The sequence below is a fragment of the Tiliqua scincoides genome, chromosome 2 (genome assembly GCF_035046505.1).
Source record: "Tiliqua scincoides isolate rTilSci1 chromosome 2, rTilSci1.hap2, whole genome shotgun sequence".
Classification (NCBI taxonomy): domain Eukaryota; kingdom Metazoa; phylum Chordata; class Lepidosauria; order Squamata; family Scincidae; genus Tiliqua; species Tiliqua scincoides.
In genome coordinates this window covers 250,803,356-250,935,768 of record NC_089822.1, presented here as the reverse complement: position 1 = coordinate 250,935,768, position 132,413 = coordinate 250,803,356, and the positions used below count along the sequence as shown (strand labels likewise).

General features: G+C 47.0%; 7 protein-coding genes and 1 pseudogene across 7 annotated transcripts; 7 read left to right on the top strand and 1 right to left on the bottom strand.

Annotated features, from left to right (window-relative positions):
- Positions 1-10,911: 10,911 nt before the first annotated feature.
- Positions 10,912-18,244, bottom strand: RPP21 (ribonuclease P/MRP subunit p21). The gene is made up of 6 exons (XM_066617338.1): positions 18,201-18,244; positions 16,294-16,406; positions 14,991-15,091; positions 13,604-13,686; positions 12,176-12,322; positions 10,912-11,677 (listed from the first exon to the last, which is right to left on the bottom strand). Exons 2-6 carry the CDS (start codon positions 16,339-16,341, stop codon positions 11,529-11,531), a joined length of 528 nt encoding a protein of 175 aa, XP_066473435.1. The 5' UTR covers positions 16,342-16,406; positions 18,201-18,244; the 3' UTR covers positions 10,912-11,528.
- A 15,636-nt stretch (positions 18,245-33,880) lies between these two features.
- On the top strand, positions 33,881-37,163 carry LOC136639042 (acetylcholinesterase-like). Its single transcript, XM_066613069.1, has 3 exons — positions 33,881-35,361; positions 36,874-37,022; positions 37,117-37,163. The coding sequence occupies exons 1-3, from the start codon at positions 33,881-33,883 to the stop codon at positions 37,161-37,163; spliced, it is 1,677 nt and encodes a 558-aa protein (XP_066469166.1).
- A 10,756-nt stretch (positions 37,164-47,919) lies between these two features.
- Positions 47,920-53,493, top strand: LOC136639041 (cholinesterase-like). The gene is made up of 3 exons (XM_066613068.1): positions 47,920-49,394; positions 50,761-50,921; positions 53,435-53,493. The coding sequence occupies exons 1-3, from the start codon at positions 47,920-47,922 to the stop codon at positions 53,491-53,493; spliced, it is 1,695 nt and encodes a 564-aa protein (XP_066469165.1).
- Positions 53,494-61,822: 8,329 nt separating this feature from the next.
- On the top strand, positions 61,823-66,342 carry LOC136639039 (cholinesterase-like). Its single transcript, XM_066613067.1, has 3 exons — positions 61,823-63,285; positions 64,977-65,140; positions 66,257-66,342. Exons 1-3 carry the CDS (start codon positions 61,823-61,825, stop codon positions 66,340-66,342), a joined length of 1,713 nt encoding a protein of 570 aa, XP_066469164.1.
- Positions 66,343-69,851: 3,509 nt separating this feature from the next.
- Positions 69,852-69,971, top strand: LOC136643222 (5S ribosomal RNA; annotated as a pseudogene).
- Positions 69,972-77,393: 7,422 nt separating this feature from the next.
- Positions 77,394-86,713, top strand: LOC136639038 (cholinesterase-like). Its single transcript, XM_066613066.1, has 3 exons — positions 77,394-78,856; positions 85,740-85,903; positions 86,628-86,713. The coding sequence occupies exons 1-3, from the start codon at positions 77,394-77,396 to the stop codon at positions 86,711-86,713; spliced, it is 1,713 nt and encodes a 570-aa protein (XP_066469163.1).
- A 19,670-nt stretch (positions 86,714-106,383) lies between these two features.
- On the top strand, positions 106,384-113,614 carry LOC136639037 (cholinesterase-like). The gene is made up of 4 exons (XM_066613065.1): positions 106,384-106,471; positions 106,942-108,418; positions 110,706-110,851; positions 113,547-113,614. The coding sequence occupies exons 1-4, from the start codon at positions 106,384-106,386 to the stop codon at positions 113,612-113,614; spliced, it is 1,779 nt and encodes a 592-aa protein (XP_066469162.1).
- An 8,949-nt stretch (positions 113,615-122,563) lies between these two features.
- LOC136639036 (cholinesterase-like) lies at positions 122,564-126,783 on the top strand. Its single transcript, XM_066613064.1, has 2 exons — positions 122,564-124,029; positions 126,573-126,783. Exons 1-2 carry the CDS (start codon positions 122,564-122,566, stop codon positions 126,781-126,783), a joined length of 1,677 nt encoding a protein of 558 aa, XP_066469161.1.
- The last annotated feature ends 5,630 nt before the right edge of the window (positions 126,784-132,413 follow it).

Here is a 132,413-nt window from a genome sequence, read left to right as displayed (position 1 = left end):
CAGGGAATTAGAGGACAGGTCCTCTAATGGATTGAGAACTGGTTGAAGGCCAGGAAGCAGAGAGTGGGTGTCAATGGGCAATTTTCACAATGGAGAGAAGTGAAAAGCAGTGTGCCCCAAGGATCTGTCCTGGGACTGGTGCTTTTCAACCTCTTCATAAATGACCTGGAGACAGGGTTGAGCAGTGAGGTGGCAAAGTTTGCAGACGACACTAAACTTTTCTGAGTGGTGAAGACCAGAAGTGATTGTGAGGAGCTCCAGAAGGATCTCTCCAGACTGGCAGAATGGGCAGCAAAATGGCAGATGTGCTTCAATGTCAGTAAGTGTAAGGTCATGCACATTGGGGCAAAAAATCAAAACTTCACATATAGGCTGATGGGTTCTGAGCTGTCTGTGACAGATCAGGAGAGAGATCTTGGCGTGGTGGTGGACAGGTCGATGAAAATGTCGACCCAATGTGCGGCAGCAGTAAAGAATGCCAATTCTACACTTGGGATCATTAGAAAAGGTATTGAGAACAAAACGGCTAATATTATAATGCTGTTGTACAAATCGATGGTAAGGCCACACTTGGAGTATTGTGTCCAGTTCTGGTCACCGCATCTCAAAAAAGACATAGTGGAAATGGAAAAGGTGCAAAAGACGGCAACTAAGATGATTACTGGGCTGGGGCACCTTCCTTATGAGGAAAGGCTAAGGCGTTTGGGCCACTTCAGCCTAGAAAAGGGGCGCCTGAGGGGGGACATGATCGAGACATACAAAATTATGCAGGGGATGGACAGAGTGGATAGAGAGATGCTGTTTACACTCTCACATAACACCAGAACCAGGGGACATCCATTAAATTGAGTGTTGGGAGATTTAGAACAAAGAAAATATTTCTTAACTCAGCATGTGGTTGGTCTGTGGAACTCCTTGCCACAGGATGTGGTGATGGTGTCTGGCCTGGACGCCTTGAAAAGGGGATTGGACAAGTTTCTGGAGGAAAAATCCATTATGGGGTACAAGCCATGATGTGTATGTGCAACCTCCTGATTTTAGAAATAGGCTATGTCAGAATGCCAGATGCAAGAGAGGGCATCAGGATGAGGTCTCTTGTTATCTGGTGTGCTTCCTGGAGCATTTGATGGGCCGCTGTGAGATACAGGAAGCTGGACTAGATGGACCTATAGCCTGATCCAGTGGGGCTGTTCTTATGTTCTTATGTTAAGACTACAAAACTTGTGCACAGAGAGAATAGTGAGATGAATGTGCACACCCCAGAGTGTTCACAATAATGGCTGTCTCATGCCATCTCCATCACTCTGGGGGTGGGGAACTGCCTCTAAAATCTTTTACTAAAAGTATGTTTGTATTGGCTGCTTCCGATGTAATTCATTTTCATTCTCACTACAGCCATTGCTTTGTGGGTCCCGAATGGTGTGGACCCCTGCTTCCAGGTCGTTTTTTCACAGCCTCTAGCTCCTTTTAACCCATCTCTGGCTGCATGTCCTACAGGCAGCCCCTATATGCTGCATGCGTACACCCAGGGCCACAGATGGGTTTTAAGAAAGGACTGAAATGTGATATACAGTATCTGTGGTATGACTCGTACTGACCAATCAGCTCTCTAATTGAGCAGAAAAGCGCTGGCTGATTGTCCCAGCAATGCACAACTTGGGAGGAAGCCCCACTGACTATCATGGTGCTTACTTCTGAGTAGACATGCAGAGGATTGGGCTCTTAGTCACAGTTTTGTGGCATTGGCCTCCTGCAGCGACGTTAAATCCCTTTTGCCCCTCTGATCAGATAGGATGTGTGGAGGGAATCTTGTCAGCCAAAGTTGCTTAACTTTGAGGGCATTTGCCAGTAGAGCTAAAGGTTCCTTTTCAGTCCTGGGCTTTGGCAAAGCTACATGGCCGGCTTCACTTTGGATAGTGTAGTCTTTTTGTCATGAAGTATCCTCCCTAAATTGCTCAGCAAGATAAACATGGTTTTCCTTTCTGCTGCCACCTCTATTTTATCATCACAACAACCCTTTGAGGTAGGTTAGATTGAAGGATCATGATTGACCAAAAGTCACAGAGTGAGCTTCATAGCTGTGGGGATTTGAACCCAGGTCTCCTAGCACTCCACTGAATTTGAAAGTTTCACATCAGCTGTCGCAAGAAATTCAAACGTCTGTCAATTTGCAATTTGTCACCATAATGGAGAAATAGTCACAGGAAGTTGGGAAATTCATTTCAAAACAGCAGTGGCAGTGGCTGTTGTACTCTTGCTTTCAGCTGAAGATGTTACAGGCCCATGGAAAAATAGCTGTGGTTTTCAGGCAGATCCTGTGTGGGAAATGACCTCAAGATTCCACTGTGCAGAATCTCCTGATGTCATGTCTCTGCTGGTTTGTAAGGGACACCAAGTTCTTAGTGTTAATAGTAGCTCTGACCACAACTGGGAAAGGGCTTGATCTAGTTGTAGCTGGGTGTTAGGGAAAAACCTTCCCAGAAATTGCTTGTGCAACCGATCACAAGGTCTGTAACTCAGCAGTAGAGCACATCATTTGCTTGTAGACAGTCTCAGGTTCAATTTCTGTGGCAAGAAGTCTGTGGTACTCCTTGCCACAGGAAATAGTGATAGCATCTTGCCTAGATGCCTTTAAGAGGGGTTTGGACAGATTTCTGGAGGAAAAGTCAATCATGGGTTACAAGTCATGATAGGTATGTGCAAACTCCTGGTTTTAGAGGTATGCTACCTCATAGTGCCAGATGCAGGGGAGGGCACCAGGACACGGGTTGTATCTTGTTGTCTTGTGTGCTGCCCGAAGCATTTGGTGGGCCACTGTGAGATGCAGGAAGCTGGTACTAGATGGGCCTTTGGCCTGATCCAGTGGGGCTTTTCTTAATATTCAGGTAGATCAGGAGAGAGATCTTGGGGTGGTGGTGGACAGGTCGATGAAAGTGTCGACCCAATGTGCGGCGGCAGTGAAGAAGGCCAATTCTATGCTTGGGATCATTAGGAAAGGTATTGAGAACAAAACGGCTAGTATTATAATGCCGTTGTACAAATCGATGGTAAGGCCACACCTGGAGTATTGTGTCCAGTTCTGGTCGCCGCATCTCAAAAAAGACATAGTGGAAATGGAAAAGGTGCAAAAGAGAGCGACTAAGATGATTACGGGGCTGGGGCACCTTCCTTATGAGGAAAGGCTACGGCGTTTGGGCCTCTTCAGCCTAGAAAAGAGACGCCTGAGGGGGGACATGATTGACACATACAAAATTATGCAGGGGATGGACAGAGTGGATAGGGAGATGCTCTTTACACTCTCACATAATACCAGAACTAGGGGACATCCACTAAAATTGAGTGTTGGGCGGGTTAGGACAGACAAAAGGAAATATTTCTTTACTCAGCGTGTGGTCGGTCTGTGGAACTCCTTGCCACAGGATGTGGTGCTGGCGTCTACCCTAGACGCCTTTAAAAGGGGATTGGACAAGCTTCTGGAGGAAAAATCCATTACGGGGTACAAGCCATGATGAGTATGCGCAACCTCCTGATTTTAGAAATGGGTTATGTCAGAATGCCAGATGCAAGGGAGGGCACCAGGATGAGGTCTCTTGTTATCTGGTGTGCTCCCTGGGGCATTTGGTGGGCCGCTGTGAGATGCAGGAAGCTGGACTAGATGGGCCTATGGCCTGATCCAGTGGGGCTGTTCTTATGTTCTTAACAGAGCCTGGCCATGTACTCAGTATGAATGCCAGTACTCTGTTTCCTGTGAGTAAGAAGTCCACAGGAAGTACCTGCCTTGTATGCTCTTAAGGAAAACTAGTGAAGGTTCACAGAAAGGGAAAGCAAATGGCTGTTACCCACTTCTGGGAAACTCTACCCACATAGGAACTCAGTGCTAATTCTGCATCTGTACAAGTTTCATTAGCTCTTTTCATAAATGTCAACATTCAAAAAAAGTATGGGAGCTCAGATGCACGGGCCGTTCCCTTCCATTCAGGCCACACTGAGCCAGTGCTGCGATGGGTGAACCTATAAAACATGCACAGGTCTCCCGGCCTATGCTAGCCTGAAGGCAGCTTCTGTCAATATGCACTCCAAAAAGTAATCACCATAGGCTCGGGACATACCTGAACAGTAACATGCTCGACTCCTGGGTTCCACTTGACTGTACCCCAGAGCTATAGATTGGAAGAGGTCATCTGCTGCATTGCATGCACACATCCTTAGCCCCTCCAATAGCTGCTCCCAGGTCAAAAGGCTATCAGTGTATGCAAAAAAGGTCTTCCATACATGAACAAGATTGACCCCCTGTCAGAAGTGGAACCAATCGTAATGGGTTTAAAGTGCCTAGACTCTGGAAGCTTCTGTGGCTCACCTATGAGGAAGTCTCTGTTGTTGGTGCAAAGGGCAGTTTGTTAGCATCCTGGACTCCACAACAGACAACGCATGTTTTTGAAACTCTTCTATTTTCTTTCCCTGCAAACAATTCACCACAATATTGTCGTCCTTTTTAGTACATCCCTTTAGCTGAGTTAGACTTTGGGCTCTTCTCTTGACCTCCTCAGGGTTCACCCAAGCCCCGACAGCACTGGCAGTTTCACTTTCCATGGTCAAAGAAATGTTAGCTCCCTGGTGAGAGGAGATGGAAGTCAACAATCATTTCTTCACCACTCTGGCCAATAATGGTGACCTGAGTAGGATCTCCCCTGAAGACAGCTGCATTCACCCAAGTTAATGCCAATTGCTGGTCTAACAGGCCCATATGTTCTGAGGCAGCTGGTGGCAATGCAAAGAAGCCTAGAGCTCTCAGGTGGTAATTCATCAAGACCACAATGACTTTCTCAGTGGCAGCTAAGGAATGCCCCATTGTACAGAACTAGGGAGGTTGTGCCCCAGGAATCCCCTCCACGTATCCAGACAAGGACTGCAGTTGGTATTGTGGGTGGTTGTGACATCCAGACACTGAGGAAGAGAGTGGGGTGTGCTGGCGATCCACATCTCAGCATCAGGGTAGCCAGAGTGGACTATCTTTAGGCAGGAATTATACTCTCCTCCCTTCCACATTTCCTCTTCCTGTCTGTCCCCCTCTTCATTTTCCAGTCTACTGAACAGGAAAAGAAGGCTGGGAAAGAACCCCATCTAAAACCCTGGAGAGTCAGTGTATACATTGCTGTGTTGGATGGACACCCAATAGTCTGCCTTAGTATAAGGCAACTTTGCATGTTCTTGGGCTCTGACAGGCAAGTCTGCTTAGAGGGCCTAATCCATTAATACTTTGTAGCTATCTTACAGTGTTGTTCAAGACTGCTGTGATATCTGTTGGGGAAGATTCGATTGAAGAGTTGAGCTTTGCACCTCTAGATCCTGAGCCAACGCTGGTAAAGAACTCAAAGGTTTATCTCATTCTATCCTGTCTCTGTCCTGAATATCCAGTTGAAATAAGAGTATCTAAAACGTCTGAAAATCTGAATTGTATCTGAACATCACCTTCTGGGAGATGTTCCAACCTGGCTTTGATCAGTCTTCAAGCAAAAGGCATTCAAAAGCCTATGGGAGGCTCAATGAGAACTAAATGAACCAAAGTAGGTAGAAAGGAGGAGACTAGGCCTGGCCCACAGTGGTTGAAATGCCAATGGAAAAATGTGTAATGATTTCAAGACACCATTTATAGCTAACTTCCAACACTGTGGGCAGCAATCGCAGAGCTGAAAGATGTTTCCACTCATCATTTCCTGGTCTCCTTTCAGAAGAAATGTGTGTGTAGCGGAGTCAGCAATTCTTTCCAGAGCTTTATCAGGCTTCTGTTTCTCAAGGATTTCCTTTCACAATGAGATAGCATCAGAGCCCTTGAAGATAAACCTAAAGACTGTTTACCTTCTCTTAGCTGTTGCCTGCTTGGTTTCCCCAGCCACCCCTAAGCCATGGCCCAAGGATCAGTTCAAAGCCACAGAGGAACCTGAGCCTGTCACTAATCCGGCACTTGGTAAGTTGGACTGTATTTGCCTCAGGAATGCCCAAGCTGAGCTCTCACTTGAAGCAGTCCCCAAGGCCTTCCCCACCCTCAGTGAGCCAAATTTGTCACAACTAGACTCACCTTTCTCTTCCCTTCCCCAGATAGGGGTTGCTGAGTAGAGATGTGCCCTTGCTGATATTTCAGTGACCCGTGCCCCATCCAGGTGGCAGAGATGGGGACACAGGAGGGTGGAATAGGATGTTAACAGGGGCAGGTGTTGGGTCCGCAAAGGGGGTAGGTTTGGCAGCCCTAGCCTCCTTCTTGAACCTGATCCTACATCATGGGACCATGTGGACCTGCATCAGCAAATTTGCTAGTGCAGGTCCAAGTAGACTCCCTCACGCAGCAGAGGGTCACCCAGAGGAGATCTCTGCAACTACCTCCCTCTCCCCAGGATGCAGTGGTAGCCATTTTGACATCACTGTATTGACAGAGTAGGAGGAGAGAACAGAATTGGGCTGTTAATTTTTTTTGACTGAGTGCTTAAAACTCCTGGACAGAGTACACACATGACCATCTAGTCTTAATTTATTTGGGAACTAGCACCAATTGTTCTGAAATTTTTCAGGAAACATTTCTAGGGTCAGGGCTGTACTTCCTGATTTTGGTGCAAACTGGACAGAAAACAAAATAACAGTCTCAAATCTCTAAGAGTAATTCAAACCTGAAATTACTGTTTTCATGGATAATTCTGAGCCCCTGCACCACCTTTCTGAAACTTACAGGGATGGGCATCTGTACAATTACCTTATGGGCATCTGTACAATTTCTGTGAGATTCATACAAACTGGTCACAAAAGTATGTGGCAGAACCAACAGAAACCTTTTCGAATCAAACATTTACCCCTAGAATGAAAAACCCAGGATGTATTTTTTAATGAAAATGTGCAGGCTTTGTGTTTTTGGGAGAGTTCACGTCACTGCAAGTTTCATCCAATTCTAAAAAGGAACAAAAAAAGTTTCAATGAATTGATATCTGCCCATTAAAATCAATGCGAAATGATTCAAAAATAAGTCACAATGTTAAATGAAGCAAGCACCTGAGTCAGGAACAAAGCAAAATGAATAGTTGAAATTAGCCAGTGAAATGAATTAGGCCAAGGACAAAGCAACAGAGTGAAATCTGCATCAACTATTTGTGTTTGTCTGCACATCTACAATGTTCAAACATCATTAGTCCCAGACTGGCAGCCCAATCCAACACAACTTCGCCACCACCGATTCAGTGGTGCCAATGGGGCATGCACTGCGCCCCGCAGAAAGTTTGGTGTAGACCTCCTCAAGGTAAGGGAACACTTGTTCCCTTCCCCACAGCACGTTGGTGGGCCGTGAATGGTCTGTGGGTGTGCCATGGGAGTTTGGGAGGGGTATCATTTATTAGCAGGGCCATTGGGGGACATGAGCCCCCTACCGGAAGTGCTGTGCGCTTTGCCAATTGTAAAAAAAAAACAAAACTGATGGTGTGCTTTGACAATTTTAGCGCCTTGTCAATGAGCTGCGAGATGAAAAAAGTTGGAAAAGGTTGAAAATTTCTAGAATAGGATATTGGTGGAGTTGCTGCTGCTGCTGCTGCCTCCTTTCTCACTTTCAGCACGCTCCTCTTCCTGCCCAAGAGGGAGGGCACCAGGATGAGGTCTCTTGTATCTGGTGTGCTCCCTGGGGCATTTGGTGGGCCGCTGTGAGATACAGGAAGCTGGACTAGATGGGCCCTTGGCCTGATCCAGTGGGGCTGTTCTTATGTTCTTAACTACAATTCCCAGGAGGCCTTGCAGGTCTCTTGTTATCTGGTGTGCTCCCTGGGGCATTTGGTGGGCTGCTGTGAGATACAGGAAGCTGGACTAGATGGGCCTATGGCCTGATCCAGTGGGGCTGTTCTTATGTTCTTAACTACAATTCCCAGGAGGCCTTGCAGGTCTCTTATATCTGGTGTGCTCCCTGGGGCATTTGGTGGGCCGCTGTGAGATACAGGAAGCTGGACTAGATGGGCCTGTGGCCTGATCCAGTGGGGCTGTTCTTATGTTCTTATGTCCACTCCTCCCTCATTCTGCCCACCCCATCCCACCTTACTGGTGCCAGAACTCTCACAATGTTTGCTGTTGCCCAGCTGCCGCCACTCATTATTTTCGGTGATGGCCAGGCTTCCTCGTATGGTGCATTGCATTTTGTGATGGGTGTAAAGCATGTTGCACAGACAGAACCCGTGTTCCAGTAATGCAGTAGCCACATTGGGCTATACATAACATTACAGCTTGTATTCAGTATCTCTATTAGAGAATAATGAAGAAAACCCCAGTTTACTATTTTTTTTTGCAAGCTATTTTTTTATAGTATTTTTTTTTTACTATTTATTTCATTTTGAATTTGAATGAATTGGTTGAGAATCTTTAAAATATTTTACAGTTCAACGTACCACTGTGAACTGTAATTCTTTCCTCAAGAAAAAAAAAACACATGGAAAGGGTCATTTGTCTAATGAAAACATATTTTTTTATCAGTGCCTTTGTTTTTGTATTTTCCTTATGAGCAATAAGAGATTAAGAAACACTGCCTTTTTTATATGCAGAGAATAGACTGAAGAAAAAACCATCTGTTGTCTCACAACTTGCAAAATGGAAAGGTCACTGCTTCGGTTATTTTGGACAATGTTATCCCCGGGAAGAAGACTGTCCTGGCTTGGTTGTATACCATTCAGTATTGGGTAAATGTCCAGATGACAGCATGCAAAAATGCTGCTTTAAAAGAATATTGGCACCTTATATCTGACAGATCTTCTGATGGAATAAGTTCTTCCACCCCCAATAAACTTGTTCCCTGTGCTTGACTCAAGTCTTGATTTGCTGTCTGTGTCCTGTTCAGATTCCACATTAATAAAAACTTTTGGTTTAAGATGAACATTAAATCAGTATCAATTTCATTCATTCCCAAAAAGCCTGGGAATTGTGAATACAGGTACTTGCCTAACAGCACAATCCTAGGCACGTCTACTCAAAGTAAGTCCCATAGTGTTCAATTGTGAGCCTTAATATTGTGACTCAAACAGGGTCACTTGATGGAGGAACCTTAACTGTTCACTGTGATCAGCTGGCGGATAAGAGGGTGAGGGTGCATGCACGCACCCTTTCTTAATAAGCATACAGAAAAATTTCAGTGTTGAATAAGACTTTGTTCCTTCATTTGTCTTGTTGGATGTTGATTTGCCGCAAAAGAATAACATTTATATGAACTAATATTTATGTAGCTCTATTTGCCCTCTGGGTGAGAAGTAGTTTTGGAAGACTATCGATAAAGGAAGCTGGAGCTCTGAGCTTCCAATTGAGGGGAGTAGTGTCTAGTGGTTAGTGTTTATACACTTCTTCCTGCCCTCTATTTTCCCTTCTTACTGGATCTGATGCTAAATGGGGGGAAAATCTGAGAACCTACATCCAGTTAGGATTTTTTGTTCCTAATATGCCAACTTTAGATTTGAATTGGCTCTGATGGAGATCTAAGGAAAGCCAGAGGAATACAATTGCAAGTCCAGTTTGCTCCCTTAAAGCCATTTCTGCCCAATGTTGCGTATACACAACAGGGATCAAATGTGTACACCTGTGGGCTGGGCAGAAATGGGTTAAGTACACATTCTGGCTGAGGGGAGAGCCAGCTTTGTTAAAGGTTCTGCTAGAACCTGAAGCTCTCTGGTGCCCTCTGCAGGCTTAAAAATCTGTTCACCATGAGTTATTTTAAAAAAACAACCAAAAAGCTATCATTTCTGGAACATCATTCAGAACTAAGAAAATACAGTACAATAAAATTGCATATTTCCTTGTATCGCATAATAATCTTGTATGTTTGCTTAGATTCTTCCTAGGTGGTTATATCTTCCATGAGTTCCTCAAAGGATGCTAAAGACCTGGGTATTTCTGCCCAGCTCCCAATTTCTTGCACATTCTCAGCTGCAGCTATTGAAAATAGGAGGGGGTACTAACTGCCAATTGTTGCCTCTGCAAGTTAAAGAGTGAAGGAGAAAAATCTGTTTTTTGCTTTAATATTTAAGTTGCATTTGCCTTAGACTTAAGCTCTTTCCCTGTGTTCAAAGCACAAGTCTCAACCCCCATCTTTTCTGAGCAAAATCCTCAGTATGGAAGTAACAAAGCCTTGTTTTGAATAATTAACTAATTTCTCCAATAGGGAAAACTGCCCCTATGCATTCCACGCATAAACTACATACCATGCATGATGCTTCTGGGCAAGCCAACAAAGCATGTGCTATGTTACTGGAATTCCACTAATATCTTCACTGTGGTCACATTTTGGCCCAGGCTTTAAGCCTAGTGAAATCAGCAAGGCAGACTTACTTCTTAAATACTGGCCCGTTTTACTTATTTTCATCCAGCAATATTTATTTTTCTCCATAATCAACCAGAGCATGAACGAAACAAATCAGCTAGAGAGCAGTGTTTCTCAAACAGTGGGCCTAGACCTACTAGGTGGGTTGCAAGGCAATTTCAGGTGGGTTGCGTAGCACCTAGCTCAGCTGCCATTGAAAATACAGAGCTGAAAATACTGGGTGCAGAGCTGCTGGGCAGGGAGTGCTCCCAGTTGGAGAGAGGCCTGGTGCTTTGCCCTGAAGAGGTGGGAAGATGATATGCTGGAAAGGGGAGGGAGAGCTGTGTGGCTGGATAAGGTTCTAAGTCTTTGTTCTGCTTGGATTTCTAAGCTGGAATGTCTGAATTCTGAGCCACACAATTTAACAGCGCTGGCTTGCTGTGTAATGGGACCTTCGGCTGATTGCGGCTTAGGCCTTTGAAGCCTAAATTGATGATGTCACTTCCAGCCATGACATCACTTCCAGTGGGTGCCGACAGATTTTCATTCTAAAAAGTGGGTCCCGGTGCTTAAAAGTTTTGAGAACCACTGAACTAGAGAAAACAGCACAATTAAAACCTTGAAACCAAAATTTATTTCAACGTTTTTACAGAGTTAGCTTCCTTCTGGCAGAAGTGATGGCGGATTAGAGCTCTCCATATCTCCAAAACTCAAATGCAACAACAGGAAAGACAATTTACCAACATCTCCCAGTTCGGCCATTTCCCCCTGACCTGACCTAGCCACATAACCCTACAATGGACATCAGAAATTGGCAGCACTCAAAGTGCTTACTAACAGAGAGGCATAATGGGTAAGCAAAGGCAAATAAGAAGCTATTTCAAGCTTTGGAAAGGAGGGAAACACAGGAAGAGACATTAAGGGATGGTTTGCCACCAGGTTGCTTGCAGGGGGCAGGTGCTCTGTTCTTCCCAATCCATCCCTTTGCCATCTCAAATCATCAGTGGGCCTCAAAAAAAGGCCTGTATCTCCAAAACCCATCTCACCTGAGCCAACCAAATCTTGCAAGCAGCTGAGCGTCTGTTAGTAAAAATGAAATCCACGAGCTTCTTGCCATAGCAAATAATTTGAACCACAATTGCATCTTCTGACCCAGCTGAGGGGTACCCACACACCACCATACCACAACAGCTGTCTGACTGGGAAGATGCCATTTCCAAGAAAGTAGTCACCTTCCACTTGGCTCCTTCTTCCCCTTAGATTTGCCCACCGGGGTCTCCTTGGAAGCAGGAGGGCCGTGAGGTTCAGAACTTGGGGCTGTGGTCTTCTCTGCCTGGAAGGTCTTGGGGGGCTGCTGTGCTGAGCTGGGTGTCTGGTCTGGAGTGGGATGCAAGGAAACAAATGGTGCAAAACAGTTCCATTGAGGCCTCCCGAAAAATGTGCTCCACAGCGACATTTTCCACAATCTATTTCCACCCAGCCTTGCCAACAAACTCTTTCTCTGCCCACATTCACATCCTTGTTCCCCTTCCAAAACTCCTTCCTATTTGTCTAGAGATAACTGACAAATTAACAACTGACAACTGAACACCTTCACTGTACCCCCCCCCCCCAAGTTCTGCACATCAGTCCCCAGTTGATGACTCGTGGTACTTGTATGGTCAAAGAACACATAATGCTTATAGCCCTGATGGGCTTCACTTTTCTCTAGCGAATAGGAGCCTTAACAACCTTGGTACATAATGAAACTGGGGAGGGGTTTCAAATTTCTGTCCCGATGAACTTGATTGGCTGCTATTTGCCCCATCTTGTCTTCACCCCCAGAAGCAGCTCACTGTCCGCAGACAGTGTCCTTCCTCATCCACATTTGCTTACCTTTGGCTTCTTTGCAAGCTGGTGTCTGATTCTCCAGCAATGCCTCGGGTTGCTCCGACCACAGTTTATAGTCAGGATTGCTGAGGAAATGCTTGGTTAGGCCACAGTTGAGACACCGCACAACAGTCCATTGCTGATTACGGCGCTCTGGTGGAAAAGCGGAGGCAGGGAGTGAGCAAGTCAGAGAAGCCTGAGAAACCACTACCAAAACATCCTCCCGCTTTCCGAACACGCTCCCTCTCAGTCTTCCTATTGAACCACTAAGTTCAGTGTTTCCCTGATTTTTTTTCTCTTGCCCAGCCTCACTTCTGAGATTCTCAGTCCAAATGGAGCCCGCTGTTCCACTTTCAAACACTTTGGGATTAGAGAAGGTCACAGAGGCTGGGAGGAAAGGAAAAAAGTCATATGGGCAAAGGAAGGGAGGGAATAGATAAGGGACATCTGCTCTCAAGTTCTTCAGGTATCACTGGGTCACTGTTTAGGTGAAATGCCAAGTCCCTGAACTGGGTGAGTCTTGTCCTCAGAGGAGTTTTACGGAATATTGATCCAAGCTGAAAAAATCAATGGGAGTAACACTGATTTTGGAGCCTGACTAAAATCAGGCAGTCATAGGGCCAGGCATAAGGGTGTTCCAAATCCTGACCATCACAGCTGAGAGAACCCTAGAAAGGAGGTTAGTCTTCGTGACTAGTCGCCCTGACAGACTTGTCCTCTTTGAATTTGTCTAATTCTCTTCTCAAGCCATCTGGGTTAGTGACTATCACCATGTACAGTGAATTGTATACACCATGTCTTGTACAGTAAATTATATAGATCAGTGTTCTTCAACCTTTTTCATGCCACGACCCCAACAAACAAACAGACACTGGGAATCCACCACTGATCCCACCCTGGGACCCAATCCACCAGTCTTTGTCGCCACCCATCCCTATGCCACCCATTCCGCCCACCCAGATCTGTTCAAATATTCTTATTAGAAAGAGTGGAAAAGGGTTATCATGAAGCCTGGCACTAGTGAAAGCTATTTTAGCACAATTGCTAAGAACCTGAGACACAATCTCCTGGTACCTGAAGAGGTACATCAGCTACCTCCCCCTTTACTTGGTGGCACTCTAGTCCAATGGTCTTAAACCTTTTTCATTCCTGTAAGTTGCTGCAACCCTACAACTGAGTCTCTGTAACCCCACTGGAGTTACAAGCCCAAGGTTGAAGAATACTGGTATAGGTTAATTATGCCCTGTGTGAAGAACCATTTTCTGTTCTGAATTTCCTACCATTCAGCTTCACTGGATGACTTCAGATTCTAGAGGTGGAGGAGAAAAGCTTCTCCCCATCCACTTTCTTTACATCACACATCATTTTTAAAACCTGTAATTTTCTAAGTCAGGAGTATCCATACAGTGGCACAAATGAGAAAAGGCCTCTCACTTCTCTGGCGCACAGTTGAGCTGACTCCAGGGACAAGGAGGGAGAAGCAAGTTTTGCAGATGGTTCTTTTCACAGAGGGGTCCCTGCAAGAGAAGCCAAAATGTAAGACTAGCAGCAAACATCTGTGTGTCCCCATTATCCAGCTCACTGAACACAATGCAATAAACTCAAAGTGTTTCACATACACAACGTACTTGCAAGGTAGGCCAATATCAGCACCCTCATATTACAAACCAGGAGGAAAGGGAGCTGTGACTGAGAGATTCATTTTCATTTTATTGATTATTTTCTATCCTGACTATCAAGGAGGTTTACAAAAAAAAAAATTGTAAACATGCCCCAATATAAGAACTATGTAGAAAAGAAGAAACACATTTCATAAAAGGGCAGGAGGTCTGGTCTAGAGGGTAGAACCTCCGTTTGCCTGAAGATAACATCCGAAGGTTGCCAGTTCAAGGCCACCGGCACCGTCAATGGTGAGACCTTGAAGCAGCTGACAAGCCAAGCCGAATAAGCGTCTTGGCTGCCCTTCAAGTGAGAGATGAAGGAGCTGCTTGTCAGCCTGTGTGGGAGGAAACTGGAGGCCACAATGTGATACCAGATCAGCAAAGATTCATCTGAAATGTTGTGGTTCTTGCAAGATAGAACCTTTCTTCAATTGTAAAAATCCCTACGGGGATTTAGAAACAGCCTGCTTTTGTAAACCGCCTTGAATAAAGTCTGAGGAAAAATCTGATGACCAAGAAAGGCGGTATATAAATACCTGTATTATTATTATAATAAAACAGTTACAATTAACAGTACAATCCTATGCATGCCCACTCAGAAGTAAGTCCCACTGAGTTCAGTGGGACTTATTTCCAGGTTCCAATTGACGCCATTTTAAACATACAAAACTGTAAAAATCTCATTGGGCATACAATTTTGCTTCACTGCTTGCCTGAAGGTAGGTAGTGATGGAGCTACGTGGACAGAAAGGTGTACCAGATCTCAGACACTGCAGCTGAAGAAGCCCTCACCCAAACGAATATCCATCCATCCATCCATCCATCCATCCATCCATCCATCCATCCATCCATCCATCCATCCATCCATCCAACAGCCTCCCCAAAAGAGGGTCAAGTTAACTTAATCCTAAGTAAGCATGCACAGACTGAAGTCACATAATTTATGAAGCATTTCTGTTAAATTATATCATGAGAATGGGTGAGATAATAAACGGTCTAGGACAGGTTTAGGGAGTGAGGTACAAGATTTAAAGAGACGACCAGAGGATGAAACAGAGAAAGGGAAACTGTTCCAGAGCTAAGGATCTAGCTAGAACAATGATTGAAGCCAGCATCCCTGAGATGGTAAAAGCCCTAGATGGCATCATATTGACACTCACTGTCTTAAGACGAGACGTCTGCTGATGCTGTTCTGTGTGTGGCAATAGAATCGAGCCAATTCCTGGTTCTCTGGGTTTTGTGCAAGGACACAATGCGCTGCCTGTTGTGGTTGAGGAAGAAAGACAGAAATCTTTATCCAGCCCCCGAGAAACACCCACTACTTCTAATGATCCCATAGTTGAACTATACAATCCACTCTTGCAGAGTGTTCTAGTTAAATCAGCATAGTGTCCTAGGCCTGATGGTACTACGCTTGGACCAGGTTTGGATCCTGGTTGTGCTCTGGAATCCAGCCCTGCCTCTAGCAGCCCAGTTTGCAGCTCTGGTCAGAAGAGTGTCTGCACAGTTTCAGCTGCTGTGGCAGCTTTCCTAAGGTTGCAGAGCTGGCCACAGCAATCCATGTCTTAGTAACATAATGAGCAGACAGCTCTAATGTGCTGCACACAGGACTGCCCTTAGGGCGGCTAAGGTTCTTTCTGGGACACCTTGGTCCAGCCATATTATGCTAGGATCTTTCATCTATACTGGTTACCAGTGGGCTTTCCCAGGCCTAATTCAAAGTGCCAGTTATGATTTTAAAGCCCTCCATGGCTTAGGACTGTGATAGTTGAAGGACCATCTTTTCCCATATGAATCTACCCTGCCACTCTGTTCTTCTTCACATTCACCCCCTTGTCTGCACATATGTGATGGGTGTCCCATGTGATGGGTGGGAGACCAGGGTTTTTCTGTAGTGGTGCTGAGTCTGTGGAATTTTCTCTTAGGCCCAATCGTGACTAGTCTTCAAACAATCAATGAAGGTTTATCTATTTCTTGTGGCCTGTCTTGAATTCTGTCCTGGTACTTCCAGTTTTCTGTTTATATCCTCAGCTGGATTTTTTTGAAATCTTAAATCTGACCCTTTCTGTTCTCTGTATTTTTGTTATATTTTATATGTACCTTTTTATATTGGTTGTGAGCCACCCTGATGGTCCCATGAATGGAATGGAAGGTAAGCAGGATATAAATTTCAAACAAACAAATTGGCACAATTCTCTTCTGTCAATTTGCTCTCTGCAGTTTTTACAAAAGGATTTGGCTCAGGAGCCACCCCAAGTTGGCTCTCTTGGGTCACATCATTGCAAGTCCTTAAAACCAGGACAATAACATCAGTCTATCTAGCCCCCAGTTACAAAGGGTAGGTTGCAGGCATTTGTAATTAAGGAGGCAACACACCAACAGAAGAGGCCTCAAGAGCTGCATTCCCCAGCAACCTCCATCCCAAGTAAACTACTACAGGGATAAAGGGAACACTCATCTCACCTGGTACAGGAAACTGAGCCTCTGGAATGCTTCTTTATCCTTAATCATGGCTGATGAGAGAAATCTATGCAAAATTGATAGGGGCACTGGTAGGGAGACAACTGACCATGAACCTGCAGGAAAGAAGCACTCATGAACAGGCAGTGACCTACAAATGTGACCCCAACCTACACATTATCCCATGGGACTGTGCCAATATTTTCAGCTTCACGGCGCTTCTTAACTGTAGGATACATTTGATTTTAGCTCAGATACAAATAACCGCACTAGAGAAAAAATGCATAGTTCTCAACCTAATTAATATTACTGGAATCCACTGGGGGGGGGCGCAGAATGCTAAGTTTCTTCAGGCGCCTACATTGGTTTAAAGTAGCCCTTCCTCCTTGATCTCAGAGCCAGACGTGGCAGCCAAAGCAAAAAAAAAAAAAAAAAAAAAAAAAAAGGAGCCACTTTACACTAGTGGCCAGGAAGAAACATAGTGTCCCATGTGTCCCCCCACCCCCCTTAATGCCAGTGCTGGAACCTGAGCAAGAGAGGAAAATTCTGGACTAAATAGCCAAAAACATTTCCCCAAATGCAGTCACATCCCATGGTAGCATCAAGTCTAATATATTACAGATAAAATATTGAAGTGAATGGGGACCCACAGTTTGAGAAACACTACACTAGAGGTCTCCTTTTACTTTACAATGTAAAATGTGAGCAAAGAGGCACTTTTTAAAGGGGCAGTTCTCTTACCAGGGAGAGCAACTGCCCCTAGCACAACACATTTTTCCAGTAGCCACATTTTTGCTGTCGCTTTTTGCATCTTTTTTTTTTTTTAGATCAGTCATTTTCAACCACTGTGCCATGAATGGTCTCCAGGTGTGCTGCAGGAATTTGGGAGAGGGTCATTTATCAATAGGACCATGGGGAGATGTGAGTCCCCCATTGACCTTACAGTGCACCTTGTCAATTGCCAAAAAACTGATCGTGTGCCTTGACCATTTTAGTGCCTTGCCAGTGTGCCATGAGATGAAAAGGGTTGAAAATCACTGTTTTAGATTGTGAGCCCACTGGGATAAGGAACCACCATTTTATTTATTTTGCTATGTAAATTGCTTTGTGCATTTCTTTTTTTGTTTTGTTTTGTTAAAAAGTGATATAACAACAACAAACACACCCCATCCACCATAGTGGTAGGCAGCTTTTCAACTCTATATGGTGTAGCAACCAGGGCTTAGGAGAGGGGGCTAAAAGGGGGTAATTTGTAACCAGGCCCAGGGTCCAAAGGGGGGCCCTGGAGCCAAAGGAGGGGGCCCAGAAATTTCCTGGGATCTTATGTTTTCCTACCTACTCAAACTTGTTGCCTGCATAGGATGCTGGGGACACTACTGATGCCACATAGGTTGGTAGACATGGGCTCCAAAGACTTTTCCATCTGTCTCTACCCTCCCCTTACCCTGTTTCACCCCTCCCTGCCCCTATTCTGCTTGCCTGTCACCACCCTCCCCCACTCTGTTTCACCCATCCCTCTTTGCAAAGGGGCCCAAAGAAAATGTGTACCCCCTGATAAAATTTCTCTCAGAGGCCCTGGTAGCAACCACTCTCATCCTTTTCAGAGGCCATTCAACCAAAGGCTGGGAAAACTCTCTGCTCTCTGGAAAGGGATCCTCTGAAAAGCCATGGCTGCATTGCAATGGTTTGATTTTTTTTTTTTTTATAAACGGTGGTTTAGAAAAGGCACTCTGCACTTGCTCAGAGACACTCTTTTAATGACTACATCGCATGGCACAAGGGATTAGTTTGCTACTGTCAATGGGGACTCCACTGTTTTCTGGCTCGACTAATCCGCTCCGACTTTTCCCACGGAGGCTCTTCCCTACCATCACCCCAAGAACATCCATGGACCAGAAGCAGCTCCTTACCTGTGCACAAAGAGGCTCTGCATCAAACGTTCCATTCACCTTCTTCCGGGTTTGAGGTAGCAAAGGCACATGGGAAATGTAGTCCCCTCGCTTTCCATTCTGTCCGTTTAGAGATGCTTTAGAACAGGGCACAAAAGACCCCTTTGGGAATAAGAGAGTAGGAAGCTTCACGTTCTAAAGCAGCCAACAACAAAGGGCATTTATAATTTATAATCCATGATACATATGCACTCCAAGATGCCCCCTGGTGCCTAGTATAGGAAAAATGCTTGAAATGAAAGAGGCTACCTGCAAAGAGTGTCTAGAGCAGTGGCTCCCAAATGTGGGTCGGGACCCACTGGTGGGTCGCAACCTGATTTTTGGTGGGTCCCCAAAGGCTGATGGAAAGATCAGATAACTAAATGCCCAAAGCCCTGAGGCTATTCAAAAATCAGATCAGTGTTTCTCAAACTGTGGGTCGGGACTCACTAGGTGGGTCATGAGCCAATTTCAGGTAGGTCCCCATTCATTTCAATATTTTATTTTCAATATATTAGACTTGATGCTACCATGGGATGTGACTGCATTGGGGAAATGTTACAGACTGTACTTTTAACAAGCTACTATGTATATTCTTTTAACAATGATAGTAAATGGGACTTATTCCTGGGTACATGTGGGTAGGATTGCAGCCTAGGATTGTTAAAAATTATCCTGCTTGATGATGTCACTTCCGGTCATGACATCACTTCTGGTGGGTCCTGACAGATTCTCATTCTAAAATGTGGGTCCCGGTGTTAAATGTGTGAGAACCACTGCTGTAGCTGCTTAATTACCCTGCAAAGAGCTCAGCTTCTACAGTTTTCAAGAATGCGTAAATATAGGGAGATAAATATTTGAGGGTCTTTTTCTGGTTAGGGTTAGGGTAAGGCACGCAACCTCCTGATTTTAGGAATGGGTTAAGTCAGAATGCCAGATGTAGGGGAGAGCACCAGGATGAGGTCTCTTGTTATCTGGTGTGCTCCCTGGGGCATTTGGTGGGCCGCTGTGTGAGATACAGGAAGCTGGACTAGATGGGCCTATGGCCTGATCCAGTGGGGCTGTTCTTATGTTCTTATGTTCTTATGTTTATAAATAAATAAAATATTTATTTCTAGATCTCCTTTTTAAAAGTCTGGTAAACCTAGGTTGGTTTCAATAGAGTGTCATTTTAGAAAGTGAGTCCCGGCACTAAAAAGTTTGGGAACAACTGACCTAGAGCAGTGGTTTGCAAACTTTTTAGCACTGGGACCCACTTTTTAGAATGTTTGTCCCACCAGTGATGCTCAGTGAGCGTCACTTGTGGGACAAACATTCCCAAAAGTGGGTCTCAGTGCTAAAAAGTTTGCATTGTCACTGAGCTGCATGAAATCCTCTGTCTCTGCTGGAGAGAAGGTGGAGTACCTCAAGACACGAGGGATGCAAACATCATCACGCTGTACAAGAACAAAGGCAACAGGGCTGACTGTAACAACTACCGTGGCATCTCTCTCCTTAGCATTGTAGGAAAGTTGTTTGCCCGAGTTGCACTAAAGAGGCTCCAGGTACTTGCAGAGAGCGTTTATCCAGAATTGCAGTGCGGATTCCGAGCCAACAGGTCCACCACTGATATGGTATTCTCCCTTAGACAACTGCAGGAGAAATGCAGGGAACAACGACAGCCACTCTTTATTATAGCTTTCATAGATCTCAAGAAGGCTTTCGACCTGGTCAGCAGGGACGGCCTCTTCAAGATTCTCCCCAAGATCAGATGTCCACCCAGGGTCCTCAGCATCATCAGATCTTTCCACAAGGACATGAAGGGCACTGTTGTCTTTGATGGCTCCACATCAGACCCCTTTGACATCCGAAGCGGAGTGAAGCAGGGCTGTGTTCTTGCATCAACCTTGTTTGGGATTTTCTTCGCTGTCCTGCTGAAGCATGCCTTTGGAACTGCAACAGAAGGCATCTATCGCCGGACCAGATCAGATGGAAAGCTCTTCAACCTCTCCAGACTGAGAGCAAAATCCAAAGTCCAGCTGAAATGTCTGCGTGACTTCCTCTTTGCTGACGATGCAGCTGTCACTACCCACTCTGCCAAAGATCTTCAGCAGCTCATGGATCGTTTTAGCAAGGCCTGCCAAGATTTTGGACTGACGATCAGCCAGAAGAAAACACAGGTCATGGTTCAGGATGTGGACTCACCTCCCTGCATTACAATCTCTGCACATGATCTGGAGGTTGTCCATGACTTTGTGTACCTTGGCTCAACAATCTCCGACACTCTTTCTCTTGATACCGAACTAAACAAACGCATTGGTAAAGCAGCTACCACGTTTTCCAGACTCACAAAGAGAGTCTGGTCCAACAAGAAGCTGACGGAACATACCAAGATCCAGGTCTACAGAGCTTGCGTACTACAGAGCAGTACTTCTGTACTGCAGTGAATCATGGACTCTTTGCTCACAACAGGAGAGGAGAGCGCTTTCCACATGCGCTGCCTCCGACGCGTTCTCGGCATCACCTGGCAGGACAAAGTTCCAAACAACACAGTCCTGGAACGTGCTGGAATCCCTAGCATGTATGCACTGCTGAAACAGAGACGCCTGCGTTGGCTCGGTCATGTTGTGAGAATGGATGATGGCCGGATCCCAAAGGATCTCCTCTATGGAGAACTTGTGCAAGGAAAGCGCCCTACAGGTAGACCACAGCTGCGATACAAGGACATCTGCAAGAGGGATCTGAAGGCCTTAGGAATGGACCTCAACAAGTGGGAAACCCTGGCCTCTGAGCAGCCCGCTTGGAGGCAGGCTGTGCAGCATGGCCTTTCCCAGTTTGAAGAGACACTTGGCCAACAGGCTGAGGCAAAGAGGCAAAGAAGGAAGGCCCATAGCCAGGGAGACAGACCAGGGACAGACTGCACTTGCTCCCGGTGTGGAAGGGATTGTTACTCCCGAATTGGCCTTTTCAGCCACACTAGACGCTGTTCAGAACCACAATTCAGAGCGCGATACCAGAGTCTTTTGAGACTGAAGGTTGCCAACATTCATTCATGTCCCACCAGAAGTGGGTCTGGAAGTGACCTGGAAGTGATTAACCTGGAAGTGATGTCATGGCCAGAAGTGACAACTTCAAGCAGGAAAATTTTGACAACAAAATCAAATAAAATCAATAATTAAACAAGTAAGTAAATTAAAAGTTTACAATAAATGTATGTTTAAAAGTTTATTTAAAAAAGAACGTTCCTAACCTTCTCAAGCAATTGCTGATCTTTTTTTTTTAATTTCCCAAGTATCCCAAAGGCTGCAATCCTATCCACATTGGGAGGGTTAGGACAGACAAAAGAAAATATTTCTTTACTCAGGGTGTGGTTGGTCTGTGGAACTCCTTGCCGCAGAATGTGGTGATGGCATCTGGCCTGGAGGCCTTTAAAAGGAGATTGGACAAGTTTCTGGAAGAAAAATCCATTACGGGTTACAAGCCATGATGTGTCTGTGCAACCTCCTGATTTTAGAAATGGGCTTTGGCAGAATGCCAGATGCAAGGGAGGGCACCAGGACGAGGTCTCTTGTTATCTGGTATGCTCCCTGGGGCATTTGGTGGGCTACTGTGAGATATAGGAAGCTGGACTAGATGGGCCTATGGCCTGATCCAGTGGGGCTGTTCTTTTGTTCTTATCCGCAGGAGTAAGCCCCACTGACTATTATTATTAAAAGTATATACATAGTAGCCTGTTCAAAGTACAGGTCTGTAACATTTCCCCAAATGCAGTCACAGACCCTGATAGTGATGGAAGATGGCAGGCAGGATAACCAGGGTGACATAGCATTTGAGTAAAAGCTTAAAAACCACACTGCTAAAGCATAGAAACACACAGAAGAGTAAATTCTATTGACTGCTTGACTTCATTTAAAGCAAAATTGTTATTCTCACAGAAGCTGCTTAGGCATAAACACCTTGGAATGCAAATAGATAAAGATGCCAGGCAATGAACAGTTAGGCCTCATTTTGGCAGAAGTATACATGTCTTAGCAAGGACAGTCTGCCTGTGTTCACTTATTGTTTTAAAATTGTTATTCTTCCAGGCTTTCAAAGGAAAAGGCACATATAGGCAAAATACTCTTTGCCCTAAAGTGCAACCCACATATATGGGGATATAATAGTCATTAGAAGTAAGTCTTAAAGAACCAAAAGTTTGCTTGATTTTAGAAAAGTCTGAAGAGCAGTCTCCCCACAGGCAAGAACTGCCACTTGCAGGCCTCACGGGACCTCCACACACCTGCTCCCAGGTGGCCCTCACTGGGCTCAGGCCTCCCACTCCCTCCTTCACCAGCCTGTGCAAGGCCTCCCCCTCCAGGGCCAGTCCCAGAGCATAGCAGGGCCAGCTGGGAAATGGAGTTCCTGGGCCAGCAGACCCACCAACCTCACCCACAATCTCTCTCCTGTGCAAACTGTCATTCATTCCCACTGCTCAGCCCATCAGTTCCAAGCCCTTTTCCTTCTCTGGCAAAGGGATCCTGGAGTTTCCTGCAGGCACCAGATTCCTTTCCAGTCACATCTCTATTTACAGAGGATTTCCCAGAAGGGACTGGAGAGTTCCTATTCCAGGAAGCCTTTGCTCAGTCCTGGTCCCTTCAGTCCTGTCCTTCCCCTGAGAAGTCTTGCGAGAGGTTTCCTGGAGAGGCAAAATTGGGGGGACCGGGATCAAGGCTCCCCCCATCCCCTATATGGGCCACCTGAGCACTGGAAGAGCAGCAGCTGTTATTTATGCCTCCACCCACCCTCTGAGTGCCTGATGGGCTTTCCTCCTGGGAGTGGGTGCCCCAGCACAGCCCTGCTCCATTGGAGTCTATAGGCAACAAAGTTTTGCTGCTATGAATCACTGCCTGCCTTCTCTCTGGAGCAGAGCCCAGTAGTCACTTGCAGAAGGAAAAAGGGATGGTATTGGTCTTTGTTGCTAGTGTCCCCAGACAGAGGTGTTACTAGGGTTTGCATCAACTGGTGAGAGAGCTCATTGCGTCACCCTCATGACAGACCTCCTCCCATACGAGAGCATACAGAATAAACTGCAATATCACATGCACAACCTAAATGCAGTGGCATCACTAAGGTTGGTGTAACTTCATTTGTTTGTTTGTTTATATTACAGTACAGGTCACCCAATGAATCGCCAACCAGGAAAAAAACAGTGGCCAACTTGATAGCATTCACACAGCTGAATAAAAGTTTGAGGCTGCATTATTTTTTTAGCTAGGAAATAGCACACTGCTCATTAAAAAGCAAAAAAATGGTGCCCCTCATTCAAATCAGTTGTATGGAGGTTGCCATGTTGTTACCGTATACACTGTGGAGGCCGACATTTTCCTGACATGCTCCTGCATTCTTTTTAATAAAAAAAAGGCGGAAGTGATGTCTGTATGGAGGTGGTGATCTTTTAAAGTTCAGAGCTTGCTTTTCAAAATTCTAGTTGGCTAGCACACTAGAAAAAAAGAACATGACCCTAGCATTCTGGAAGCTAAGAAACAAAAAAGAGCTGTCAAGCACTTCTATTGCTAGAAGCTAAAAAAAGAACATAGCCCTAGTATTAGCTCTGATACATGGAAATGAGAGCTGACTTACAGCTGTTGGCGCAGCTGGAAGGGGCGGAGCAGCCAGTCCGGTGGGGAGGCTCAACAGGGCAGGCAATACGGCTCCGTTTTGCGGCCCCCTCCGGGAATGGCTCTGAAGGGAGGGGCCACTTGCCCGCCCTGCTGAGCCTCCCCTCCGGACTGGCGGCTCCTCCCCCCTCCAGCTACGCCACTGCTTACAGCCCAATCCTCTGCATGTCTACTCAGCAGCAAGTTCTATTAGTGTCATTGGGACTTACTCCCAGGAAAGAGCGGATAGGATTGGGCTGTTATACTAATACCTCATTGGTTTCCTGCTGTGTCATAACAACACCTCATTGGTTCTTGGAGCAATCAGTCTCAAATCTGTTTACATAAGGCAGTTGTGTTTTCCTTTTCTGGTTATTTGTCTATAGCTTTTGATAGAATACAGATATTTAAATGTGGTTTGTCTCATTGTATTCTGAATGAAATTCCACATTGAGTGATATATAACATGGTGGTAGTATTCAAAAACACCAAGATTTCACCATTTTGGCTAGCAGTGGTGTCAGCACCCCCCCTCCCTGAGTGCATCATACAGAGTGGTCTGCACCCCTCTACTGACACAACTGACCACAGAGCAGACCACCTGCCTCCCACTTGTCTCCAAGTGTCTTTCCCCAATTACCCTGTAAAAGGCTGCCCTGCTTGGGGATGAGACTCCAGCCTATGTTCTTAAAATGTGGTGCCCCAAACTGGCAGCAGTATTCCAAGTGAGGTCTGATTAGTATAGAGTGGAACTATTGCTTCACCTGATCTGGACTCTATGCCTCTGTTAATGCACCCAGTATTGCATTAGCTTTTTTTTTTTTTCTTTTTTTGCAGCTGCATCACACTGTTGGTTCATGTTCAGCTTGTGGTCTACTAAGATAACTAATCACAGCAGCAGTTCCAGTTCTCAGCATTGTTGTTGATACACAGAGTACCTAGGAATCTGTATTAGATAAGCAGATGGTTGCAGCTCTGAAAATGTCCTTGCTCACTTTGTTTCCTGTTGATTGAGAGGGTATAAACTAAATTCATTCCACCAGACAAACTGTTAGGTTTCACTGGTGAGACAGACACACCTGGGATATGTATGTGATAAATTGGCTTCCAGCTTCCTGTATCTGACGGTGGCCCACTAGATGCTTCAGGTAGCACACAAGACAACAAGTTACCTGCCACTCCCTTGAACCTGGCCTTCTGAGAAGGCCTATTTCTTAAACCAAGAGGTTGCACATACCCATCACAGCTTGTACCCTGTGATGGACTTTTCTTTTAGAAATCTTTCCAATCTCCTTTTAAAGGCATCTAAGCCAGATGCCATCACCACATCCTGTGGCAAGCAAAGTGTATCTTTGTATTCTCCTAAGACTTGGGATGGGCACAAGGAGAAACCCGATTGAGTATTTCTCCACCAGTTTCCAAAGTGCTCTGGCAGCATTGTAGAAACCCCCCTCCCCACTACTGCTGTAAGTAGGATTACCAGCTTTTTTTACTGAACCCTGCTCCTGTGCTTTTAATGATAGCTTGAGCCAGGGGTGTTCAAACTTTCAACTTTAGGGATGCTGGACCTTTAACAAGTGTATAGAAGAGAGAATTTCAGCAGGTGCAGCTTGTCATCTGTGGGATGACAAGTTGCACCTGCTGCAATTCTGTCTTCTATACACTTGTTAAAGGTCCAGCATCCCTAAAGTTGAAAGTTTGAGCACCCCTGGCTTGAGCTGTAGATATTAGCAGATGATCAGGCTTACAAATTAGCAGAGGATCTTATCAGGCCTCATCAACTATCAAGCTGCAGTTAAAGGCACTGAAGCAGGCCCTGCCAGTCTTTTTCTGGCATGTTGGCAACACTGACCTGATTTCTTACACATCTATTGTGAGTAAGAACTGATAAGATATTTCAAGCAAGTGGAAGTTTGGTAAAAAATTATTTTTGTAAGGAGTTTTAGCCCTTTTGTCTGAGTCAGTGTGTGCATAGGTACATAAGAACATAAGAACATAAGAACAGCCCCACTGGATCAGGCCATAGGCCCATCTAGTCCAGCTTCCTGTATCTCACAGCGGCCCACCAAATGCCCCAGGGAGCACACCAGATAACACGAGACCTGCATCCTGGTGCCCTCCCCTACATCTGGCATTCTGACTTAACCCATTTCTAAAATCAGGAGGTTGCGCATACACATCATGGCTTGTACCCCATAATGGATTTTTCCTCCAGAAACTCGTCCAATCCCCTTTTAAAGGTGTCTAGGCTAGATGCCAGCACCACATCCTGTGGCAAGGAGTTCCACAGACCGACCACACGCTGAGTAAAGAAATATTTTCTTTTGTCTGTCCTAACCCGCCCAACACTCAATTTTAGTGAATGTCCCCTAGTTCTGGTATTATGTGAGAGTGTAAAGAGCATCTCCCTATCCACTCTGTCCATTCCCTGCATAATTTTGTATGTCTCAATCATGTCCCCCCTCAAGCGTCTCTTTTCTAGGCTGAAGAGGCCCAAACGCTGTAGCCTTTCCTCATAAGGAAGGTGCCCCAGCCCCGTAATCATCTTAGTCGCTCTCTTTTGCACCTTTTCCATTTCCACTATGTCTTTTTTGAGATGTGGCGACCAGAACTGGACACAGTACTCCAGGTGTGGCCTTACCATCGATTTGTACAACGGCATTATAATACTAGCCGTTTTGTTCTCAATACCCTTCCTAACGATCCCAAGCATAGAATTGGCCTTCTTCACTGCCGCCGCACATTGGGTCGACACTTTCATCGACCTGTCCACCACCACCCCAAGATCTCTCTCCTGATCTGTCACAGACAGCTCAGAACCCATCAGCCTATATCTAAAATTTTGATTTTTTGCCCCAATGTGCATGACTTTACACTTACTGACATTGAAGCGCATCTGCCATTTTGCTGCCCATTCTGCCAGTCTGAAGAGATCCTTCTGGAGCTCCTCACAATCACTTATGGTCTTTACCACACGGAAAAGTTTGGTGTCGTCTGCAAACTTAGCCACTTCACTGCTCAACCCTGTCTCCAGGTCATTTATGAAGAGGTTGAAAAGCACCGGTCCCAGGACAGATCCTTGGGGCACACCGCTTTTCACCTCTCTCCATTGTGAAAATTGCCCATTGACACACACTCTCTGCTTCCTGGCCTCCAACCAGTTCTCAATCCACGAGAGGACCTGTCCTCTAATTCCCTGACTGTGGAGTTTTTTCAGTAGCCTTTGGTGAGGGACTGTGTCAAACGCCTTCTGAAAGTCCAGATATATAATGTCCATGGGTTGTCCCGCATCCACATGCCTGTTGACCTTTTCAAAGAATTCTATAAGGTTCGTGAGGCAAGACTTACCCTTACAGAAGCCATGCTGACTCTCCCTCAGCAAGGCCTGTTCATCTATGTGTTTTGAGATCCTATCTTTGATGAGGCATTCCACCATCTTACCTGGTATGGATGTTAGGCTGACCGGCCTATAGTTTCCCGGGTCCCCCCTCTTTCCCTTTTTAAAAATAGGCGTGACATTTGCTATCCTCCAATCTTCTGGCACCGTGGCCGTTTTGAGGGACAAGTTGCATACCTTAGTCAAGAGATCTGCAACTTCATTCTTCAATTCCTTAATAACCCTTGGGTGGATGCCATCAGGGCCCAGTGACTTATTGATCTTTAATTTATCAATGAGGTCTGAAACATCTTCTCTTTTAACCTCTATCTGACTTAACTCCTCGGTCAGGAGGGGCCGTTCAGGCAGCGGTATCTGCCCGAGGTCTTCTGCCGTGAAGATAGATGCAAAGAACTCATTTAATTTCTCTGCCATCTCTAAGTCTCCTTTTATCTCCACTTTCCCTCCCTCACCATCCAGAGGGCCAACCGCTTCTCTGGCGGGTTTCCTGCTTCTAACATATTTGAAGAAGCTTTTATTATTCCCCTTAATGTTGCTGGCCATGCGTTCCTCATAGTCTCTCTTGGCCTCCCATATCACCTTCTTACATTTCTTTTGCCACAGTTTATGTTCCTTTTTATTCTCCTCATTAGGGCAAGACTTCCATTTACGGAAGGAAGCTTCCTTGCCCTTCACAGCCTCTCTAACTTGGCTGGTTAGCCATGCGGGCACCCTCCTGGATTTAGTGGAACCCTTCTTTCTTTGCGGTATACACCTCTGCTGGGCCTCTACTACTGTTGTTTTAAGCAGCCTCCATGCACTCTGGAGAGATTGGACTCTTTTTACCCTCCCTTTCAACCTCCTTCTAACCAGCCTCCTCATTTGAGGGAAGTCCGCCCGTCGGAAGTCAAGGGTTTTTGTTAGAGATTTGCCTGGTATTCTTCCCCCAACGTGCACGTCAAAACGGATCGCAGCATGATCACTGTTCCCCAATGGCTCAGTAACGTTTACATCTCTAACCAGGTCCTGCGTACCGCACAATATTAAATCCAGAGTCACCTGTCCTCTGGTGGGCTCCGTGACTAGCTGATCTAAGCCACAGTCATTTAGCACGTCAAGAAATCCGGTTTCCTTATCGTGACCAGAACACAAATTGACCCAGTCAATATGAGGATAATTGAAGTCCCCCATGATTACAACCCTGTCCCTCCTTGTCACCTCCCTGATCTGTTTCCTCATTTCAAGGTCCCCATCAGATTTCTGGTCTGGAGGACGATAGCACACCCCTGCCAGTATTACATCACTGCACAAGCCTGGTAATTTAACCCACAGAGATTCTACGGTGGAGTCGGACCCACCTTCAATCTTTACTTTGCTGGATTCTATCCCTTCCTTAACATAAAGGGCCACCCCACCTCCAACACGCCCCTGCCTGTCCCTCCTGTAGAGTTTATAGCCCGGGATTGCGGTATCCCACTGATTCTCCGCATTCCACCAGGTTTCCGTTATGCCCACTATGTCAATATTTTCCCTTGTCACCAGACATTCCAGTTCTCCCACCTTTGCTCGTAGACTTTGGGCATTCGCATAAAAGCATTTATACACGGAATGCCCCAGGATGGGCTGCTTATTTGCTCCTTTGTCCCCGCATCCTCTCATTGTGCCAAACCGTCTATCACATCCCATCACCCTACTTTTCCCAATTTCTTCTCCTACCCTGCCTTTGTCTTGTTGTTCTCTAACCTCCCCATCCTCATCCCATAGGGATGAGGAGTCCCAAACTGGATGCCCCTCGGCTCCTGTCGGCCTTCCCCCAGGGATTAGTTTAAAAGCTGCTCTGCCACCTTTTTAATGTTATGCGCCAGCAGTCTGGTTCCATTCTGGTTCAAGTGGAGCCCGTCCCTCTTGTACAGGCCCCGCTTGTCCCAAAATGTTCCCCAGTGCCTAACGAATCTAAACCCCTCCTCCCTACACCACCATCTCATCCATGCATTGAGACCCCTGATCTCTGCCTGCCTAGCTGGCCCTGCGCGTGGAACAGGTAGCACTTCAGAGAACGCTACCTTTGAGGTCCTGGCTTTCAGCTTCCTGCCTAAAAGCCTAAATTTGGCCTCCAGGACCTCCCAGCTACACTTGCCCACGTCGTTGGTGCCGACATGCACCACAGCCGCTACCTCTCCCCCAGCACTGTCTACTAGCCTGTCTAGACGAGAAGTGATGTCCGCAACCTTCGCACCAGGCGGGCAAGTCACCATGCGGTCCTCACATCCATCGCAAACCCCCCTCTCTATGTTTCTAATAATCGAATCCCCCACTACAAGAAGCCCCTGACCCCCCTCCCGCCGAGGAGTATCCCGAGTGCGCTCGGATACGGGCCCATCCCCTGGAGAAGGGGTCCCCCCTAGGGGATTGTTTCCCTCCTCTCCAGGATGACGTCCTCCAGTCCCGAGACTTCCCACCCGGGCAGCCGAGGAGCTGCACGTCTGAGGTTGGGACGAAGCCTGATCGTCCCCGGAAGTCTCCCCACGGTCCTCCTCTGCCTGCCTGCACTTCTCCAGGTCGGCCACCAAGGCTTCAAGGGAGCGGACGCGTTCCCTGAGACCCTGGAGCTCCTTGCACCGAGGACACACCCATGACTTATGCCCCAGAGGCATATAATCATACATGTGGCACTCGATGCAGAACACTGGATAGCCCCCACCCTGCTGCTGGCTGTCTGACTGCATAGCTTTTTTTTTTGTTGTTGTTGTTGTTGTTGTTGTTGTTTTATTTAGGGGTCCTTTTAAAAACCGTACACTGGATAGCAGCCCTTTTCTTAAGGGAAGGTAAATTGTGAGATCACACAACACACATCTGTGTTTTTCACTGCATACACACACTACAAAATGAATGTGGGTCCAGATATTAAATGGGGCAATCAGCATATAAATTGCACACTATTTCCACGTTAAAGGGAATAGACTATTACCAGATTAAAGGGAATAGACATACAAAATTATGCATGGGAAGGATAAAGTGGATAGAGAGATGCTCTTTACACTCTCACATAACACCAGAACCAGGAGACATCCAGTGGGGCTGTTCTTATGACTTCTGAATGGAAGCAGATTCACTTGGGAGTGAAGCTCGGTCTGAAAGCAGATCTTGGGGTTAAACCCAGGCTCAGATGCAGCTTGTCCCAATGTCTCATTGAATGTGCTCCATATTCAAAAGCAGCATGTTATTGTTTAACTGCAGGTTCAGGACGAGAGATCACTTGCCATGGAGAAGGCCATTTATCTAAGAAATTGCCTTGACTTTGATACAGTATCTGTTTTTTGAAGCCTTAGACCTCAGTTAAATAAGTTCTAAGGGCCCACCAGGTCACAATCATATGAAACCTTTACAGATATCACAGTTGGCACAGCAGCAAACATTGCAGGATATAAAAGAACTACTGACTCAGTGTTTGCTCCTGAGTTAGCAATTTCAGAGCTGTGAGTATTGTGACTGTTCCATACTCGTCCAGACTGAGCTGTGGCTTGGAATCCAAAATTTCTCACTGTGTGGAGGTGAGTCTGTTCGTCCTCTCCTCTCCATTTCTGGAATTCAAGTGGCTGAAGGCCAAATCTGCCAGATCAGACCTCAGGGCATTTGTAGGAATTCTAATCATACAACATTTTCATGGTTCTTGCATAAATAGCTATGGAACATCAAGGAAGGCTTTCCTATTCCACCCACAGAGGAAGCCAGACAGCTTATTGATTCATTAAGGATGCGATCCTAACCAACTTTCCAGCACCCAGGTAAGGGCACTGCAGCTCCAAGGTAAGGGAACATATAGTCCCTTTTCTAGAGGAGGCCTCTGCGACTGCCACCCAACTGCAGGATGCAGCACATGCCACATTGGCACAGCTGTATCAACGCTGGAAAGTTGGTTAGGATTTGGGTGTAAATCCTGTAATAAACATCATTCTAATCTAATTGTGAACAGCAAGGATCAGTGGCAAAGCTAAGTGGGTGCAGGGGGTAGCAAAGCACCAGGCAACAAGCTTTAGGGGGGGGCAACAACCTGAACTTGACACTAGTGGCCAACACTAGTGGTTGACACTTGGTACGCATGAATAATACCATCATGTTATATATTGTTGGGAATACAGGTCCAGCCTATTTATACATGGATTTTTTATACATGCATTTGACTCAACACGAATGGCCACTGCAAATGAGAAGGAATAAGCTGATCCCTGGAGAAGGGGAAAAATGCATCCCTTTAAAATCAGTTTAAAAAACTGAACAGTCCTTCAGTGGCATCGCTAAGGGGGTGCGGGGGGTGCGGGCCACACCGGGTGACACACACAGGGGGGTGATGCGCACTGGGGGGTGACACACTAAAATTGTGGTGGTTAGGAGTAACCCCATCATGTTATATACCGTTGGATGCAGAATTTCAAGCGGAATGCAATGCAAAAAACCAGAGTGAAATATCTCCTTTCTATCAAAAGTTATGGCCAAAAACCGGAGAATAAAAAAATGCATGGATCCCTATGGAAAGTTAAAGTGAGCCGTATCGCGCGTTTACTCGTGAGTAAGTGAATGTGTCTTAGTCCACCGGAAAGGGCAGGCTGAGCGGAATCCAATGACACTGGAATGGTCCTGATCCAATGAATGCAGCCCCCAAAAACACCTGAGAAGGAAGTCCCTCCCTCCAAGCAGGCAAATGTATTGAGCCCTATGGAAAATGAAACTAATCCTCACGGTCGCGTTTACTTACGAGTAAGCAAACGTGCCTTAGCTGGTATGGAAGATCAGGTGAAGGAGAGTACAAGGCTACCAGAATGGTCCTGATCCTGTGCACCTGGAGCTAAACAAGTGCTCCAGAAGGCAGCCTCCCCTCCCCCACTAAAAAAGGATCAAAACAGAGGAGACTTGCAAAGCCAGGTGGATCCTGACAGTGATCTGGTTTAAACATAAGTTCTCAAATTGAACTGGGCACTGGGTAGGGCTGAAAACCTTACTGGTTTTGGAGGGGGGGGGTGTTATTGCAGGAAGACTACAGAGGAAATTCACTTGGTCAACCAAGGCTGGCTTCAGCTTATTTAATGATTTGTTTTACTTTAATTATTTATACTTATTTATTTTAATTTGCCTGATGATTTCACCTCCACCATGACATCACTTCTGGTGGGTCTTGGACAGATTGTCATTCTAAAAAGTGGGTCCCAGTGCTAAAAGTTTGAGAACTGCTGCAATAAGGTGTTAGTAAGTTGACACCCTGGGGGTGTGTGACACCACTAGTAACCAAAATCACTGAAATCACAGTTTGGAGAAATAATACCATCATGTTATATATCAATCAACGTGTAATTTCATGCAGAATGTGTTCTATCTTTGTTCTATCAAAAGGTACAGCCAAAAAACCAGTGGGGGTGGAGTGATGGTACATCACCACGCCCACCACCTGGGGTGTTGTCCCGCCCACTGCATGGGGGTGTGTGACACGCTGGCATCCTGCACCAGGTGATGTGAACCCTAGTGATGCCACCTCAGTCCTTTAACAATAGCCTCCTTAATATGAGAGAGAGAGAGAGAGAGAGAGAGAGAGAGAGAGAGAGAGGGCAGCTGGCTATCAATCTCTCTCTCTCCAGACGACCCCTCCCTTCCCCCTGAGTATGTGAAAGAAAGGTGATCACTTTGCATTGGGGAAGGAAAGGGCTGAGTGAAGCATTTCTAAGCACCTTGAGAGAGACTGATTGTTGGATTGTCGTCTTAATGACTCTGTCTTAACATCACAAAGGTCAGCAAGGCTGTTGTTAAATCACTGGAGCAAAGAAACGTTGTTTTTTAAACTGATTTGCTATAGTGTGGTTTTTGCCATCCATGTGAGTGCTTGGAATGGAACGCACACGAATACTTAGTCTCAACCTGTATATCACTGGAAATATATCATCATGTTATACGTATATCATTGGTTTCTTGCAATGACAGAAACCACAATGGTATATCTGTATTCTATCAAAAGTTATGGCCAATTAACCAGAAAATGAAAACACAACTGCCTTATGGAACAAAAACTGGATTTTCTTAACTCAAAACTGATCTATGAGACTGATTGTTCTGACAGCCAATGAGATGTTATTATGATACAGCATGGAACCAGTAAAGTGTTAATATTAGTCAGCTCTCATTTCCATGTATCACAATACATTTACCTCTACTAACTGGGTAAAGAGGCACTTTTCTCTCTTATATTTAGCAGAGAGAGAGAATAACGTCTCTCTTCACCCAACACAATGCCTCTAACCAATAAGGGATACTTTTTATTTATCTACTTAATTAAATTTTATGTGGTCATGGAGGGGGGGGGCTATAAAATCTTCTTTGACCCCAGGTAGCAGATAGATGCCTTAGCTAAGTTACTGGCTAGGAGGCGGCGGCAGAGCAAGTGGGTGGTAAGATGCTGGGGGGAGAAGGCAGATTTCCCCCCAATTTTCATTTTTTTTAAAGCCTGGGCATAATGTCACTTCTGGTTGTGGCATCACTTCCAGGGCATCATTCTGAGCTCGGCACTGGGTTACACCATCATTAGCTATGTCACTGGCAAGGATAACACATAGGAAGTCCCAAATCCTGACGTATGTAGGCTATGTTCCACTGCTTTTAACTGAGATGACTCTTTTCCAGTTGCCACAATGTCCACGTTGTTCCAGGTATCTTTGTGCCTGCTCCTTGTCTTTCCACTGAGCTCCAGCTCTGCTTCTGAAGACGATGCTCTGGTGAACACCAGCAGTGGTCCCATTCGGGGCAAGCACCTCACGACAGCTTCTGGCCTGGTGACAGCATTTCTGGGCATCCCTTATGCCGAACCTCCTGTGGGCAAGCTGCGTTTTCAGAAGCCCCTTCCCCACCAACCCTGGAGCCACATCCTGGAGGCGAGCAACTTTGGCAATTCCTGCTACCAGGGGAGTATAGAAATATCCAGCTATCATGAAGAAGTATACTCAGAATCGCTACAGTCTGAGGACTGTCTTTTCCTCAATGTCTGGGTGCCTCATTCCCAGTCTTCTGCACCCATCCCAGTTCTTGTCTGGATTCATGGAGGTGGTTTTGTCCAAGGGACTGGTTCTTATGACAAAAGCTTCTTGGCTGCCGCTGAGAATATAATTGTGGCTACCATGAACTACCGCCTAGGTGCCCTGGGCTTTCTCTCACTACCACCAGATGCTCCAGGGAATGTTGGCTTGTGGGACCAACATCTGGCATTGAGCTGGCTGAGGGAGAACATAGCTGCCTTCGGTGGGGATCCAAATCGGCTAACTCTGGGAGGCCAAAGTGCAGGGGCTGCCTCAGTGGGCTTCCACCTTCTCTCACCAGCAAGTCAGCATCTTTTTGCTCAGGCAACTTTACAGAGTGGAGCTGCTGTTTGCCCATGGGCTTGGGTGAGCCCTGAGGAAGCCAGGACCAGAGGACAGACTCTGAGCCAGATTTTGGGCTGTGATGAGAATGATGACAGTGCTGCTGTTGTGACCTGCCTTCAAACAAAGAACCCAGGAGAGATGATGAACTTACCTATCTTAAGACAGGAGACTTTGCTGGATTTGCCTTTTGTGCCAACAACAGACGGAGAGTTCCTCCCAGATGACCCTCAGAAACTTGTAGACACCGGGAGCTTCCTGGTTAAGCCCATTCTGACTGGCTTCACCTCTGAGGAAAGTAGCCTGTTCCTTATAGATAAGGCTCCCGGTTTCAGCAAATACAATGACAGCCTGATCAATCGAAAGCAGCTGTTGGAGGGTCTCCATATGGTGGTGCCAGAAGCTTCGGAAATGGTCACTTTGGCTGCAGCATTTATCTACAGCTATGGAAAAGACGGGAAGCAGCGGTATCGAGATGCTCTAGTCAAAGCCTCTGGGGACTGTCTCTTCTTGTGCCCAGTGGCCTGGGTGGCCAGAAACATGGCAAGAGCTGGATGCCCAGTTTTTGCCTATTCCTTCATTCACCGCCCTTCTATCGTAGCGGCAGCTAACTGGACGGGCGTTCCCCATTGTTCTGAGCTGCCCTTTATGTTGGGTTTCCCACTAAATATGGCAGAAGATAACCACACATACACCAAAGCTGAGGTGGAACTGAGCCAAAGGGTTATGCGATATTGGGGAGAGTTCATAAGGACTGGGTAAGTTGTTCCTTCCACCCTCACTATCTTTCCCCCTACCTTTAAACCAGGGTGGCTCTCCTTTAGACCTACCCCCTCCCTCTCTGAGATTGTAAACCTCAATGTAAACACTCTTCCTCTTCCACATTTTGAGATCTCTTGACTTTGCTTTAGATTAGTGGTTCCCAAACTGTGCACCATGTCACCCAGGATGTCACGGCAAACTCTTAGGGGTGCTGCACAGCCTCTTATTCCAGGCTTGCTGTGCAGAGATTGTGTGAGATTTCATGCAAAACCCTGTGTTATTCTTGTGCGATCATGTGGGATTTTACATTATCTCGGCCCAGTGAGCTGGGAAGTAGAGACTGTGGGGCACCCCTGTGTGTGTGAAGAGTGCCGTGGTGAGTTTGGCAACTTTGGTGGCTACCCTGAATGTTTTAATTTTGTTTTCTTGTTGGATTGTTTATGCCAATAAAGGTGGAATGAATGAATGAATGAATGAATGAATGAGTTTGGCAACCACTGCTTTAGATCATTTTCACCTTCAGGGATGTCTCCTAGTATGTTTCCTAGCTCTCATTCCTAGTATGAGAGCAAAATACTTCGCAACACAGCTTAGATCCTTTGTAAGTTCATTATTACTTTGCCTATCATGGTGAAACGTACCTCAGAGCTTAATCCTATCTGTCCCCCCCTCTGCCGATGCAACCACACCAAAAACGAGCACATTGTATCATTCGGCTAGGGGTGGTGAATTGGGAATCTTCAGAGGGGAAAGGGGTGTTATTTCCCCATACCCCTCCGTAAGCCTCCCATTTCACAATGGGTCTCCTTGGATCTGTGCTAGATCTGTAACTGGAGTGAGGCTGAGGAGAAGGCAGAGAGGCTGCTAAAAAAGAGGATAGGTTCTGGCATGTTCCATCACCACCAAATCCACCCCTTCCTTCTGCTCCCCACACCTGTACCACTCTACCTAGATTTTCCTCCTCCCTGCTCACCCACTACCCACACTGCTGCCTTACCTGGTCTGATGGGAGCCAGCAAAGGGTGTGGAGAGCTCTGCCTCTTGCAGCAGCGCTCCCAAAATGGCTGCCAACGGAGCACTGCACACCCCGTCAGTCACCATTTTATGACAGAAGAAGCCTCTTCCATTGTCATGAGTCCTTCCCCATGACAGCCCAATCCTGGATAGCTAATCAGTCAGCTAATAAGTCTTGGAAGACTTCAGATGCTTGCCAAATCAAAGTATGCACTTTGATAAATCTGAAAAGATAGATAACTTTGCAGGCTATGCACTGGAAAGACAAAATAAATGTGCTTTGAATTTTTAAGTTTCCGCCACCCTAGTTATTAATGCTGGTTTAAGAATATCATCAGTTGTTGGTTTAGTCTCTCCTGGGATTAAAGTTTTTGTGGCATTTAAATGACTAATAGAAGGCAACACATCATCCTTCTCTCCCTCCCACACACGAACACAATCTCTCCCCCCCCCCCCCAAATCTGAACATGTTTGCCCCTTTTTAACTATCACAGATCTCCTAATGGAAAAACAGGTGGGCAGTGGCCTGTCTTCACAGGAAGGAATTTCTTCTCCATTGACACGGAGTCAAGTCTGTCTGCCAGGATGTCACCCACACACTATTGTATCTTCTGGGACTTTCTGATCACTGAAGCATCTAGAGGTAAATAATACAATTCATGAAAGGAAAAGATCCTGAAATGTAGTTTGGGACTGGGAAATTTCTGCCTGCCCAGATGCTTTCATTCTTCTTGCAGGGCTCTCCAGACTCTGGCCCGCAGGTGAGATCCAGCGCCCTGCCTAATCCCTCCCTCCCTTGAGTGGCACTCGCTGTTCCTCTGGAGTGTCATGTCTTATTGCCCTCCATGGCAGGGACACTTCGGGCAGTCATGTCTGCCCGAATATCCTGCTGCACATCCTGCTGGGACATTGGGCAAAAGACGCAATTGCCTGGAGCATCCCTGTACAGCAGTGGAAGGCAATAAGATACAGTGCTCCAATGGAACGTTAAGTGCTGGCCAGGATGGAGAGGGTTTTTCCAGGACACAGCAGTCTCCAGTTTGGTGACTGCTATTCTATTGGATGGAATCATGGAGCAACCCCAGGTTTTGGTCATTCTGCATTTTTGTTTGTAGATCTTCAAGAAGACCCTGTTCCAGTAAACCAGGAACATTTTGGCCAGAGGGCTGCATCAAATATCTGGCATGGTGCTGAGGGCCGGGAAAAAAATTTAAATATAAAATTTATATAAACAAATTAGAGATGGAACTTAGATGAGTGAATAAATGAATGAACGGGCTCGTTCATTCAAACTCTTGATACAGTTTGCACTCTTGCACCCAGTTAGTGACGCAATTGAAAAAAATTCCAATCCAGTACTCCCAGATTGGTGCTGAAGTATCCAAGCAGGAATGTGCTGCCTTGAGTGACTTTTGGGGAGAAAGATGGGGTAAAAATCGAATAAATAAATAAAAAAATGTGTGACACTATGCAGGCAGGAGTTAGGTTTGCAGTCATGAAACCCTTGACTTCTAGAGCTTTCTTTCACTCAATCTGTTTCATGGTTTCCTAGGATCTCTGCCCTGATGGCTGCAGCAAAGAAGATTCAACAAAATCCTCTCCATCGGTGAAGTATCTGAAAATTAGTCCTTGCACTAGAGCTTCCAGATCCATTAGCAAATAAAAGAGGCTAGCAGCAGCACTGAGAATGTTTGAAGTTTTGAGATTCCTTGAATCAGTCTTGACTTTGCCATTTTACAAGTTTGCCCAGTGAAGTGGATCACTTGATATTGGGTGCAACCTGGGCAGTGGACAGTGCCCGGAATGGCTCCAAGGGGGAGGGAGAGGGAGAGGGGCCGCTCACATGCTGCGGTGAGGCTCCCTGCAAAATTTAGTGCTTTGCACCCCCACCAGCTATGCCACTTAACCCCTTGGCTGTCTTCACCAACTTGGAATGATGGAGTGGCTGTTTTCAAATGACATCTTTCTGCTCAGATGGCTTTGTCATGTGAACGTGAAACTTACATTGGCCAGACTGTTCATCTACATTACATGACAAATTCCTTTCTTTAGGTTTTTATTCTGCTTCAGCAACATTCTTACATGCACTTGAAGATTGCTACCATGCTAGAGACTGTTGTATGCAGTTTTGAGTACAGGGACTATAAAAAGCAGGCTGTAAATATAATAAATAACAGCAATAAGGCTTTTCAGCACTATTGTACAGTACAAAAAGAAAAGTAAAAAGTAAGAGGAAACTAATAATTAAGTTATCCCATTCTGAAGGGAACTGAGTTATTTTATTTTATTTGTTTTTCACATTTTTATCCTGCCTTTCCTTCAAGGAGCTCAGGGTAGTGTACATAGTTCCTCCACTCCTTTTGTTCTCACAACAACCCTGTGAGGTAATTGAGGCTGAGGGATAGTGACTGAGTGGTCTCCCGGTAGCCTGATGGCTGAGTGAGTATTTGGATTTGTCTAAGTCCAACTCCTGAACCACTACACCATTACAGGGCAGTGAAGGAGTAATCACGAATGCTTCGCTGTCCTGAACAGGAAACAACCCAATGCAGAAGTTAAAAGGAGAAAGAATCTGAATTGCAGGTCTCCTCACTAACAGCACATCTGTCTTGTCCTGACTTAACTTCAACTTGTTTGTCCTCATCCAGCCCATCACCAGCTCCAGATAGTGATTCAGAATCTCCACAGCCTTCCTTTGCCCAGATCGCATTGAGCTACAGAAGTGCTGTCTGCATACTGATGACACCCCACATCCCCAGCTTACCTCTTCCAGTGATTTCATGTAGATGATACATAGTATAAGGTATCTTGCAGATAAACAGTCATCATATTGTACAGACGTCCCCCCAAAACACCTTCGGGAATTACTCTCCAGGAAGAATCAGGGCCACTGCAAAACAATACTCAAAGTCCTATCCCAGCCAGGTGATCCAGAAGGCCCATGGTCAATGGTATTAAATGCCACTGAGAGGTCCAGCAATCTACAGGGTCACACTTCCCCATCTAGTTCCCAGCATAGGCAATTTTGTTCCCTTAATGGAAGCTGGATGAAATGGGCTCAGCTAATTACAGCACAAACCTATGCCTGTCTACTCAGCAAGGCTTACTCACAGGAAAGTGTCTATAGGATTGTAGACTCAGTCTTATCTGGGATTTCCTGGAGTTGGATCATGTCCAAGGACACCTCTGGCTTAATCCAAACCAGTGGTGTAGCTAATGAACGTGAGCAGAACTCAAAATGATGCCCTGGAAGTGATGTCACAACTGGAATTGACATCACACCTGGGCTTTTTAAAAAGTGCAAATTGGGGGGAAACATGCCTCCTCCCTCCAGCAGTTCACCACTCACTTGATCTGTCACCTCCCCACAGCCAGTGGCATAGCTAAGGCATCTATCTGCTACCTGAGATAAAAAAAGATTTGTAGCCTCCCCTCCACAACAAAATCAAATTGAATCAAATAAATAAATAAAAAGTGTGCCCTTTATTGGTTAGAGACACTATGCTGGGGTGAAGAGGGACAGTTATTCTCTCCATGTTAAATATAGGAGGAGCCCTACTTGAAAAAGTGCTTCTTTACCAGTTTAGCAGGAGTAGCTGTATTAGATGGAAATGAGAGCTGACTCATATTAACACCTTATTGGTTCCATGCTGTGTCATAATAACATCTCATTGGCTCTCAGAACAGTCTTATCGGTCAGTTTTGAGTTAAAGAAATCCACTTTTGTTCCATAAGGCAGTTGCGTTTTTGTTTTCTGATTAATTGGCCATAACTTTTGATAGAATACAGATATTATAATGAGGTTTGTCTCCTTGCATTCTGCATTACATTACCTTTCCATGATGGTATTATTCGTACATACCATTTTTTTCACCTTTTTGGCCACTAGTGTCAAGCTCAGCTTGTTGCCCCCTAAAGCTTGTTGCCTGGTACAACTGCTACCCCCTGCAACCCCTTAGCTACGCCACTGATTCAAACTGCTTCTTGTGCTGACAGAACACTGGTTCTGTTGTCGCAAAAGCACTGTAAAGTGTTTTGTGACAGCACAAGGCCAGAGCCTTCCTGTGCATGCTGGCAGCTACATGGACACCTGCCGGAGCAAGTAAATCTGGCATGGGAGGGGAGGGGGAGGAGTGGAACAGGGCAAGGGGAGGGTGGAGATGGAGTTGGGGTGGGCGAATAGGTTCCTGGAGAAGGGTGGGATCATCAGCACCAGTGTATGCCATAACCTATCCCCCTTCCCGTGCCTGATCTGCTTGTCTTTTCAAGTCTGCAAGATTCCATTTTAGTGATTACAGCTCCTCTTTGCCTGCAGCCCTTCCCACTCCAGGCCAAAAGCAAAGACTCTGTTTTCCCATCTCTGACTTCTGACATGGACTTTCACCTTGATAATGCATAGGCTCCTCCCACTGCACAGAGAGTCCAGGTGGTCATTGCTCTTTCCAACCAGTACATACAGACAATTGCTATCTCTCTCCTTGAGTATTATTTGTAAGTGCTGCTGGGAGCATATCCATCCTCTCCATATATACCGTCCTACTGTGGATTGAGCTGCAAGGAATACTGGGGTGTGCCAAACATCAACCAGGGAGAAGGGAGGTAAGTCAGTATAATCCAGAAAGCCCAATAGCCTTTGAGTGTGGGTGTGGGAGGAATCAACTAATCCCTTTCAAGGTTCGGAGTCTGGGGAAATCACACACTGAAACAGAGGCAGTTTGTTTAGGCAATCACTTTAGAGATTTCTTTTTTAACGAGCAATTACTCTGGTGCACATCCAACACAGGCGAGCTATTAAGGACTGCACACCCTAACAATGGTGTCTAAAGCTTTTACACCTATCTATTACAATATTCATGAAATAATTGTATCTATTTCCATGGCCATTTTCTTGTTACCTAAAATTAAGCTTGAATGCTACTCTAGATTATCAGAATTTAGTTATATAATGTTGACCTGTGCAGTATCTGTCCTCAACTCTCCACCTCCAAAATTACCCATTGTTCAGAAATGACCTCCAGAACCCTATTGACGTGCCTCAAACATAATGTATCTTTCTACTACTTGGTTGGCAACCTTCAGTCTCGAAAGACTATGGTATAAGCCTCCAGCACCCAGGCGGTCTCCCATCCAAGTACTAACCAGGCCTGACCCTGCTTAGCTTCTGAGATCAGACAAGATTGGGCATGTGCAGGGTAACAGAAACTATAATTCAGTGTTTCTCAATGTTTGTCCTCGTCAGTACCACTTCATACTGTCCACCTATTTGAAGTACCATTGGAAGTAATGGGTGATATCATCATCTCCAGTAATTTCTGGGTTGGGAGGCCAGATGCAATGCAACAAACACCAATGAGAGATTCAGGGTGGACAGGAGGGCTTTTTCAGGTGTAGAAAGGCATGCATTGGAGCTCTGTCCACTGAGCTGAGCCTCCTACCACTGTTGTTCCTGGTCTAGCTGCTGGGTGGCAAGTTTCCAGGGGTCCAGTGAGTAACATCAGGCACCACCTCAAATACCACTGGTAGTACCCGTATGTCCTGCCAAATTCTCAACTCCTGCCGACTACACCAATTTGTTCCGTCCAATTTGTCCTATCCTGCCGACTACGCCAATTTGTCCCGTCCAATCTTCTGCAGTAGAGTTCCTCCTCTCCAGTAGTGTTCTCTCCAGCAGAGTGTCTCCTCCAGCAGGGTCCTGGCAGTCCTCTCTTCTGTGTCCTCCAGCAGAGTTCTGGCAGTCCCCTTCTCCCAGTGTGAGTCCGTCCGGGTTTCCCTCTGGGTCAGCGTCCGGCTTCCTCTGGGTCAGCGTCCTGCTTCTGGCTCTGGGTCAGGGTCCTCCCTCTGGTCAGCGTCCCGCTCTTGGTCCTGGGTCAGGATAGCCCTGTCTCCTTCCAAAGCTGCCTTTTATCCTTGGATGTCTCATGATCCAAATGCAACTCAGCTGTGAGCTACCTCATTAGCTCCAAATTAGGCTCAGGTGAGCCATCCCTTCAGTCCATGTCCATTCAAAGTCCCATCAAGGTCAAATGAAGCTCAGGTGTCCATCCAGGTCTCCATTGGCCTTGATTGATTACAGCTGTGGAGCCAGCCCTGCCCTTCCCCGAGCTGTCAAGCAGCTGTCAAAACAGGGAATCGCTGTCAACACCACATCATCCACCTGATGATCTTCTGATCTTCCATTACACCGTACCACTGGTTGAGAAGCACTGGTATAGTACATCTAGATTCACACACTTAGATAAGACCAAGATAAGATAAAGTAACAATAGATAAGACCAAGTCCATTCCCAAGCATCTTCAGCTAGCAAAGATCTTCTTTTTCCAGCTTGTAACAAAATGGTTGTGCACAGAGGTTACATGGATTTTACAATACAATGGTAAAACACAAGAATGGATGGGCCTGCCATCAGAGTATTGTTGATCATGTCCTGTGTCCCAGGAATGGAAATAATATCTGACAGACTTGCATCTTCAGGCTGCTAATCCAAAATCCTGTTTCTAGGGGGCAAGGAACCATTTGAGCTTTTTCCAGGAAATCCTAGGAGAAAAATGACCTGGAAGAGCAGGTGCTAGGCATCTGAGTTCCTAACTTTAATTCTTGATCTCCGATCTCCTGGTCCTTTCCACAAGATCACTCTCCAACTATCACAGAAATTAAAGGCCCAAAACAGTATTGTGATCATTAGTAACACTGAGCTGTCTCATGTATGCATACATCTTATATATATACATGAGAGCTTGCTGCATCCAGGGATGGGCCAAGACTCAGATGACTCAGTCTTGAGTTGCAAAAATATGCAATTTTCGCAACTTGTATGGACTCGAGCCATGTGTGTCAAAAACTTCGGCACTGGCTTGGGACCTGGGGGTTTTACCCTAAAAATGGAGACTTGAATAGGCTCGAGTCAAGGCTTGCTTTTGTGTGTGCAGGCGACCCTTGTGTGTTTCTTGTTTGCTTTTTTCCCTCTCATCACTTCTGGGGCTTGATTCACTTTTTGAAAAGACTCGAAAACGGCTCTGGAAGAGTTGTGATGGCCGCTGTTTTGTCTTATGGGTGACTCAAGTTGAGGGAGGCAGAGACTCAGGACTTGACTTGAGACTTGACTTGAGACTGCCTGAACCGAGGAGTTAAGTCAGATAGAGGTTAAAAGAGAAGATGTTTCAGACCTCATTGATAAATTAAAGATCAATAAATCACTGGGCCCTGATGGCATCCACCCAAGGGTTATTAAGGAATTGAAGAATGAAGTTGCAGATCTCTTGACTAAGGTATGCAACTTGTCCCTCAAAATGGCCACGGTGCCAGAAGATTGGAGGATAGCAAATGTCACGCCTATTTTTAAAAAGGGAAAGAGGGGGGACCCGGGAAACTATAGGCTGGTCAGCCTAACATCCATACCGGGTAAGATGGTGGAATGCCTCATCAAAGATAGGATCTCAAAACACATAGACGAACAGGCCTTGCTGAGGGAGAGTCAGCATGGCTTCTGTAAGGGTAAGTCTTGCCTCACGAACCTTATAGAATTCTTTGAAAAGGTCAACAGGCATGTGGATGCGGGAGAACCCATGGACATTATATATCTGGACTTTCAGAAGGCGTTTGACACGGTCCCTCACCAAAGGCTACTGAAAAAACTCCACAATCAGGGAATTAGAGGACAGGTCCTCTCGTGGATTGAGAACTGGTTGGAGGCCAGGAAGCAGAGAGTGGGTGTCAATGGGCAATTTTCACAATGGAGAGAGGTGAAAAGTGGTGTGCCCCAAGGATCTGTCCTGGGACCAGTCTTTTCAACCTCTTCATAAATGACCTGGAGACAGGGTTGAGCAGTGAAGTGGCTAAGTTTGCAGACGACACCAAACTTTTCCGAGTGGTGAAGACCAGAAGTGATTGTGAGGAGCTCCAGAAGGATCTCTCCAGACTGGCAGAATGGGCAGCAAAATGGCAGATGCGCTTCAATGTCAGTAAGTGTAAAGTCATGCACATTGGGGCAAAAAAATCAAAACTTTAGATATAGGCTGATGGGTTCTGAGCTGTCTGTGACAGATCAGGAGAGAGATCTTGGGGTGGTGGTGGACAGGTCGATGAAAGTGTCGACCCAATGTGCGGCAGCAGTGAAGGAGGCCAATTCTATGCTTGGGATCATTAGGAAGGGTATTGAGAACAAAACGGCTAGTATTATAATGCCGTTGTACAAATCGATGGTAAGGCCACACCTGGAGTATTGTGTCCAGTTCTGGTCGCCGCATCTCAAAAAAGACATAGTGGAAATGGAAAAGGTGCAAAAGAAAGCGACTAAGCTGATTACGGGGTTGGGGCACCTTCCTTATGAGGAAAGGCTACGGCGTTTGGGCCTCTTCAGCCTAGAAAAAAGACGCTTGAGGGGGACATGATTGAGACATACAAAATTATGCAGGGAATGGACAGAGTGGATAGGGAGATGCTCTTTACACTCTCACATAATACCAGAACCAGGGGACATCCACTAAATTTGAGTGTTGGGCGGGTTCGGAGAGACAAAAGAAAATATTTCTTTACTCAGCGTGTGGTCGGTCTGTGGAACTCCTTGCCACAGGATGTGGTGCTGGCGTCTAGCCTAGATGCCTTTAAAAGGGGATTGGACGAGTTTCTGGAGGAAAAATCCATTATGGGGTACAAGCCATGATGTGTATGTGCAACCTCCTGATTTTAGAAATGGGTTAAGTCAGAATGCCAGATGTAGGGGAGGGCACCAGGATGAGGTCTCTTGTTATCTGGTGTGCTCCCTGGGGCATTTGGTGGGCCGCTGTGAGATACAGGAAGCCGGACTAGATGGGCCTATGGCCTGATCCAGTGGGGCTGTTCTTATGTTCTTATGTTCTTATGAGACTAGGCGCTGTGGCTCCAGCATATCCCTGGTTGTATCTCTCTGCTTTTCCCTTGAGCACAGGTGCTTCCTTTTTCCCCCTTCCTGCTGCCACTGGGAAACAGCCTGCAGAAGAGGTCTATGAGGGGTGGTGATGAAAGATCCACCCCACCCTTCCCATTCCCTAGATAGTTCTTGCCTGCCTGTTTCCCTCTCTCATCAAACACTTCTTCTGGTCCTCTCTTTCTCATGCTCTTTCTCTCTAACTCCTCCCTCCCATATTGTACCTTGTTCTTCAGTCCCCTCCCTTGTCAGACATAAACACATACTGCTGCTGAAGGCAGTTTTCAGTTTTCCTTACCCCTGTTGTGGGTTTTTGTTTTTGTTTTAACTTTAGAGTTTTGCTGCCATATTGAAGGATTACTTTTCTCTGGTCCCACTGCTGGCAAGGCTGTGTTCATCTCTTTTACTGTAGTAATGACTCCTAAAGAGCCAGTGATGTAGAACCAGGGTGATGTAGTGGTTTGGGAAGTGGACTTAGACCTGGAAGGTCCAGGTTCAAATCCCCCCTCAGCCATGAAGCTCCCTGGGTGACCTTGGGCCAGTCACTTTCTCTCAGTCTCACCTACCTTGCAGGGTTGTTGTGAGGACAGAAGGAGGGAAGCAGCTGTGTACATCGCCCTGAGCCCTTTGGAGGAAGGGTGGAAAAAGATAGTCATATTTGTGTGGGAAGTTTCCTTTGGATAATTAAACTTTAATCTTAAGCAGCAGTTTCATGGAAGAAAATATGAGGATTCTACTCCTGCTTTTGATAAATATTTTTGAATTATTGGCACGTAGCATCTAAAGTGCCTGGCTATTTGTTTAAGCCTCAGTTGACATAGTTTGCTAATTGCTAAGGTAAAGCAATCAAGTTGCTTCATAAGGAAATAAGATGCAGTTGAAAATAAACATTCCACAGACTTGAAAAAGTCAGGTCAAACTTCTGGTCTGAGATGCTCTCTACAGTGTTTACTCAGGTTAATACAAATCCCCCCCCCCCCCGGCAGTTCTATGCATGCACAGAAATTTTAAAATTAGAAAATGCATCTTTAAAAGAAACTTCTCATCATATTTAGAGGACATGCAAGTCATTAGCTAGACAATGCTGGGACATGATTTAAACCAGGGTTTTCTACTGTTGGGCCATATCTGGTCCTCAAAGCAATTTTCCTGGCTTTGACAAAGTTTAATCAAGGTGTAATAAAAAGTTTGCCATGTTCAAGAAAGCAAAACAGCAGCATTGGGATGGGACTCAGTGATTAATGAGGAGTTCAGAATTATTTTGGTATCAAGATATATGTTTGGCCCAGGATCATTGGGACAAAAGAAAGTGGTCCCTGATAAGATAGAACAGCGATTTGCCATTTTCACTTTTAACCCACATACACTTTTTAAGCCAGGGGTGTCAAACATAAGGCCTGGGGGCTGGATGTGGCCCGCAGAAGTTTTTTATCTGGCCCTCAGGCTCTCAGCTGCTGAGCAGAACTGAGGTGTCACTGCTGAAAGGGTGGCCCGCATGATAATTGGGCTCTCCCATATCTTGAAATATGATCAAGATTTCTGAATTCTCTCTCCTGTCATTAGCAGCTAATGAGTTTCTACACGAGAATAGAGTGCTTATTTTGGTTTTGACATGTTTAATGACATCACTTCCTGTGTAGTGACATCACCTCCAGCCCTCAGCAGGCATCATGAATAATAATAATAATAATAATAATAATAATAATAATAATAATAATAATAATAATAATAATAAACAACTTTATTTCTATCTTGCCCTTCTCCCTAAAGGGACCCAGGGCGGCTTACAACATATAAAAACAGATTAAAACATAATTTAACAAACAGATAAAAACATATTAAAAACACATTAACAGAAACCATAAAAACAGTAGTCAGATAAAAGTCAGAATAAAAAAGAGCATAAAACAGCATAAAACATGAATGCTATTCAGTCCTCTGTATGAAATGAGTTTGACACCCCTGTTTTAAATGCATATTTTAATATAAAATGTTTTTTATTTGGGGGGGGGAGGGACAGCAAAAATATTTCCAGTTGGTTCCTGCAGCTCCTAAGGCTGACCCTGCTTGAGATATTAGGTTACATAAAAACTGTTAGAGAATATGCATCACTGACTCACCGGGCGTAGTTTAACCTGTGAGACAAGGGTATGTATTAACAGTTGGAGAACATAAAGTAAAGGTAAAGGTTTCCCCTGCACAGTCGTGTCTGACTTGTATCCAATTCTGGACTGTGTCAATCTCACTAGCTAAATTCCGGAAGAGAGAGCTCTAGAGGTTTACAATCTCATTGTAACGTTTGCTGCATTTACAAATATACTGGTTGAGAGCACCCCTTACCAGCAACAAGAAGTGAAATCTCCAGAGAGGCATTCCTGCACCCTGTGTGTGCTTGAGCTCTTAGCTCAGTCTCTCCTAACTTCTGTCTGGATTCTTTTGTAGAGCTTTAGGTAGGCTCCACAAACCAGGGCTTGCTTGGTCTGATTAGGATGTCCACACAACACAGATTGGAGTCCATGACCTGATGTCATTCCCCTGTCACAGGCAGCAATCAGAGTAGGCTTCCCTTTAAGAACAAATATCCCATCTTATGTTCCTTGTAACCTGAAGGTTTTCTTTTTCTTTCCAGCAGCTGCAATGTTTTGCCTCTTCCCATCAGTCTTGTGCATCTTCCTCCTCTCTTCATCGGTCTCTACCTCTGAAGATGACACTGTAGTGGTCACCAGCAGTGGCCTGGTCAAGGGCAAGCGGCTCCCAGTTGGCTCCAGAACTGTGACTGCTTATCTGGGAATCCCTTATGCCGAACCTCCCCTGGGGAAGCTGCGCTTCCAGAAGCCCATTCCACATCAGCCATGGAGTCAAATCTTGGACGCCAATGATTTTGGCAACTGCTGCAACCAGATCAGTCTTAAGGGCTTCCCTGATGGTGAAGTGTGGACTGCCAATAGACCAGTATCAGAAGACTGCCTCTTCCTCAACATCTGGGTGCCCCATCCACGGCCCCGCACACCAGCTCCTGTCCTAGTTTGGATACATGGAGGGGGATTCTTTACTGGCACAGCATCTCTTGACTTGTACAATGGGGCATCCTTAGCTGCTGCTGAGGACCTCATTGTGATCTCTGTGAATTACCGCCTGGGGATTTTAGGCTTCCTTGCATTGCCACCAGCTGTCCCAGGAAACATGGGCCTGTTGGACCAACAGCTGGCATTAAGGTGGGTAAAGGAGAATGCAGCTGTTTTTGGAGGAAACCCTGCTCAGGTGACCATTTTTGGGCACAGCGCTGGGGCAGCCTCTGTGGGTCTTCATCTCTTCTCCCCAGCAAGCCAACCCCTTTTTGCCCAAGCTGCATTGCAGAGTGGAAGTGTCACTGCTGTCTGGGCTTGGATTAGTCCTGAGGAGGCCAAGCGTAGAGCACTTGCTTTGGCCCAGCTGCTAGGCTGTGCTAAAGACAATGACACTGCTGTGGTGAGCTGCCTACAGGGAAAGGACATCGCAACATTTGCTGAGTATGAGTTATCCAAGCTGAGAAGCCCAATGCTTCTGGATCTTCACTTTGTGCCCACAACAGATGGAGAATTCCTGCCTGATGAGCCACGGAAACTTCTGGAAGCTGGACGTATGTGGGCTAAACCAGTCCTTACCGGGGTCACTTCTGATGAAGCGTCTACCTTTGTGATATATAGTTTTCCTGATGTTGTTAATGGACTACTGACCTGGGAGCACCTCCTAGAGGGGGTGAGGATGGCCGTGCGAGGGGCCACAGAGGACATTGTTCAGGCTGTGGCACGAAAGTACAGTGAAGAGGTCCAAGGCCCAGCCCGGTACCGCTGGGCCATGTTGCAATCCTGTGGCGATTACTTCTTTGTCTGTCCAGTCACCAAACTTGCAGCAAAGATGGCCGAAGCTGGGAATCCTGTCTATGTTTACTCCTTCACTCATCACAGCTCTGGCTCCACTTGGCCTGAGTGGATTGGGGCACCCCATGGTGCTGAGCTGCCTTACTTGTTCGGGACCAAGTCAATGCTGGGTGCCAACAAGACATACACACAGGCTGAGGCCGCACTGAGCCGCAGGATGATGCGGTACTGGGCAGAGTTTGCCAGAAGCGGGTAAGGCATTCACTTTACTCTCTTTCCCCGCTGCATCATATAAAAGGCACACCCATTAATTAAGCATATGTGGGGGAAAAAACGCTCCCTATTTCCTTCACCATTATTAAGAAAAGCAACACAGGAATCGAGTAACACTCAGAACTATTAGCAAAGGCACCAGTGATGAGGCTGTAGCTCTTTTGTGTAAGGGTAATATGTGGCTTTCATGAGATGGCCCAAATTCTGCTTACTGATACTGGATAATCACGTTAAAAGATTCATACCTCGCCTTTCCTATGCACTTGCCAAGATGGCTTACAATTTCAGAATAAAGTATACAATATATAAAACAATTTTGAATAAAAACATAAGGGCAATAAAACCAAACTGGGGGGCTAATAGCCAAAGCATTGCTACAGAGGCACAGGAGGCAGACAATGACACATCACCCAAAGGCAAGATGAAAAAGAAAAGTTTTGAGTCCTTGCCATGAGAGAGGAGGTGGTTGTCAGTTCCCCTGGTAGGGAATTGGATAGTTGTGATGCCGCTACAGGGAAGGTCTGCTCCCAAGTTGCCATCATTATTAATTTTGAGGAAAGAAAAATCTCTGCATGATCTATATGATACCTTATATTTACAAAGTTTTTGGCAGGAGGGCCACATCATCTCTACGACATTGTGTCGGGGGCCGGGGGGGGGAAGAATTAATTTACATTTAAAATTTGAATAAATTTACATAAGTTTACATAAACAAATATATTAAAGATGAACTTATATGAATGAATGAAGGTCTTGCAATAGCTCAAGGCCTATAAAAGGCCTTGCACAAAGCAAGGCTGGCTTTTCCTTTGCTGCCGCTACTGCATCACAGATGTGAAACAGCAAGTAGTGGAGGGAGCCCTCATCCTACAGCTCATGCAAGAGGTCAAATAGTCACCCTCACGCTGAGAGCAGTTGCATCAGGCCAGTGTGGGCTCCAGCAAATCTCTGGAGGGCCAGAGTCTCATTGAAGACTGGGGGCTCCCTGAGGGCCACATTGAGAAGCTTTGAGGGCTGCAAGTGGCCCCAGGGCCGGGGTTTGGGCACCCCTGCCTTATAGTATGGTACTTCAGTACTTATATAGTTGTGCCTCAGCATCTGCGGGGCTTCCGTTCTCAGAACTCCCACAAATGCCGAAACCTGTGGATAATCAAATCTGCGGATCCTGGCACGTAAACTCACCAAACACAACCAGAGTAGAGCTCCAGTCATGTCTGGAGGGTGTTCTGAGAGAGGGTGTTCTGAGGGTGTTCAGGGCCGAAAGATTGCAGCCTCATTTTCTTTCACTGTTACTGCACCTCCCTAGTCCCTGCTATTTGGTGACTTTTTAAAATGTCCTCTGCAGGAATCCCACATGGTCAGCTGATGCCAATGATGTCAAGTGGCCACTTTTCAATGCCGTGCAACAGAACTTCTTTCACCTTAGCACTGAACCACCCCAAGTCATGTCGATATCACCTGCCCGACACTGTGGTTTTTTGGCAGCACAAGAAGCTGCAAAGCTAAGTAAGTGCATCTTTTAGGGTCATGGTGTGTGTGTGTCTGTGTCTGTGTCTGTGTGCACGCAGGGCCCAGACAGGGGCTGAAGGGAACCCAGAATAGGAGCCCTCAGCTTCAGGACCCTCCAAGCCTGAGCCCCTGTGGAACCGACCCATTCCCATTCTGGAAACCTTGCTCTCCCCAGTGTCTGCACACAACAACAGGCCAGCAGCACCTGAAGGAGAGGAAGAGTGCGAGACATCAGTCCAGTGGGCAGCCTCTTGAAAGAGCAATTCAAACAGAACATTGTACACAACCTGTATGTGCATATAGTCCTTCACACATTATGCTCAACAACAGACATACAGGAGCAGGTACAAGTCCTGCCCTATGTTTAAGAGGTCCCAGTCCCCAGGTTCACTTTTGAAACAAACATATGTTCAGCCATTCACACAGTCTATGCAAGTGCTGATCACGTACAACAGAACGTGTAACTAGCTCTCATAACTCTCCACTTTCCAGTCAGGGAGGGTGGTCCCAGGCAAGGAGGATTTACAGCTTCCCTCCTGGTCAGGTGGGAAACCCTGGCCTCTGAGCGGCCCGCTTGGAGGCAGGCTGTGCAGCATGGCCTTTCCCAGTCTGAAGAGACACTTGGCCAACAGGCTGAGGCAAAGAGACAAAGAAGGAAGGCCCACAGCCAGGGAGACAGACCAGGGACACACTACACTTGCTCCCAGTGTGGAAGGGATTGTCACTCCCGAATCGGCCTTTTCAGCCACACTAGATGCTGTGCCAGAACCACCATCCAGAGCGCGATACCAGAGTCTTCCGAGACTGAAGGTTGCCAACTTACTTACTCCTGGTCAGAGCAAGTTGCTGACTTTGTGCTCCCTAGGGTTTTGCCTTGCTTGACCCTCACACCCCCACAGCCTCTTTGCCTCTCCTGGCTTCCTGCCAGGAGTCAGGACATAGGGAACGTTCATTTGAGGAACTGAGGAGAACCTAACACGTTGCTTGCTATCAGGAACACTGCAAGTCCTCAATTGTGTGAAAAGATCCTTAAGGTGTCTATACAATGATTGTCTTTTCAGGCCTTCAAATGAACACATGGAGGTCAGGGGTGGGGCCTATCAGTGCAACCTCAAGCTTCTCCCCCTTACTGGTACCTTACAGGGGCATATATGTTGAACACCCAGGGATGGTGCCAGGCTATTTTGTGCACTAGGCAAGGGTTAACTACTTGCACTCCTCTCCTCCAAATCAGAAGACAAAGGTCAGTACTGCACCCTTCTGCGGTCTGTACCCTAGGCGGCTGCCTAGTTGGCCTAGTAATGGCACCGGCCCTGTGAATGCCCTCTAAATCCTTTCATTCCACTTTGTGATCTCTACCTCCCCTGAACAGTGGGACTCGTTGGTTACAAACATACAGATTGAGAAGGCAGCAAGCATGTGCCCAAGCAGTACTAATCCCAAGGCCAGCATTGTATGGTGACTTCAGACATAGGCTTCCTATGCAGTGGGAGCAGCAAAGGCAGAAGACATCATGGAAATATAACATGTTCTCTGGATCACGAAGCTGCTTTGGATGGTTATGTTCTTTACAGTTCATCATATTCTGAAAGAGAAGATGCAGCCTTAAAAGAGGGAGCATCTGACAATCCTTTGAGCACCAGAAACATAATAATTTGTGGGCTACTAATTCATTTGGCCATCTGGCCTTGGATAACTAAGGACATATGTAGGGTCAGCCCAAGACCTCCTGATGCCTGAGGCAGGCTTCCAAACACTGCGCCAGTCTCTGTCCTTCCCATGTGCAAATGTTTTAGCTCAGCACTTTCCTCCCCTACACATTTTCTGTTTGCCTCTATCCTCTTCTTCCTTTTCCAATTCAGAGGCTGGAAGAAGGAGGAGCAGTGGTGACTGTAGGTGGACAGAGATGGGTGCTCTCCCACCAATCTGCTGCCTGAAGCTACTGCTTCAGTTGGCCTCCTAGATGGGCCAGCTCTGGACATATCTTCAGCACAGAGTTGTGCCCAGCAGGTAGTACTGGGCTCTGGGGGATGCGAGGAGCCCCGCGGAGCCCTCCAAAGGGCTCCCCAAGCTTCCGATTCAATAAAAATAATGATTGAAAACCACTTCCGGTTTTCGATTGCAAAACCAGAATTGGTTTCTGATTGTGATTTTTATTGAATAAGAGGCTTGAAGAGCCCTTCGGAGGGCTCCGCAGGGCTCCCTGCATTAAGGAAAACCCTCCCCCTTCTGTCCCAGCAGTGGCACATCTTGAGGATGGTGTCCCTGCATTCCCTCCTTTAAAAGGGGTATAGGCCAGTGCTTCCCAGGCTGGTGGGTCACGACCCATCAGTTTGGGAACCACTGCTCTGGGATAACCCTGACAATTAAATCAGTATAAATCTGTTATGTGTTCATGCAAATCTAGAATCTATCAGAGCGTCTGTTCAATAGGATTCAAATTTGTTTCTAGTTATCTAAATATAATCAGTAAGAGTTACCTTTGCCCCACCCCTTCTGTTTTCCTGCAGAGAAATCTAAAGAAGAGTCTGTTTTACCAGACAAGGAGGAAGACTCGGGAACCCAATAAAAGGAATTCCAGTGGAGGTGAGCAGGGCTTCAGAGAGGGATTGTCAGAGCTGTGGTGCCTTCAAACTCAGAGGGCTACTTGCAAGCCATTTCAACAGCCTTTTTCTCATTTGGACTGCAAATGTGGTTTCTGGACAAATGTTGCAACCTGACCATGTTCCTTTCATGCTACCAGGTGCTGGTGGGCTCCATACCTTCAAGAATATGTCCGGATATGTCTGAGAGGCCTGGAAATACACCAAGATATTTGGGAGACTCTTCCATGCTGAGACATATGGCTGTATTGCCTGTATAGGCATCACTAGCTGTGAACTGACCCATTCCGGAGAATTTAATTAAAATGCATAGTTAAGTGTCTGTGGACTTCTTGATACTTGCTACTTGCAGTTGAACCTCCAGCAAATTAACTCTCCTACTTCTTGAGTAGGTTTTTAAAAGTGCCCTGGCAACTATAGATCACTGACGGCTCAATCCTATGGGCACGCTGCACTGCCAGAACTTGTGTTCCAAGCAGTGCAGTGTACTGTATGGAGGTTGCAAAAGGCAACAAGCCATTTCACGTAGCTGGGCCACCACCAAAAGCAGCATGTGGCTGCAGTGAGGGCCAGGGGTCCCAGGAAAAGCCCTAGTGCTGGTAAGGCAGCATAGGGAATAGGCAGGGTGGGTGGAACAGGAAAGGGAGAGAGAGAAATGGGGCAGAGACTGTGACAGGGAGGGGTGTATGTTGAGGCTGAGATCGGCGGCGGCAGCACCACCAATATACTATGCCCTTCCCGGCCTCAATCTGCCTTCCCAGCAGTGGTGGACCTCCCCAGCCCCACACCCTGGGGCAAAGGTTCACAATGGCATCCCCGTGGGCTGTCACCACCCCCACCCCCTGCATGCAAACCTCCCCCCCACTCATCTGAGGCTCATGGAGCCTTGTGCTACCCAAGACTGTGTCGGGGAAGTCTCTCTGAGGTTCCCTGACACTATAAACTATGGTTCCGGAAAACTGGAAGCACAGTTTCCAACCCCCGTTGGGAGCCTCAGAGAGGCTTTTGCAGGGCCCTACACCCTCGTGCCTGGGGCATTTGCACCATATAACATAATGGGAAGTCCACAACCGCTTCCCAGGTTCATTTGGACATGGCCCAGCAATTGCTAGCATACTTGCAAATAAACCAGTTGGGCAGCAGGGGCTTGCCCCTAGCCAAAGGAAAAAGAGGAAACATCCAGGACTGCCCCCCTCCCATAGAATGCAGCATGTGCTCCAGTGGCATGGCTGCATCCGCAGGGGGAGTGTGAGATAAAATCCAATAAACATTTCTTCTGTAAGTCCCTTGTGTCACTAAATTGGTATGAAACATGACATCTCAAACAGGAATTTGAATTAGGTATTGGCAAATATCACGTTAACTCCATGATGGTCTCTGCAAGGAACATTTTAGTTGCTGTGGAGTCCAAAGCTACAGAATGTACATCAATTACAAAAAAAAACAGGATTCAGTATATAGGATTCCCAACATTTTAATGTTTATTTTACAATTATTTTTTGTTTAACAGCATGACATCAGACAGACATTTAGAAGGTGAATATTTGTCCTACTGTTACCTTCATACTGTTATGCAGGATCCAAAAAGACCACTGAAACCAACATAAGTTTTAAGGCTTTTATTGCGAGGAATGGAACCTGAACCACACCAAACCAGATAACCTTGTTCCAAATCTTCCCTAATTGAGTGAGGACCTGAGGCAGGCAGGAAGCAGCAGGACTTGAGGCAAAGGGGCTGGGTGGTTCCTCCCTGGCTCTCTCCCAGGGGCTCCTTGCTGTAGCTCTCTCTCCTTAGCTCTCAGGTTTCTGCTCTGCTCTTGCAGCTCCTTCTCTCCCAGCTCGCCTGGTGATCTTTCTTCCTCCACAGAGCTTGCTCTACAAGGCTCCTCACAGCAGCTTTTCCCTGGTGGTCTAACCAGCTCTCGCTTGTGCAGCCCCTTTTATAGGCCTCTGCACACAGCAGCCTCTACCTTCCCTCCACTGGTACTGCAGCCTCCTCTCCTGCAGCAGTTTTCCCTCAGGTCCTCCTCAGACTGAGCCCAAGTTTTACACATAACATTCCCCCCTCTTGAACATCATTCTTCACCTAGAAGAATTGTGTTCATACTGTTTGCAGACCCAATAAGAGGAAGATTCCTTCCCCTTTATCTTTTCTTTTAAAACAATTCAAACTATAACCATCAATGTTAACGAGCATAACCATAAACCAAACAACAGAGCAATGCATTGTTCTCCTTAGCCCGGTTTCCTTTCAGGTCTTTCACCTGAAATTTCCTTCTCAACCTCAGTGGGCTTTCTTTTAAATAAGAATTTCAGTCCATCCAGAAGTTCAGCTTCCCAGCTGTCTGAAGCTCTTTCCAAGTCTCTTTCCTGTGATGAGTTTTCTTCTTCCAAGGCACGAGTCAAAGCAGTCAATTCAGCTTCCTGGGTTGACAGATGAGGTGGTAAAGGTTTGGCTTCCAAAGTCACTACTTGGTCTTTATTTTTCATCCCATCTCCCTCTGCTCTGGTAAGTATCTTTGTAGATGGTTCCATATGAGCTTGTAGTCCTTGGGTTACTTTAACAACAGCTTTTAAGCATCCTCTGGTCTGCTGCAGGTCTCTAAAGTACATTTCTACAGTCTCCTTGGTCTGGGTTTTCCAATGTGTGAAGTAGCCCACGAGCCGTTCCAGTTCACTCAGTTCTTTTTCCTTGTAGGTCAGCTGCTGGCCTGCTTGAGTGCACTTAAGGTGGATATCCTCTCTTTCCCTAAGTTCAGACAGGTTCTCTTGCAACTGTGCAACTTGTTCAACCAGCTTGCTTTTCTCCTGCTTTTCACTCTGCAAGGCACTTACTATTTCCATGTTCCTTTTAGTTTGACAACCTCATTTTGCATTTGAGTTAGCTGTTTCATAAGCTCTCTATTTTGTATTAGAACTTGAGTATGTATTGGCAACCTTCAGTCTCGAAAGACTATGGTATCGCGCTCTGAAAGGTGGTTCTGGCACAGCGTCTAGTGTGGCTGAAAAGGCCAATCCGGGAGTGACAATCCCTTCCACACCGGGAGCAAGTGCAGTCTGTCCCTGGTCTGTCTCCCTGGCTATGGGCCTTCCTTCTTTGCCTCTTTGCCTCAGACTGTTGGCAAAGTGTCTCTTCAAACTGGGAAAGGCCATGCTGCACAGCCTGCCTCCAAGCGGGCCGCTCAGAGGCCAGGGTTTCCCACTTGTTGAGGTCCATCCCTAAGGCCTTCAGATCCCTCTTGCAGATGTCCTTGTATCGCAGCTGTGGTCTACCTGTAGGGCGCTTTCCTTGCACGAGTTCTCCATAGAGGAGATCCTTTGGGATCCGGCCATCATCCATTCTCACGACATGACCAAGCCAACGCAGGCGTCTCTGTTTCAGCAGTGAATACATGCTAGGGATTCCAGCACGTTCCAGGACTGTGTTGTTTGGAACTTTGTCCTGCCAGGTGATGCCGAGGATGCGTTGGAGGCAGCGCATGTGGAAAGCGTTCAGTTTCCTCTCCTGTTGTGAGCGAAGAGTCCATGACTCGCTGCAGTACAGAAGTGTACTCAGGACGCAAGCTCTGTAGACCTGGATCTTGGTATGTTCCGTCAGCTTCTTGTTGGACCAGACTCTCTTTGTGAGTCTGGAAAACGTGGTAGCTCGGTATCGAGAGAAAGAGTGTCGGAGATCGTTGAGCCAAGGTACACAAAGTCATGGACAACCTCCAGTTCATGCTCAGAGATTGTAATGCAGGGAGGTGAGTCCACATCCTGAACCATGACCTGTGTTTTCTTCAGGCTGAGTTTTCTTCAGAACTTGAGTAATGGTTGCCTTATTCTCCTGAATGTCCTTTTTTAGAGTTTCCTGCATATCCACAGCCTCTCTGGTGTGGCACTGTATAATCCTTTCCTGCATCAGTAGCTGCTTTCGCTGCTTTTGGTTGAGGCTGCGCAGCTTCTCATTATCCCTCTCCAGAGCTGGGCACTGATTGCAAAGTTCTTCTCGTTCCTGCTGTAGCACATTCACTTGCTCCTGCAAAATCAGCTTTGGTTCTGTGAACTTGTCAAGAGTGGGCTCATTTTCCTGGAGATTTTCAGGCTGACTGCTGGCTGACTCAGGTAAGGTAACTTCCAGTGGTTGATCTTTTGGAGTTGAAGGTGTAGCCTCTGACAGACAATGCATGTCTTCACCCTTGTGTTCTGAAGGAAGGCAGTCTATTAAGGTTAAAATTGTCTCAAAATTTGTTCTTTTTACCTTCTCCTGGGGGTCTGACGAGGAACAATGAGTAACAGCTGGTGTAGACCCCCTTCGGCACCGTCATTCACCTTCTGCCTCTCGGATGCATTCCAGCCGCTGTCTCTCAGAGCATTCTTGCTTCCAATGTCCTTTTTGATGACACAGAGAACACTCATCACGGTCCAGTCTTCTTCGGGGTTCCTGGAAAGGAGTCTCGACCCTCCTCCAGGGAGTCTCAACTTCCCTGCCCTCATAAGCCATGTTCCAAGGTCTGTCTCTGCCTCGCCAGTTGGTTCTCTTGTCTCTGGGTGGCGGTTCTTGAGATCTCCTATTAACAAAGACACGAGTGGCAATTGTCAATAGTTCACTTAAGCTCTTGCTTTCAAAGCCCTCTATGTTTTGTATCCTTGTCTTTATATCTGGTGCTGACTGGGCTGCATAAAGTTGGTTAACAAGCTTGTGATTCTCTGCCAAGTGAGGCTTAATACTTGTGTGTCTCTCAAATGATGTAAGCAGCCTGGATAAAAAGTCAGATGGGTGTTCGTGTGGTTCCTGCAGACAACCATTGTGGAGGACCTGAGGGAAAACTGCTGCAGGAGAGGAGGCTGCAGTACCAGTAGAGGGAAGGTAGAGGCTGCTGTGTGCAGAGGCCTATAAAAGGGGCTGCACAAGCAGAGAGCTGAATTAGACCACCAGGGAAGCTCAGCAGAGAAGGAGCTGGAACAGAAAGCTGCAGGGAGACCTCCAGGGAAGAGCTGCTGAGCTGGGAGAAAGCTGCAGAGCAGAGCTTGAAACCTGCTGGCTGAAGAGAGAGAGCTGCAGCAAGGAGCCCCTGGGAGAACCTGAGAGAGAGCCAGGGAGAAACCACCCAGCCCCTTTGCCTCAAGTCCTGCTGCTTCCTGCCTGCCTAGTGCCTGCCTCAGGTCCTCACTCAATTAGGGAAGATTTGGAACAAGGTTATTTGGTTTGGTGTGGTTCAGGTTCCATTCCTCGCAGTAAAAGCCTTGAACTCAGTTTGGGGTCAGTGGTTTCTTTGATCCTACATAATAATACCAAGAAAAAGTTCACTGGCCCAGTTTCGGTGTGCATGAGATGTTGCTGGTAACAGAGGCTGTGTCATAAAAAAAGCCAGAAAGCTGAATGCAGTGGTATTCAAACTGGGGCGACGGCCCAGCCTGTGGGTCCTGGCCTCTGCCCCCTTAAGGGGCGGGGGCAGCCGGGGACGGGGAAGGCAGTGGCGCGATCTGCAGTATTGTGCTGCTCAGGGGGGCTGCAGGGGCTTGGGTGCACTTGGGTGCTTTTGTGGAGGCAGAGCAGATGGCTCCATTCTCCCTTTCCCTGACATGGGGTGCCCTGCAAGCACTCATGCAGGGCTCCCTGCACACAGGGACGGCTGCTGCAGGGACTGGAGGGTGCACCCCAGTCCCTGCAGCCCCCGGAGTGATGCAATCCTGGGGATCGCATTGCTGCCTTCCCCCTGCCCCTGCTGCCTCCCCCCACAAAGACTTACTGCAGATTTCAAACTCCTGGAGAGTTTGAAAACCACAGACCTAATGTATAATCCAAGTATAATCAGTGTGGTTCACAACCAAGCCAAGCCTTCCTTATAATTTGACTCAACCTATACATTATGTTGGATTTCAGAAACAAGATTAAACCTAAACTGTTGCTCTGCCACTGTGCTGGCTCCCTGTGCTGTGGCAAAGTGCTTTATGGCACTATTGTGGCAGCCGAATGCTGCCAGTAAGCAGGATTGGGCTGTCAGGAAGCGTCATGCCTGAGTACGGATTGATCTGCCAGGTTCTTTTGGGATACTCTGATCATTACACCACACTGGCCTTCTCCTTTTCTCTCTCTTTAGCACAATTATCTTTTCATAGCTCAGTGATACACAGAAATCAAGAAGTGTCACGTAATCCAGCACGGGCATGCAGGAGTGAAGAAAGCTCCATCTGTTGTATTTCTGCCTGTCATCGAGCTCTTAAAGTCACAGTCTTCTCTCCATAAGAAGGAAAAGAGGGCAGCCTTGCATATAATGATTTAGCAGCATGGTTTGTGTATACACCTGAATTAAAAATGCATTAAATTTTTTAACATTTTATTAAATATTAAAAAGTACACCTGCATTAAAAGTGGAACTAACTTCCTGCAGAAGCTGTCCTCTTCAGAAATGTTTTGTTCTGGCTAAGGTGTAGCTGGGGAGGGGCAGTGGGGGAACATTGCACGAGTACCACAACTTGAGGATTGCCAACCTGCACTTCCGATGGCAGACCAAAAGCAAAACAAATCAATCTAAAGCTAAGCACCAAGAATAGTGCTGTTCTCACATTCACCTGCTGGTACCCACCACTTCCCCTACCCCACAATGTCCCCTGATATTGCAGAGTGATGTAATCACTGCAACAGCAAAAGAGAAAAAAAAAATGTGTTGGGCTGCCAAAGCCAATGGAGAGAAGCCACTGAAGAGCACAGCTGGGACAAACCTGGAGGCAGGCTTGGAGCTAGCCAATGTTTAGTACAGCCCAGGGCCAGCCCAAGGCACCTGAGGGAGGGGAGGGCACCAGGATGCAGGCTGTGTCTTCTTGTCTTCTGGCTCCCTGAAGCATTTGGTGGGCCACTGTGAGATATAGGAAGCTGGACTAGATGGGCCTTTGGCCTGATCCAGCGGGGCTCTTCTTATGTTCTTAAGCGGTGTGCCAATTGCTAACACCCTTATGTAGGGATGTACCAGCATCTGTTCCCCAACGCTCTAATCCACAGCTCTCCCCCCTCCGCACTTCTGCTTTGTCCCCCTCTTTCTTTTCCAGTCCAGGGAGTGGGGGGAAGCATAGAGGTGGATGCCCCTGCCAGTCAGCTGCCTGGGGTGATCCGTTGACCTCATGGATGGGCCAGCCCTGTGCAACTGGAGAGAGAAAGGTTTTCTCTGAATCTCTTTACTGCTACACAGCTGAGACAATGCATTTACTTGTCTCAAGGGGCAGGCTGCACTGCCTGTGTTCAGGGACACCAGTGTTTTTCCATATCTGAGAGGCAGAGGAATTTCCATAACTGCAGCCCCTTTTTACTTGCAGCATTTCACACGTTATATAAAAGCAAGGTCCTTCACCTCTGGCCTCTACTTTCCCCTGCCAAGATAGGCCTCCTCCACTGAGCAGGTAGAACTCAGGCGGTCATTGCCCTTTGCGCAGAAGCACAGAGGCAGCTGCCTCCTCTCTGGGCCTTATTTGCAAAAACAGCGAGCAACACATCAGCCTCACGGACCATCGTTCCCCTTTAGCCTGAGCTGTGAGGCACACGGAGGTACAGCAAAACAGAGCAGGGAGACGGCGGGAGGCGAGTCCATGACACTCAAAAGGCACGTATGAGTTGGGCCGGAGGTGTAGATTCCCAAAACTCTGGACAAAATAGGTAAGAAGTCAATTTCCTCCAAGAGTAGACAAGAATGGGGAGTGGTCTTTGGAGAGGTGACAGAAGAACAGAGCCAAGAATGGAAATCACTCCTAGCACTAGGTCTTGTTGAGTTGTTTTACTGGTTCAGAGTTCTGGCAATCCTATGGGAGGAGCACATTCTTAATGTATTGGTCGTCCCTTTGTAGAAGGGGTCTGTAATGGAACAGTCAAGTTCCCCCCTGATAAGTGCCTGGGGTGGTTCACTCCTACTGGGTGGAGTTCCCCCTTTGCTCCAGTGCCAACACTTGCCAGTATGTTGGTAGAAAGGGTAAGCCAGGTGAACTCCCTTCCCAGACTCAGTTGAATGTGCCTCTGTGGGCCGTTTTTAATGAATGGGTTACGTGCCCACCAGTCTCTGCTGAGTGCTGACCTGAGAGCAGAACCTATTGGGAGCTGCAAACCTAAGTATATGAAGAATCCACAGAGAGAAAATAGTGTGTTTGTTATATATAGTGTGTTTGTTATCAAATCCAAGGGTACCACACTGCAGCTGCACCAAACCAATCTGGCTGCTCTTCTTGGTCTTCTGCTGGTCTTCCTACACTGTTATTTGAAGTCAGCAAAGGAGGACATAACATGCTATATTTTTTCTAATACTTGCTTTTCTTTTAGGTGCAATTACTATGCCTGGTCCCCATTTCTCCTGCTTCTTTCTTGTCCTCTCCATACTGGTTTCTAACTCTGTCTCTGAAGATGACCTGGTGGTGGTCACCAGCAGTGGTCCTATTAAGGGCAAGCAGCTCCCCACCAGCTCTGGCACTGTGACTGCCTACCTGGGCATCCCATATGCAGAACCTCCATTGGGAAAGTTGCGTTTCCAGAAACCTCGTCCACATCAGCCATGGAGCCACGTCTTAGAGGCCACCAGCTTTGGCAATACGTGTCCTCAGTTAAATTTGACTGATATCCCTGATTCCGGCCTGCGCGTTCCCAATACGCCGCTCTCAGAGGACTGTCTCTTTCTCAATGTTTGGGTGCCCCACCCACGGCCCTCCACTCCAGCTCCTGTCCTGGTTTGGATCTATGGTGGGGGATTTGTCACTGGCACAGCCTCCTTGGATATCTACAATGGAGCTTTATTAGCTGCTACTGAGAACGTCATTGTGGCCTCCATGAATTATCGCTTGGGGGTTCTGGGTTTTCTGTACTTGCCACCGGCTGCTCCAGGAAACATGGGTTTATGGGATCAGCATCTGGCCCTGAAGTGGGTGAAGGAGAACGCAGCCGTCTTTGGTGGTGACCCAGCTCTGGTGACCCTCCTTGGTCACAGTGCTGGAGCAGCCTCGGTGGGTTTCCACCTCCTCTCACCAGCCAGCCAGCCCCTTTTTTCCCGTGCTGTGCTGCAGAGTGGAACCCCCAATGCTCCCTGGGCTTGGAAGAGCAATGCGGAGGCCAAGAGAAAGTCTGTGTGGGTAAGCCGCCAGATGGGGTGTGGTTCCAATAACCATAGTGCTGTGGTGAGCTGCCTTCAGGGGAAGGAGACTGGGGACCAGTGGCTGGCTGATACAGCTGGTGTCTTCTCAGTGACCACTGATGGGGAATTCCTCACAGACGAGCCCCGAAAACTTTTGGAGACTGGAGCCATTCCCGCTAAATTGGTCCTCGCTGGCATTACAGCTGATGAAGGGTCTAACACGGCATTTTTTCTGATTCCTTCTCTCAGAACCATTGACGGGAAAATGACACAGAGGCAGCTCCTGGAAGGAGTGGCTGCATTTACTCACAGGGAGTATAATGAAGGTGTTGCCAAAGCTATAGCACTGAAATACAGTGAATCTAACCTTAGGCCAGGAAGCCTTCGACAGGCCTTGGCTCATTTTTATAGAGATTACTTGTTTGCCTGCCCGTTGGCTGAAATGGCTGCAAAGGTGGCAGAAGCCGGGAGTCCCATATATGTTTACTCGTTCAACCAACAACCTGCTGCTTCTGTGTGGCCTGAATGGGCGGGAGCATACCATGGAGCTGAGATCCCGTACCTGTTTGGAAACTTTGCATCCCTGCAGGGAACAGGCTCACTGCACGTGGAGGCTGATGCTGCCCTTAGCCGGAGGGTGATGCGATACTGGGCCAACTTTGCCAGAAATGGGTAAGGCATGAAGCATTCCTTGCAAAGTCTCCTAAGTATGTTGCTGTGCTCAGCCTGGTTGTTGCAATGCACCTCTTCGAAGAGGACACACGGTCCATGTGATATTGCTTGTGTGGTCCACTGCCAGGGCATTGTCTCTGCACAGAGCAACATTCTCCCAAGTAACTTGGACCCGAGGCCCTGCTGATTAGGCTGAGGCCTTGGTCCTGAGGCCTGCTTGAGACCTGTTGATTGTTTTGCTAGTTCAATACCATGGGTAACTCTGAACCAGGGGTGCCCAAACCCCAGCCCTGGGGCCACATGCGGCCCTCGAGGCCTCTCAATGTGGCCCTCAGGGAGCCCCCAGTCTCCAATGAGCCTCTGGCCCTCCGGAGATTTGTTGGAGCCCGCACTGGCCCGACACAGCTGCTCTCAGTGTGAGGGCGACTGTTTGACCTCTCGCGTGAGCTGTGGGATGAGGGCTTCCTCCACTACTTGCTGTTTCACGTCTGTGATGCAGTAGCGGCAGCAAAGGAAAGGCCATCCTTGCTTTGTGCAAGGCCTTTTATAGGCCTTGAGCTATTGCAAGACCTTCATTCATTCATATAAGTTCCATCTCTAGTATATTAATTTATGTAAACTTATGTAAATTTATTCAAATTTTAAATGTAAATTAATCTTTTTTTTCCCCCGGCCCCCAGCACAGTGTCAGAGAGATGATGTGGCCCTCCTGCCAAAAACTTTGGACAGTCCTGCTCTGAACAAAAGACTCCCATCTTCCACAGCTCTTCTTTCTCAGTGGTGCTAAGCAGTGTACATGAAATGCCACTCTCACATAGATAGAAATGGGTGCACTGTTGAGGAAGCAGATTCTCAAAGGCAGCCGTTTGAGTGCTAATGTGGCTGTCACTTGGCCTAAGGCTAGACTGATGCCCTTGACATAACTGAGGCTTGGAGATAGAGAGATAGAGATAGAGATAGAGAGATAGAGATAAAGATAGAGATCTTTTTTCCAGATGGAAACAATAATGAACTACATGCAAATAGTTTTGAATATATTCAAACGTCATTTTATTGTTGATTTGAGGCCTAATCCTGTGGGCCTACTGCAACGCCTGAATTCATGTTACGGTGCAGCTGTGTGCTTCATGGGTGTCACAAAAGGCTATACTCCACTCTGTGGCCGTGTGTCAGTACTTCTGAAGTCACCCGAGTGTGGATAAGTTGGCACAGTGGGTGGGTGGAATGGGGTGGGGAGGGAAGGGGGAGGAACCAGAGGGCTGAGAGAGGTGTGTGTCAAGGTTGGAAATGGGGTCATAACAGTGGCAGCAGCCTTCTGGGGCCACTCAGACTTGCTCCAGCCAAATCCATGGTGCAGTGCCAAGTAGACCCAGCTGGGATGGGGGCATTGCCCCTAGGCAAGGGAACAAATGTTCCATTACCCGGAAGAGACTCCATGTCATCCACACCGAGAATGCAGTGCACTCTCTGGTTGGGGGTGATGGTGGAGTTAGGCAGCTCCTATCTGACTGGACTGAAGGTAATTAAAACAACAGTACCAGCTCTTCACTAGTGGCAACCAGATGCGGACTCCCACAGTGTCAGTAATTCTCTTCAGTGTTTTCTTATTGTAAGAAGTGAAACCTCATGCACAATGAGAGGCTGTGGTTGGAATCTGACTATGATTTCCTCATTTCCCCCCCCCCTCGCAGGAAACCAACTGGGTCCACACCTAGTGAGTCGCACTGGCCACTCTACAATGCCACAGAACAGGACGTTTTCCACATCAGCATAAAGGAACATCAAATCGGGCAGATATCACCAGCTCCGCGCTGTGAATTTCTGACAACACAGTTCTTGAATGCAACACGCACATGTGAGTTCAGGTCCTTTGGCTAAGGGAGGAGTTGTAGATAGATAGTCGCAGTTAACTTGTCACATGGAACTGTGGCATCTGTTCTGTGTATTTAGAGAGTCTAGTTTTTGCCATGTGCACTACAGGGCAAGTGGAAAAGCAGAAATTGCCTTAAGAACGTAACAGGCCTGCTGGATAAGGCCACAGGCCCATCTAGTCCAGCTTCCTGTATCTCACAGTGGCCTACCAAATGCCTCAGGGAGCACACAAGATAACAAGAAACCTGGATCCTGGTGCCCTCCCTTGCAACTGGCATTTCTGACGTACCCCATTTCTAAAATCAGGAGGTTGCACATACCCATTATGGCTTGTAACCCGTAATGTATTTTTCCTTCAGAAACTTGTCCAGTTCCATTTTAAAAGCATCTAGGCCAGATGCTGTCACCACATGCTGTGGCAAGGAGTTCCACAGACCAGCTACACACTCAGTAAAGAAATAAAACCATGAACCAGGAACATCTGGCAATGCATATACAGAATTACATATCTCTTTTTTGTGGGGGGGGGGGGGGAGGAGATCTTTACACATCGGGCTGCATGGCCTTGGGCTCTTGGCTGTTATTACAGGGTCTGTCAACAGGCAGCACTGTGGACCTTGGCTCTCTGTAAAAGGCATACGTACCATGCACATGTTTGCATATAATTGCTTGTCACAGTTACGCTTTTAATTTTTAAGCATAAACTTCAGATATCTTATGTGTGTGTCCCAAAAAAACAGAATGTATTTTTAAAAGGGTGAGGCAAGACTTTGTTTGCATAATATTATGGAATCAGAAGGCTTGATGTATTTGCTTAACTATGTGAAACCCAAAACAGAGGCAAATTTGTGAGAGCCAATTATGTATTTGATAGCGTAGCACTAATGGTCTATGTAAGGAAGTGGGGCAAACCAAGTGGGGCAAACCAAATGGGGCAAACTTCCTTTTGTAAGGAAGTGAGACAAACCAAAGAAAAATGACTGGAGAAAAAGAAGCTGTGAGAAGCCCATGTGAAGTTCTGAGAATCCCCCTGCCTTTGGGTTCTACCTGGGTGTGCTCAGTTAATCAGCTCCACCCCTCCTTTTTTTTGCTTTTGCAGACAAACCTGGCGAAGATTCTGTGGTATTGGGCCAGAAGGAAGGCAGAAAGAATGAGACCAAAGCTTCACCGACAGGACTCACATAAAACATCCGTGTGATTGAGTTGTTCAGAGTTTTGATGGTTTTTGTCATTGGATTGTTCAGTATGAGTGCTGCTTTAAATTGTTTTTCTAAACTGTCTTTGATCATTACATGACTAAATAAACAGAAGTGGGGACATGGAAGACACCAGCCTGTTTAAACGAATGACGCTTATACCGCAGTTGCAAGACTGCATGAGGGTGGAATTTCATGTTACTTTAGCAAATGAAAATTTTGAACACTGTATCATTGTGGTTATGTGAATATTGGCACAGGCTGGTCAACCATAGGGAAAAGGATGGGTGGCAGGATGCTGGTGTTGTTACCTGCCCATTTTCCCTTGTACATTTCTCTGCTCCCGCACCCCAATCTTTTCTTTAAGCACAACTTTGGGGATGGAACCTGAATGGGGAAAAATAGGGCGCAATCCAGATTTGCCCTTGAGCCGGCGCAAGTCCCTTGCTGTAGCCTAGTAGGGTCACAAATGTGCCATAAGGGGATGGACAGAGTGAATAGGGAGATGCTCTTTACACTCTCACATAATACCAGAACCAGGGGACATCCACTAAAATTGAGTGTTGGGCGGGTTAGGACAGACAAAAGAAAATATTTCTTTACTCAGCGTGTGGTTGGTCTGTGGAACTCCTTGCCACAGGATGTGGTGTTGGCGTCTGGCCTGGACGCCTTTAAAAGGGGATTGGACAAGTTTCTGGAGGAAAAATCCATTATGGGGTACAAGCCATGATGTGTATGCGCAACCTCCTGATTTTAGAAATGGGTTATGTCAGAATGCCAGATGCAAGGGAGGGCACCAGGATGAGGTCTCTTGTTATCTGTTGTGCTCCCTGGGGCATTTGGTGGGCCGCTGTGAGATAGGAAGCTGGACTAGATGGGCCTATGGCCTGATCCAGTGGGGCTGTTCTTATGTTCTTATGTTTGCACCTCCTGGAGAGTCGGCTGGGCTGGCGCGCAGAGGCATGCCGGCCCGTGGAGGCTGAATCCAGCCTCTGCACCAACATAGGGAGTGGGTTTTGTGTCAGCCAAGGTCGGTCGACAAAAGGCTCTGGGGAGGGTGGGGGGGGGAGGTGGGAGGGAGGCATTCCAGGGTAGGGAGGGCAGAGTAGTGGTGGGCAGGTGGGGAGAAGAGGCATGGCTGGGATCCAGACGCTGGATCCTAGCCCCCGTACCCAAGCAGTGTGGAGCAGCTTCAAGTCGCTCTCCTCTCCTCAGACTTGTGCCACCTCACGAGGTGGCGCAAGTTCAAGGAGACCCACTTGGGCTGCAGTGGCTTACCCGGGGTAACGGGAAAAGTTTCCCCTTACCTTCGGCTGAGCCACTTTAGAGCCCTATCTGGCGCTGGATACAACACAAGCCTCCTGGCTTGCCTGTTCCAGCGCAAGATAGGATTGCACTGCACAAATGCCCAATTTGTAGTCAAAAATCAGTGAGCATGAAAACGTTTATGCAGCTCCCACTCACTGATTTTTCTCTGGATGTGCCTCCCCTGTGCCCGTGAAGCCATGGACTTCCAGGAAGCTACAGGATTTCCTTGCCTTTGGATGAGCAGGCACTGTGGTTAGGGTGGGTTTGTGATAATTGCGGTATTGTACAAATATACAGGTGGAGCACATTGGAAGCAAATAGGCACTGCTCCAGCAAACATCCTGGCCTGCATCAAAAAAGCTCAGGTATGTCAAAGTTCTTCACCTTTAGCCAGCTCATAGCTTCAACTTGTTTTCTTCTTTGTCTCTAAATATTCTAAATAATCTTCCCCTGGTGTGAACTGGAGGGTGCAACCCTCCCAAATTTTGATTGTTATTATGTCACAGGGCTAGAGCAAGATTCTTAACCTACAGGGAAATATCTCTGGTTGTTAACTCTCTTGGAATTAAGACTATTACCCTGCTGTCTGTTTCAGGGGATGGTCAAAACCACTTCTCACTCCTCAGTCGAATGGTTTGCATGCCTTGAAACAGCCCACACTTTCCATTTGTTGCTATTTTTGATCAAAATGGAAAACTGTCAAAAATGTTTGCTTTTTTGGCATTCTGTCCTTCACATAATGGCATTCAAGGCATTCATTGCATTTCTATCCTGCCCTTTTTCAGAGGAACTCTAGTAGCATATTTCTTTCCCCTTTTACCCTCTGAGGGCTTGATCCTAAATAAAGGCTACTCTCAGGGTGCAGTGACACCAGCAGGAGGCCAGAGAACTCTCACATTGGCCCCATGGGATTTTTAGCTGGCAGAAGTCTGAGTAGAGGCAAAGGGGTGTGTTGGGACCAGAATAGAGCAGAGGATATCAGTAGAACTGAGGCACGGTGACCTTTGACCCTAGAGCCACTGGATGACCCAGAAATATTATAGCATACACACAATGTTAAAGAGCTGCTTGATTTTAAAAGCATACCATTTGTACAAAAAGCTTAAAAGCCACATTGCTAAAGCATGGAAACACAGAGAATAGTGAAGAGCTGCTTGAAGCTGTTTGTTAGTTTCACAGAAGTTTTACAGAAGCAGTTAGGCCTCAAAGTCTGCAATGTAAGCAGGAGAAATGGGCCTCACGACCTTGGCAGAAAATACACTTAATGCCAGAATGCACTAGAGAGACTCTGTAACTTTTAGATTTCATAGTTTCAATACATATTGAGACCAAGTAACTTTTGATGCCAAACCAACGAATGTACCCAAAGGGCACAATAGTTACATAGAATTAGCCATAGAAGTAGTTCTTAAAGAACCAAAATGCTTGATTTTAGAAAAGTCTTAAGAACAGACAAAAGTCTTAACTTAGCAGGAAGGCTTCACAGGTGTTTCTATGCTGACATTAGCATAGGAGAAAGGCATGCGGAGAGAGATAACGGTCATCTCTTAATGAGGATGGTACAGAGACCTGTCAAGAAAGTCCCTAATTGGATTGATGGATGCCGGTAAGGGTCAGTACTGGGTCAGTACTGGATAAAATGATATTATAGCATACCCTACTGGTTTTTGAAAACTTTTGGAAATTGTGTAATTTTGGCTAAGTTTTAAGGTGAAACCCCACCTGTATGTAAATCAGAGCCAATCAATGGTTTTGCCCACTTATTGCCCACCTATTTTCTATCTTTTATGTAAATGGTATCTTATCTATATCCTACTAAGTTTTAGCCCCATCTATGATGTCAAATTTTCAGCGAATGGGAAGTCTAGATTTTCAGACAAAGGGCCAAGAGTTCTGGACACAGTCAAAACTGGGTCCATGCTTTGGACATGAGTCCCGTGGACCTACTGTATACAATTCAAATGTGAACCTTCATCCCTGTGTATTGAGTCTTTCTGAGTTGCTTATCAGCTGTGCAACAGAATCATTGTTGCTGATACCTGCCATCTGCTTGCCCCCAATGCCCCTTTCTGAGGCCCAATAGCAGTTTCACCCTTGTGTGCAGAAATGACATCAAGATTCTCTTTGTTCTGTTCCCTTCAAGGTAGGACTAGCTGCACTGAAGGTTTAGAGATGGCTGTACTCTTGGAGAGATGCAGCAACTGCTACCCTGCACGTACCTGATCTTGTCTGATCTCAGAAGCTAAGCAGGGTCAGGTCTGGTTAGTACTTGGATGGGAGACCACTTGGGAATACCAGGTGCTGTAGGCTTATACCATAGTCTTTCGAGACTGAAGGTTGCCAACCACTCTTCAGATGTTAGCTGAGGGGAGGCAGAACAATAATACTTACAAAGGTTTATATCCTTTTTTCTAAAAGAAAATTGAAAATGACCTACAATGCTTCAGTTTAAAAAAGTTATAAAAATCTAGCAACATAGTTAGAAAATAGCAACACATAAAAATACAGCTGTGTGCCACTTGATGATGGAGATGCGTTCTCCTAACCCCGTTGTTATGCGATTAGGTCATTGTGAACACAATATAGATCCTCTTAATGAGGCAATCACGTCTCCCACAGCCTGCAGCAGATTGCCTCATTAAGAGGATCTATATTGTGCTTTGACCACTTTCATAAATGTGGTCCATCGTTAAGCGAACGGTTGTTAAGTGGCGTATGTCTGTATAGGAATCAAAGAGGCTGCAACCATATAGCTAGAGGTGGGCTTTTTCAGTGATAACAAAATCTCCTCTCTTGCAGTTTGCACCCATTGGTTCTAGTTCTACTTTCAGAGACAGCTGAGAATAAATTATTCCCTTCTTCCCTATGACAACCCTTAAATATCTGGAGACAGCTATCATATCCCCTCTCAGGCTTCTCTTCTCCAGGCAGAACATGCCATGTTCCCTCAACCTTTCCTCATAGGGCTTGAACTCCAGCTCCCTGATCATTCTTGTCGCTCTTCTCTGAACCTGCTCCAGTTTGGCTGCATCTTTCTCAGCACCCCCCCCCCTTATCTTAGCACTCCCCGTGTGCTTTCTTACACTCCCCTATCTAATTCCCAGCATAGATAGAGTGACTGAGGCCATTTCTGTCCCAAACCCTAACCGGAAGCTGGATGAAATGGGTTCAGGTAATTTGAGCACAATCCTAATTGTGTCTACACAGAAGTGAGTCCCATTGCATTTAGTAGGGTTTAGTCACAGGAAAGTGTGTATAGGATTGTGTCCTCAGTCTCATCTGGGATTTCCTGGAGTTGGATCATGTCCAAGGACACCTTATCTTTTCTAGTCTGCAAGATTGCATTTCAGTGAGTACAGCTCCTGTTTGCTGATAGACAATGCAATGACAAGCTGTACCTGCTGAAATTCCCACTTCTACACAATTGTCAAAGTTCCAGGAGCTGTAAAGTTGAAAGGTTGACCACCCCTGCTGTTGACCTTCCCTTTCCAAGCCAAAAGCAAAGACTCTATATTTTCCATCTCTTTGATGTCCTACATGGACTTCCACCTTGATAGTGCATAGCCTCCTCCCACTGTAGAGACAGTAGAGAGTCCAAGTGGTCATTGCTCTTTCTAACCAGTACATACAGACAGTTGCGCTCTCTCTCTCTCTCTCTCTCTCTCTCTCTCTCTCTCTCTCTCTCTTATTTGAAGGTGTTGGGAGCATATCCAGCACTTCCACATATACCGTTCCACCCTGGATTAAGCTGTGAGGAATACTGAGATGTTACAAAAGTCAACAAGGGAGAAGGGAGGTAAGTCAGTATAATCCAGAAAACCCAACTTTGAGTGTGGGAGAGTGATCTTTGGGGAAAGGAGCAGGCGATCTGAAATCAAGAATTAAAGTTCAGTATCATTTATTGGCATCCTTCAGTCTCGGAAGACTATGGTATCGTGCTCTGAAAAGTGGTTCTGGAACAGCGTCCAGTGTGGCTGAAAAGGCCAATTTGGGAGTGACAATCCCTTCCACACTGGGAGCAAATGTAGTCTGTCCCTGGTGTGTCTCCCTGGCTACGGGCCTTTCTTCTTTGCCTTCCGTCTGTTGGCCAAGTGTCTCTTCAAACTGGGAGAAGCCATATTGCACAGCCTGCCTCCAAGCAGGATGCTCAGAGGCCAAGGTTTCCCACCTGTTGAGGTCCATTCCTAAGACCTTCAGATCCCTCTTGCAGATATCCTTGCATCACAGCTGTGGTCTACCTGTAGGCACTTTCCCTGCACGAGTTCTCCTTAGAGGAGATCAACACTATTACAGCTTCAGGTCTGGAAAACTGGATAGGATTGGGCCCTAACTCTCCTATTTCTTGAGAAGATTTTCACCTTCTTGAGAAGGTGTCCTGACAACTAAAGATCACTCAGGGTCCAATCCTATGGGCATGCTGCACTTCCAGAACTTGCATTCCAGTGTGCTTCATGGTGGTTGCAAAAGGCAACCTGTCATTCTGCACAGCTGGGCTGCCACCACAAGCAGCCAATGCCCTGAGGAAAAGCCCTGGTGTTGGTAGAGCATTATGGGGAATAGGCAAGGGACTGGAAAGGGGAAGGGAGGGAAAGAAATGAGGCAGAGACTGTGGCAGGGAGGGGTGTACACTGAGGCTGGGAACAGGGAGGTATTGGTGGTGACAGCACTGACAATACCCTGTCCCCCTTCCTGGCCTCAATCCACTTTCCCAGGTACACTTGGAGTCAAGTCATTACTTGCACACATGCAGATAAACCCACTAGGGAGCAGAGGCTTACCCCTTGCTGAAGAAACAAGTGTTCACTTACCTAGAGGAGACCACTGGGACTCCCCCCTCCACAGACTATAGCATGTGTTCCAGTGGCAGGGGTGCATGGGGAAGGGTGTTAGATAAGATTGGGGGTTTAGATAGGATTGGGCTGTGAGAAATTCAATGAACATTTCTTGTGTAAGTCCCTTGTGTCACTAAGGGCGCAATCCTATCCTGCGCTGGAACAGGCTAGCCAAGAGGCTTGCGCTGTACCCAGCGCAGGATAGGTACCCAAAGCAGCTCAGCCAGAGGTAAGGGGAAACTTTTCCCCTTACCTTTGGGTAAGCCATCCTTGCACCTATGGGTCTTCTCAGACTTGTGCCACCTCCTGAGGTTGCACAAGTCCGAGGAGAGTGGAGCAGCTTCAAACCTCTCCAAACTTCCCGGGAAGGGGGGTGGGGATCCAGCATAACTGCCGGGTCCCAGCCATGCCTCCTGATCCCTGCCAGCCCGCCCCCGGGGCCACCCACCACCCACCCTTCCTCCACCCTGGAACGCCTCCCTCCCGTCTTCTCCCTACCTCCTCCCTGACCACCCCAGAATCTTGTGTTGGCTGAGCTTGGCTGACACAAGACTCAGAGCCTCCTTCAGTGCAGAGGCTTATTCCTGCCTCCGCAGGCCGGTACACCTCTGCGTGCCGGCCTTTCCAACTCATGAGGACACACAAACATGCCCTATGGTATGTCTGCAACCCTCCTGGGCCAGCGCAAGGGGCTTGCGCCGGCCCAAGTGCAGCTCAGGATTGCTCTTTAAATTGGTATGAAAGATGCCACCTCCAGCAAGAATTTGAATTACAGTATGTACTGGCAAATATCACGTTATTCCACGATGGTCTCAGTATGAGACATTTTAGTTGCTGTAGATTCTAAAGCTACAGAATGTACATCAATTATTTTAAAAAAGAAAGTAGGATTCAGTATATAAGATTCCCAACATCTATTGTTACATTTATTTTATTTTACATTTACCTGTATTTTTTGTTTAAAAGCAGCATGGCATTAGACAGACAGACAGAAAGACAGACAGATAGACATTTAGAAGGTGATTATTTGTCCAGTTTCTGGATGAAAAATCCATTACGGGTTCCAAGCCATGATATGTATGTGCGACCTGATTTTAGAAATGGGCTATGTCAGAATGCCAGATGCAAGGGAGGGCACTAGGATGCAGGTCTCTTGTTATCTGGTGTGCTCCCTGGGGCATTTGGTGGGCCGCTGTGAGATATAGGAAGCTGGACTCGATGGGCCTCTGGCCTGATCCAGTAGGGCTCTTCTTATGTTCTTACCATTAACTTCATACCAAGGAAAAGTTCACCAGCTCAGTTTCAGTGTGTATGAAATTTTGCTGTTAAAGGCACAGGGGCTGTGTCAGTAAATAAGCAGCAAGCCTAATGTATAATCTTAGTACAACCAATTTGATCCCAACCAAGCCCCTATACCCAGCCACTATACCCAGTATAGGTATTGCCCCTATACCTATACCAGCCCCTATACCTATACCTATACCTATAAGAGCCCCTATACCCAGCCCCTATACCTATTTTTTCTAATAGAACGCACCGGAACAGCGTTCCGGCACCTTTTTTATGCAGTCCCCCACCACAGGCTTAGGAAGAGCTCGACTCCACACCTCAAGCGGGGAGCCTGACGGAGCTGCTCGGCTGCCACTCCCTCCTCCTCGCTGCTCCTGGGCATTGCAGTCCCACCCGCTCAGCCTGGTCTCCTCAGCTCTGACTTCCTCCTCCTCCGCCCCTGCTAGTCTTCGCAAGGACAGGAAAGGGGAGCAAGGGAGCAGGAGCCTGGAGCGTCCCATGCGTGTCCTCAATGGGGCTTACTCCCAGGAAAGTGTGCATAGAATGGCAGCCTCTGAGCCCAAGCCTGTGCATGCCTACTCAGAAGTAAGTTCCATTATTGTCAATGCAGCTTACTCCCGGGAAAGGATTGTAGCTTGAAGATGGGGAGAGAGGGCTGCTTCTTCATGCAGAGTCTACAGCTCTGCATCTGCTTCTTCCGGGTGAGAGGGAGGAGGGGAGCCCCCCCACACAGCCTCCCTCCCCCGCTCCTGCACTGCCCACTTCTCTCTGCCCTTCAGCCCCAGCCCCTCTCTTCCCTCCACCAGCCTTCACTCTGTTGAACTGTTTTCTCCCCCTTCTCCTCACCAGCTGTGCCCCCTTCTCTTCTCCCTTCCCCACTGTCCCTCTTTCTCTGCCCCCTATTTACAAGCCATGTGATCAGGGAAACTGACCAAGAAACTGATTAGAGCAGCAGACATCAGTTTCCATTTGCACATCTCCCCAAGACAGAGAGCAGAGCGGAACCGGCTCCCCAGAATCACCCCACTTCTGTAAGAGTGAAACCCCCCTGACAGCCTTGATCCTGCTGTAAATCAAGAGAGGAAACAGCCCTCAGACCAGGTGAGGGTGGGCTTGTTCCAGCTGCAGGATGCACCTTCCTTGAAAGTGGAAGCACTCCCATCAAATGTCTCACAAACTACAATTCAGAGGAATAACACCCAGGGAAAGCAATGGGTCTGCTTCTGAGTAAACAGGGTTTCAGCTACGTGCAGCTGCACTTGGTCACAGCCATTTGCTGTCGCTTGTCTCTGCTGTGAATTGAATTGCACACTCCCAGTTGTGTTCTCAGTTGTATGTTATATGTAGAGCTTCTGGCTTAACACACCAGACACCTTAAAGGTGGATTTGATTCATGGATCTCCTGCAGTGTGCATAGTTACTGACTACGTGCGAAAGGTAAATAAATTATTTATTTAAAAAAATGATTGGTGGATAGAAAATCTTTTTTTAATTTTTAGTGTAAAAGTGTAACCCGCAAATTTAAAAATGAAAAAAATTTGCTGGTTTAAAAATAAGTAAATCAAAGATTAACAAGCTGTGAGTTCCTGCACCTTTTTTTTTTTTTAACAGAAAAAGCACTGCCTATACCTTTCCTTATAATTTGACTCAGCCCATCCACCACGTTGGATTTAAGAAACGAGGCATGTTTAACCTGAACCTCCATTATCTGCCAACGCATGCAAGAAGGCTCCAGCCTTCTTAACAGCGCACCAGCTTCTTGCACTGCCACAAAGTGCTTTGTGGCACTTTTGCAGCAGCCAGAGATCGCGAAACAGGCATCCACTGGAGCTGCCAGTAAATAGGATTAGGCGTTCAGGGAGTGTCATGGCTGAGGAGGGATTGATCCCAGATCTGCCAGGTCCTTGTGCGACACTTTGATCATTACACCACACGGTCTTTCTCCTTTTCTCGGTCTTTAACACAATGTTCTTTTCCTAGCTCAGTGATAGCGAGAAACCAAGAAGAGCAACTGAATCCAGCACAGAGATGCAGGAATTAGGATAGCTCCACCTGTTGTATATAGCTTGTTTGGCTGCTCTTCTTCATCCTCAGTGGGGGGGGGGGCGCTTCACCCTTCACCCTCACTGGGGGGGTGCAGGGGGTGCACCATGTGACATACACAGGGGGGTAACGAGCACTGGGGGGGGTGACACACTAAAATTGCGATGTTTAGGAATAATACCATCATGCAATATACTGTTGGATGCGGAATTTACAGCAGAATGCAATTAAAAAACTAGAGTGAAATATCTCCATACTAAGTTATTGCCAAAAACCCAAAAATGCATGGAGGCCTATGGAAAGAGTAAATGAGCCATACTGCGTGTTTACGTGCAAATAGGTGAATATGACTTAGTCCGATGGAAAGGGCAAGCGGTGATGAATCCAATGATACCAGAATGGTCCCGATCCGATGAAAGCAGCCCCCCAAACACACCTGAGGTTCCTCCAAGCTGATGAACGTATTGAGCGCTATGCATTGTGAAACTAAGGGCGCAGTCCTAACCCATTTTCCCACACTGACATAAGGGCAATGCAACTTCTAGGTAAGGGAACAAACATTGCCATACCTTGAGGAGGCCTCTGTAACTGTCCCCCAACTGCAGGATGCAGCACATGCCCCACTGGCACAGCTATGCCAGTGCTGGAAAGTTGGTTAGGATTGCACTCTAAGCCCCATGGTCGCATTTACTTGTGAGTAAGCAAACGTGCCTTGGCTCAAAGGGGAATGCGAGGCCACCAGAATGGTCCTGATCTTGTGAATGTGGAGTTCAACAAATGCTCCAGAAGACAGCCCCTCCCCCCCACTAAAAGAGGCTTTAGCTGGTAAGGTGAACTTTTTTCTTTTTTAGACTTGCAAAGCCAGGTGGATCCTGACAGTGATATGGTTGAAACATAAGAACTTAAATTGTACTGGGCGCTGGGTAGGGCTGAAAATCTCACTGATTTTTTTTTTTTTTGGGGGGGGAGGGTTATTGCAGGCAGGCTATAGAGAAAGTTTATTTAGTGGAACACAGCTGGCATCCCCTTATTTAATTTTTTTGTTTTACTTTACTTTAATTTTTTATATTTATTTTGATTTGCTTGATGATAGCACTTCTGGCCATGAAATCACATCAGGTGGGTTCAGGACAGATTGTCATTCTAAAAAGTGGATTCCAATGCTAAAAGTTTGAGAACTGCTGCAATAAGGTATTAATAAGTTGACACCCTGGGACGGGTGACACCACTAGTGACCAAAATCACTAAAATCACAGTTTGTAGGAATAATACCATCATGTTATATATCAATCAATGTGCAATTTCATGCAGAATGCAATGAAACAAACTGTGTCGAAATATCTGTGTTCTATCAAAAGACACAGCCAAAAAACCAGCAGAGGCGGGGTGATGGTACGTCACCACCCAGGGTGTTGTCCTGCCCACTGCATGGGGGTGACACACTGGCCTCCTGCACCAGGTGTCGCGAACCCTAGTGATGTCACTGTTGGTCCTTCTTTGGAGTCAGCAAAGGAGAAGTACAAAACAAATTGTATTTTTTCCTGCTTTTCTTTTAGGTGCAATTACTATGCCTGCTCCCCATTTCTCCTGCTTCTTTCTTGTCCTCTCCATACTGGTTTCTAACTCTGTCTCTGAAGATGACCTGGTGGTGGTCACCAGCAGTGGTCCTATTAAGGGCAAGCAGCTCCCCACCAGCTCTGGCACTGTGACTGCCTACCTGGGCATCCCATATGCAGAACCTCCATTGGGAAAGTTGCGTTTCCAGAAACCTCGTCCACATCAGCCATGGAGCCATGTCTTAGAGGCCACCAGCTTTGGCAATACGTGTCCTCAGATAAATTTGACTCATTTACCTGATGCGGCCCTGCTGGCTCCAAACACACCACTTTCAGAGGACTGTCTCTTTCTCAACTTTTGGGTGCCCCATCCACGGCCCTCCACTTCATCTCCTGTCCTGGTTTGGATCCATGGTGGGGGGTTTATCGTTGGCACAGCCTCCCTGAATGTCTTCAATGGAGCTTTATTAGCTGCTACTGAGAACGTCATTGTGGCCTCCATGAATTATCGCTTGGGGGTTCTGGGTTTTCTGTACTTGCCACCAGCTGCCCCAGGAAACATGGGTTTATGGGATCAGCATCTGGCCCTGAAGTGGGTGAAGGAGAACGCAGCCGTCTTTGGTGGTGACCCAGCTCAGGTGACCCTCCTTGGTCACAGTGCTGGAGCAGCCTCGGTGGGTTTCCACTTCCTCTCACCAGCCAGCCAGCCCCTTTTTACCCGTGCTGTGCTGCAGAGTGGAGCCCCCAATGCTCCCTGGGCTTGGAAGAGCCCTGAGGAGGCCAAGCGAGAGGCTGTGGAGCTGAGCCACCAAATGGGGTGCGATTCTGACAACCCTAGTGCTGTGGTGAGCTGCCTTCAGGGGAAGGAAATTGGGGACCAGTGGCTGTCTCACCTGAGTGGTGGCTTCTCAGTGACCACTGATGGGGAATTCCTCACAGATGAGCCCCGCAAACTTTTGGAGACTGGATCCATACCTGTTAAATCGGTCCTCACTGGTGTTACAGCTGATGAGGGATCTAGCATTGCATCTCTTATGGTTCCTTCTCTCAGAACCTTTGATGGGAATATGACCCAGAAGCAGTTCTTGTATGGAGTGGCTGCAGCTATTGCTGGGAATGATGATGAAGGTTTTGCCAAAGCTATAGCACTGAAATACAGTGAGCCTAGCCTCAGGCCTGACAGTGTCCTTCAGTCTTTGGCTCATTTTTATAGAGATTACCTTTTTACCTGCCCATTGGTTGAAATTTCTGCAAAGGTGGCAGAAGCACGTAGTCCCATATATGTTTACTTGTTCAATCAACGCTCTGCTGATTCTCTGTGGCCTGAGTGGACGGGAGTATACCATGGAGCTGAGATCCCTTTCCTGTTTGGAAACTTGGCGTCACTGCAGGGAACAGGCTCACCGCACATCAGTGCCGATGCTGCACTTAGCCGCCGGGTGATGCGATACTGGGCAAACTTTGCCAGAAATGGGTAAGGCATGAAGCATTCCTTGCAATGTCTCCTATATATGCTGCTTTGCTTGGCCAGGGTGTTGGAGTGAGAGTGGGGATGGCGCAGTGTTTGTGATGTTTGATGTAGACAAATGCTGTACCTGGAGATAGAGATCCTTCAAATGATTAGGGCACTGTAGATCAGGGGTGTCAAACATAAGACCTGCAGGCCAGATGTGCCCCCTGGAAGCTCTTTATCTGCCCCCCCCCGGTAATTGGGCTGTCTCAGAGCTGACCTTCCAGCAGCGCCACTTCAGGCGAGGCGCTGGGAGGGAGAGATGGAAGGAGGCCACAGAAGGCAAGGAATGCTATAGTATAAGAGCAGATAAATTAGGAGCGCAATCCTATCCTGCGCTGGAACAGGCAAGTCAGGAGGCTTGCGCTGTATCCTGTGCAGGATAGTGTCCATAAGCGGCTCAGCCAGAGGCTCATTTTGCAGGCCTGCTGCACCCCCAGGATTCATGTTATGGTGCCGTCATGCGCTTCATGGCTGTCACAAAAGGCTACACTCAATTCTGTGGTCATGTGTCAGCGGTTCTGAAGTAATCCCATTACTAATAAATTGATGCAGAGGGTGGGAGAGAAGGGGAGGAATGGGGGTAGGGATCAGGGCAGGGAGTGAACATAAGAACAGCCCCACTGGATCAGGCCATAGGCCCATCTAGTCCAGCTTCCTGTATCTCACAGCGGCCCACCAAATGCCCCAGGGAGCACACCAGATAACAAGAGACCTCATCCTGGTGCCCTCCCTTGCATCTGGCATTCTGACATAGCCCATTTCTAAAATCAGGAGGTTGCACAGACACATCATGGCTTGTAACCCATAATGGATTTTTCCTCCAGAAACTTGTCCAATCCCCTTCTAAAGGCATCCAGGCCAGTCGCCATCACCACATCCTGTGGCAAGGAGTTCCACAGACCAACCACACGCTGAGTAAAGAAATATTTTCTTTTGTCTATCCTAACTCTCCCAACATTCAATTTTAGTGGATGTCCCCTGGTTCTGGTGAGAGTGTGAGAGTGTAAAGAGCATCTCTCTATCCACTCTTTCCATTCCCTGCATAATTTTGTATGTCTCAATCAAGTCCCCCCTCAGGCGTCTCTTTTCTAGGCTGAAGAGGCCCAAACGCCGTAGCCTTTCCTCATAAGAAAGGTGCCCCAGCCCCGTAATCATCAGTTGCCCTCTTTTGCACCTTTTCCATTTCCACTATATCCTTTTTGAGATGTGGTGACCAGAACACAATACTCCAGGTGTGGCCTTACCATAGATTTGTACAACAGCATTATAATATTAGCTGTTTTGTTCTCAATACCTTTTCTAATAACCCCAAGTATAGAATTGGCCTTCTTTACTGCCACCGCACATTGGGTCGACACTTTCATCGACCTGTCCACCACCACCCCAAGATCTCTCTCCTGATCTGTCACAGACAGCTCAGAACCCATCAGCCTATATCTAAAGTTTTGATTTTTTGCCCCAATGTGCATGACTTTACACTTACTTACATTGAAACGCATCTGCCATTTTGCTGCCCATTCTGCCAGTTTGGAGAGATCCTTCTGCAGCTCCTCACAATCACTTCTGGTCTTCACCACTCGGAAAAGTTTGGTGTCATCTGCAAACTTAACCACCTCACTGCTCAACCCTGTCTCCAGGTCATTTATGAAGAGGTTGAAAAACACCGGTCCCAGGACAGATCCTTGGGGCACACCGTTTCTCACCTCTCTCCATTGTGAAAATTGTCCATTGACACCCACTCTCTGTTTCCTGGTCTTCAACCAGTTCTCAATCCATGAGAGGACCTGCCCTCTAATTCCCTGACTGTGGAGTTTTTTCAGTAGCCTTTGGTGAGGGACAGTGTTGAACGCCTTCTGAAAGTCCAGATATATAATGTCCACGGGTTCTCCTGCATCCACATGCCTGTTGACCTTTTCAAAGAATTCTATAAGGTTTGTGAGGCAAGACTTACCCTTACAGAAGCCATGCTGATTCTCCCTTGGCAAGACTTGTTCGTCTATGTGTTTTGAGATTCTACGTATCTTTGATGAGGCATTCCAAAGATCTCGTATCTTTGATGAGGCATTCCACCATCTTACCATAGATGTTAGGCTGACTGGCCTATAGTTTCCTGTGTCCCCCCTCTTTCCCTTTTTAAAGATTGGTGTGACATTTGCTATCCTCCAATCCTCTGGCACCGTGGCCGTTTTGAGGGACAAGTTGCATATCTTAGTCAAGAGATCAGCAACTTCATTCTTCAATTCCTTAATAACTCTTGGGTGGATGCCATCAGGGCCTGGTGACTTATTGATCTTTAATTTATCAACGAGGTCTGAAACATCTTCTCTTTTAACCGCTATCTGACTTAACTCCTCGGTCAGGAGGGGCCGTTCGGGCAGCGGTATCTGCCCGAGGTCTTCTGCCGTGAAGATAGATGCAAAGAACTCATTCAATTTCTCTGCCATCTCTAAGTCTCCTTTTATCTCCCCTTTCTCTCCCTCACCATCCAGAGGGCCAACCGCTTCTCTGGTGGGTTTCCTGCTTCTAACATATTTGAAGAAGTTTTTATTATTCCCCTTAATGCTGCTGGCCATGTGTTCCTCATAGTCTCTCTTGGCCTCCCGTATCACCTTCTTACATTTTTTTTTGACAGTTTATGTTCCTTTTTATTCTCCTCATTAGGGCAAGACTTCCATTTACAGAAGTTGTAGTGGTTATCTACACAGGCGCTGGACTTAGCCTTGGTAACATGGCAACTGGCAGGAAAACTTGCTGGTTCTCCCCCACTCAGGCAAACCAGAGTGGGCCAGTTGCTGAGTCTTTGCCCAGAGCCTGTAAACAAAGGATATTTTGAAGAAGTGCATATCTAGGAATGTGTATTGTGGTCAAGCCAGAGCCAGCAGGTTTCTTAGCAGTGCAGATTTCAGCAACCTTCAATAATTTTCCCTAGTGTTATCATGTGTTTTGAGAATGAATAAAAGTCAGAGGAAGCTAGCTGGGAGGACGGACTTCTCTCTCAATCTCATACCATCCTACTTCTGGCTCAGCTCTCCCTGCTCTCAACCCTCTGAATGTCTGCTGTCTCTCTCATTGCTCTGACTTCTTGTTGCTCCAGTTCTAACTTTCAAACCCTCAGAGTGCTTCTGCTTTTAGCACTCTCCCTCAGGCACCAAGGTTCTAAACCCTGGGTGCTTCCCAAGCAGTGTTGCGTTGCAACAGGAAAGAAGCTTCCTTTGCCCTTTATGGCCTCTCTAACTTGGTTGGTTAGCCATGTGGGCACTCTCCTGGGCTTAGTCAAGCCCTTCTTCCTTTGCGGTATACACTTCTGCTGGGCCTCTATTACTGTTGATTTGAGCAACCTCCATGCTCTCTGTAGAGACTGGACTCTTTTTACCTTCTCTTTCAACCTCCTTCTAACCAGCCTCCTCATTTGAGGGAAGTCCGCTTGTTGGAAGTTGAGGGTTTTTGTGAGAGATTTGCCCAGTATTCTTCCCCCGACGTGCATGTCGAAATGGATCGCAGCATGATCACTGTTCCCGAATGGCTCAGTAACATTGACATCTCTAACCAGGTCCTGTGTACTGCACAATATTAAATCCAGAGTCACTTGTCCTCTGGTGGGTTCCATGTCTAGCTGCTCTAAGGCACAGTCATTTAGCATGTCAAGGAATCTGGTCTCCTTTTCACAACCAGAACACAAATTGACCCAGTCAATATGAGGATAATTGAAGTCCCCCATGATTACAACCCTTCCCTCCTTGTCACCTCCCTGATCTGTTTCCTCATTTCAAGGTCCCCTTCCGGTTTCTGGTCTTGAGGACAATAGTACGCCCCCAGTATTACACCACTTCTCAGGCCTGGTAATTTAACCCATAGAGATTCTATGGAGTCGGACCCACCTTCAATCTCTACTTTGCTGGATTCTGTCCCTTCCTTAACATAAATGGCCACCCCACCTCCAACACACCCCTCCCTGTCCCTCCTGTAGAGTTTATAGCCTGGGATTGCGGTATCCCACTGATTCTCTGCATTCCAACAGGTTTCCATTATGCCCACTATGTCAATGTTTTCCCTTGTCACAGACATTCCATCTTTGCTCGGAGACTTCGGGCATTTGCATAAAAGCATTTGTACATGGAATGCCCCAGGATGGGCTGCTTATTAGCTCCTTTATCCCTGAATCCTCTCATTGTGCCAAACCGTCTATCACATCCCATCACACTACCATTCCCAATTTCTTCTCCTACTCTGCCTTTACCTTGTTGTTCTCTAACCTCCCCATCCTCATCCCATAGGGATGAGGAGTTCCGAACCGGATGCCCCTCGGCTCCTGTTGGCCTTCCCCAGGGATCAGTTTAAAAGCTGCTCTGCCACCTTTTTAATGTTATGCACCAGCAGTCTGGTTCCATTCTGGTTCAAGTGAAGCCCGTCCCTCTTGTACAGGCACCGCTTGTCCCAAAACGTTCTCCAGTATCTAACGAATCTAAACCCCTCCTCCCTACACCACCATCTCATCCACATATTGAGACCCCTGATCTCCGCCTGCCTAGCTGGCCCTGCGCATGGAAGTAGCACTTCAGAGAATGCTACTTTTGAGGTCCTGGCTTTCAGTTTCCTACCTAATAGCCTAAATTTGGCCTCCAGGACCTCCCAGCTACACTTGCCCACGTCGTTGGTGCCGGCATGCACCACAACCGCTACCTCCTCCCCAGCAGTATCTACCAGCCTGTCTAGACGAGAAGTGATGTCCACAACCTTTGCACCAGGCAGGCAAGTCGCCATGCGGTTCTCACATCCTTCGCAAACCCCCCTCTCTATGTTTCTAATAATTGAATCCCCCACTACAAGAAGCCCCCGACCCCCCTCCTGCCGAGGAGTATCCTGAGTGCGTTCAGATATGGGCCCGTCCCCTGGAGAAGGGGTCCCCCCTAGGGGTTTCTTTCTCTCCTCTCCAGGATGACGTCCTCCAGCCCCAAGACTTCCCCCCCAGGCAGCTGAGGTGCTGCGTGCCTGAGGGTGGGACAAAGCCTGATCATCCCCAGAAGTCTCCCTGCGGTTCTTCTCTGCCTTCCTCTGCTTCTCCAGGTCAGCTACCAAGGCTTCAAGGGACCAGACGTGTTCCCTGAGTCCCTGGAGCTCCTTGCACTGAGGATACACCCATGACTTATGCCCCAGAGGCATATAGTCATACATGTGGCACTCGATGCAAAACACTGGATAGCCCCCACCCTGCTGCTGGCTGTCTGACTGCATAGCTTTTTTTATTTTGTTTGTTTTTGTTTAGGGGTACTTAAAAACCCTACACTGGTTAGCAGCCCTCTTCTCAAGGGAAGAGAAAGGGCAATATCTGGGGCCCTGGCTTCCTCTCCCTGCTGCTGAACTCGCACAGATGCTAAACTCGTGATGCCTTACCTGGCACTTCTTTCCAGGCACTGGGTTTCCCAGAGGCCACGCGCGCTTCTGCAAAGAGGCTCCCACGCTGGCAGGCACTAGCTTTATACTCCTAGCTAGCTCCTCCTCCCTCCCTCCTTGCTGATTGAAAAGGGGCTGGTCTTCCCAGGTGAGGTTTCCCTGAATGGGGTGCTTGGATTTGCCTAATGGGGCTCTTATCAACTCCTAAAGGTCAATTGCTATGACCTAAAGGACAATGACTATGCTAAATTGCCCTGGCTGGGTGGGAACTGGCCCTTGCTAGGTTCTTACCCTCCTACTTCAGTTCTCTGAGGCTGGACTGTTTTTTAACCTCAAGCTGGTTTTTTATTTGAGTTTGAACTGCACTGGTTTAAGAGTTTTTTGGCTTGGCAGAACTTACACACTAAGGTTTAAATCCTGTTTAGCCCTGCTAAAATCCTGCTTTTATTAAGTGTGCACCTTCATTCATTCATTCATTCATTTATTGCTCTCACCTAGATCATGTGTCCTAATTTACTGAACCTTTAGATTATGCTCTAATTTAGATTAAGTTTAACTTGGGTTAAATATAGGGTTAATTTAAACCAAGTAGAAAAACTTGCTTTCCAGTTTATCCTCCTGTTTTATTTATTTTTCCAAATGCCTGTACCTTGGGCTCTTACTCACAAGTAGGACTCTGCTCCTGCTCAGAGTAGACCTCTGTATGCACTTACGTATTTATTTTAAATGCCCTCACCTAGCTCCTGTGCCCCAACTTGCTGGACCCTAGAGTCCCTCCCTCAGGTTAGATTAGGTGTTAGCTTAGGTAAAGCTAAGCTAAAGGTGAAGCTAAATTTCAATGTTGATCGAAGGTTAGAAGACAAAGAGTTAGAAAGAGTACACTTACCTTCTCCTTCTCTTCCTCCTCTCCTCTTCACAACTCAGGGAGTCTTCCCTCTCCTTCTCCAAAACTAAGAGGTCTACTTGCCTTCCCTTTCTCCTCTTAAGTGGTGTGTGTCAAGACTGGAAAGGGGGCAGTGTCGGTGGCAGCAGGGCCAAAGACATCTTCTCCCTGTTCCCAGAGTCGACCTGCCTTCTAGAGCCACTCAGACTTGCACCAGCAAAATCTCTGGTGCAGGTCCATATAGGCCCAGTCAAGTTGTGGGGGCTTCCTCCCTGGGCAAGAAAACAAATGCTCCCTTGCCTGGAGAAGATCTTGGTGATCCCCCCAACACTGCGGAAGATGCAGCTTGCACTCTGATGGCCTGGCTCCATCACGGAGGGGGGAGTTTGGGCTGTGGGTCATCAAAGCAAGACCAACTCCTCACAGTAAAAGTGGCAACCAAATGCAGACTGCCACCATGTCAGAAATTCTCCTTGCTGTTTTCTGATTGTATGAAATGAAACCTCATGCACAATCACAGGCTGTGGTTAGAATCTGATTATGATTTCCTCATTCTCTCCCCCCTCGCAGGAATCCCACGGGTTCCACACCTAACGAGGCGCACTGGCCACTCTACAATGCCACAGAACAGGGCGTTTTCCACATCAGCACAAAGGAACCTCAAATCGGGCAGATATCACCAGTCCCGCACTGTGAATTTCTGAAAACACAGTTCTTGAATGCAACACGCACATGTGAGTTCAGGTCCGTTGGCTGGGGGAGGTGGCGTAGATAGGTAGTTGCAGTTAACTTGTCACATGGAACTGTGGCATCTATCCTGTGTATTTAGAGAGTCTAGTTTTTGCCGTGTGCACTACAGGGCAAGTGGAAAAGGAGAAATTGCTTTAAAACCAGGAACATCTGGCAATGCATATACAGTATTACATTCCTCTTTTTTGTGGGGGAGGAGATCTTTACACACCAGGCTGCATGATCTTGGGCTCTTGGCTATCACTACAGGGTCTGTCAACAGGCAGCACTGTGAACCTTGGCTCTCTGTAAAAGGCATACGTACCATGTGCATGTTTGCATATAATTACTTGTCACAGTTACGCTTTTAATTTTTAAGTGTAAACTTCAGATATCTTAATTGTGTGTCCCAAAAAACCAGAATGTATTTTTAAAAGGGTGATGCTGTTTGCATAATATTATGAGATCAGAAGCCTTGACCTAGTTACTTAACTATGCAAAACTGAAAACAGAGGTAAATTTGTGAGAGCCAATTATGTATTTGATAGCCGTAGCACTAATGGTTTATGTAAGGAAGTGGGGCAACGGAGACAGACCAAAGAAAAATGACTGGAAAAAAAAAGAAGCTGTGAGAAGCCCATGTGAAGTTCTGAGAATCCCCCTGCCTTTGGGTTCTGCCTGGTTGTACTCAGTTAATCAACTCCATCCCTCCTTTTTTTGCTATTGCAGACAGACCTGGTGAAGACTCTGCTGTATCTGGCCAGAAGGAAGTCAGAAAGAATGAGACCAAAGCTTCACAGACAGGACTCACATAAAACATCCGTGTGATTGAGTTGTTCAGAGTTTTGATGGTTTTTGTCATTGGACTGTTTAATTTGAGTGGTGCTTCAAATGGTTTTCTAAACCACCTTAGATCATTACATGACTAAATAAACAGATGTAGGGAATTGGAGGACAGCAGCCTGTTTAAATGAATGACGCTTATACCGCAATTACAAGACTGTATGAGGGTGGAATTTCATGTTATTTTAGCAAATGAAAATTTCGAACTGTATATTGGTGTGGTTATGTGAATGTTGATGCTGGCAGGTCAACGGTAGAGAAAAGTTTGGGCAGTAGGATGCTGGTGTTGTTACTTTTTTGTGTACCTGCCAATTCTCCCCTGTACATTTTTCTGCTCCCGCACCCCAATCTATTCTTTCAGCACAACTTTTGGGTTGGAATCTGAGTGGGGAAAATCAATTTAAAATGTCCAATTTGTAGTCACAAATCAGTGAACTTGAAAAGCTTATGCAGCTCTATTTTTTATTTTTCTCTGGGTGTGCCTCCCCTGTGCCCATGGAGCCATGGACTTCCAAGAATAGAGCTACAGGATTTCCTTGCCTTTGGATGAGCAGGCACTGTGGTTAGGATGGGTTTGTAATAATTGCGGTATTGTACAAATATACAAGGGGAGCGCATTGGAAGCAAATAGGCATTGGTCTGGCAAGCATCCTTGCCCGCATCAAAAAAAGCTCAGGTATGTCAAAGTTCTTCACCTTCAGCCAACTTATAACTTCGCACTTTCTTTTGTTTTCTTCTTTGTTTCTAAATACTCAAGCTTGATTCAAACTTGATTTCTTTTCCTGGTATGAATTGGAGGGTGCAACCCTCCCAAATTTTGATTGTTATGTCTCAGGGCTAGAGCAAGATTCTTAATCTATAGGAAAATATCTCTGGTTGTATCTCTCATTGATCAACCTTGGAATTGAGACTGTTACCCTGCTGTCTGTTTTAGGGGATGGTCAAAACCACTTCTCACTCTGCAGTCGAATTATATGCATGCCTTGAAACAGTCCGCACTTTCCATTGACAATTTGTTGCTATTTTTGATCAAAATGGAAAACTGTCAAAAATGTTTGCTTTTTTGGCATTCTGTCCTTCACATAATGGCATTCAAGGCATTCATTGCATTTCTATCCTGCCCTTTTTCAGAGGAACTCTAGTAGCATATTTCTTTCCCCCTTTTATCTTCTGAGGGCTTGATCCTAAATAAAGGCTACCCTCAGGGTGCAGTGAAACCAGCAGGAGGCCAGAGGACTCTCACATTGGCCCCAAGGGATTTTTAGCTGGCAGAAGTCTGAGTAGAGGCAAAGGGGTGTGTTGGGACCAAAAGAGAGCAGAGGATATCAGTAGAATCATTGTGGCTGATACCTACCATCTGCTTGCCCCCAAGGCCCCTTTCTGAGGCCCAGTAGCAGTTTCACCCTTGTGTGCAGAAATGACATCAAGATTCTCTTTGGTCTGTTCCCTTCAAGGTAGGACTAGCTGCACTGAAGGTTCAGAGAAGGGAGATGGCTGTATTCTTGGAGATTACTCTTCAGATGTTAGCTGAGGGGAGGCAGAACAATAATTCTTACAAAGGTTTATATCCTTTTTTCTAAAAGAAAATTGAAAATGACCTACAATGCTTCCGTTTAAAAAAGTTATAAAAATCTAGCAACGTAGTTAGAAAATAGCAACACATAAAAATACAACTGTGTGCCACTTGATGATGGGGATGCGTTCTCCTAACCCTGTTGTTATGCGATTAGGTCATTAAGTGAACGTTCATTCCAATCTGTTGTGAAAACAGACGCTCTCTGCCAGACACTAGCTGCCTGCACAGGCTACTGCAGATAGATAGCTTCTTCTTTGCATTCAGAGCCTCTCTGTTTTGTATCAGTCACATCTCAGCCACTGAAAGTGACATTTTGGCAGAAGTGGTGTGGCTGACAGGACGGCCTGAAAGATAACAGGGTGATTTCTTATCTTGAAAATATGATCAAAATTTGCACATTTTCTCTTCTGTCATTTGCCGCTAATGATTTTCTATGCGACAACAAAGTGCTTATTTCTGGCCTTTTGGTGTAACCAAGTCATTCCTGCTTCATGATGTCACTTCCGGCCCTTGGCAGGCACCATGAATGGTATTTGACCTGCTATATGAAATACGACACCGCTTGTCGTATTTTGGTGGGGCTTGCCGGTGCATTCCTGATCCGTTTGAAGAGAACTTGCGGTCCATGTTAAATTGTTTATGTGGTCCACCCCCACCGCCCCCGGGCATTGTTTTGGAGAAAAAAAAAAAATCAATTTTCCAAGTAACTTGAGCAATGCCTGAGGCCTGTTGATTATTTTGCTAGTTCAGGGAGGTAACCCTGAACAAAAGACTCCCATCTCCTGCAGCTCTTCTTTCTCAGTGTTAACATGGTTCTAAGCAGCTAGCTGTGTTCAAGAAATGCCACTGTCACATGTGTGTCACAGAGCTATAGAAATGGATGTGCTGTTGAGGAAGCAGATTCTCAGTGATTAAGGTCCCAATCCTAACCCACTTTGAAGTACTGACATCAGGGCAATGCAGCTCCGAGGTAAGGGAACAAACATTCGCTTACTTTGAGGAGGCCTCTGTGATGCCACCCAACTGCAGGATGCAGCACACGCCCCACTGGCAGAGCTATACTGAGGCATGTTGACCTTTGACCCTAGACCGTAAAGTCCTTTTAATACTATAGCATATACACAATGGTAAAGAGCAGCTTGATAAGGTTAAAAGTCTGGCTAAAAGCATAGAAACACAGAGAACAGAGACAAGCTGCTTGAAGAAAATTATTTTTAGAAGCTGTTTGTTCATTTCACAGAAGTTACACACTTTAGAATTTAGAAAAGACCTGGTAGATGCACAGGTCTGGCCAAGGCTATCGCCATGCTTGCTGCCAGCGCTCACTTGTTTATTCTTCCAAGTTTTCAAAAGAAGGAAAAACAAATATGGGGACATAGAATATATATAGTCTTTGCCTTAAAGTATAACCAACATATATGGGGACATATGGGACATATGGTAGTGGTAGTTATTAGAAGTAAGTCTTAAACAAAAAAATTGCTTGATTTTAGAAAAGCTTTAAGAAAACTAGACAAAGGGTTTAACATTGCAGATATCCTTATCAGTTGGCAAGGATGATGTTCTTGGCAGACAGCTGCAGGAGACCAATTTAGATAAAGAATACATTTAACTAGATAACCCAGAGCATCCTTAAGAAAGAGACTGTTTTTGAATTGCAACGGAGATAAAAAATGAATGTTTAGAGGAGGAGCTGGTGCAGGGTTGCTTCAAACAGTTTGCTTGGCACATAATGTCTGAAGGTAAATGGGAGAAGGATTTTTTGAAAAGAAAATGTGATGCAGTGAAAGTTTGGCTTGTTTTATGTTAAAATATAATAAAAATCACAAGAAGCTGGCTGAAGCCTTAGCCAGCCACAAAAGGGAAAAGGTCACTTATATACACCACTATCGAGCCCTCAATACCAATGTACTCAAGGTAACTAGTCATAATAGTTATATAGAATTAAGACATAGAGTAAAACTGTTAAAAAGGAAGTTTAAAAGGCTTTGGTTCACAAAGGTTTGCAGAGGGCCCACAGGGAATATACTAAAATCAGGAGAAAAGATGCGGAAGAAATAAGATAGGTAGCTCAGAAAGGAATATATGTCAATAAGTGGGCCAGAAGTTCTACCAAATAAGGTCTTCACACCCGTGTTTAAGTGTGTAAGTGTTTTTGGGTTCCCTTTAATGAGGATGTTACAGCGAACCCTACTGATTTTTGAAAACTTTTGGAAATTGTGTAATTTTGGCAAAGTTTTAGGATGAAACTCCACCTGTATGTAAATAAGAGCCAATCAATGGTTTTGTTCGTTTGTTGCCCATCTATTTTCCATCTTGTATGTAAATGGTATTTTATCTATGTCCTGTTAAGAGTTAGCCCTATTTATGATGTCAAACTTTCAGCGAATGAGAAGTCTAGATTTTCAGACAAAGGATTGTGTGGTATAAAAGTTAAGGACCAGCGTTCAGACGGGGTCCATGCTTTGGACATAAGTCCCGTGGACCAACTGTATACAATTCAATAAAAGCCTGTGAACCTTCATCCCTGTGTACCGGAGTCATTCTGAGTTGCTTATCTGAGTTGCTGATTTGCCTTGCAACAATGCCAGTGCTGGAAAGTTGGTTAGGATTATGCCCTAAGTGACCATCTTTTGGACTAAGGATAGGCTGATGTCCTTGACAAGACTTAGTTTTGGGGATACATTGCTCTTTCTTCCAGATGGAAATAATGAATGCAAAAAAACATGCAAATAGTTTCAGTATCAGTGGCAGCAGTGCCACTGTCATCTTCTCCCCCTTCCCAGCATCAATCTGCCTTCTGGAGCCACTCAGACTTGTGCCAGCAAAACCTCTGGTGCAGGTCCACGTAGGCCCAGAGACTGTGAGGGCTTGCTCCCCAGGCAAGGGAACAAATGTTCCATTACCTTGAGGAGAACTCAGTTGTCCCCAAAATGCCCAGCTCACTATATTGAAATACCCACAGGGCCCAACTTCAAAAATCAGGCTACTCTGGTTTAGGCTTTTCTCTGACCCTTGCTCAGGAATGCTACCAGTCAGCAGCTACCATCCTCCTTCTCAAAGACAAGCTGGCTAAACAAGATAAGCCTAGTACACAAAGTATGGGCCTCCAAGGAAGGACAGATGGCAGTAAACAAATAGACCAAGGATGTGAGACCCTGGAAGGACTAGAGTCAAGTGATGCGATTGATTACCAAACCTTCAATAATGGACATCTTGTATGTAAATAACCTGTTGACGCACATTGTACTGGGCTTCTTCTCAAACATACCAAAGTGATAATGGATGCTGATTTTGCTTTCTGTCTGATTACTTGTTAATTTTCCAAGGATGTTTACACCTCTCTCTTTGTGCCCTTGTGTACCTCTCCTCTATTCAGAATGCTCTATAAAACCTGCATCATTGTAACCCTTTGGGGTCCATCACCTCTTTGTGGTGGTCCCATTTGCAAACGAAGTAAAAAGCTTTTCTTTTCAGAAGTCCTCTGAATTCTCCTGACCTGTTGTTTGCCTCTCCGCCATCCCCCCACAGTGATCCCCCCAGTATGCCCATTCGGTAACACAGTGATCCCCCCGAACCCACAGAAGATGCAGCTTGCGCTCTGATGGTGTGGCTCCATCACTGGGAAAGGGGGAGTTTGTGCTGTGGGTAATCAAAGCAAGACCAGCTCTTCACAGTAAAAGTGGCAACCAAATGCAGACTGACACCATGTAAGTAATTCTCCTTGCTGTTTTCTGATTGTATGAAATGAAACCTCATGCACAATCACAGGCTGTGGTTGGAATCTGACTATGATTTCCTCACCCCCCCCCCTTGCAGGAATCCCACTGGGTCCACACCTAGTGAGTCGCACTGGCCACTCTACAATGCCACAGAACAGGACGTTTTCCACACCAGCATAAAGGAACATCAAATTGGGCAGATATCACCAGCTCCGTGCTGTGAATTTCTGACAACACAGTTCTTGAATGCAACACGCATATGTGAGTTCAGGTCCTTTGGCTAAGGGAGGAGTTGTAGATAGATAGGCAAGGAGTTCCACAGACCGACCACACGCTGAGTAAAGAAATATTTTCTTTTGTCTGTCCTAACCCGCCCAACACTCAATTTTAGTGGATGTCCCCTGGTTCTGGTATTATGTGAGAGTGTAAAGAGCATCTCCCTATCCACTCTGTCCATTCCCTGAATAATTTTGTATGTCTCAATCATGTCCCTCCTCAGGCGTCTCTTTTCTAGGCTGAAGAGGCCCAAACGCCGTAGCCTTTCCTCATAAGGAAGGTGCCCCAGCCCCGTAATCATCTTAGTCACTCTCTTTTGCACCTTTTCCATTTCCACTATGTCTTTTTTGAGATGCGGCGACCAGAACTGGACACAATACTCCAGGTGTGGCCTTACCATCGATTTGTACAACGGCATTATAATACTAGCCGTTTTGTTCTCAATACCCTTCCTAATGATCCCAAGCATAGAATTGGCCTTCTTCACTGCCGCCGCACATTGGGTCGACACTTTCATCGACCTGTCCACCACCACCCCAAGATCTCTCTCCTGATCTGTCACAGACAGCTCAGAACCCATCAGCCTATATCTAAAGTTTTGATTTTTTTGCCCCAGTGTGCATGACTTTACACTTACTGACATTGAAGCGCATCTGCCATTTTGCTGCCCATTCTGCCAGTCTGGAGAGATCCTTCTGGAGCTCCTCACAATCACTTCTGGTCTTTACCACTCGGAAAAGTTTGGTGTCGTCTGCAAACTTAGCCACTTCACTGCTCAACCCTGTCTCCAGGTCATTTATGAAGAGGTTGAAAAGCACCGGTCCCAGGACAGATCCTTGGGGCACACCACTTTTCACCTCTCTCCATTGTGAAAATTGCCCATTGACACCCACTCTCTGCTTCCTGGCCTCCAACCAGTTCTCAATCCACGAGAGGACCTGTCCTCTAATTCCCTGACTGTGGAGTTTTTTCAGTAGCCTTTGGTGAGGGACCGTGTCAAATGCCTTCTGAAAGTCCAGATATATAATGTCCACGGGTTCTCCCGCATCCACATGCCTGTTGATCTTTTCAAAGAATTCTATAAGGTTCGTGAGGCAAGACTTACCCTTACAGAAGCCATGCTGACTCTCCCTCAGCAAGGCCTGTTCGTCTATGTGTTTTGAGATCCTATCTTTGATGAGGCATTCCACCATCTTACCCGGTATAGATGTTAGGCTGACCGGCCTATAGTTTCCCGGGTCCCCCCTCTTTCCCTTTTTAAAAATAGGCGTGACATTTGCTATCCTCCAATCTTCTGGCACCATGGCCGTTTTGAGGGACAAATTGCATACCTTAGTCAAGAGGTCTGCAACTTCATTCTTCAATTCCTTAATAACCCTTGGGTGGATGCCATCAGGGCCCGGTGACTTATTGATCTTTAATTTATCAATGAGGTCTGAAATATCTTCTCTTTTAACCTCTATCTGACTTAACTCCTTGGTTAGGAGGGGCCGTTCGGGCAGCGGTATCTGCCCGAGGTCTTCTGCCGTGAAGACAGATGCAAAGAACTCATTTAATTTCTCTGCCATCTCTAAGTCTCCTTTTATCTCCCCTTTCTCTCCCTCACCATCCAGAGGGCCAACCGCTTCTCTGGTGGGTTTCCTGCTTCTAACATATTTGAAGAAGCTTTTATTATTCCCCTTAATGTTGCTGGCCATCCGTTCCTCATAGTCTCGCTTGGCCTCCAGTATCACCTTCTTACATTTCTTTTGCCACAGTTTATGTTCCTTTTTATTCTCCTCATTAGGGCAAGATTTCCATTTACGGAAGGAAGCTTCTTTGCCTTTCACAGCCTCTCTAACTTGGCTGGTTAGCCATGCAGGTACTCTCCTGGATTTAGTGGAACCCTTCTTTCTTTGCAGTATACACCTCTGCTGGGCCTCTATTACTGTTGTTTTAAGCAGCCTCCATGCACTCTGGAGAGATTGGACTCTTTTTACCCTCCCTTTCAACCTCCTTCTAACCAGCCTCCTCATTTGAAGGAAGTCCGCCCGTCGGAAGTCAAGGATTTTTGTTAGAGATTTGCCTGGTATTCTTCCCCCAACGTGCATGTCAAAACGGATTGCAGCATGATCACTGTTCCCCAATGGCTCAGTAACGTTTACATCTCTAACCAGGTCCTGCGTACCGCACAATATTAAATCCAGAGTCACCTGTCCTCTGGTGGGCTCCGTGACTAGCTGATCTAAGCCACAGTCATTTAGCACATCAAGAAATCCGGTTTCCTTATCATGACCAGAACACAAATTGACCCAGTCAATATGAGGATAATTGAAGTCCCCCATGATTACAACCCTGTCCCTCCTTGTCACCTCCCTGATTTGTTTCCTCATTTCAAGGTCCCCATCAGATTTCTGGTCTGGAGGATGATAGCACGCCCCCAGTATTACATCGCTGCTCAAGCCTGGTAATTTAACCCACAGAGATTCTACGGTGGAGTCGGACCCACCTTCAGTCTCTACTTTGCTGGATTCTATCCCTTCCTTAACATAAAGGGCCACCCCACCTCCAACACGCCCCTGCCTGTCCCTCCTGTAGAGTTTATAGCCTGGGATTGCGGTATCCCACTGATTCTCCGCATTCCACCAGGTTTCCGTTATGCCCACTATGTCAATATTTTCCCTTGTCACCAGACATTCCAGTTCTCCCATCTTTGCTCGTAGACTTCGGGCATTCACATAAAAGTATCTAAGAGAAGGAAACTCTGACCTCAAGCCTCCACTGCCTTGTGGCTACATCCAGTTGTGGAAAAGGCTTCAGGAGTCAACCTCGAGGCAAAATCAGGAGCCAGAGTCCCTGAGGCAGTTCATGGCTGAACACAGTCACGTTCTGGCAACTCCTGCGACGCCGCTGGAACCAACCATATTGGCTTCTGCCTTTCCATTGGACCATTCCAGCGATGTGGAGAGGGGGGATTTGCTGCATGGGTAACAGCCTATCCTCCATACCTTCTTTACCCAGGCTTCGCGCACTGGAGAGGACACTCCAGCGTCGGCCAGCCACACTAGACGCTGTGCTAGAACCACCTTTCAGAGCGTGATACCATAGTCTTTCGAGACTGAGGGTTGCCAATACAATACTATGGGTGTAATCCTAACCCCTTATGTCAGTGCTTTCCAGCACTGACATAAGGGCAATGCAGCTCTGAGGTAAGGGAACAAACATTACCTTACTTTGAGGAGGCCTCCGTGAGTGACACCCAACTGCAGGATGCAGCACATGTCCCATTGGCACTGCTATGCCAGTGCTGGAAAGCACTGACATAAGGGGTTAGGATTGCGCCCTATATGACTAAAGAAATAGATGTGGGGAATTGGAAGTCAATTGTAGGGAATACAATTGAGCAGGATGCTGCTATGGTTACCGTCTTGTGTACCTGCCAATTCCCCCTCTCGCATCCCAGTCCTTTCCCTTCAGCCCGACTTTGGGTTTGGGACCTGCCTGAGGAAAAATCAATTAAAATTGCCCAACTTGTCTCAGAGAATCAGTGAGCATGAAAAGCCTTATGCAGCTCCCTGCCACTCACTGCTTTTCCCCCAGAAGTGCCTCCCCTGTGCCCACAGAGCCATGGACTTCCAAGGGTAGTGCAACAAGATTTCCTTGCCTTTGGATGAGCAGGCGCTGTCATTATGGTGGGTTTGTGATAATTACTGTATTGCACAAATATACAAGCAGAGCATATTGGAAACAAGCAAACATCCAGCAAACATCCTAGCCTGCATCAGAAAAAGCTCAGGTATGTTAAAGTTCTTTACCTCTCGCCAGCTCTCACCTTCACACTTGTTTTCTTCTTTGTCTCTAAACTGAAGCTCAATTCAACCTTGATTTCTTTCACCTGGTATTAAATGGAGGGTGTCATCCTCTCAAATTTTGGTAGTTTAGCCAAGGTTTAATCATACGTGGATGCAGAGAGTCTACATGGGTACTTCCAGGGGCTTCCCTCATTTACTTACCTGGAGCCTCCAGAGGCCTCTCCTAGGTTGTGGCAGGCTGGTGACCCACTCTATTGGCCTCCATGGTTCTCAGAATGGCCTGCAGAAGCCTCCGGAAGCATCTTCTGATTTTCCGAAGGCTGTCAAAAACCAGAAGTCTGCCGAAAACGAGACATAACTTCTGGAGGCTTCCTTTCACAAGAGGGTGTCTGGTTACCGTGGGGGCAACAGATTTTTCCCTCTTCCTCCTCCCCCTTCCAGCAGGTATCCAGGTGAAGTGAGAGTTTCCTTCCAAAGCAGAAACTGCTCTCCCCCCATTAACCTATCTCTTAGGTGGTGGTGGTGATGCTGGTAATGGAGGAAGCAGGGACAAAGGCATCAGAATGTTGGAGAAATTTTACCTCAAATTATGGGGCCAGAAGTGCAAAGGGCAGACAATTTCATTAAATCACAGAAGGCTAGAAAAAGGGCAGGAAGAACCATTAGAGCTCTGGAGGACCAGAGTGAGAACTCTGATTGTAAAGTCCAGCAGATAGTCTTACCTTTTATGGAAAGGCTTCCAGGAAGTTCCAGGGAACCCTATAAATGCTGGAGAAGGAGCCCTAGTGAGAGTGAGTTCCTGGGATGACTGGGTTAGTGACAACCTCCAGTGCTGAATGGAGAGGAAAGGGTCATGAGCAGCAGATTCCTGAAAGGAGACAGATTTCTTATGCCAGTTAGGGATTCAACATTGTTCACACCTTCAGCTCTCTAGAGCTGGGTCTAGGTGCCTGTTCTTTTGGTCATTCTATCCTGTGATTGCCTTCTTTCTTACCTTTACCTTCATTCAAGTTTTGTCTACTTGTTAGTCTAAAATAAACCTCTGCTCAACTGTTCATCCTGTGTCCGCTTCCTTTGTCAGTTCCTTGTCCATTCGGGTCGATCTGTCGTTTGGGCAGAGTTCTCAGGGGACAGAGAATTTTTCCAACAGAACCATAACACCCACCTTTAGTTTGTAATTTTGAAGTTGGCTCCCTCCCTTCTCTCCAGTGTTCCTAAGACATGGACAGATTTTGCCCCTGCAGCTGTCAGAGTTGGACTGCTGCTGTTTTTGAATGGATTGCAATTTTCAGCTGCGGTTTAGTGATTGACAGCTTGTGTTTGATGATGATGCATATATTTCAATTATGTTGTTAAGCAATGTCCTGAACAAGGTCACCTCTTCCTTCAACATGAAGAAAATGGTCCGGATCCAGAATATGTAGGGTGTCTAGACTGCAAAGAGAGTCAGTAACGGATCTGCCCCACAATGCATCCCGGGGCAAAGGTCCACAGTGTGGCCACCCTGCACCACGCAGCCCCCCATACTAATCCAGCACAACAGAGCCTCATGCGGCTTTGGGGACAACTCAGAAAGCCTTCTGAGGCTTCCCGTATGATCTTAAACAGTACTTCTGGGAAACTGGAAGTACTGTGTAAGACCACATCGGAAGCCTCAGAAGACTTCCTCCGCGATCTGCAATGCCATGTGGGCCTGGCGCTTGGGGCTTTTGCCCCCCTGCCCCACCTCCAGGCCCACCACTAAGGATAGTTAAGGGAACCCACAGGAAATAGAGGCCTGGGCCTAATCTCCAGGCCTTCACCTTAACTGGTGAGAAGATAGATCAGAGAGTCCTTGACCCACACACACTTACACACTTTGAACAAATGAAAGAGAGAAAGAGGTACTAAGTGTGTGCAGTGAATTTGACTACACTTGAGACATAGAACATAGTTCAGCAGGGCTAAAGGTTACCCATCCATAAGTCAAGTTTACCTGTCCATTTGAGAAGTTTCATAAATTGTGGTTTGATATAAGAGCCACAGGGCTCGATAGCCAAGACACAGCAATTTCCTGGCTAGACAAATAGTTTCAGGAAAGTACAAGAACAGGGGACTCAGTAGGTGAACCTCACTGGGGTTAGGCAATAGCCTGGCCAGTTGCAGGGAGGGAAACAAGGTAAAAGAGTTGATGGCATTTTACCAGGTGAAGGTTCTTCAAAGGACAACTTGGCAGGCACTGACCCACGCCTCTTAGAGAGCGTAATTCAACCCTTAACAGCACATGCAAGGGACACAAATAGTACCAGAGAAGCTGAAAAACATTTTTTTTTTTTAAGCTGTGTTAAGTGGCCAACTCAGCTGTGCCATTTGCAACCCCTCCTTAGCTTCATGATTTCATATCCCCTAAAGAAAAATAAAGATCTACGCTTGGGCACCATGTGGGTTGTCTAAAAAAATGCTCTACCACCTTCTGCAGACATGGAGTTTTGATTGATCTGCTTCCCAGAACTAATGTTTGAAAGACACTGTTTGAAACAGGATTGTTCTGAAAAGAACATTTGGGGGTGGCTTAATAAGGAGACTAAAATCTTGTAGCATGACTTACCAAGAGATTCAGGACGGGATGTTCTGGGGGCATAGAAAGGGTGTGGGGGTTTTGTTTTATTTGGATAGTTGAACATGATAACTAGAATTATTGATGTCCACAGTGTACACATTCATTCTATTCTATTGGGTTCAATAATGTAGGGAGGGGCTGTTGCTCGGGGTAGAGGCCAAAGGTTCCTGATTTGATCTCTGACAATAGTGCCCACCTCAGGGTGCTGGGAACCCTGGCTGAAGCTCTTCTGTGGGTCCACATGGCTGCTTCATAAGGACACATTGGGTGCCAGCACTGCCACTGGTACTGAGGACTCATTAGCTAACCTGGCCAGGTGGGCCTTTTGATGGGTGTGGACATGTGGCCAGTGATTGACTTGGCAAAATCCTATTGTCTCTCCTGCTTGGTGGAACATTTCTGGGAGGACATCTGGGACCCCATCTGAAGCCCTGAAGGGCACTGCCAGCCACAGGAGATAATGCTCAGACAGATTCAGTAAAAGGCAATTTCACATGTTTAGCTGCAGAGCAGTGAATTGTATTTAAAGAGGTCTTGCTAGTTCTAGAAGTTCAGGGATAGGTGAGAACATTTTTAAGGGACCATTTTAAGGTCAGCACTGACTACATGACACTGAGCGAGGGCAGATCCAGGGGAGACCATGGGTGAGTGGCTCCCCAAACTGTGACACCAGTGGGGAATGGTGCCTGCTGGGATGGAGATCAGCCCAAGTACAGCCAGGAGCCTAGGCCTACTCACCTGGAAGAGGTGGAATGGGAGCCCAGGCCTACCCAGCAAGCAGATCTGGGCTCCAAATCTAGTTGGGAGCACAGCTCTACCCACCCAGCAAATCTTGCTCACAGAGGCCAAAGTTCAACCAGTTACCCATTTCTATCCACCTGGTTGACCTGGGCTCTGGAGATAAGGTAGTGCTCATGCCCCCACCCCCCCAACACAAACACTGGATTCACCCCCAACTCTGAGATACGCCCATTCAGGTCACAAGAATTTGACTTCAGGGGTTTCATTTAATATTCCTACTTTGGCTTACGGAGCATTTCTTGCATTTACAAAGTTCAGTTTGGATTTCACACAACTTGTGAATGGCTGGGGCATATGCGAGTCGAGCCAGACCAGTACTTGGGTCACGTGCGGAATGTATCACGCAACCTCCAGGCTTTGGGAATGGATAGGATGCGATGGCTCAGGAGGCAGAATGCCGGCAGGCAGGGACAGCTCAATGGCGGTGACCAGAAAACAAAAACAGCTTGGTCCAAGGTGTCATTCTTTTCCAGAGCCTCTTGAAGGCAGCTGGGCAGGTTGTGGACTCGCAGGCCACAGAGGTGGATGTGCCAACCCCAATCAGCAAAGGGCGCAGTCACACAGGGATGGAGTTGCTTTGCTTACTCCTGTCCCCAATTGCTTTGCCTCGACAGTTGAACAGGCAGGTCAAATGGCAGCTGCGGGAGAGTCTAGGGGTGAAGAGAGAAAATCTTGGGGAATCAGAGTTTCTCAGAGGAAGCAATGTGCATGCCAAGCGCATGCCAAAGGGATTCCAAATGCAAATTGTGTTCAGTTCTCCTCTCAGAGTACTCGTGGTTTGCATCCATAAACATTGAGCATTGTATGTATGTTTTGTTTGCGAGTGTGGTTTTGGGTGTATGGTGCATAATAGCTACTAAAAAGCTGAACAAGAGCAGGTGAACAGCCATATTACAGAGCAGCGTTTCTCAAACTGTGGGTCGCAAACTAGGCGGGTTGCAAGCCAATTTCAGGTGAGTCCCCATTCATTTCAATGTGTATTTTATTTTTAATTTATTAGACTTGATGCTACCATGGTATGCGACTGCATTTGGGGAAATGCTGCAGATCTTTTAACAGGCTACTATGCATATGCTTTTAACAATTATAGTCAATGGGGCTTAGTCCCAAGTAAGTGTGGACAGGATTGCAGCCTTTGGGAAGTTTGGGGAATTTTTTTTTCCCCCCAAATCAGCAATTGCTTGGAAGAGTTAGGAGGATTCTTTATTTTAAATAAATTCTGAAACTTAAATTGATTGTAAAGTTTTAATTTATTTAATTGATTTGATTTTGTTGTGTGGGGGTGTTAAGCATTTTCCAGCTTGAAGATGTCAGTTCTGGCCATGACATCACTTCCTCGACATCATTTCCAGTGGATCCCAACAGATTGACATTCTGAAAAGTGGGTCTTGCTGCTTAAAATTTGTGAACCACTGTGTCAATTTGGTATTGTTTTAGCATAAATGGGTATCAATTTTGGGGCTCAGGAACATCTAAACACTGAAACTTTTTTTAATTGAAATTAATGGTAATTATGTGTTCAATTTACAAGAATTTGCCCTACAAAGGGTTTTTCAGGAATGCATTACCTTCAAGAAGAAGGGAAAGTCTGAATAAAGTCTATCAGATTCACGTTTTTTGTTTCACATCTTAAGTGGTGAGTTGATTTGTGGAACAGAGATGTAGAACATAGATGTGTGACAGGATCAGAAAGCACCGGGGGTCTCTCCAGCAGCAGAGCCTGGTCATGTTGGTCACTTCACAACCAAGGTAGATTTTAAGCAGAACTACCCAGAACTTTACTGCTTTGAAGTACCGTCCTGCAGGTGGCTGAGGGTTACTGGAGCACTCAAACTCTCAGGATCAGGTGATTTGAGGAGCCAGTAAGGCTGATCTGGGCTTCTATATAAGTGTTGAATCAGCTATGTAAGAAGAAATAGGAGAGGGTGAGAGAATCCTACAGGTTGATAATGCAAGAACATGGAAGAAGGTGCAATGGTGAGTAAAGCTGCCGACAGTGGTAATGGCAGAAGGGAAACTGCAAGGCCACGGTTATCCTTTTGAGCTTGTGAGAGTATTCTCCATTGGAGAAAACAAATGTTTGTGCTAAAGCATATTGAAAATGCAGCACTGCTGTGATTTGGCCAAATATATCTAAAACTGAAGACCACTTCCACTTATATTTACCACCATCTGAGTGAAAGGACATGCTGTGCCTTTTACCGCTGGGCGACGGATAGAAATAAGGAGAAGATTTAGCCAGGATGGAGATGCAGGAGTGAGGAAAGCTGCATTTGGGTGCTTTGCCGGCATATCGTGCACCAACGAAAGCATCAGAGTTGTCTTCCCAGAAAAGGAGAAGGTGGCAATCTTGCATTGGGCGATTTAGCTGCACCATATCACCTGATCTGTATAGAGAGCATATGAATTAAAACTGGAATGAATTTATTGACCATATTTGTAACCTGTAGAACTTTGTTAACTAACTGCAGAAGCAGTCAGCTTCAGAAATGTTTTGTTCTGGGGTCTGCTCAATTGGCCTTAGCGTGGGCGTGTGGGACCCATGCATTTCGTCAGGCTACTTGTCTCTTTGCTACAAGTTGAAGTGCAGATGGCTTGAAACAAGGATCAAGCCAAGAACCAATGAGTATTTGCTAAATGGAACTTAGACACTGCAGGTGCAGAGCACCTCTGATTAGCAGAAGCTGGTGATATGGTCTTGACTTCAATATTTTCTTTTTGATTTCCAAAGACTCCTGGCTAAACTCTATTTCTAGGGCTTGCTTGAATAATGAAAGAATAGAAAGGTTGGCTCTTGAATCTACAAATCCCGCTCTCTGACGTTCACCAATTTAGCCATATTGTCTCCCCCTGTAGCCTGCCAAAATGAGTTGCTAAGGAGGTCTGGCCCTCCTATGCAGTGTTCAAACACTGGTCTTGTACAAGTTGAGAGAGAAATATGTGATTTGGTCAAATCAGCCACAACAACAAATGAATCCTCCTTTTCACTTGCCTAGAGGGCCAGGCTGCGATAATCCACATCTGGAAACACTTATATTTCCTGAGAAGTATATCCTTATCCTGAATCTGAACATTGGTCCATCTAAGTCAGGGGTGTCCAAAGTTTTTGGCAGGAGGGCCACATCATCTCTCTGACACTGTGTTGGGGGCCGGGGAAAAAAAAGAATGAATTTACATTTAAAATCTGAATAAATTTACATAAATTAATATACTAGAGGTAGAACTTATATGAATGAATGAAGATCTTGCAATAGCTCAAGGCCTGTAAAAGGCCTTGAACAAAGCAAGGATGGCCTTTCCTTCACTCCTGCTGCATCACAGATGTGAAACAGCAAGCAGTGGACGGTGCCCTCATTCCACAGCTCACGCGAGCGGTCGAACGGTTGGCCATCACGCTGAGAGCAATTTTCCAGAGGGCCAGAGGCTCATTGGAGACTGGGGTCTCCCTGAGGGCCACATTGGAAGTCCTCGAGGGCCGCAAGTGGCCCCAGGGCCGGGGTTTGGGCACCCCTGATCTAAGTGGCTCATTGATAGGAAGTGGCTCTCCAGAGTGGACTAGAGTCTTTCCCAGCCCTACTTGGGGATGCATTTCTTTATTGTGTGTAGTCCTATGCACTTGTTCTCCACTTCCTCGAGTGATCAGAAGTTCCAGGGTGCAGCACTCTCTCAAATCTTCCTGTCTGTTTACAGATATTACCATTAACCAGTTTTTCCACTGGAACCTCCCATTCTTCTAGGGTGGTTTCCCATTCAAGGTGCTTTCTGGACCACACCAGCTGATCGGTTCACCTTCCGAGTCATAACCCCAAACCTATTACCTAATTTCACAGCAGTATTTATACCCTGCCTTCTTCCTGCAAATGTAACCACAAGGTGACCTACCTGGGGGTGGGGGTAGAGCATTAAACCAATAACTACAATAAGATGAATTTAAAATTGCTAATTTGGTACAGTAATTAACCCCTGGGACATTTTGCGTATTACAGCATGTACTCTTAACAGAGACCAAAAAGTGATCGTTCACAATTACGAGCCCTTCTTACTTGCAGCACTTCCCAGTCTATTCAAAAGCATATTCTCTTGGATCCCCAGGTTGTACCTTTCCCCTGTCAAGATGGGACAACCTCCAATTGAGTGTGGATTGCCCAGCTGGTCATTGCCCTTCACAATCGCATGTGTACACAGAGGCAGCTGAGTCCTCTGTAAGACTTGCTTCTGTAAGATTTGCAAGCAATGCATGTGCCTCAGTAGCAGCCTTTCCCCTTTGGACTAGGCTGTGGGGGTCACACTGGGACTAGAAAAACTGCACCAAAGAGAAGGGAGGTGAGTCTCTGATGCACAGAAGAAAGAATGGACGAGAACGGGAGAGTGATCTCTGAAAGAGGGGACAAAAGAAGTGCCACAAGAATGGAAGTCAGAAACCTGTTCTAGCACCATGCCGTCTTCCCTCATTTTTGTTCCCCGGGGCTTTGGATGCTGATCTGCCAAACCGATGAGATAGCTCCATGTCTGGTTGGGTTGCTTACAAACAGGAGTGGCAGCAAGCAAGATTATCTCCCTGAAAAAGATGCAGGGGTGAGCAGATCCCTTCCATTTCTCTTACTTATTGTTCTGATGCTCAAAAGCAAACACACATTGGCAGAGGGAACTGGCACATTGGCACGTTCATTTAAATAGGCTCTAATGGCGATGTGGTACGTCTGCAATAATTCTGCTCGTGTGCCTCACTCGGTGCGGTAGCAGCACTGCCTCAAAAAGATTGTGTCAATAGATGGTTTGGCTGTTTGCAAATGTTATTATCATGCATTCCCTTAAAGCTGGATCCTACTCCAGAACTAGGGCTAAGGTTACCAAAGATGTGCTCACTGCCAGCAATTGGTGTTCAGTGACCTCTGCCTCAGGTGAAGGCTGAAGCTAGAGTACACTAGTGGAAAATGCTTGTAGCTTTTATAATGCAATGTGGTGTTTCTTGTGTACAAAGTTTCCCATCATGAAATTTCAATAGTGAAGGAACGTGTAAAACGTCAAGCAGAATACACCTGAAACAAAATACACACTACACACTGATGCACTCATACACAAAAAATGTGCCCCCCCACCCGCAAAAAATAAAACAACCCACCGGGCGATTGTGCCCAGGTGCATAACACTAGGATTGAATACAATCGTATTTTGTGTGCCCAAATGTTCCTGAACACAGATGACCAGGAACAAATGAACCAACTTGTGATGGATCGAAAAGCTGCAGTGCCTGCACCTCATTCCAGGATCAACGTTAAATCCTAGATGTTTTCACCAAGGGTGTGATACTGAGTCTCAGCACATGTAGCTCAAATCTCCCTTTAACAGTATATCTTGGGGAGATGTTCATGCGGTAGTATGTGGATCTGCAGGGGATGTAGAAGACCAGATTGCAGTTTGATCAAAAAAGGCAAAACAAGGAGCTGGCCAAAGCCGGAGTGCAGGATATTGAGTGACTATGGTCTATTTGCTAGAAGCGTCAACGGGCACAATCCTACCCTGTGCCTGAAGCCAGGAGGCTTGCACTGTATCCAGTGCAGGATAGTGGCCATAAGCGGCTCAACCAGAGGCAAGGGAAAACTTTTCCCCTTACCCCTGGGTAAGGGCCACTGGGCAAGGGCCTCTTGAGGTGGTGCAAGTCAGAGGAGAGCAGAGCGACTTGGAGCAGCTCCTCTCTGCCTTCCGCTCCCTGCCCGCCCCCGGGGCTACCCACTGCCCTCCATCCCCCTGCCAGGAACACCTCCCTCCCGCCTCCCCCCACCTACCTTTTCTCCTTGTATCGTCCCAGTCGGGCCAACACAAGAGTTGAGGAGGAAGCCAGCGCAGAGGCTTCCGTCAGCCTCCACAGGCCGGCACTTCTCCAAGTGCCGGCCTGGTTTCCTCTCGAAGAGGTGCAAACGTGCCTTACGGCATGTTTGCAACCCTCCTGGGCCGGCGCAAGGGACTTGTGTCAGCACAAGGGCATCTCTGGATTGCGCTTAAAGAGTAGTAAACACAATTGTCTCTTTGATCTCTCATGAAGGGCAGGGTTGGATGTTGACCAGCTGAGACTGGCAAATAGAAGGAACAAAACATTCTGTAGTACCGTAAAGGTATCCAAGTGACTGATTTAAGAGGTTTACAAATATGTTTTAGGGCGCAATCCTGAGAGGTACTTGGGCCAATGGAAGTCCCTTGCTCCGGCTCAGGAGTGTTGCAAAAATGGTGTCAAGCACTTTTGAGCCACTCTTCTGGGAGACAGGCTGGCGCACAGATATGCTCTGTACCACTGCAGGCCTGGGGGAGAGGATGAGTTGCGTTGGCCGAACTCGGCCAATGCAGGGGTCTGGATGTGTGTGGAGAGAGCAGGGAGGAGGTGGGAGGGAGGCGTTCCAGGGTTGGGGGAGGGCAGGCGGTGGGCGTTCCCAGGGGTGGGCAGGCAGGTGGGGAGCAGGAGGTAGGACCAGGACCCAGCGGTTATGCTGGATCCTGACCCCGTTTCTGGGCGGCCCAGGGCAGTCCGGATTTGCGCCACCTCGTCAGCTTGCGCAGATCTGAGCAGATGCATTGGGGCTTCTACAGTGTGACACAGGGTAAGGGGAAACTTCCCTTGCCCCAGGCTGGCCTGCTGTCAGTCCCAAACTTGCGCTGTATACAGCGCTGGCCCACTGGCCTGCCTGTTTCCAGCACAAGTTAGGATTGCACTCTTAGATGACTATAAAATGGTGCCCACAGTACAAATTTTACACATAAAAGAATAGCAACCCAGTCCTAACACTAAACCAATCCTAACTAAATACTGGTTGGTTCTTGGGTGGGGGGCTGCGGCGCCAGCACTGAAGTCGCCCACTAAGAACTTTCTCCACTCAGCTTCTGCATGCCCGTCACCGCCTCAACTGCCTTCCCAGCTCTGCCGAGGGTGGACGGCCTGCCCCACACCCCCTTCACTTTCCCTTCCCACACAAGTGAGGGCAGCCCAGGCGGGGCTTCCCTGACCCCCCCCCTCTGAGGGGCTTCCCTGCCCGTCCCAGCTGCTGGAGTGTAGTCCGTTGCTGCATGCACGACTTATACTCAGCTGCATGCGGCAATCACAGCGGACAACTGTTGCCCCCCAAGTCGCGCATGGGAATTGTTGCCCCCCAGCCCCTGATGTTGCCCCTCCAACAGCTGTAGCCCGGTGCATCTGCAACCCCCTGCACCCCCTAGGTATGCTAGTGAGTAGCATTATTCCCCTCCTCACCCATAAGTTCTGCCTGACTCTTACAAATTCATTTTGTGTTGGGAAAAAAAGATACTCAGCAATGGGACACCCCAAAAGCAACAAAGTTAAGAACCAAAGAAGCCCAATTAAAAAAAGGAACAGGTTTGGGATCTCCCTGTTTAGTGGAGAGAACCCTTATGTGCTATATTTTCTAATGAACTCTGTTTCTTTCAGGTGCAGTTGCTATGCCTGGTTTCTTCCCATGTTTCTTGTCTCTTCTGTTCCTCCTCCTGCACTCCTTATTGGTCGCCGGTTCTCCAGATGATACCGTGGTAGTCACCAGCAGTGGCCCTATTAAAGGCAAGAAGGTCACAACTGACTCTGGCACCGTGACTGCCTACCTGGGCATCCCATATGCAGAACCTCCACTAGGGGAACTGCGTTTTCAGAAGTCTCGTCCACATCAGCCATGGAATGATGTTTTGGAGGTCACCAGCTTTGGCAATTCCTGTCCTCAGAGAAAGGTTTCAAACAATATAATCCCTGACGGAGGTGCATGGGCTGTCAACACGCCACTTTCAGAGGACTGTCTCTTTCTCAACCTCTGGGTGCCCCAACAGTCTGAACCAGCTCCTGTCCTGGTTTGGATCCATGGTGGAGGGTTTGTCTCTGGTACAGCATCCCTGGATCTCTACAATGGAGCTATGTTTGCCGCTACTGAGAAAGTCATTGTGGCTTCCATAAATTACCGCTTGGGGCTTCTGGGTTTTCTCTACTTGCCACCAGCTGCCCCAGGAAACGTGGGCTTATGGGATCAGCATCTGGCAGTGACATGGGTGAAGGAGAATGCAGCCGCCTTTGGTGGTGACCCAGATCTGTTGACCCTCCTTGGTCACAGTGCTGGAGCGGCTTCGGTGGGTTTCCACCTCCTCTCACCAGCCAGCCAGCCCCTTTTTGCCCGTGCTGTGCTGCAGAGTGGAGCCCCCAATGCTCCCTGGGCTTGGCAGAGTCCTGAGCAGGCAAAGGAGAATGCCTTGAAGCTTGGCCGCTCATTATCTTGCACGCAAGAAGACCACAGCGCTGTGGTGAGCTGTCTGCAAAAGAAGGCTTATGAAGAGATTGATTTTGACAGTTTCACTTACCTCTTTGGTACAACCACGGATGGGGACTTCCTTCTTGATGAACCACAAAAGCTTATCAAGGCTGGACGTATTCAAGGGAAACCTGTTCTCACTGGTGTCACTGCTGACGAAGGCTCTGCCATGGTGTTTTATTTATTTCCTGATTCCATTGCAGATGGCACTGTAGTGACCCAGGAACAGCTGTTGGAAGGCATGCGGAAATATATGAGAGGAGCAGCGGAATCCGCGATCGAAGCTTTAGCACTGAAATATGTTGAAGATGATGATAGTCCAGGGCGATATAGCAGAGCAATGGCTCAGTTATCTAGAGATAATGAGTTTGTGTGCCCAATGACTGATTTTGCTGCAAAGTTGGTGGAAGCTGGGAGTCCCGTATATGCTTACTTTTTTACCCATTACACTTCTGGCTCTCTTTGGCCTGAGTGGGCAGGGGTAACCCATGGTGCTGAGGTACCTTACCTGTTTGGAACAATAGCATCAGTGCAGAAAGAAGGCCAGTCGTACACAGACGAGGAGGATGCACTGAATGGCAGGGTGATGAGATATTGGGCAAGCTTTGCTCGAAGTTGGTAAGTGTCTAGTCAAGCTCTGAGATAAGCTGTGGCTCTGGAAGGTGGTCATAGCATGGGGAGCATTGGGCCAGAGACAGTGGTCATGACTGAGACTAGGCTGGCGATGAAAACCAGATTGAGCAGATGAAAAAAAACAGAGAGCCAGGAGGAAGAGCGAACAACTATCAGTTTCAGTTCAACCAGGTGAGAAGCTGGGGGCCAGAGGTGTGAGATGTGGTCAGAGATGGGCCTGAGTCTGGTCAGAGGTAAGGGGAACTAAAGTGCTCCTAGCGCTCTAGATGAAGGGGTGGGGGGAGTCAGGAAACCTTTCTAAGTGCCTGGAGAGAGAGAGAGATTGTCTGCCTGCCTGCCTGCCTGCTGCTCTCCCACATTACTGTCAGTGAGTCTATTTTTAAACCACTGAGCAAAGGGACATTGTTTTTTTTTAAAGTGGATTTCATTTAACATGATTTTTGGCATCCACAGGGGTCCTGGGAACTGAACCCTTGCAGATGCTGAGGCTCAACATTCAGAACTAAAAGTTCAAGTTGGCTCAGCTTAGGGACAAATTTGACATGCATGCAAATGTGAGTGAGAGAGTCATGTCTCCAAACAGAAGTACTTGTAAAAAAAAATAAAAAAATTGGCCAAGCTGGAGAGGTGGTGGTGGTGGTGGGGTGATCCTGGTCAAGAGGAGGGTGAAGAAAAGGGGAGGTTCACCTGCCCCCCATTTACTGCTTTTAAGCTGAAATCCCTTCCCTACATCATGACCATTTGCATCTAAGACAGTGATATGAGGAAATGGGCACTGCAGGAGTGAATTTCTGCTTTGGGATGTGTCTGTGTGTGATTTTCAGCTTGACAACAGCACATGAGCTTCGCCCTCTCTGCATGCCCTGGTCACGTGCAGGATTCCTCTCTCCATGTTCCTCTCTTGGTTGTTGTTTCTTTTTCTTTTTAGCTGTTCATTCATTGCATTATCTTTTTCCTCCTACAAATAAGATAATAATTAATTAATTAATACAGATATTTATATACCGCCTTTCTTAGTTGTCAGATTTCTCCTCAGACTTTAATTCAAGGCGATCTACATAGGCAGGCTGTTCTAAATCCCTGTAGGGATTTTTACAATTGAAGAAAGGTTCTATCTTTCAAGAACCGCACAACATTTCAGATGGATCTTATAATAATAATAATAATAATAATAATAATAATAATACAGGTATTTATATACCGCCTTTCTTGGTTGTCAGATTTCTCCTCAGACTTTAATTCAAGGCGGTTTACATAGGCAGGCTATACTAAATCCCAATAGGGATTTTTACAATTGAAGAAGGTTCTGTCTTTCAAGAACCACAACATTTCAGATGGATCTTTTTATGATCTGGTATCACATTCTGGCCTCCATTTTCCTCCCACACAGGCTGACAGCAGCCAAAGAGCAGGTGGAATAACTCAGCATAACTTGGCTAGGCTTGTCAGCTGCTTCAAGGTCTCGCCTTTCACAGTGCCAGTGGCCTCGAACTGGTGACCTTCGGATGTTATCTTCAGGCAAACGGAGTCTCAGCCCTCTAGACCAGACCTCCTGCCCTTACATGTCCTATTAGAAGAATACCTTTATTGCATACGTTTCTGTGGATGACTAATTTTGGCAAACGAATGGCCCAATCCTATGCTTTCCAGTGCCCAGGGCTGCAGCTGAGCCAAAATGGCTACCGCCACATCCCATGGGGCTGGGAAGCAGTGCTGGGGCTTCTTGGGATAAGGTATCCTGTGTAACAGTCAAGCAGCCCCAATGTGTCTCCCCTATTGAGAGGCTGCAGATTTGAGGAGACCCATGTTGGGTCTCCCAGGCTGGGGGGGATAGGATATGGCAGCAGGGCTGCCACTATTTCTGCCCCCTCCCGCCCTACTCCCTCCCCCCACCACTCCTTCCCCCTGCCCTCCCCCCACCCTGCTACGCCTCCCCCCATCCAGACTTAGCTGTCCGCCACCTGGCACTTACCTGGAGCTCCGGGCGGCAGTTCTCTGTCCTCTGCCCGCTGGCATGGGCTCACACTGGGCCAGCTTCAGTGCCAGATCAGTGCAGACTGTTGCAGGCATGCCTTATGGCACAATTGCAACAATATGCACTGGTGCCTGTTTGGATTGAGCTCTAAGTGGCTAGAAAAACCATTCACCCCTGAAAATGCACAGGTGGCCAGTGTCATTAGTTGTCATTAGTTTCATGCATATGCTGCAAAGTTTGCCCAGAACCACAGCCTCTAGCTGGAGAATGATGATGATGTCTTCATTTCCTCCTAAGGCAACCCACTGAATCCTTTCCAACTGAGGAGCCCTGGCCACTCTACGATGCCGCAAAGCAGAACTTTTACCGCATTAGCACAGAGTCTCCCGAAGTCGTACAGAAGTCACCTGCTCAACGCTGTGATTTCCTGGCAACACACAACAGTAAGAGAGGATGTATAGATAATTGCAATGAATTTGGATCATAGCCTCGTTAATGCAAGAGAGTGCACCCCGCTGACAATCCATCAATCATTCTCTCTTTAGGCACTTAGAACAGCTTCGCTCCAAGGCAAGCGACCCCTCCCTTCCCCCTGACCATGTGAAAGAAAGATAATCATTTCACATTCTTTGCCAGCGTTGAGCTCTAGGTGAACGGAGGGGTCGCTGGCTCAGAGTGAAGCCTTTCTAAGCACCTGGAGAGAGACTGATGGATTGTCTGTCTAATGTCTCTATCTTACATCACAACGGCAGGCAAGGCTTTTTTTTAAATCACTGAGCAAAGGGACATTGCTTTTTCAATGGATTGGCTTTAATGTGATTTTTGCCATCTGTGTGAGTTCTGGGAATGGAACCCTCGTGAATAACAAGAGGCTCAACCTGTACTTTAAATTCAGAGCATTCATACACATTACCTTGTTGCCAGCCTGACAACAACCTGTAAGGTAGGAAATTATTCCTGTGTTGTAGACTGGGGGCCCAATCCTATCCCATTTTCCAGTGCCGGTGCAGCTGTGCCAATGGGGCATGCACTGCATCCTTTGGTGGGGAGGCAGTCACAGATGAACATAAGATCATAAGAACATCCCCCCTGGATCAGGCCATAGGCCCATCTAGTCCAGCTTCCTGTATCTCACAGCAGCCCACCAAATGCCCCAGGGAGCACACCAGATAACAAGAGACCTGCATTCCGGTGCCCTCCCTTTGTTCCCTTACCCTTTGTTCCCTTACCTTACCTCTGCATCGCGGTTGGACTGGTGCTGGAAAGTTGGATAGGACTGGGCCCTGGGGTGGGTGTGAGGCTTTGCAAATAATGACTTGCCTAAGACCACATAATGTGTTTGGGGAAAGGCAAGATTCATGCCAGGGAACTTCCTGGTTCATAGCTCAGGCTTTTCATTACTGTGACAGAAGCTTTTTGAAAGTCACATCAGTGACATTCAGTAAGGGTAGGAAGGGTAGGCAGAGCCTCACCCAACCCAGCAAGGGGAAAAATAAAAAATAAAGGACCCAACAAGTAAAAAACAAAGTACCTTCTGCAAGCTCTGGGGAGGCAGCTGGAAGAGTTGCTTGTCGTTTGGTTAAAAAAAAAAAAAAAAAAAAGCCATGAAAAAGCAGGGAGAAGCCTGAGCAATGGACTGGCTCTCTAAAGCACCAGAAGCAGCCATTTTCTAGTTGCTTCAGGAGGCTTGTGGCTTTAGGTGAACCTGTTGTTATTAAATATCTGGACTTTCAGAAGGGGTTTGACCCAACCCCTCATCAAAGTCTTCTGAGAAAACTCAACCGTCAGGGATTAAGAAGGCAGGTCTTCTTATGGATTAGAAACTGGCTAAAGAACAGGAATCAAAGAGTAGGTGTAAATGGGCAATATTCACAATGGAGAGAGGTGAAAAGCAGTGTGCTCCAAGCATCAGTCTTGGGACCGGTGTGTTGCAATTTGTTCAGAAATGAACTAGAATTGGGCATTCCAAGTTGGTCAGATTTGCAGAGAACACTAAACTTTTCCGGGTGGTAAAATCTAGAACAGATTGAGAAGACCTCCAGAATGATCTCTCCAAATTGGAGGAATGGGTGGCAAACTGGCAGATATGCTTTATTCTAAGTAACTGCAAAGTGATGCATATTGGGGCAAAAAAACCTATAATTTTACATATATTCTGATGGGTTCTGAGCCACCTTTGATGGTTCAGGAGAGAGATCTTGGGGTTGAGAATATAACAGTCAATATTATGATGCAATTGTACAAATCAATGGTAAGGCCTCACCTATTGTGCCCAGTTCTGGTTGTCACATCTCAAAAAAGATATAATGGAACTGGAAAGCATACAGAAAAGAATTACCAAAACGTTTAGTGGGCTGGGGCATCTTCCTTATGAGGAAAGGCTACAGCGTTGGGGCTCTTTGGTCTCGAAAGAAGGCACTTGAATGGGGAACATGACTGAGGCATATTAAATTATGCCTGGAATGGATAGCGTGGGTAGAGAAGGTTCTTAGAAAAGAATTTAGAACTTTCTCATACAACATCAGAACTAAGGGACATTCACTCAGATTGACTGTCAGTAGAGTTAGTACCAACAAAAGAAAATTTTTTAACCTGTGGAACCCCTTGCCACAGGATGTGGTGATGGCACCTGGCCATGGTTGGGGGATCAAGGCCGGGAAGAGGGTGAGGATTTGGTGGATACTGCTCCTGCTGAACCCACCCCCTTCCTGGTTCCAATCCACCATCTTCCCTGCCCCATCACCACCCTGTTCTGCTCAACTCCTACCCTGTTCCAGTAAGTAATCCATTCCTCTCTTCTTCCCCTGCTCACACTTACCTGTGCCGGCGGGTGCCTGGAGGCCACTGGCCCATGGAGCTGGTCACTTGCTACTTGTGGTGGCGGCCAGGCTACGCACTCTGGTGTGTTCAGGTTCAGAATCTGAAATCTGAATCTGGTGTGTTGCCTTTGTGACAGCTGGAAAGTGCCATACACCATTGGAACACTTGTTCCAGCAGCTTACAGTGCCAATAGGATTGGGACATAAGTGACACCCCCCCTTGTGTGGTTTATTTGATCTTTAGAAAAAGACCATGGGAGACCCTATTCATGAGTCTCTTGGTGGATCGGTTCCTACCCTTGCCTTTTCTCTTTTACAGGTAATTCTGAAAAAGACTTTGTTTCACCTGAAAAGGAGGAAGATGGAAAGCATGAGACCAGAATGTAGTAAAGAGGATTCTTACACATGCAGGATCAGTGTTGTTTGTCACACCCTCCCATGGTTCTGATTCAATCAGGCCTTTTGTGGCCGTGTGGTCCTATCCATAGACAATACCAAAATGACTATAGAACATGCCCTAATCTGAAAATTTGAATTGGAAATGCTCCAAAATCTGAAACACTTTGAGCACTGACATGACTCCACACTTCCCTGGTCCTGAGCATGGAAGTGGATCTGCCTTTGTAGAACACTCCACATCCCCAGTCAGGCAGGGATCAAGAGATAAAAGGCTGCACTTTCCAAAAATCTGATGCCCCAATAAGTAGCAAAAGGTGACTCGAGCATGTTTGGTTAGAGGAGAAAGTTCTCAAAACTAAACCACACCTGTCCACCTCCTGATGAATCTCAACCCACCGGCACCAAACAGAGACCCAAGCAACATTTTCTATGTTTTCCATCCTGACCTGCACAATCCTGAGCTTGGGCTTCACCTGGCAAAAGACTATGAAAACGGCCGCCAACGCTGCAGCAACTTCTTCTCTTTGGGGTGTGATTAGACTCCAGAGACTCCAAAGGTGTGACATGACCTTCACAAGAAGTTCCAGCACTCCACCTGTCATGCTGTTCCAGCTTCAATACCTCTAACTCACCAGCATATGTTGTATTTACTTATATATGTAAATATTCCAAAAATTTTTTTTTAAAAAGTCCGAAACACTTCTGGTTCCAAGCGTATCAAGGGGTACTCAGCCTGCATCTGCAAAAGCAGTTTGTTTTAGTGCACTTCCCCACTAAAGGCACTAGGGGGCAAAACACAACTGTAGTTCATGTGATGACGGACTGGGAAGGGGGAGCAGAGGAAGTGGCTTCCAACTCCTGTTTTGGGGGACTTTTAATAAAACAAGCCCTTGCGTTACCAAAACCAATTGCTTGAATGCTCAGGCGAACATTTGCCCATCATCAAATTACACATACACCATCAGCAGCCAGGTCAGCGCTGAAGAAACTGGAGCTTTACACTGGAGAAAGGAAGGGCCATCAAGCGCAGATGGTAGAAGCAGCACCTGCTGTCCTGCAATCTGGAACATGGGGAGGGGTGAAGCCACAAGCCCCTTTAGGCCCCTTGTCCAGAACTAGGGGCTGTTTTTCAGAAATGTTATACAAATGTAATGTTTCACAGTTCTTGCTTGACTCAAATCCCCTTCATGATGGTATTGAGATACAGGGTTTTATGCTATTGAACTCCCCCATTGCATTGCTGGGGTGGGTGCAGGTCACACTGGGAGACGCACATGGGGGGTGACACCATTACTGACCAAAAATTTTAAAATTTTGGTATTTTTGAATAATACCATCATGTTATATATCAGGCGATGTGTAATTTCATACAGAACATAACATAAGAACATAAGAACAGCCCCACTGGGTCAGACCATAGGCCCATCTAGTCCAGCTTCCTGTATCTCACAGTGGCCCACCAAATGCCCCAGGAAACACACCAGATAACAAGAGACCTGCACCTGGTGCCCTCCCTTGCATCTGACATAGCCCATTCCTAAAATCAGGAGGTTGCACATACACGTCATGGCTTGTAACCCATAATGGATTTTTTCCTCCGGAAACTTGTCCAATTCCCTTTTAAAGGCATCCAGGCCAGATGCCATCACCACGTCCTGTGGCAAGGAGTTCTACAGACCAACCACACGCCGAGTAAAGAAATATTTTCTTTTGTCTGTCCTAACTCTCCCAACATTCAATTTCAGTGGATGTCCCCTGGTTCTGGTGTTATGTGAGAGTGTAAAGAGCATCTCTCTATCCACTTTATCCTTCCCATGCATAATTTTGTATGTCTCAATCATGTCCCCCCTCAGGCGCCTCTTTTCTAGGTTGAAGAGGCCCAAACGCCGTAGCCTTTCCTCATAAGGAAGGTGCCCCAGCCCAGTAATCATCTTAGTCACTCTCTTTTGCACCTGTTCCATTTTCGCTATGTCCTTTTTGAGATGTGGTGACCAGAACTGGACACAATACTCCGGGTGTGGCCTTACCATCGATTTGTACAACGGTATTATAATATTAGCCGTTTTGTTCTCAATACCTTTTCTAATAATCCCCAGCATGGAATTGGCCTTCTTCACTGTTGCCACACATTGGGTCAACACTTTCATCGACTTTCTATGCCAATAAAGGTCTTATGTATGTACTTTCATCGACTTGTCCACCACCACCCCAAGATCTCTCTCCTGATCTGTCACAGACAGCACAGAACCCATCAGCCTATATGTGAAGTTTTGATTTTTTGCCCCAATGTGCATGACTTTACACTTACTGACATTGAAGCGCATCTGCCCATTCTGCCAGTTTTGAGAGATCCTTCTGGAGCTCCTCACAATAGCTTCTGGTCTTCACCACACAGAAAAGTTTGGTGTCGTCTGCAAACTTAGCCACCTCGCTGCTCACCCCTGTCTCCAGGTCATTTATGAAAAGGTTGAAAAGCAAAAGGTCCCAGGACAGATCCTTGGGGCACACCGCTTTTCGTTCCCAGTGTTCCAGTCCTACAATGGTCAACCCCCAAAGTTCTTTGGCTTCTGGTGATTAGAGGAGTTGCACATGCCCAATCCTTTGCTTTCCCCTCTCCCCCTTTCCTTTCATCTGTTTGGCTCCCTTTGTCTACCCCAACCAACCACTTTTCACCTTTTCCTGTTAACCCTTTGGCTCCATGTCCTCCCCCCCCCCACTGCCTCCTTCCTTGCTCCTCCTCCCTCACTCCTTTATCTTATGGCACCATCTTAACAGTAGCACCAGTGGAGTGCAGCACCAGTGGAGTGGGTGCTCCGCCCATGTGCTTGCAAATACATGTGCTGTAAAGCACACAGCAACAGTGTGCCATCTGGAATCACTGGTGGGAAAGCTGAAACCTTCCTGCCTGCATCAGTGCAAGGAGTGGTGTCAGAAGGAGCAGGTAAGCTCCATGGTAAGCAACAGGCCCAGGAGCGCGGCAGGATCGGAGGCACCAGTGTGCACTATATCCTATCCTCTTCCTGGGCCTGATCTGCTGACATAGGGCAATGTGGATTTGTTGGCATCCTTCAGTCTCGGAAGACTATGGTGTCACGCTCCGAATGATGGTTCTGGAACAGAGTGTCCTCTCCAGTGCGCAAAGCCTGGGTAAAGTAGGTATGGAGGATAGGCTGTAACCCATGCAGCAAATCCCCCCTCTCCACATCGCTGAAATGGTCCAAAGGAAAGGCAGAGGCCAATACGGTTGGTTCCAGTGGCGTCGCAGGAGTTGCCAGAACGTGACTGTGCTCAGCCATGAACTGCCTCAGGGACTCCAGCTCCAGATTTTGCCTCGAGGTTGACTCCTGAAGCCTTTTCCATAACTGGATGTAGCCACAAGGCAGTGGAGGTTTGGGAACAGAGTTTTCCTTCTCTCAGATGAGCTGCCTTCCCAGGCTGACGAGTCCCATCTACCCGGTGGCTGTTTAGTCGCCTCTTACGACAAGTACAGCCAAACTGAGGGCCTATTCTTATCCCCAGCCCCCAGGGGAATAATGGGAATTCCCCAGGGGAATAATGTGGATTTACCCCAGTGGTATCACCGGTGGTGCAGGACTGAGTAGTCCCATTGTAGCTACTGGGGCTTACCCTGGGGAAGGGGACAAATGTTGCTCCAAGGAGATCTACAGCAGCTTAAATTTCCCTGTAGGATGCAGTGGAAGCTACATTGGCGCTGCTGCATCTGTATGGGAGAGGTAGCATTGGGCTGCCCTTCTTCACTATTCTGTTCCTCTTCTGTATCTGCCTTCATCTCTATTCTCTTCTAACCACCTTCCCATTCCTATTCCTCTGACTGTGAAATTAAAATTGCACTTAAGGTTAGAAGGGAGAAATTATGGGTGCTGCCATGTGAAACCTTTTTTTCCTGCAATTGCCATCCTTTGCTCACTCGCTTTTTATGGAGCATCCATGTGATATTGTTTCCTAATGATCAATTTCCAATGTTTTCTGTACTCTTTTCATGTGCTTTCCCAGTTCTGATTTGTGACCATTAAAAAAAGAAAAGAAATAAAATGCACTTGCAGCTCCCCCTTGACCACTGTGTTCTAACTTTCTGGGATTCCTGGAGCATGTGATTAGTCTGTGGAACCCCTTGCCACAGGATGTGGTGATCTGGCCTGGATGCTTTTAAAAGGGATTGGACATATTTCTGGAGGAAAAGTCCATCACAGGTTACAAGCCATGATGTGTATGTGCAAGCTCCTGATTTTAGAAGTAGACTACCTCGGAATGCCAGATACAAGGGAGGGCACCAGGGTGCAGGTCTCTTGTTGTCCGGTGTGCTCACTGAGGCATCTGTTGGGACCACAGTGAGATACCGGAAGCTGAACTCGTTTGGTCTGATCCAACAGGGCTCTTCCTATGCTCTTATGTCAAATGTTTCCTCTTGGCAAATTCAGTTGATTTTAGTGCTTCCTATTGATCCCAGATAGAGTTCAAGTGAGTACTTTTCCCTTGAACAGCTGCTTGGTGAATTGCCCCAATGGTCCTTTCTGACCTGTTCACATAGATGGGTATGGTTTAATTACTGGTTTCCTCTGATTTTTTTTTTTTGGCGGGGGAGGGGGGGATATTGTAATTTCACTGTTTAAGAATGAAGAAAAAAATGAAGAAAAATAAAAAGAAAGATAATCAGTAATTATAGTCCCTTCCCCTTCTTCTCTACTCCAGGAACAGAAAGTGAAATGAGACAACTTACTCATGAATCCCCAACAGGCTGCAATAAACGGGTGAACGTGCAAACAATAAACTGGAGTTTATCTGGAGTTTGATGATGATACCTCATTGAAACAGTTCTTACTCTGCTTGCAGTTGGTGCCACATTCAACTATACACTTCTATATACACTTCCCTGGGAGTGAGCCCCATTGAACACCATGGGCATCTTTCTGTGTAGTCATGCCTAGGATCATGCTGACAATTCTTAAGGTCTCAGACCTGGAAACACTTTGTCTCTGAAACCCAGCACAGCTGTAGACCAAGTCTGATTCTGTATAGTGCAGTTGTTTGTCCATAGGTTATTTTTAGCTTTAAAAAAAAGAGAGATGCAGTAGTGTCACTAGGATTGGTGCATGAGGCTGGCATGTCACCTCCATGATGGAACCCATGCAGTGGGTGGGGCAATGCCCCAGGAGATGGGCGCGTTGATGTACCATCTACCCGCCCCCACTGGTTTGTTGGCTATAACTTTTGACAAAATATAGCTATTTCAGCACGGTTTGTTTCATTGCATTCTGCATGAAAAAAATGCATCGACTGATATATGTATAACATGACAATATTCAAGAATACCAAGATTTTAAAAATTTTGGCCAGTAGTGGTGTCACCCTTTCAACCTGCACCGCCTACCAGCACTACCGGAGAGATGGTATTATACAGTAACAAACAATTTGCTGATGCTTGGACAGATATTGAAAAATGCTTTGCAACAGCATAAACAGAGGTGACCTTCTGCAGTGAGCTGAAGCATATGTGCACCTCGTGAGTTGTATGGATCTATGGGAGTGCAAGGTAGTCTTTATTATGGGACAGTGAATTGAACCCAAAACATAGATAAGTCAGGATCAATTCAGCCATCATGAAGTAGTTATTGAGGATTGCTTGTCTTGCTGGTACATGTCTTGAAGACCTGCTTGCCAGAGCTCAGGAACACTCTATGGTCAAAAGACAGGAGAATTGCGCTGTCATCCCTTTTTGCCTCCACCAGAAAGCAAAGACACTTTGACCCCCTGTCATGTACTCTTGCCCAAGATGTAGCCTCTTCAAACGGAGGGGGCAGAGTGCAGGTGGTCATTGCCCTCCATGTATATGCAGAGTTGCCTTCTTTGTAGGTCTTATTTGTAAGAATTGCAAACCACAGGTAAGCTGCTGCGTCTACTTTTCTCCTTTGGACTGAGTTGGGGGGAAGCTGTGCAAGATCCCCTCAGGAGAAATACAGTGAGCCTGAGGAGCACAGAAGGCCTCTATGAATCCAAGAGGACTGGTGAGTTACTGGTTGGGTGTCCAAAGATGAGCCACAAAAATGGAAGCAAAGAACCCCGAAATCTACCTTGGTGTCTTCTTACCTAATTTTAAAAAAATAATTTGGAGTTTGGGACATTATTGCCCAACTCATGTGAGAAGTGTATGTCTATCAGATGTTGTTTTAAACGTGAGCTGAAATAACAGGAAGTACTGCCAAGGAGAGGGGGGTAAAGGGGGTAATTTTTACCCAGGCCCAGGGTCAAAAGGGGGGCCCAGGAGCCAAAGGAGGGGGCCCAGAAATTTCCTGGGATCTTATGTTTTCCTACCTACTCAAACTTGTTGCCTGCACAGGATGCTGGGGACACTACCGATGCCACATAGGTTGGTAGACCTGGGCTCCAAAGACTTTTCCATCTGTCTCTACCCTCCCCTTACCCTGTTCCACCCCTCCCTGCCCCTATTCTGCTTGCCGTCACCACCCTCCCCCGCTCTGTTTCACCCCTCCCTCTTTGCAAAGGGGCCCAGAGAAAATGTGTACCCCCTGATAAAATTTCTCTCAGAGGTCCTGCTGCCAAAACAGTACAACACCAAGACTATTGATCGCATTTGTATGGAATTACAAGAAGCCGAGAATTTAGAAAAAGTAATGGATGCTTCTGACACTGTAAAATACTTGTCGTGCAACCATTTTGGTGGCACTCTTACAACAGACCAGCCAGAAACAAGGGACATCCCACCCCCAAGAATAGGTAACCTTGGTCCACAGCACAGCCCCATCGCCAAGGACCCACCAGATCACCACGATTGTTATTATCTTTGTTTTGAGCAAAGTCTAATTGACTGCACTCATATTGCTTGGTTTTGTCTCTGTTGTTCTGTAAGTGTGGTGCAGTGTGTGTGTGTGTGTGTGTGTGTGTGTGTGTGTGTGTGTGTGAAGGTTTTTTATATTCAGGCTCCATTTGTTACAAGACACCCACTTGACTCATACGTCAAGTCCTTCAGAGGGCCTTGGCATAGGCCATGAAAGTTTGGCAAGGGGGAGAGAGTAGATCCCCTACTGCAAGTGGGTGAAGTGCATTCATGGCCCACTTCTAGACTTCCCCGCTTGCCTGTAGCCCATGGTTCCAGCTACAGAGAGTTGTTTTGCAACCCACACCTTCCCTCCAGTCCAAACTGTCTATCCTTACTTCCCTAGTAATCTCCCCCAATTCTTCTCTTCTTTTGCCCTTCCTTGTATGCTAAAGCCTTCCCCTCTTTTCTCCAGGTTCCTCTGGGAATCCCAACTAATCTGCCTACATCCCTTCTCCCCCTGCATTTTCCCCATCTTTGCTCTGTCCTTTATCCTTCTAAGGAGTTCCTCACTCCTTCCCTCTCCTTTTCTTCCTTCCTTCTTGTCTTAAGACTTCATTCCGAGTGACTGTTAGTGGTAGAATCTCCCCTGTATGGGTGAAGAGTGAATGAGACAAATTAGTAAGGTTCCATTCAAACTCTCTGTTCCTGGTGTTGAGCACTTCCAATAAACCTTTAGTGCACCTTTAGCCACTCCTCAATCATCCTTTTCCTGCCAAATTAGATCTACATGCCATTGGACTGTCACAGGGTCCTTACACATGACGGCTTCCTCCTTGGGTGCGCTTTAAAAAAGTTCATCCAATAACATTTGGTATTCTAAAGACTCCTTAGCCAGCTTGAGGTGTTACAGGTGACAGTTGATATTGTCAGATTGATGCAGCATGGACTTTGATGGTGCTCAATTTTATATGCGTTACAGTGAATATCCTGAATTTGGTGAACACTGCAATTTGTACGAGAGTGCTAATCCCAGATGCATTATCTGTGGATATTCACATACTTCCTCACTTATCAGACATGCCATAGACACGTTAGACATTCCTCACTTATCGGAACACTGACAATCTCATTGGGTGGCTGCCTTTTTATACTGATGAACCTCCTAATTTTAAAGGGATCTCTTGGAAAGTGAACATTCATATGCAAATGTCAACATTCCCCAAATTGTGGACATTCACTGCAACCTCACGCACCTTTGTACCAGAGACAGTTGTGCAGAGTTATCAAACAATGGAAGGCTGCACTCCTATGTTCATGTCCCATGAGCTACGAACCACTGGATTCTGTGAGACATAATGCAACTAAACATGTTTACGATTGAGCTACAAGTCACGAGGCATCAACAGGTCCATGTCAAGAAGACTGAAGAACACCTAACCATTCTAGGCTGGTAAAGTCACCGCACACAGTTCTGCATTTCAAGTGCCACTGAATTCTTGGTTGGTTTTGCTGTAACAGATGAATGTGGTCACCCTTTTGGTGTTTTTGCAATTACCATATTTTTTGCTCCATGAGACGCACTTTTCCCCCCCAAAAAAGTGTGGGGGGGGAAGTGTGTGCGTCTTAGGGAGCGAATACTGGGGGCAAGATCCGCACTGTGGGCAAGGTCCTCATTTGCACAGGTGCCACTGGGGGAGGGCAGGCTTACTTTAAAAGTAAGTTTTCCTCCTCTAAAAACTAGGTGCTTCTTATGGTCAGGTGCGTCTTATGGAGCGAAAAATACGGTAGTTTGGAGGAGGCATCCCTAAAGAAGAAATATTTCACTGGGGTGTGTGAGTGTGGTAGGAAGACATGACACATGTATCCACTGCTGAACAGGGAGTTATACATTTAAACATGCACCGCTTATGGGGCTCTCCTTTGCAGAATGGCACCTGGGGCTGCTTTCATGGTGCCTCCTTGAAACGTATGCTGCATCAATCGGTTGCTTGAGAGGAAGGGAAAGGAATGTCTCTCCTTTACTTCCTTCCCCCTACATTCAGCTGCTTAGTGGGATTTTAGGTTTTTTAAAGAGAGTGTCTGTGACTGGACCAGAGCATTAATGTGAGAATTTCTGGGGCATGTGTCTTTCAGCTGCTGCAATGCCCCGTCTCCTCCCTTCACTCTGGTGCTTCTTCATCCTCCTCTCTCAACTGGATTTCAACTCTGCCTCTGAAGATGACCTGTTGGTGGTCACCAGTAGTGGGCCTATTAAAGGTAAGCGAGTTCCAACTGGTTCTGGCACCGTGACTGCCTACCTGGGCATCCCATATGCAGAACCTCCTTTGGGAAACTTGCGTTTCAAGAAGCCCGTTCCCCATCAGCCGTGGAGTGATGTTTTGGAGGCTACCAGCTTTGGCAACGCCTGCCAGCAGAAGATTTCCTTTGGTTCACCTTTTTCAGACATGTGGATTGCCAAAACAGCACTTTCAGAGGACTGTCTCTTTCTCAACCTCTGGGTGCCCCATCCACAGCCCTCCACTCCAGTTCCTGTCCTGGTTTGGATCCACGGGGGGAGTTTTTTGGCTGGTGCCGCCTCGCTGGATCTCTACAATGGAGCTTTATTAGCTGCTACTGAGAACATCATTGTGGCCTCCATGAATTACCGCTTGGGAGTTCTGGGTTTTCTCTACTTGCCACCGGCTGCTCCAGGAAACATGGGCTTATGGGATCAGCATCTGGCCATGAAGTGGGTGAAGGAGAATGCAGCTATCTTTGGCGGAGACCCAGCTCGGTTGACCCTCCTTGGCCAGAGTGCTGGAGCAGCCTCCGTGGGTTTCCATCTCCTCTCGCCAGCCAGCCAGCCCCTTTTTGCCCACGCTGTGCTGCAGAGTGGAGCCCCCAACGCTCCCTGGGCTTGGAAGCATCCTAAGGATGCGCTATGGAGTGCCTGGACCTTGAGCTTCTTGTTGAACTGCAGTCAACAGAATGACAGCGCGGTGGTGAGGTGCTTGCAGGAAAAAGAATCTGAGAACGAAATATTTTCTTTTTTTAGCAGTCACTTCTCACCCACCACAGACGGAGCTTTTCTCCCTGATGAGCCACAAAAACTTCTGCTGAATGAGCTCCCTGATGCAAAACCACTTCTCTCTGGTGTGACTGGTGATGATGGGTCTGTGTATGTATTATCCATTGTTTCTGATGCCACAAAGGATGGCGGGTTCCTCTCCTGGAGGCACCTCCGGGAGGGGGTGAGTTCCATGCGAAAGGCTTTAGAAGAAGATATTGCCGAGGCTATAGCCCTGAAGTACAGTGAAGGTGGCGATGGGCCAGAGAGGTATCGCTGGGCCTTGGCTCAATTTGCTAGAGATTACTTCTTTGTGTGTCCACTGGTGGATCTTGCTGCACAGATGGTAGCAGCTGGGAGTCCGGTGTATATTTACTCTTTCAACCATCATATCAGTGGCTCCATCTGGGATGAGTGGATGGGGGCGGCTCATGGATCTGAGGTCCCCTTCCTGTTCGGAACCCTGACGTCGGTTCTGGGAGCTAATCAATCAAGCCCAGAGGGGGATGCTGCGCTGAGCCGGAGGACGATGCGATACTGGGCAGAATTTGCCAGAAGTGGGTACGGCAATAACTGATCCCCTTTGACCATTCATTGCATGATCTTGCCTGATCTCAGAAGCTAAGCAGGGTCAGGCCTGGTTAGTACTTGGATGGGAGACCGCCTGGGAATACCAGGTGCTGTAGGCTTATGCCATAGTCTTTCGAGACTGAAGGTTGCCAACCAAATGCATGAACTGGACCTTTGATTTGGTTGCTGTGCAAGGAAGTAAAATGTAAACGTCTCCAAGCCCTTCCTATATTATGCAAATGATCCTGAACATTGAATAAAGGTGCAATCCTATATACACTAACCTGACAGTGAGTCCCATTGAACTCAATGACAGCCCAATCCTGTGCTTCCCAGCGCCCAGGGTAGCAGTGGCGCCAAAATGGCGAGCAGTGCGTCCCATTGGGCTGGGAAGCAGCACCGGGTCTACTTGGGGTAAGGGAGCTCCCTTACCCCATGTAATCCCCAGATAGCCCCAATGGGTTTCCTTGGGTCTGCGCCTGCTGTTGAGCGGGATTTGGGCCAGTAGGAAGTGTGTTGGGGGAAGAGGCAGGTGGCTGTTATTGGAGGCAAAGGTGTCATCAATATCCTATGTACCCCACCTGGCCTTGCCATGCCCTTTGGGTCTACTTGGACTTGCACCAGCCAAAGATCTGGCACATGTCTGAATAGACCCATAGGACAACGAGCTTACTTGCAGGTGTTATGTGTAAAACTTGGGCTCAGTCTGAGGAGGACTGAGGGAAAACTGCTGCAGGAGAGGAGGCTGCAGTACCAGTGGAGGGAAGGTAGAGGCTGCTGTGTGCAGAGGCCTATAAAAGGGGCTGCACAAGCGAGAGCTGGTTAGACCACCAGGGAAAAGCTGCTGTGAGGAGCCTTGTAGAGCAAGCTCTGTGGAGGAAGAAAGATCACCAGGCGAGCTGGGAGAGAAGGAGCTGCAGAGCGGAGCTGAAACCTGAGAGCTGAAGAGAGAGAGAGCTGCAGCAAGGAGCCACTGAGAGCCAGGGAGCAACCTTTGCCTCAAGTCCTGCTGCCTCCTGCCTGCCTAGTGCCAGCCTCAGGTCCTCACTCAATCAGGGAATTTGGAACGAGGGTGTTACCATTTTGGTTCAGGTTCCATTCCTCACAAAGCCTTAAGCTTATGTTTTAGTTTCAGTGTCTCAATCCTGGACAACACAGGTAACAGAACAATGTTCCCTTACTTCCCTCTTTATCACCCCCCCCCACCTAGGATGCAGTGTGGGCCTCTATGACATCGCTTCATCAGTGTGAGAAGCACTGAAGCAGTGGCGACACTAGGGTTTGTGTCACCCTCTGCAAGGGACCGGTGCGTCACCCCCATGATGGACCTCCTCCCATGCAGTGGGCAGGGCAATGCTCCAGGCAGTGGGCATGCTGATGCACTATTGCCCCACCCCCTGCTGGGTTTTTTTGGCAATAATGTTTGACAGAACAGAGATATTTCAATGGGGTTTGTTCCATTGCATCCTGCATGAAAATGTGCATCGAATGATGTATAACATGATGGTATTATTTGAAAATACCAAGATTTTAAAAATTTTGGCCCGTACTGGTGTCACCCCCTCCCCCCCGTGGGTGTCACCCAGTGTGGCCTGCACCTCTGCAGCCCCCTAGAGATGTCACTGTGTGGGAGATAGGATTGGGGCATTATTTCTAAACAGGCACGCATAGGATTTTTCTGTATGACAGCCAATCTTTAAATTGTTATCACACCCCTATAGGTTAAGTAGTCAGAGGGAGCTTTCTGTCTTCTTTCTCAACATCTTGTTCTCTGGTGATAGGAAGTGCCCTTGTTTCATCTCTAAGAAAATAGCTGTCCGGCTACTGGAGCAGCTTCTTGCAGAGGGCACTGATGATGCAGTGGAAGCCATTTGGAGACATAGCGTTCAGTGGTAGACCTCCCATTCACTTGATGGGGCAAATGCCCCTGGCGTGGAGACTATTGCACCTTTAGGACCCTGCAGAAGCCTCTCTGAGGCTCCCGACCGGTCGGAAACTGTGCTTCCAGTTTGCCGGAAGCACAGTTTAACGTGTTGGGGGACCTTCAGGAGGCTTCCCTGACGCATCCTGGTGTTGTGCAAGGCATCATGCGCTCCAGGTAAGGGGGGGTTGAATTTGTGTGGGGGGCAGTGGCATCCCATGCAGCGCCATCGCGGATCTTTGCCCCGGGGTACGGGGCTGAGGAGGTTCGCTAATGACAGTGTTTTCTTTTCCTGAGGAAAAAGGTAGCTGGTGGACCCCTGTGAGATACAGGAAGCTGGACTAGATGGGCCTATGGCCTGATCCAGTGGGGCTGTTCTTATGTTAGGTAACAAGATACAGTTATTATAGCATACAAATGCATTTCAGAATATGCCTGTTAAAATCAACTGAATTTAGGAGCTGAAATACAGGAAGCATTGACTGAATAGCCAGAAAAAAAAAATTCAAACTTGAAAGTGGGGAGTTGGCAAACTTCTAATGGGACCTCAGTGTACTGCCATGTCCCCCCAGATCCATTGTCTCTGACCATCACTTCTTCATTTACTCCTCAGGAACCCAACTGGATCCAGACATGATGTGGTGCAATGGCCACTCTACAATGCCACAGAGCGGCACTTCTTCCCCATCAGTGCGGTCGGACCCCAGGCCACGCAGGCATCACTTGCACAGCACTGTGATTTCCTAGCAAAGCAGACCTCCGCTTGCAAAAGCGAATCCAGGGCCAAGGTGCATGAAAGAGTGAGCAAAATCAGAAAAACTTAACTAGGACTTGTGTCATTATGTTCAGTGGGTCATCTTGAGCTCACGGCTACCAAGTCCCAACGCAGTATGGCCTTCCATTTCTTACGAGAATTTGTCCTTCAGTTCTGAATTCTTTTCTTTTTTTATTTCACTCCTCCCAGCCTCAAAATCTCAGATTTTGTCAACTTTTCTTCTAAGGAGAGTTTTCAAATCAGCTGACTCTAAAATTTGCTGGATTGTGCCAGTTGTGTGTGATCTATAAGGAGGTCCATTTTTCTATTCATTGATAAATATGTCCAATTAACTGGATTTCAGCTTAACCTCTGCCTCATAGGGATATGCAAAAAATACACATATTTGTTTCCAATTTCAACATGTTGCTTCCTTTGATGGCCTGATCTCTTTCATTAGCTAGTGTCAACAATTTGCTTCCTTTCATGCCCAGTTTGGATGGTTACTTTATATCAATTTCGTTTCATTTTAAAATTGTTCCAGAGTTGATTAGAGTGGACAAATTTCAATTCATCATGACTCTTTCATGTCTTCTCAGATGAAATTGACAGAGATGGAAGTCCTTCAAAAGGGGGCAAAGCCAGCCAAATGTCATCCAAATAGGTTTAGGAGTTTTCATTCTAGGGCAGTTGTTCCCAACCTTTGGGAACCTGCGGACCACTGAGGCAAAAATTGGAATTGTTGTGGACCACATGTGGTTGTGGGAGGTCTGGTCTCTGGTGGTCTGTCCCACAAGCATTCCTCCACGGACTATCAGAGAGGACGAAGAATGGACTGCCCACAGCCACGGCTGACCCTTCAGGTTGTGGACATCACTTCTCGTCTAGACAGGCTGGTAGACAGTGCTGGGGGAGAGGTAGCTGGAGGAGAGGTAGTGGTTGTGGTGCATGTGGTGCATGTCGGCACCAACGACGTGGGCAAGTGTAGCTGGGAGGTCCTGGAGGCCAAATTTAGGCTTTTAGGCAGGAAGCTGAAAGCCAGCACCTCAAAGGTAGCGTTCTCTGAAATGCTACCTGTTCCACGCGCAGGGCCAGCTTGGCAGGCGGAGATCAGAGGTCTGAATGCGTGGATGAGACGGTGGTGTAGGGAGGAGGGGTTTAGATTTGTTAGGCGCTGGGGAACGTTTTGGGACAAGCGGGGCCTGTACAAGAGGGACGGGCTCCACTTGAACCAGAATGGAACCAGACTGCTGGTGCATAACATTAAAAAGGTGGCAGAGCAGCTTTTAAACAGATTCCTGGGGGAAGGCCGACAGGAGCCGAGGGGCGTCTGGTTTGGGACTCCTCATCCCTATGGGATGAGGATGGGGAGGTTAGAGAACAACAAGACAAAGGCAGAGTAGGAGAAGAAATTGGGAAAGGTAGCGTGATGGGATGTGATAGACGGTTAGGCACAATGAGAGGATGCGGGGACAAAGGAGCTAATAAGCAGCCCATCCTGGGGCATTCCATGTACAAATGCTTTTATGTGAATGCCCGAAGTCTCCGAGCAAAGATGGGAGAACTGGAATGTCTGGTGACAAGGGAAAACATTGACATAGTGGGCATAACGGAAACCTGGTGGAATGCGTAGAATCAGTAGGATACCGCAATCCCAGGCTATAAACTCTACAGGAGGGACAGGCAGGGGCGTGTTGGAGGTGGGGTGGCCGTTTATGTTAAGGAAGGGATAGAATCCAGCAAAGTAGAGATTGAAGGTGGGTTCAACTCCACCGTAGAATCTCTGTGGGTTAAATTACCAGGCTTGTGCAGCAATGTAATACTGGGGGCATGCTATCGTCCTCCAGACCAGAAATCGGATGGGGACCTTGAAATGAGGAAACAGATCAGGGAGGTGACAAGGAGGGACAGGGTTGTAATCATGGGGGACTTCAATTATCCTCATATAGACTGGTCAATTTGTGTTCTGGTCACGATAAGGAGACCGGATTTCTTGACGTGCTAAATGACTGTGGCTTAGAGCAGCTAGTCATGGAGCCCACCAGAGGGCAGGTGACTCTGGATTTAATATTGTGCAGTACACAGGACCTGGTTAGAGATGTAAATGTTACTGAACCATTGGGGAACAGTGATCATGCTGCGATCCATTTCGACATGCACGTCGGGGGAATAATACTGGGCAAATCTCTCACAAAAACCCTCGACTTCCAACGAGCGGACTTCCCTCAAATGAGGAGGCTGGTTAGAAGGAGGTTGAAAGGGAAGGTAAAAAGAGTCCTGTCTCTACAGCAAGCATGGAGGTTGCTCAAATCAACAGTAATAGAGGCCCAGCGGAAGTGTATACTGCAAAGGAAGAAGGGCTTGACTAAGTCCAGGAGGGTGCCCACATGGCTAACCAGCCAAGTCAGAGAGGCCATAAAGGGCAAAGGAAGCTTCCTTCCATAAATGGAAGTCTTGCCCTAATGAGGAGAATAAAAAGGAACATAAACTGTGGCAAAAGAAATGTAAGAAGGTGATATGGGAGGCCAAGCGAGACTATGAGGAACGCATGGCCAGCAACATTAAGGGGAAGCAGTTGGCCCTCTGGATGGTGAGGGAGGGAAAAGGGAGATAAAAGGAGACTTAGAGATGGCAGAGCAATTAAATGAGTTCTTTGCATCTGTCTTCATGGCAGAAGACCTCGGGCAGATACCGCTGCCCGAACGGCCCCTTCTGACTGAGGAGTTAAGTCAGATAGAGGTTAAAAGAGAAGATGTTTCAGACCTCATTGATAAATTAAAGATCAATAAGTCACCGCAGAGATTACAATCTCTGCGCATGAACTGGAGGTTGTCCGTGACTTTGTGTACCTTGGCTCAACGATCTCTGACACTCTTTCTCTCGATACCGAGCTAAACAAACATCGGTAAAGCAGCTACCATGTTTTCCAGACTCACAAAGAGAGTCTGGTTCAACAAGAAGCTGACAGAACATACCAAGATCTAGGTCTACAGAGCTTGTGTCCTGAGTACACTTCTGTACTGCAGCGAGTCATGGACTCTTCACTCACAACAGGAGAGGAAACTGAACACATTCCACATGCGCTGCCTCTGACGCATCCTCGGCATCACCTGGCAGGACAAAGTTCCAAACAACACAGTCCTGGAACGTGCTGGAATCCCAAGCATGTATGCACTGCTGAAACAGAGACGCCTGCGTTGGCTCGGTCATGTTGTGAGAATGGATGATGGCCGGATCCCAAAGGATCTCCTCTATGGTGAACTCGTGCAAGGAAAGCGCCATACAGGTTGACCACAGCTGCGATGCAAGGACATCTGCAAGAGGGATCTGAAGGCCTTAGGAGTGGACCTCAACAGGTGGGAAACCCTGGCCTCTGAGCGGCCCACTTGGAGGCAGGCTGTGCAGCATGGCCTTTCCCAGTTTGAAGAGACACTTTGCCAACAGTCTGAGGCAAAGAGGCAAAGAAGGAAGGCCCATAGCCAGGGAGACAGACCAGGGACAGACTGCACTTGCTCCCGGTGTGGAAGGGATTGTCACTCCCGAATCGGCCTTTTCAGCCACACTAGACGCTGTTCCAGAATCACCATTCAGAGCGCAATACCATAGTCTCTCGAGACTGAAGGTTGCCAACAGGAAGTCACTGGGCCAGGATGGCATCCACCCAAGAGTTATTAAGGAATTGAAGAATGAAGTTGCAGATCTCTTGACTAAGATATGCAACTTATCCCTCAAAACGGCCACGGTGCCAGAAGATTGGAGGACAGCAAATGTCACGCCTATCTTTAAAAAGGGAAAGAGGGGGGACCCGGGAAACTATAGGCCGGTCAGCCTAACATCTATACCGGGTAAGATGGTGGAATGCCTCATCAAAGATAGGATCTCAAAACACATAGACGAACAGGCCTTGCTGAGGGAGAATCAGCATGGCTTCTGTAAGGGTAAGTCTTGCCTCACAAACCTTATAGAATTCTTTGAAAAGGTCAACAGGCATGTGGATGCGGGAGAACCCGTGGACATTATATATCTGGACTTTCAGAAGGCGTTTGACACGGTCCCTCACCAAAGGCTACTGAAAAAACTCCACAGTCAGGGAATTAGAGGACAGGTCCTCTCATGGATTGAGAACTGGTTGGAGGCCAGGAAGCAGAGAGTGGGTGTCAATGGGCAATTTTCACAATGGAGAGAGGTGAAAAGCGGTGTGCCACAAGGATCTGTCCTGGGACCGGTGCTTTTCAACCTCTTCATAAATGACCTGGAGACAGGGTTGAGCAGTGAAGTGGCTAAGTTTGCAGACGACACCAAACTTCTCCAAGTAGTGAAGACCAGAAGTGATTGTGAGGAGCTCCAGAAGGATCTCTCCAGACTGGCAGAATGGGCAATAAAATGGCAGATGTGCTTCAATGTCAGTAAGTGTAAAGTCATGCACATTGAGGCAAAAAAATCAAAACTTCTCATATAGGCTGATGGGTTCTGAGCTGTCTGTGACAGATCAGGAGAGAGATCTTGGGGTGGTGGTGGACAGGTCGATGAAAGTGTCGACGCAATGTGCGGCAGCAGTGAAGAAGGCCAATTCTATGCTTGGGATCATTAGGAAGGGTACTGAGAACAAAACGGCTAGTATTATAATGCCGTTGTACAAATCTATGGTAAGGCCACACCTGGAGTATTGTGTCCAGTTCTGGTCGCCGCATCTCAAAAAAGATATAGTGGAAATGGAAGAGGTGCAAAAGAAAGCGACTAAGATGATTACTGGGCTGGGGCACCTTCCTTATGAGGAAAGGCTACGGCGTTTGGGCCTCTTCAGCCTAGAAAAGAGACGCCTGAGGGGGGACATGATTGAGACATACAAAATTATGCAGGGGATGGACAGAGTGGATAGGGAGATGCTCTTTACACTCTCACATAACACCAGAACCAGGGGACATCCACTAAAATTGAGTGTTGGGAGAGTTAGAACAGACAAGAGAAAATATTTCTTTACTCAGCGTGTGGTTGGTCTGTGGAACTCCTTGCCACAGGATGTGGTGCTGGCGTCTAGCCTGGACGCCTTTAAAAGGGGATTGGACAAGTTTCTGGAGGAAAAATCCATTACGGGTTAAAAGCCATGATATGTATGCGCAACCTCCTGATTTTAGAAATGGGTTATGTCAGAATGCCAGATGCAAGGGAGGGCACCAGGATGAGGTCTCTTGTTATCTGGTGCTCCCTGGGGCATTTGGTGGGCCGCTGTGAGATACAGGAAGCTGGACTAGATGGGCCTATGGCTTGATCTAGTGGGGCTGTTCTTATGTTCTTAGAAACACATGCAACTGTTGTGTGCTACAGAGCCACCGGTGGAAAGGGCCAGAGGTACCATGTATGTGCCAGACTCTGTTGGATGGCCAACTAGTGTTGGCACAGGAGGGCTGTGGGTGGAGAAGGGGGAGGAATGGGATGTTTTGGAGGAGGAATCAGGGATGTGTCAGGGAGGGACGGGATGGATCTGGTGGCAGTCATGCATGCTGGATCCTATTTCCGACCCCCCTCTCCAAAATACCCCCTGGCTCTCCTCTGACTTATGCCAACAAAATGGCTGGTGTAGGTCTGAGGAGACCCATAGGTGACTGGGCAGTCTGCTGAGGGGTATGTTAATTTTTTTTACTTACATCCTTCTGACTGTCCATTCACCCCACCTCCACACCATAGCTTGCAGCCCAGCCT

Coding starts and splice junctions, on each gene's coding strand:
- RPP21 (XM_066617338.1), bottom strand. CDS start 16,341: ATGATTAAGGATAAAGAAGCATTCCAGAGGCTCAGTTTCCTGTACCAG. Junction 15,092..16,293: donor GGCTCAGTTTCCTGTACCAG/GTGAGATGAGTG, acceptor CAACCACAACAG/GCAGCGCATTGTGTCCTTGC. Junction 12,323..13,603: donor CTCAACTGTGCGCCAGAGAA/GTGAGAGGCCTT, acceptor CTTTTCCACCAG/AGCGCCGTAATCAGCAATGG.
- LOC136639042 (XM_066613069.1), top strand. CDS start 33,881: ATGTCCACGTTGTTCCAGGTATCTTTGTGCCTGCTCCTTGTCTTTCCA. Junction 35,362..36,873: donor GGAGAGTTCATAAGGACTGG/GTAAGTTGTTCC, acceptor TAACTATCACAG/ATCTCCTAATGGAAAAACAG. Junction 37,023..37,116: donor GATCACTGAAGCATCTAGAG/GTAAATAATACA, acceptor TTCTTCTTGCAG/GGCTCTCCAGACTCTGGCCC.
- LOC136639041 (XM_066613068.1), top strand. CDS start 47,920: ATGTTTTGCCTCTTCCCATCAGTCTTGTGCATCTTCCTCCTCTCTTCA. Junction 49,395..50,760: donor GCAGAGTTTGCCAGAAGCGG/GTAAGGCATTCA, acceptor TGTCCTCTGCAG/GAATCCCACATGGTCAGCTG. Junction 50,922..53,434: donor ACAAGAAGCTGCAAAGCTAA/GTAAGTGCATCT, acceptor GTTTTCCTGCAG/AGAAATCTAAAGAAGAGTCT.
- LOC136639039 (XM_066613067.1), top strand. CDS start 61,823: ATGCCTGGTCCCCATTTCTCCTGCTTCTTTCTTGTCCTCTCCATACTG. Junction 63,286..64,976: donor GCCAACTTTGCCAGAAATGG/GTAAGGCATGAA, acceptor CCCCCCTCGCAG/GAAACCAACTGGGTCCACAC. Junction 65,141..66,256: donor CTTGAATGCAACACGCACAT/GTGAGTTCAGGT, acceptor TTGCTTTTGCAG/ACAAACCTGGCGAAGATTCT.
- LOC136639038 (XM_066613066.1), top strand. CDS start 77,394: ATGCCTGCTCCCCATTTCTCCTGCTTCTTTCTTGTCCTCTCCATACTG. Junction 78,857..85,739: donor GCAAACTTTGCCAGAAATGG/GTAAGGCATGAA, acceptor CCCCCCTCGCAG/GAATCCCACGGGTTCCACAC. Junction 85,904..86,627: donor CTTGAATGCAACACGCACAT/GTGAGTTCAGGT, acceptor TTGCTATTGCAG/ACAGACCTGGTGAAGACTCT.
- LOC136639037 (XM_066613065.1), top strand. CDS start 106,384: ATGCCCGTCACCGCCTCAACTGCCTTCCCAGCTCTGCCGAGGGTGGAC. Junction 108,419..110,705: donor GCAAGCTTTGCTCGAAGTTG/GTAAGTGTCTAG, acceptor TTTCCTCCTAAG/GCAACCCACTGAATCCTTTC. Junction 110,852..113,546: donor TTTCCTGGCAACACACAACA/GTAAGAGAGGAT, acceptor TCTCTTTTACAG/GTAATTCTGAAAAAGACTTT.
- LOC136639036 (XM_066613064.1), top strand. CDS start 122,564: ATGCCCCGTCTCCTCCCTTCACTCTGGTGCTTCTTCATCCTCCTCTCT. Junction 124,030..126,572: donor GCAGAATTTGCCAGAAGTGG/GTACGGCAATAA, acceptor TTTACTCCTCAG/GAACCCAACTGGATCCAGAC.